Genomic DNA, 110,360 nt, shown 5'->3' with positions numbered 1-110,360 from the left:
AATTGAAAAATTTAGACTCTTGTCTCTACGCAATTCCATGGGATTTCTGTGAGGACAATTTCTCCTAGGCATTGATGCCATAACCTGTACCTGTGTGTGTTGTTTGGTATATCTCCAATTGCTGGTGTTGCATTAGTTGTGATGAACAACCCATTCTACTTCGATTAGCATAACTTCATTTTGATTATACTTATCTCACACTTCTGAAAGTGCACAGGACACTTCCTCTTGTGGAAATGAAGCTTCTAAAAGTTCTCAGCTCTGCATTCTTCTTTATGTCGTTTTGGAGTGTTTCCAAAACAGCAAACTGAGAGTGCTCTTCTGCTTTTTATTGCCACGGGAATGTCCCAATGAAATGAGTTCTTTCCAGAGTTTCTCTGTCTACAGAAACACCAGTGGAAGCATATCTATGGATGTCACATATCAGGGCCTGCTGGAATTATCCCGCAGACCTTCCTTGTTGTCCTAGGTGCCGTACCGTGCCGGTGCCATCCAAAATGTAGCATCTGCTTTTGGGAGATAGTGCTGAAGGGAATGCTTCCTCTTCTCACGCTGTGGACTTGGACCACTCTCCCTTGTCCTCTCATCCTTGTGGCACGGGTGCACGAAGGCAACCACAGAGTTGTTGTGCATCCTGTGACTCAAACCAAATCATAATCCCAGCCCAGGTTATGAATGTAGCATATCCTAAGGCTTTTCATTCTGATTTCAAATTCAAGGCCCCCTGGATCCCTCAGACCAGATGCCCGATATCTCTGATTCAGCCCCACACGTGCTCTATTGGCAAAATTCCCAATTGGTCCCTGGTCCTGCAGATGTACTGGGTGTGGCCATGGGACATATCGGTAATCGCAACCGCGCGACCAGTGTGGTTGATTTATTATTGGTACACAGTTCAGTTTGCTCTCTTGATTCGACCCACCACATCCCACAACGCACTCCAGATCCCTGAGACTCAGCGTGTGCCATCATCCGTATCTCTATGCCTCACTGACCGTTGCCTCTGCTACCTCAAATTTGGCAGCTGGGATCTTGGTCTCAGAATTAACTGTGGGGATATTTTGCGCTGGTTTCTTTGAGTTCTCTCAGCCAAGCATCTGCTGTGCACTCTTGTAAATCTCAGCACATCACCTTCAAACCCATGTCTCCTGTCCGCTTGAGAGTGTGCGTCCAAGTTAAACAGAGTTTCACCCTTGTTGCTCCATCACCAGGGGTCCGAACCTGCACTGGTTTCCATTCCCTGCTTTGCATTCTCCTGCTTCCAGGTGTCCTGAGGCCTCATCCTGTCTTTGGGAGTAACAGACCTCTCTTCGGCCAGTGTCCTATGCTAAGGGCTGGGTGAGTGGATGTTTCCATTGCTCTGTACATGGGAGCGAGTGAGTGCAGGTTGCACTTCTTCTCTGCCAACTGGGCATCGATGAATCAACACTATCCAGATACATTTCACAGAAATGTGATATTTGCTTAGCTCTTGGTTTCTATACAGCCGTGGTGGGAGGGATTGTCCGAAGACAACTATTTTGACATTGTGTTGATATCCCATTTGCAGTCTTTAAGAAGTTTAACAGAACTCATTTACATGTTTTGGGAGTTATACGAAAATGGAGTTATTTTTTGAAACACACTCAATCGACCTAGAAGCCAGACTTGTCAATTTTGGTAACATTGTGTCAGCTCGACGGAAAAGCTAGACAGATAGAATGCAAACTAGCAGTCCAAACTGTTCAAGGGGTCATGTCAGCTCTTTAAGGTTGAAGCCTCCGAAACCAACAGGAACCATGAAATAACTTTTGGAAACATGGAATAACCCCCAACCTTGGATACACTTGTGCATGTGGTGCCCTGTATCCCAATGACACCTACTGGCCAATGTTGGCATTTCAAGGGGTAACATCCCTCTCTAGGAAAATACAAGAGGAAACAAACCAAATATATACATTTAGGTTTGAATCCAAAAGCACCTAGAGGCATTCTAGCTAGGAGAATCCTGCTGCAGTTATGCTAGTCTATTGAGAACCAGGTGTTTTTCTATCAGTGTTGAGAACGCTTAATCATCCGATCCTGTAGTTTAAAGCCATTTAACGCAACCAAGTCTGCACCCCCATGATATAGTGCCCCCGGGGGCTTGACTCAAGTGAAAGACGATCCACATAAGCTGTGTCTTTAATGTCATTGGCGACTTTTACAGTTCAGTTCACTTTCTGACTTGTACTATTTACCTTCACTGTCTTGAAAAACTGAAGCCTAATACAGATTCATGTTCAGTCAAAGATTCCCCTCACTTACCACACTCCCTTCACCCCAGGGAAGACAGAAACACAACATTTGCTGAATCTAGCGGAAGGACATCGTTTCTAGGTGTGAGCTAAGTATTCAATTTTATCTATTTCAGCCGAGACTATTTGACCTTTAAGGTGTTCACTGTTGTTCACAGAGAGTGAAGCTGGAGGAACTCTGATTCTAGGAGGGGCTTGCTCTTCTCGTAATGGCTTCATTGCAGCTCAGGTACTGATCCTTCAAAATGGATGCCTGAGTGGAGGGGAGGCAAGGGCAAGTGCTCACTAGCTAGGCCCAAACCTGGGAAAAGGCTTACCTGGGCTTGTTGAATTTTGGTCTGAATGGCTTGGGAATGCCCCTTGGGACGTGTGGATTCTCACGACCTCTTCCAAGAACAGGAGCGTTTTGATCATCTCTGCCATTTCTTCTCCTTCAGACGTCAGGGACCTTGGACCCGTTATTGGAGAAGAGAATTGAGGAACTTCCTCAAGTCCACGTTGGCACTCCGTATGTTTCTGCCTGTATCAGTGAGTTTCAATATGTCTCATGAATGTCTTTTGAGCCTGGTATCCTCTACAGCTGTCTCCACGCCAGTATTCTCCATTGTAGCAGAACATCTCTCATCCATGTGTTCGCATCTCTCCTCAATCCGTGCAGCCAGCTTATCGGCCAGCTTCTCTTCGTGTCTCCCCTAAAGTCGACTTCACCAGGACTGGGCAAGTCTGAAAGTACCTCGGAGCCTGGCCAGTAAGCTGATGACAGGCAGATCTTCCACTGTCTGCCCTTTCAGGTTCTGGAAACTGACCTGTGACCTCAGGTCTTTGGGCAGCAGCAGTATCTCGAACTTACACAGCTTCCCGGACCAAACACCTAAGCCAAGCTCCACAGAGGGCGGCAGCCCCTCCATCACACTGATCCACCCACAGAACTCTGCCCGGTTACCTAGGATCCAACAGCCACAACAAGCCTCGCGGTAAACACCAACATTCCACCTGGAATCCAACCGCTAACTGCCATCCCCAATGGCTGCTGCATCTTGTCAGTGTTGGGGGAGGGGCTGCATCCGACGAGAGGTTCCTAAGGTAAATGTGATTCTACCCACTAGCGTCCCATGGGCCTTTCTTCTTCCCTCTTTCCTTTTGTTCAGAGCTCTATGCACCGTACCAATGGAGGGAAGTGTGTCCCTTTTCAGTTGATGGTTTCACACGTCTTTAAACTTTCTAACAGTTCACAGTACACAGGGACCCACTAAAGGAGACTTCTGTTCCTATAATATCCGTACACCCGGAATACATATGCGTCGCCTGATTTCTGCTGAAACACCCACACTCTCAGGACATGGATCCATTGGATTCATGGGGGCTGAAATTCCAAGAAATGAAACCAACCCCAATGTGCACTTTGCTGTCGGTCTCTTTTGCACTTAGTACACTTTGGCAGAGCTACTTGCCTTTGTTATAGGCTTCTTACATTTCTTCTCTACGTAGCCTAGAATATGGCATTCCTTCATCCTGTTGGAAGACATACAAGTCTACATCACGGACTAGGAAACCATTTGATTCCAAATCGGCATTAGTGTTAGGTCACGATATGCTCTTATGAATCAAAATTTACGAATATGAATGCACGCTTCTGATTTCCGAATACAAGTGTGCTGAGTACATGCAAGCCAAGATACTGGGTCGATGCGTTCTGAATGACCCTTGACCTCACCTTGAGTATTTTCTTTTGAATAATCATGGTTCCCTTTGTATATGTCAGCCAACCATACCATTTTGGTGCTTGTTTGTTGGTTTGATTCTTTGTTGGTCTTCTTCTCGCTTGTTTTGCAAACACGTCAGGCCATGCATCTCTCCTTTCGCTTCAAACAGAGTCAAATAAGCTGATTCACTTAAGAGAGTGCTTCCAATCACCTATGGTTTCCTGCTTCCCTCTCCCATCTTTAGGGTTTTGATGTCCTCCTTAAGTTCTTCTTCTTTCTTCTCTGCCACACATGCTCTTCTTGCATTTCCAATAATGGTTTCTTCTTTCCATTCCATCTTGCTGCTTTTCTATTCAGGGGAGTTTTCTCAACCTTTCTTTTAGAAAAACTTTTGAACTGCTGAATTCTTTAAAGATTTGCCGGTCTGTAGAATTCTCTAGGTCTGCCGTTATTTGAAATGGTGTTCATGTGGCATAGGCTACCCTAGGTGGCAGCATTTGGCCATTCAGGATATGGTCTGTGTCCTGGCACTCCTCCCTGTCCTGCAATATTGCTGCCGAGATATCAGCTGAAACCCCTCTGGAGGTTTCCTTGTGACTATGTTGTTTCCTCCAGGTGCATTTTAAATCACTCGGATATTTGTGAACTTTGTTGATTTGAATCATACAGCTGCTGGTAGGTCTATTGGGATTCCACCTCCTTCGGATGCTGTGTAATTCCTGAATTCGCATAGATGATTCTTTCTTGGCTTTCAGCAAGTTTCAGTCTGATGTTTCTACAGATAAATTTTCAGACACTTTTTGTTTCTTTATCTCTTGCTTTTCCATCTGGGACTCATGATTTCTATTCTTTCATGCCCTGTCTTAACCCAGGGTTCAACTGCAATGTTTTCATTTGTTTGCACTTGCTTTCCTATGTCTGCTTCTGACCGAGGTTTTTCTCTTCCCCTGTCTTCACAGTCATTCACGCGTCCCTCTGCATTATCTAGTCTGCTAAGGACTGAATGTTAGCCCTGATATTATCACAACCATTGAGTTTCCTGATATTTTTGGCTCGTGTTGAGACTTTCTCTTCCCCTTTTCTGGTATTCTGCCTTTTGTGATTCTGAGACACTGGTGTTCTTCAGTGTTTTCCTGACCTTCATTTTCAACACTTGTTCTGGATAGCGTTTTGCAGACTAGTTGTTTGAAAGCTTATCTTTTGCGCCTTCAATATCTTTGGAACTGAAAATGGTACTTCCTGTTTCTTTTACTGTTCTTCTTCATCTCTACTGGTCAGGTAATATCAGGTATCTAATGTAGACTTCTAGGGCTTTGTTAATTGAAAAATTTAGACTCTTGTCTCTACGCAATTCCATGGGATTTCTGTGAGGACAATTTCTCCTAGGCATTGATGCCATAACCTGTACCTGTGTGTGTTGTTTGGTATATCTCCAATTGCTGGTGTTGCATTAGTTGTGATGAACAACCCATTCTACTTCGATTAGCATAACTTCATTTTGATTATACTTATCTCACACTTCTGAAAGTGCACAGGACACTTCCTCTTGTGGAAATGAAGCTTCTAAAAGTTCTCAGCTCTGCATTCTTCTCTATGTCATTTTGGAGTGTTTCCAAAACAGCAAACTGAGAGTGCTCTTCTGCTTTTTATTGCCACGGGAATGTCCCTATGAAATCAGTTCTTTCCAGAGCTTCTCTGTCTACAGAAACACCAGTGGAAGCATATCTATGGATGTCACATATCAGGGCCTGCTGGAATGATCCCGCAGACCTTCCTTGTTGTCCTAGGTGCCGTACCGTGCCGGTGCCATCCAAAATGTAGCATCCGCTTTTGGGAGATAGTGCTGAAGGGAATGCTTCCTCTTCTCGCGCTGTGGACTTGGACCACTCTTCCTTGTCCTCTCATCCTTGTGGCACGGGTGCACGAAGGCAACCACAGAGTTGTTGCGCATCCTTGACTCAAACCAAACCATAATCCCAGCCCAGGTTATGAATGTAGCATATCCTAAGGCTTTTCATTCTGATTTCAAATTCAAGGCCCCCTGGATCCCTCAGACCAGATGCATGATATCTCTCATTCAGCCCCACACGTGCTCTATTGGCAAAATTCCCAATTGGTCCCTGGTCCTGCAGATGTACTGGGTGTGGCCATGGGACATAGCGGTAATCGCAACCGCGAAACCAGTGTGGTTGATTTATTATTGGTACACAGTTCCGTTTGCTCTCTTGATTCGACCCACCACATCCCACAACGCACTCCAGATCCCTGAGACTCAGCGTGTGCCATCATCCGTAGCTCTATGCCTCACTGACCGTTGCCTCTGCTACCTCAAATTTGGCAGCTGGGATCTTGGTCTCAGAATTAACTGTGGGGATATTTTGCGCTGGTTTCTTTGAGTTCTCTCAGCCAAGCATCTGCTGTGCACTCTTGTAAATCTCAGCACATCACCTTCAAACCCATGTCTCCTGTCCGCTTGAGAGTGTGCGTCCAAGTTAAACAGAGTTTCACCCTTGTTGCTCCATCACCAGGGGTCCGAACCTGCACTGGTTTCCATTCCCTGCTTTGCATTCTCCTGCTTCCAGGTGTCCTGAGGCCTCATCCTGTCTTTGGGAGTAACAGACCTCTCTTCGGCCAGTGTCCTATGCTAAGGGCTGGGTGAGTGGATGTTTCCATTGCTCTGTACATGGGAGCGAGTGAGTGCAGGTTGCACTTCTTCTCTGCCAACTGGGCATCGATGAATCAACACTATCCAGATACATTTCACAGAAATGTGATATTTGCTTAGCTCTTGGTTTCTATACAGCCGTGGTGGGAGGGATTGTCCGAAGACAACTATTTTGACATTGTGTTGATATCCCATTTGCAGTCTTTAAGAAGTTTAACAGAACTCATTTACATGTTTTGGGAGTTATACGGAAATGGAGTTATTTTTTGAAACACACTCAATCGACCTAGAAGCCAGACTTGTCAATTTTGGTAACATTGTGTCAGCTCGACGGAAAAGCTAGACAGATAGAATGCAAACTAGCAGTCCAAACTGTTCAAGGGGTCATGTCAGCTCTTTAAGGTTGAAGCCTCCGAAACCAACAGGAACCATGAAATAACTTTTGGAAACATGGAATAACCCCCAACCTTGGATACACTTGTGCATGTGGTGCCCTGTATCCCAATGACACCTACTGGCCAATGTTGGCATTTCAAGGGGTAACATCCCTCTCTAGGAAAATACAAGAGGAAACAAACCAAATATATACATTTAGGTTTGAATCCAAAAGCACCTAGAGGCATTCTAGCTAGGAGAATCCTGCTGCAGTTATGCTAGTCTATTGAGAACCAGGTGTTTTTCTATCAGTGTTGAGAACGCTTAATCATCCGATCCTGTAGTTTAAAGCCATTTAACGCAACCAAGTCTGCACCCCCATGATATAGTGCCCCCGGGGGCTTGACTCAAGTGAAAGACGATCCACATAAGCTGTGTCTTTAATGTCATTGGCGACTTTTACAGTTCAGTTCACTTTCTGACTTGTACTATTTACCTTCACTGTCTTGAAAAACTGAAGCCTAATACAGATTCATGTTCAGTCAAAGATTCCCCTCACTTACCACACTCCCTTCACCCCAGGGAAGACAGAAACACAACATTTGCTGAATCTAGCGGAAGGACATCGTTTCTAGGTGTGAGCTAAGTATTCAATTTTATCTATTTCAGCCGAGACTATTTGACCTTTAAGGTGTTCACTGTTGTTCACAGAGAGTGAAGCTGGAGGAACTCTGATTCTAGGAGGGGCTTGCTCTTCTCGTAATGGCTTCATTGCAGCTCAGGTACTGATCCTTCAAAATGGATGCCTGAGTGGAGGGGAGGCAAGGGCAAGTGCTCACTAGCTAGGCCCAAACCTGGGAAAAGGCTTACCTGGGCTTGTTGAATTTTGGTCTGAATGGCTTGGGAATGCCCCTTGGGACGTGTGGATTCTCACGACCTCTTCCAAGAACAGGAGCGTTTTGATCATCTCTGCCATTTCTTCTCCTTCAGACGTCAGGGACCTTGGACCCGTTATTGGAGAAGAGAATTGAGGAACTTCCTCAAGTCCACGTTGGCACTCCGTATGTTTCTGCCTGTATCAGTGAGTTTCAATATGTCTCATGAATGTCTTTTGAGCCTGGTATCCTCTACAGCTGTCTCCACGCCAGTATTCTCCATTGTAGCAGAACATCTCTCATCCATGTGTTCGCATCTCTCCTCAATCCGTGCAGCCAGCTTATCGGCCAGCTTCTCTTCGTGTCTCCCCTAAAGTCGACTTCACCAGGACTGGGCAAGTCTGAAAGTACCTCAGAGCCTGGCCAGTAAGCTGATGACAGGCAGATCTTCCACTGTCTGCCCTTTCAGGTTCTGGAAACTGACCTGTGACCTCAGGTCTTTGGGCAGCAGCAGTATCTCGAACTTACACAGCTTCCCGGACCAAACACCTAAGCCAAGCTCCACAGAGGGCGGCAGCCCCTCCATCACACTGATCCACCCACAGAACTCTGCCCGGTTACCTAGGATCCAACAGCCACAACAAGCCTCGCGGTAAACACCAACATTCCACCTGGAATCCAACCGCTAACTGCCATCCCCAATGGCTGCTGCATCTTGTCAGTGTTGGGGGAGGGGCTGCATCCGACGAGAGGTTCCTAAGGTAAATGTGATTCTACCCACTAGCGTCCCATGGGCCTTTCTTCTTCCCTCTTTCCTTTTGTTCAGAGCTCTATGCACCGTACCAATGGAGGGAAGTGTGTCCCTTTTCAGTTGATGGTTTCACACGTCTTTAAACTTTCTAACAGTTCACAGTACACAGGGACCCACTAAAGGAGACTTATGTTCCTATAAGATCCGTACACCCGGAATACATATGCGTCGCCTGATTTCTGCTGAAACACCCACACTCTCAGGACATGGATCCATTGGATTCATGGGGGCTGAAATTCCAAGAAATGAAACCAACCCCAATGTGCACTTTGCTGTCGGTCTCTTTTGCACTTAGTACACTTTGGCAGAGCTACTTGCCTTTGTTATAGGCTTCTTACATTTCTTCTCTACGTAGCCTAGAATATGGCATTCCTTCATCCTGTTGGAAGACATACAAGTCTACATCACGGACTAGGAAACCATTTGATTCCAAATCGGCATTAGTGTTAGGTCACGATATGCTCTTATGAATCAAAATTTACGAATATGAATGCACGCTTCTGATTTCCGAATACAAGTGTGCTGAGTACATGCAAGCCACGATACTGGGTCGATGCGTTCTGAATGACCCTTGACCTCACCTTGAGTATTTTCTTTTGAATAATCATGGTTCTCTTTGTATATGTCAGCCAACCATACCATTTTGGTGCTTGTTTGTTGGTTTGATTCTTTGTTGGTCTTCTTCTCGCTTGTTTTGCAAACACGTCAGGCCATGCATCTCTCCTTTCGCTTCAAACAGAGTCAAATAAGCTGATTCACTTAAGAGAGTGCTTCCAATCACCTATGGTTTCCTGCTTCCCTCTCCCATCTTTAGGGTTTTGATGTCCTCCTTAAGTTCTTCTTCTTTCTTCTCTGCCACACATGCTCTTCTTGCATTTCCAATAATGGTTTCTTCTTTCCATTCCATCTTGCTGCTTTTCTATTCAGGGGAGTTTTCTCAACCTTTCTTTTAGAAAAACTTTTGAACTGCTGAATTCTTTTAAGATTTGCCGGTCTGTAGAATTCTCTAGCTCTGCCGTTATTTGAAATGGTGTTCATGTGGCATAGGCTACCCTAGGTGGCAGCATTTGGCCATTCAGGATATGGTCTGTGTCCTGGCACTCCTCCCTGTCCTGCAATATTGCTGCCGAGATATCAGCTGAAACCCCTCTGGAGGTTTCCTTGTGACTATGTTGTTTCCTCCAGGTGCATTTTAAATCACTCGGATATTCGTGAACTTTGTTGATTTGAATCATACAGCTGCTGGTAGGTCTATTGGGATTCCACCTCCTTCGGATGCTGTGTAATTCCTGAATTCGCATAGATGATTCTTTCTTGGCTTTCAGCAAGTTTCAGTCTGATTTTTCTACAGATAAATTTTCAGACACTTTTTGTTTCTTTATCCCTTGCTTTTCCATCTGGGACTCATGATTTCTATTCTTTCATGCCCTGTCTTAACCCAGGGTTCAACTGCAATGTTTTCATTTGTTTGCACTTGCTTTCCTATGTCTGCTTCTGACCGAGGTTTTTCTCTTCCCCTGTCTTCACAGTCATTCACGCGTCCCTCTGCATTATCTAGTCTGCTAAGGACTGAATTTTAGCCCTGATATTATCACAACCATTGAGTTTCCTGATATTTTTGGCTCGTGTTGAGACTCTCTCTTCCACTTTTCTGGTATTCTGCCTTTTGTGATTCTGAGACACTGGTGTTCTTCAGTGTTTTCCTGACCTTCATTTTCAACACTTGTTCTGGATAGCGTTTTGCAGACTAGTTGTTTGAAAGCTTATCTTTTGCGCCTTCAATATCTTTGGAACTGAAAATGGTACTTCCTGTTTCTTTTACTGTTCTTCTTCATCTCTACAGGTCAGGTAATATCAGGTATCTAATGTAGACTTCTAGGGCTTTGTTAATTGAAAAATTTAGACTCTTGTCTCTACGCAATTCCATGGGATTTCTGTGAGGACAATTTCTCCTAGGCATTGATGCCATAACCTGTACCTGTGTGTGTTGTTTGGTATATCTCCAATTGCTGGTGTTGCATTAGTTGTGATGAACAACCCATTCTACTTCGATTAGCATAACTTCATTTTGATTATACTTATCTCACACTTCTGAAAGTGCACAGGACACATCCTCTTGTGGAAATGAAGCTTCTAAAAGTTCTCAGCTCTGCATTCTTCTCTATGTCATTTTGGAGTGTTTCCAAAACAGCAAACTGAGAGTGCTCTTCTGCTTTTTATTGCCACGGGAATGTCCCAAAGAAATGAGTTCTTTCCAGAGCTTCTCTTTCTACAGAAACACCAGTGGAAGCATATCTATGGATGTCACATATCAGGGCCTGCTGGAATTATCCCGCAGACCTTCCTTGTTGTCCTAGGTGCCGTACCGTGCCGGTGCCATCCAAAATGTAGTATCCGCTTTTGGGAGATAGTGCTGAAGGGAATGCTTCCTCTTCTCACGCTGTGGACTTGGACCACTCTCCCTTGTCCTCTCATCCTTGTGGCACGGGTGCACGAAGGCAACCACAGAGTTGTTGCGCATCCTGTGACTCAAACCAAACCATAATCCCAGCCCAGGTTATGAATGTAGCATATCCTAAGGCTTTTCATTCTGATTTCAAATTCAAGGCCCCCTGGATCCCTCAGACCAGATGCACGATATCTCTGATTCAGCCCCACACGTGCTCTATTGGCAAAATTCCCAATTGGTCCCTGGTCCTGCAGATGTACTGGGTGTGGCCATGGGACATATCGGTAATCGCAACCGCGCGACCAGTGTGGTTGATTTATTATTGGTACACAGTTCGGTTTGCTCTCTTGATTCGACCCACCACATCCCACAACGCACTCCAGATCCCTGAGACTCAGCGTGTGCCATCATCCGTAGCTCTATGCCTCACTGACCGTTGCCTCTGCTACCTCAAATTTGGCAGCTGGGATCTTGGTCTCAGAATTAACTGTGGGGATATTTTGCGCTGGTTTCTTTGAGTTCTCTCAGCCAAGCATCTGCTGTGCACTCTTGTAAATCTCAGCACATCACCTTCAAACCCATGTCTCCTGTCCGCTTGAGAGTGTGCGTCCAAGTTAAACAGAGTTTCACCCTTGTTGCTCCATCACCAGGGGTCCGAACCTGCACTGGTTTCCATTCCCTGCTTTGCATTCTCCTGCTTCCAGGTGTCCTGAGGCCTCATCCTGTCTTTGGGAGTAACAGACCTCTCTTCGGCCAGTGTCCTATGCTAAGGGCTGGGTGAGTGGATGTTTCCATTGCTCTGTACATGGGAGCGAGTGAGTGCAGGTTGCACTTCTTCTCTGCCAACTGGGCATCGATGAATCAACACTATCCAGATACATTTCACAGAAATGTGATATTTGCTTAGCTCTTGGTTTCTATACAGCCGTGGTGGGAGGGATTGTCCGAAGACAACTATTTTGACATTGTGTTGATATCCCATTTGCAGTCTTTAAGAAGTTTAACAGAACTCATTTACATGTTTTGGGAGTTATACGAAAATGGAGTTATTTTTTGAAACACACTCAATCGACCTAGAAGCCAGACTTGTCAATTTTGGTAACATTGTGTCAGCTCGACGGAAAAGCTAGACAGATAGAATGCAAACTAGCAGTCCAAACTGTTCAAGGGGTCATGTCAGCTCTTTAAGGTTGAAGCCTCTGAAACCAACAGGAACCATGAAATAACTTTTGGAAACATGGAATAACCCCCAACCTTGGATACACTTGTGCATGTGGTGCCCTGTATCCCAATGACACCTACTGGCCAATGTTGGCATTTCAAGGGGTAACATCCCTCTCTCGGAAAATACAAGAGGAAACGAACCAAATATATACATTTAGGTTTGAATCCAAAAGCACCTAGAGGCATTCTAGCTAGGAGAATCCTGCTGCAGTTATGCTAGTCTATTGAGAACCAGGTGTTTTTCTATCAGTGTTGAGAATGCTTAAACATCCGATCCTGTAGTTTAAAGCCATTTAACGCAACCAAGTCTGCACCCCCATGATATAGTGCCCCCGGGGGCTTGACTCAAGTGAAAGACGATCCACATAAGCTGTGTCTTTAATGTCATTGGCGACTTTTACAGTTCAGTTCACTTTCTGACTTGTACTATTTACCTTCACTGTCTTGAAAAACTGAAGCCTAATACAGATTCATGTTCAGTCAAAGATTCCCCTCACTTACCACACTCCCTTCACCCCAGGGAAGACAGAAACACAACATTTGCTGAATCTAGCGGAAGGACATCGTTTCTAGGTGTGAGCTAAGTATTCAAATTTATCTATTTCAGCCGAGACTATTTGACCTTTAAGGTGTTCACTGTTGTTCACAGAGAGTGAAGCTGGAGGAACTCTGATTCTAGGAGGGGCTTGCTCTTCTCGTAATGGCTTCATTGCAGCTCAGGTACTGATCCTTCAAAATGGATGCCTGAGTGGAGGGGAGGCAAGGGCAAGTGCTCACTAGCTAGGCCCAAACCTGGGAAAAGGCTTACCTGGGCTTGTTGAATTTTGGTCTGAATGGCTTGGGAATGCCCCTTGGGACGTGTGGATTCTCACGACCTCTTCCAAGAACAGGAGCGTTTTGATCATCTCTGCCATTTCTTCTCCTTCAGACGTCAGGGACCTTGGACCCGTTATTGGAGAAGAGAATTGAGGAACTTCCTCAAGTCCACGTTGGCACTCCGTATGTTTCTGCCTGTATCAGTGAGTTTCAATATGTCTCATGAATGTCTTTTGAGCCTGGTATCCTCTACAGCTGTCTCCACGCCAGTATTCTCCATTGTAGCAGAACATCTCTCATCCATGTGTTCGCATCTCTCCTCAATCCGTGCAGCCAGCTTATCGGCCAGCTTCTCTTCGTGTCTCCCCTAAAGTCGACTTCACCAGGACTGGGCAAGTCTGAAAGTACCTCGGAGCCTGGCCAGTAAGCTGATGACAGGCAGATCTTCCACTGTCTGCCCTTTCAGGTTCTGGAAACTGACCTGTGACCTCAGGTCTTTGGGCAGCAGCAGTATCTCGAACTTACACAGCTTCCCGGACCAAACACCTAAGCCAAGCTCCACAGAGGGCGGCAGCCCCTCCATCACACTGATCCACCCACAGAACTCTGCCCGGTTACCTAGGATCCAACAGCCACAACAAGCCTCGCGGTAAACACCAACATTCCACCTGGAATCCAACCGCTAACTGCCATCCCCAATGGCTGCTGCATCTTGTCAGTGTTGGGGGAGGGGCTGCATCCGACGAGAGGTTCCTAAGGTAAATGTGATTCTACCCACTAGCGTCCCATGGGCCTTTCTTCTTCCCTCTTTCCTTTTGTTCAGAGCTCTATGCACCGTACCAATGGAGGGAAGTGTGTCCCTTTTCAGTTGATGGTTTCACACGTCTTTAAACTTTCTAACAGTTCACAGTACACAGGGACCCACTAAAGGAGACTTATGTTCCTATAAGATCCGTACACCCGGAATACATATGCGTCGCCTGATTTCTGCTGAAACACCCACACTCTCAGGACATGGATCCATTGGATTCATGGGGGCTGAAATTCCAAGAAATGAAACCAACCCCAATGTGCACTTTGCTGTCGGTCTCTTTTGCACTTAGTACACTTTGGCAGAGCTACTTGCCTTTGTTATAGGCTTCTTACATTTCTTCTCTACGTAGCCTAGAATATGGCATTCCTTCATCCTGTTGGAAGACATACAAGTCTACATCACGGACTAGGAAACCATTTGATTCCAAATCGGCATTAGTGTTAGGTCACGATATGCTCTTATGAATCAAAATTTACGAATATGAATGCACGCTTCTGATTTCCGAATACAAGTGTGCTGAGTACATGCAAGCCACGATACTGGGTCGATGCGTTCTGAATGACCCTTGACCTCACCTTGAGTATTTTCTTTTGAATAATCATGGTTCCCTTTGTATATGTCAGCCAACCATACCATTTTGGTGCTTGTTTGTTGGTTTGATTCTTTGTTGGTCTTCTTCTCGCTTGTTTTGCAAACACGTCAGGCCATGCATCTCTCCTTTCGCTTCAAACAGAGTCAAGTAAGCTGATTCACTTAAGAGAGTGCTTCCAATCACCTATGATTTCCTGCTTCCCTCTCCCATCTTTAGGGTTTTGATGTCCTCCTTAAGTTCTTCTTCTTTCTTCTCTGCCACACATGCTCTTCTTGCATTTCCAATAATGGTTTCTTCTTTCCATTCCATCTTGCTGCTTTTCTATTCAGGGGGGTATTCTCAACCTTTCTTTAAGAAAAACTTTTGAACTGCTGAATTCTTTTAAGATTTGCCGGTCTGTAGAATTCTCTAGCTCTGCCGTTATTTGAAATGGTGTTCATGTGGCATAGGCTACCCTAGGTGGCAGCATTTGGCCATTCAGGATATGGTCTGTGTCCTGGCACTCCTCCCTGTCCTGCAATATTGCTGCCGAAATATCAGCTGAAACCCCTCTGGAGGTTTCCTTGTGACTATGTTGTTTCCTCCAGGTGCATTTTAAATCACTCGGATATTCGTGAACTTTGTTGATTTGAATCATACAGCTGCTGGTAGGTCTATTGGGATTCCACCTCCTTCGGATGCTGTGTAATTCCTGAATTCGCATAGATGATTCTTTCTTGGCTTTCAGCAAGTTTCAGTCTGATTTTTCTACAGATAAATTTTCAGACACTTTTTGTTTCTTTATCTCTTGCTTTTCCATCTGGGACTCATGATTTCTATTCTTTCATGCCCTGTCTTAACCCAGGGTTCAACTGCAATGTTTTCATTTGTTTGCACTTGCTTTCCTATGTCTGCTTCTGACCGAGGTTTTTCTCTTCCCCTGTCTTCACAGTCATTCACGCGTCCCTCTGCATTATCTAGTCTGCTAAGGACTGAATTTTAGCCCTGATATTATCACAACCATTGAGTTTCCTGATATTTTTGGCTCGTGTTGAGACTTTCTCTTCCCCTTTTCTGGTATTCTGCCTTTTGTGATTCTGAGACACTGGTGTTTTTCAGTGTTTTCCTGACCTTCATTTTCAACACTTGTTCTGGATAGCGTTTTGCAGACTAGTTGTTTGAAAGCTTATCTTTTGCGCCTTCAATATCTTTGGAACTGAAAATGGTACTTCCTGTTTCTTTTACTGTTCTTCTTCATCTCTACTGGTCAGGTAATATCAGGTATCTAATGTAGACTTCTAGGGCTTTGTTAATTGAAAAATTTAGACTCTTGTCTCTACGCAATTCCATGGGATTTCTGTGAGGACATTTTCTCCTAGGCATTGATGCCATAACCTGTACCTGTGTGTGTTGTTTGGTATATCTCCAATTGCTGGTGTTGCATTAGTTGTGATGAACAACCCATTCTACTTCGATTAGCATAACTTCATTTTGATTATACTTATCTCACACTTCTGAAAGTGCACAGGACACTTCCTCTTGTGGAAATGAAGCTTCTAAAAGTTCTCAGCTCTGCATTCTTCTCTATGTCATTTTGGAGTGTTTCCAAAACAGCAAACTGAGAGTGCTCTTCTGCTTTTTATTGCCACGGGAATGTCCCAATGAAATCAGTTCTTCCCAGAGCTTCTCTGTCTACAGAAACACCAGTGGAAGCATATCTATGGATGTCACATATCAGGGCCTGCTGGAATGATCCCGCAGACCTTCCTTGTTGTCCTAGGTGCCGTACCGTGCCGGTGCCATCCAAAATGTAGCATCCGCTTTTGGGAGATAGTGCTGAAGGGAATGCTTCCTCTTCTCGCGCTGTGGACTTGGACCACTCTTCCTTGTCCTCTCATCCTTGTGGCACGGGTGCACGAAGGCAACCACAGAGTTGTTGCGCATCCTGTGACTCAAACCAAACCATAATCCCAGCCCAGGTTATGAATGTAGCATATCCTAAGGCTTTTCATTCTGATTTCAATTTCAAGGCCCCCTGGATCCCTCAGACGAGATGCCCGATATCTCTGATTCAGCCCCACACGTGCTCTATTGGCAAAATTCCCAATTGGTCCCTGGTCCTGCAGATGTACTGGGTGTGGCCATGGGACATATCGGTAATCGCAACCGCGCGACCAGTGTGGTTGATTTATTATTGGTACACAGTTCGGTTTGCTCTCTTGATTCGACCCACCACATCCCACAACGCACTCCAGATCCCTGAGACTCAGCGTGTGCCATCATCCGTAGCTCTTTGCCTCACTGACCGTTGCCTCTGCTACCTCAAATTTGGCAGCTGGGATCTTGGTCTCAGAATTAACTGTGGGGATATTTTGCGCTGGTTTCTTTGAGTTCTCTCAGCCAAGCATCTGCTGTGCACTCTTGTAAATCTCAGCACATCACCTTCAAACCCATGTCTCCTGTCCGCTTGAGAGTGTGCGTCCAAGTTAAACAGAGTTTCACCCTTGTTGCTCCATCACCAGGGGTCCGAACCTGCACTGGTTTCCATTCCCTGCTTTGCATTCTCCTGCTTCCAGGTGTCCTGAGGCCTCATCCTGTCTTTGGGAGTAACAGACCTCTCTTCGGCCAGTGTCCTATGCTAAGGGCTGGGTGAGTGGATGTTTCCATTGCTCTGTACATGGGAGCGAGTGAGTGCAGGTTGCACTTCTTCTCTGCCAACTGGGCATCGATGGATCAACACTATCCAGATACATTTCACAGAAATGTGATATTTGCTTAGCTCTTGGTTTCTATACAGCCGTGGTGGGAGGGATTGTCCGAAGACAACTATTTTGACATTGTGTTGATATCCCATTTGCAGTCTTTAAGAAGTTTAACAGAACTCATTTACATGTTTTGGGAGTTATACGAAAATGGAGTTATTTTTTGAAACACACTCAATCGACCTAGAAGCCAGACTTGTCAATTTTGGTAACATTGTGTCAGCTCGACGGAAAAGCTAGACAGATAGAATGCAAACTAGCAGTCCAAACTGTTCAAGGGGTCATGTCAGCTCTTTAAGGTTGAAGCCTCCGAAACCAACAGGAACCATGAAATAACTTTTGGAAACATGGAATAACCCCCAACCTTGGATACACTTGTGCATGTGGTGCCCTATATCCCAATGACACCTACTGGCCAATGTTGGCATTTCAAGGGGTAACATCCCTCTCTCGGAAAATACAAGAGGAAACAAACCAAATATATACATTTAGGTTTGAATCCAAAAGCACCTAGAGGCATTCTAGCTAGGAGAATCCTGCTGCAGTTATGCTAGTCTATTGAGAACCAGGTGTTTTTCTATCAGTGTTGAGAACGCTTAATCATCCGATCCTGTAGTTTAAAGCCATTTAACGCAACCAAGTCTGCACCCCCATGATATAGTGCCCCCGGGGGCTTGACTCAAGTGAAAGACGATCCACATAAGCTGTGTCTTTAATGTCATTGGCGACTTTTACAGTTCAGTTCACTTTCTGACTTGTACTATTTACCTTCACTGTCTTGAAAAACTGAAGCCTAATACAGATTCATGTTCAGTCAAAGATTCCCCTCACTTACCACACTCCCTTCACCCCAGGGAAGACATAAACACAACATTTGCTGAATCTAGCGGAAGGACATCGTTTCTAGGTGTGAGCTAAGTATTCAATTTTATCTATTTCAGCCGAGACTATTTGACCTTTAAGGTGTTCACTGTTGTTCACAGAGAGTGAAGCTGGAGGAATTCTGATTCTACGAGGGGCTTGCTCTTCTCGTAATGGCTTCATTGCAGCTCAGGTACTGATCCTTCAAAATGGATGCCTGAGTGGAGGGGAGGCAAGGGCAAGTGCTCACTAGCTAGGCCCAAACCTGGGAAAAGGCTTACCTGGGCTTGTTGAATTTTGGTCTGAATGGCTTGGGAATGCCCCTTGGGACGTGTGGATTCTCACGACCTCTTCCAAGAACAGGAGCGTTTTGATCATCTCTGCCATTTCTTCTCCTTCAGACGTCAGGGACCTTGGACCCGTTATTGGAGAAGAGAATTGAGGAACTTCCTCAAGTCCACGTTGGCACTCCGTATGTTTCTGCCTGTATCAGTGAGTTTCAATATGTCTCATGAATGTCTTTTGAGCCTGGTATCCTCTACAGCTGTCTCCACGCCAGTATTCTCCATTGTAGCAGAACATCTCTCATCCATGTGTTCGCATCTCTCCTCAATCCGTGCAGCCAGCTTATCGGCCAGCTTCTCTTCGTGTCTCCCCTAAAGTCGACTTCACCAGGACTGGGCAAGTCTGAAAGTACCTCGGAGCCTGGCCAGTAAGCTGATGACAGGCAGATCTTCCACTGTCTGCCCTTTCAGGTTCTGGAAACTGACCTGTGACCTCAGGTCTTTGGGCAGCAGCAGTATCTCGAACTTACACAGCTTCCCGGACCAAACACCTAAGCCAAGCTCCACAGAGGGCGGCAGCCCCTCCATCACACTGATCCACCCACAGAACTCTGCCCGGTTACCTAGGATCCAACAGCCACAACAAGCCTCGCGGTAAACACCAACATTCCACCTGGAATCCAACCGCTAACTGCCATCCCCAATGGCTGCTGCATCTTGTCAGTGTTGGGGGAGGGGCTGCATCCGACGAGAGGTTCCTAAGGTAAATGTGATTCTACCCACTAGCGTCCCATGGGCCTTTCTTCTTCCCTCTTTCCTTTTGTTCAGAGCTCTATGCACCGTACCAATGGAGGGAAGTGTGTCCCTTTTCAGTTGATGGTTTCACACGTCTTTAAACTTTCTAACAGTTCACAGTACACAGGGACCCACTAAAGGAGACTTATGTTCCTATAAGATCCGTACACCCGGAATACATATGCGTCGCCTGATTTCTGCTGAAACACCCACACTCTCAGGACATGGATCCATTGGATTCATGGGGGCTGAAATTCCAAGAAATGAAACCAACCCCAATGTGCACTTTGCTGTCTGTCTCTTTTGCTCTTAGTACACTTTGGCAGAGCTACTTGCCTTTGTTATAGGCTTCTTACATTTCTTCTCTACGTAGCCTAGAATATGGCATTCCTTCATCCTGTTGGAAGACATACAAGTCTACATCACGGACTAGGAAACCATTTGATTCCAAATCGGCATTAGTGTTAGGTCACAATATGCTCTTATGAATCAAAATTTACGAATATGAATGCACGCTTCTGATTTCCGAATACAAGTGTGCTGAGTACATGCAAGCCACGATACTGGGTCGATGCGTTCTGAATGACCCTTGACCTCACCTTGAGTATTTTCTTTTGAATAATCATGGTTCCCTTTGTATATGTCAGCCAACCATACCATTTTGGTGCTTGTTTGTTGGTTTGATTTTTGTTGGTCTTCTTCTCGCTTGTTTTGCAAACACGTCAGGCCATGCATCTCTCCTTTCGCTTCAAACAGAGTCAAATAAGCTGATTCACTTAAGAGAGTGCTTCCAATCACCTATGGTTTCCTGCTTCCCTCTCCCATCTTTAGGGTTTTGATGTCCTCCTTAAGTTCTTCTTCTTTCTTCTCTGCCACACATGCTCTTCTTGCATTTCCAATAATGGTTTCTTCTTTCCATTCCATCTTGCTGCTTTTCTATTCAGGGGAGTTTTCTCAACCTTTCTTTTAGAAAAACTTTTGAACTGCTGAATTCTTTTAAGATTTGCCGGTCTGTAGAATTCTCTAGCTCTGCCGTTATTTGAAATGGTGTTCATGTGGCATAGGCTACCCTAGGTGGCAGCATTTGGCCATTCAGGATATGGTCTGTGTCCTGGCACTCCTCCCTGTCCTGCAATATTGCTGCCGAGATATCAGCTGAAACCCCTCTGGAGGTTTCCTTGTGACTATGTTGTTTCCTCCAGGTGCATTTTAAATCACTCGGATATTCGTGAACTTTGTTGATTTGAATCATACAGCTGCTGGTAGGTCTATTGGGATTCCACCTCCTTCGGATGCTGTGTAATTCCTGAATTCGCATAGATGATTCTTTCTTGGCTTTCAGCAAGTTTCAGTCTGATTTTTCTACAGATAAATTTTCAGACACTTTTTGTTTCTTTATCTCTTGCTTTTCCATCTGGGACTCATGATTTCTATTCTTTCATGCCCTGTCTTAACCCAGGGTTCAACTGCAATGTTTTCATTTGTTTGCACTTGCTTTCCTATGTCTGCTTCTGACCGAGGTTTTTCTCTTCCCCTGTCTTCACAGTCATTCACGCGTCCCTCTGCATTATCTAGTCTGCTAAGGACTGAATTTTAGCCCTGATATTATCACAACCATTGAGTTTCCTCATATTTTTGGCTCGTGTTGAGACTTTCTCTTCCCCTTTTCTGGTATTCTGCCTTTTGTGATTCTGAGACACTGGTGTTCTTCAGTGTTTTCCTGACCTTCATTTTCAACACTTGTTCTGGATAGCGTTTTGCAGACTAGTTGTTTGAAAGCTTATCTTTTGCGCCTTCAATATCTTTGGAACTGAAAATGGTACTTCCTGTTTCTTTTACTGTTCTTCTTCATCTCTACTGGTCAGGTAATATCAGGTATCTAATGTAGACTTCTAGGGCTTTGTTAATTGAAAAATTTAGACTCTTGTCTCTACGCAATTCCATGGGATTTCTGTGAGGACAATTTCTCCTAGGCATTGATGCCATAACCTGTACCTGTGTGTGTTGTTTGGTATATCTCCAATTGCTGGTGTTGCATTAGTTGTGATGAACAACCCATTCTACTTCGATTAGCATAACTTCATTTTGATTATACTTATCTCACACTTCTGAAAGTGCACAGGACACTTCCTCTTGTGGAAATGAAGCTTCTAAAAGTTCTCAGCTCTGCATTCTTCTCTATGTCATTTTGGAGTGTTTCCAAAACAGCAAACTGAGAGTGCTCTTCTGCTTTTTATTGCCACGGGAATGTCCCAATGAAATCAGTTCTTTCCAGAGCTTCTCTGTCTACAGAAACACCAGTGGAAGCATATCTATGGATGTCACATATCAGGGCCTGCTGGAATGATCCCGCAGACCTTCCTTGTTGTCCTAGGTGCCGTACCGTGCCGGTGCCATCCAAAATGTAGCATCCGCTTTTGGGAGATAGTGCTGAAGGGAATGCTTCCTCTTCTCACGCTGTGGACTTGGACCACTCTCCCTTGTCCTCTCATCCTTGTGGCACGGGTGCACGAAGGCAACCACAGAGTTGTTGCACATTCTGTGACTCAAACCAAACCATAATCCCAGCCCAGGTTATGAATGTAGCATATCCTAAGGCTTTTCATTCTGATTTCAAATTCAAGGCCCCCTGGATCCCTCAGACCAGATGCACGATATCTCTGATTCAGCCCCACACGTGCTCTATTGGCAAAATTCCCAATTGGTCCCTGGTCCTGCAGATGTACTGGGTGTGGCCATGGGACATATCGGTAATCGCAACCGCGCGACCAGTGTGGTTGATTTATTATTGGTACACAGTTCGGTTTGCTCTCTTGATTCGACCCACCACATCCCACAACGCACTCCAGATCCCTGAGACTCAGCGTGTGCCATCATCCGTATCTCTATGCCTCACTGACCATTGCCTCTGCTACCTCAAATTTGGCAGCTGGGATCTTGGTCTCAGAATTAACTGTGGGGATATTTTGCGCTGGTTTCTTTGAGTTCTCTCAGCCAAGCATCTGCTGTGCACTCTTGTAAATCTCAGCACATCACCTTCAAACCCATGTCTCCTGTCCGCTTGAGAGTGTGCGTCCAAGTTAAACAGAGTTTCACCCTTGTTGCTCCATCACCAGGGGTCCGAACCTGCACTGGTTTCCATTCCCTGCTTTGCATTCTCCTGCTTCCAGGTGTCCTGAGGCCTCATCCTGTCTTTGGGAGTAACAGACCTCTCTTCGGCCAGTGTCCTATGCTAAGGGCTGGGTGAGTGGATGTTTCCATTGCTCTGTACATGGGAGCGAGTGAGTGCAGGTTGCACTTCTTCTCTGCCAACTGGGCATCGATGAATCAACACTATCCAGATACATTTCACAGAAATGTGATATTTGCTTAGCTCTTGGTTTCTATACAGCCGTGGTGGGAGGGATTGTCCGAAGACAACTATTTTGACATTGTGTTGATATCCCATTTGCAGTCTTTAAGAAGTTTAACAGAACTCATTTACATGTTTTGGGAGTTATACGAAAATGGAGTTATTTTTTGAAACACACTCAATCGACCTAGAAGCCAGACTTGTCAATTTTGGTAACATTGTGTCAGCTCGACGGAAAAGCTAGACAGATAGAATGCAAACTAGCAGTCCAAACTGTTCAAGGGGTCATGTCAGCTCTTTAAGGTTGAAGCCTCCGAAACCAACAGGAACCATGAAATAACTTTTGGAAACATGGAATAACCCCCAACCTTGGATACACTTGTGCATGTGGTGCCCTGTATCCCAATGACACCTACTGGCCAATGTTGGCATTTCAAGGGGTAACATCCCTCTCTCGGAAAATACAAGAGGAAACAAACCAAATATATACATTTAGGTTTGAATCCAAAAGCACCTAGAGGCATTCTAGCTAGGAGAATCCTGCTGCAGTTATGCTAGTCTATTGAGAACCAGGTGTTTTTCTATCAGTGTTGAGAACGCTTAATCATCCGATCCTGTAGTTTAAAGCCATTTAACGCAACCAAGTCTGCACCCCCATGATATAGTGCCCCCGGGGGCTTGACTCAAGTGAAAGACGATCCACATAAGCTGTGTCTTTAATGTCATTGGCGACTTTTACAGTTCAGTTCACTTTCTGACTTGTACTATTTACCTTCACTGTCTTGAAAAACTGAAGCCTAATACAGATTCATGTTCAGTCAAAGATTCCCCTCACTTACCACACTCCCTTCACCCCAGGGAAGACATAAACACAACATTTGCTGAATCTAGCGGAAGGACATCGTTTCTAGGTGTGAGCTAAGTATTCAATTTTATCTATTTCAGCCGAGACTATTTGACCTTTAAGGTGTTCACTGTTGTTCACAGAGAGTGAAGCTGGAGGAACTCTGATTCTACGAGGGGCTTGCTCTTCTCGTAATGGCTTCATTGCAGCTCAGGTACTGATCCTTCAAAATGGATGCCTGAGTGGAGGGGAGGCAAGGGCAAGTGCTCACTAGCTAGGCCCAAACCTGGGAAAAGGCTTACCTGGGCTTGTTGAATTTTGGTCTGAATGGCTTGGGAATGCCCCTTGGGACGTGTGGATTCTCACGACCTCTTCCAAGAACAGGAGCGTTTTGATCATCTCTGCCATTTCTTCTCCTTCAGACGTCAGGGACCTTGGACCCGTTATTGGAGAAGAGAATTGAGGAACTTCCTCAAGTCCACGTTGGCACTCCATATGTTTCTGCCTGTATCAGTGAGTTTCAATATGTCTCATGAATGTCATTTGAGCCTGGTATCCCCTACAGCTGTCTCCACGCCAGTATTCTCCATTGTAGAAGAACATCTCTCATCCATGTGTTCGCATCTCACCTCAATCCGCGCAGCCAGATTATCGGCCAGCTTCTCTTCGTGTCTCCCCTAAAGTCGACTTCACCAGGACTGGGCAAGTCTGAAAGTACCTCGGAGCCTGACCAGTAAGCTGATGACAGGCAGATCTTCCACTGTCTGCCCTTTCAGGTTCTGGAAACTGACCTGTGACCTCAGGTCTTTGGGCAGCAGCAGTATCTCGAACTTACACAGCTTCCCGGACCAAACACCTAAGCCAAGCTCCACAGAGGGCGGCAGCCCCTCCATCACACTGATCCACCCACAGAACTCTGCCCGGTTACCTAGGATCCAACAGCCACAACAAGCCTCGCGGTAAACACCAACATTCCACCTGGAATCCAACCGCTAACTGCCATCCCCAATGGCTGCTGCATCTTGTCAGTGTTGGGGGAGGGGCTGCATCCGACGAGAGGTTCCTAAGGTAAATGTGATTCTACCCACTAGCGTCCCATGGGCCTTTCTTCTTCCCTCTTTCCTTTTGTTCAGAGCTCTATGCACCGTACCAATGGAGGGAAGTGTGTCCCTTTTCAGTTGATGGTTTCACACGTCTTTAAACTTTCTAACAGTTCACAGTACACAGGGACCCACTAAAGGAGACTTATGTTCCTATAAGATCCGTACACCCGGAATACATATGCGTCGCCTGATTTCTGCTGAAACACCCACACTCTCAGGACATGGATCCATTGGATTCATGGGGGCTGAAATTCCAAGAAATGAAACCAACCCCAATGTGCACTTTGCTGTCGGTCTCTTTTGCACTTAGTACACTTTGGCAGAGCTACTTGCCTTTGTTATAGGCTTCTTACATTTCTTCTCTACGTAGCCTAGAATATGGCATTCCTTCATCCTGTTGGAAGACATACAAGTCTACATCACGGACTAGGAATCCATTTGATTCCAAATCGGCATTAGTGTTAGGTCACGATATGCTCTTATGAATCAAAATTTACGAATATGAATGCACGCTTCTGATTTCCGAATACAAGTGTGCTGAGTACATGCAAGCCACGATACTGGGTCGATGCGTTCTGAATGACCCTTGACCTCACCTTGAGTATTTTCTTTTGAATAATCATGGTTCCCTTTGTATATGTCAGCCAACCATACCATTTTGGTGCTTGTTTGTTGGTTTGATTCTTTGTTGGTCTTCTTCTCGCTTGTTTTGCAAACACGTCAGGCCATGCATCTCTCCTTTCGCTTCAAACAGAGTCAAATAAGCTGATTCACTTAAGAGAGTGCTTCCAATCACCTATGGTTTCCTGCTTCCCTCTCCCATCTTTAGGGTTTTGATGTCCTCCTTAAGTTCTTCTTCTTTCTTCTCTGCCACACATGCTCTTCTTGCATTTCCAATAATGGTTTCTTCTTTCCATTCCATCTTGCTGCTTTTCTATTCAGGGGAGTTTTCTCAACCTTTCTTTTAGAAAAACTTTTGAACTGCTGAATTCTTTTAAGATTTGCCGGTCTGTAGAATTCTCTAGCTCTGCCGTTATTTGAAATGGTGTTCATGTGGCATAGGCTACCCTAGGTGGCAGCATTTGGCCATTCAGGATATGGTCTGTGTCCTGGCACTCCTCCCTGTCCTGCAATATTGCTGCCGAGATATCAGCTGAAACCCCTCTGGAGGTTTCCTTGTGACTATGTTGTTTCCTCCAGGTGCATTTTAAATCACTCGGATATTCGTGAACTTTGTTGATTTGAATCATACAGCTGCTGGTAGGTCTATTGGGATTCCACCTCCTTCGGATGCTGTGTAATTCCTGAATTCGCATAGATGATTCTTTCTTGGCTTTCAGCAAGTTTCAGTCTGATTTTTCTACAGATAAATTTTCAGACATTTTTTGTTTCTTTATCTCTTGCTTTTCCATCTGGGACTCATGATTTCTATTCTTTCATGCCCTGTCTTAACCCAGGGTTCAACTGCAATGTTTTCATTTGTTTGCACTTGCTTTCCTATGTCTGCTTCTGACCGAGGATTTTCTCTTCCCCTGTCTTCACAGTCATTCACGCGTCCCTCTGCATTATCTAGTCTGCTAAGGACTGAATTTTAGCCCTGATATTATCACAACCATTGAGTTTCCTGATATTTTTGGCTCGTGTTGAGGCTTTCTCTTCCCCTTTTCTGGTATTCTGCCTTTTGTGATTCTGAGACACTGGTGTTCTTCAGTGTTTTCCTGACCTTCATTTTCAACACTTGTTCTGGATAGCGTTTTGCAGACTAGTTGTTTGAAAGCTTATCTTTTGCGCCTTCAATATCTTTGGAACTGAAAATGGTACTTCCTGTTTCTTTTACTGTTCTTCTTCATCTCTACTGGTCAGGTAATATCAGGTATCTAATGTAGACTTCTAGGGCTTTGTTAATTGAAAAATTTAGACTCTTGTCTCTACGCAATTCCATGGGATTTCTGTGAGGACAATTTCTCCTAGGCATTGATGCCATAACCTGTACCTGTGTGTGTTGTTTGGTATATCTCCAATTGCTGGTGTTGCATTAGTTGTGATGAACAACCCATTCTACTTCGATTAGCATAACTTCATTTTGATTATACTTATCTCACACTTCTGAAAGTGCACAGGACACTTCCTCTTGTGGAAATGAAGCTTCTAAAAGTTCTCAGCTCTGCATTCTTCTCTATGTCATTTTGGAGTGTTTCCAAAACAGCAAACTGAGAGTGCTCTTCTGCTTTTTATTGCCACGGGAATGTCCCAATGAAATCAGTTCTTTCCAGTGCTTCTCTGTGTACAGAAGCACCAGTGGAAGCATATCTATGGATGTCACATATCAGGGCCTGCTGGAATGATCCCGCAGACCTTCCTTGTTGTCCTAGGTGCCGTACCGTGCCGGTGCCATCCAAAATGTAGCATCCGCTTTTGGGAGATAGCGCTGAAGGGAATGCTTCCTCTTCTCACGCTGTGGACATGGACCACTCTCCCTTGTCCTCTCATCCTTGTGGCACGGGTGCACGAAGGCAACCACAGAGTTGTTGCGCATCCTGTGACTCAAACCAAACCATAATTCCAGCCCAGGTTATGAATGTAGCATATCCTAAGGCTTTTCATTCTGATTTCAAATTCAAGGCCCCCTGGATCCCTCAGACCAGATGCACGATATCTCTGATTCAGCCCCACACGTGCTCTATTGGCAAAATTCCCAATTGGTCCCTGGTCCTGCAGATGTACTGGGTGTGGCCATGGGACATATCGGTAATCGCAACTGCGCGACCAGTGTGGTTGATTTATTATTGGTACACAGTTCGGTTTGCTCTCTTGATTCGACCCACCACATCCCACAACGCACTCCAGATCCCTGAGACTCAGCGTGTGCCATCATCCGTAGCTCTATGCCTCACTGACCGTTGCCTCTGCTACCTCAAACTTGGCAGCTGGGATCTTGGTCTCAGAATTAACTGTGGGGATATTTTGCGCTGGTTTCTTTGAGTTCTCTCAGCCAAGCATCTGCTGTGCACTCTTGTAAATCTCAGCACATCACCTTCAAACCCATGTCTCCTGTCCGCTTGAGAGTGTGCGTCCAAGTTAAACAGAGTTTCACCCTTGTTGCTCCATCACCAGGGGTCCGAACCTGCACTGGTTTCCATTCCCTGCTTTGCATTCTCCTGCTTCCAGGTGTCCTGAGGCCTCATCCTGTCTTTGGGAGTAACAGACCTCTCTTCGGCCAGTGTCCTATGCTAAGGGCTGGGTGAGTGGATGTTTCCATTGCTCTGTACATGGGAGCGAGTGAGTGCAGGTTGCACTTCTTCTCTGCCAACTGGGCATCGATGGATCAACACTATCCAGATACATTTCACAGAAATGTGATATTTGCTTAGCTCTTGGTTTCTATACAGCCGTGGTGGGAGGGATTGTCCGAAGACAACTATTTTGACATTGTGTTGATATCCCATTTGCAGTCTTTAAGAAGTTTAACAGAACTCATTTACATGTTTTGGGAGTTATACGAAAATGGAGTTATTTTTTGAAACACACTCAATCGACCTAGAAGCCAGACTTGTCAATTTTGGTAACATTGTGTCAGCTCGACGGAAAAGCTAGACAGATAGAATGCAAACTAGCAGTCCAAACTGTTCAAGGGGTCATGTCAGCTCTTTAAGGTTGAAGCCTCCGAAACCAACAGGAACCATGAAATAACTTTTGGAAACATGGAATAACCCCCAACCTTGGATACACTTGTGCATGTGGTGCCCTGTATCCCAATGACACCTACTGGCCAATGTTGGCATTTCAAGGGGTAACATCCCTCTCTCGGAAAATACAAGAGGAAACAAACCAAATATATACATTTAGGTTTGAATCCAAAAGCACCTAGAGGCATTCTAGCTAGGAGAATCCTGCTGCAGTTATGCTAGTCTATTGAGAACCAGGTGTTTTTCTATCAGTGTTGAGAACGCTTAATCATCCGATCCTGTAGTTTAAAGCCATTTAACGCAACCAAGTCTGCACCCCCATGATATAGTGCCCCCGGGGGCTTGACTCAAGTGAAAGACGATCCACATAAGCTGTGTCTTTAATGTCATTGGCGACTTTTACAGTTCAGTTCACTTTCTGACTTGTACTATTTACCTTCACTGTCTTGAAAAACTGAAGCCTAATACAGATTCATGTTCAGTCAAAGATTCCCCTCACTTACCACACTCCCTTCACCCCAGGGAAGACATAAACACAACATTTGCTGAATCTAGCGGAAGGACATCGTTTCTAGGTGTGAGCTAAGTATTCAATTTTATCTATTTCAGCCGAGACTATTTGACCTTTAAGGTGTTCACTGTTGTTCACAGAGAGTGAAGCTGGAGGAACTCTGATTCTACGAGGGGCTTGCTCTTCTCGTAATGGCTTCATTGCAGCTCAGGTACTGATCCTTCAAAATGGATGCCTGAGTGGAGGGGAGGCAAGGGCAAGTGCTCACTAGCTAGGCCCAAACCTGGGAAAAGGCTTACCTGGGCTTGTTGAATTTTGGTCTGAATGGCTTGGGAATGCCCCTTGGGACGTGTGGATTCTCACGACCTCTTCCAAGAACAGGAGCGTTTTGATCATCTCTGCCATTTCTTCTCCTTCAGACGTCAGGGACCTTGGACCCGTTATTGGAGAAGAGAATTGAGGAACTTCCTCAAGTCCACGTTGGCACTCCGTATGTTTCTGCCTGTATCAGTGAGTTTCAATATGTCTCATGAATGTCTTTTGAGCCTGGTATCCTCTACAGCTGTCTCCACGCCAGTATTCTCCATTGTAGCAGAACATCTCTCATCCATGTGTTCGCATCTCTCCTCAATCCGCGCAGCCAGCTTATCGGCCAGCTTCTCTTCGTGTCTCCCCTAAAGTCGACTTCACCAGGACTGGGCAAGTCTGAAAGTACCTCGGAGCCTGACCAGTAAGCTGATGACAGGCAGATCTTCCACTGTCTGCCCTTTCAGGTTCTGGAAACTGACCTGTGACCTCAGGTCTTTGGGCAGCAGCAGTATCTCGAACTTACACAGCTTCCCGGACCAAACACCTAAGCCAAGCTCCACAGAGGGCGGCAGCCCCTCCATCACACTGATCCACCCACAGAACTCTGCCCGGTTACCTAGGATCCAACAGCCACAACAAGCCTCGCGGTAAACACCAACATTCCACCTGGAATCCAACCGCTAACTGCCATCCCCAATGGCTGCTGCATCTTTTCAGTGTTGGGGGAGGGGCTGCATCCGACGAGAGGTTCCTAAGGTAAATGTGATTCTACCCACTAGCGTCCCATGGGCCTTTCTTCTTCCCTCTTTCCTTTTGTTCAGAGCTCTATGCACCGTACCAATGGAGGGAAGTGTGTCCCTTTTCAGTTGATGGTTTCACACGTCTTTAAACTTTCTAACAGTTCACAGTACACAGGGACCCACTAAAGGAGACTTATGTTCCTATAAGATCCGTACACCCGGAATACATATGCGTCGCCTGATTTCTGCTGAAACACCCACACTCTCAGGACATGGATCCATTGGATTCATGGGGGCTGAAATTCCAAGAAATGAAACCAACCCCAATGTGCACTTTGCTGTCGGTCTCTTTTGCACTTAGTACACTTTGGCAGAGCTACTTGCCTTTGTTATAGGCTTCTTACATTTCTTCTCTACGTAGCCTAGAATATGGCATTCCTTCATCCTGTTGGAAGACATACAAGTCTACATCACGGACTAGGAATCCATTTGATTCCAAATCGGCATTAGTGTTAGGTCACGATATGCTCTTATGAATCAAAATTTACGAATATGAATGCACGCTTCTGATTTCCGAATACAAGTGTGCTGAGTACATGCAAGCCACGATACTGGGTCGATGCGTTCTGAATGACCCTTGACCTCACCTTGAGTATTTTCTTTTGAATAATCATGGTTCCCTTTGTATATGTCAGCCAACCATACCATTTTGGTGCTTGTTTGTTGGTTTGATTCTTTGTTGGTCTTCTTCTCGCTTGTTTTGCAAACACGTCAGGCCATGCATCTCTCCTTTCGCTTCAAACAGAGTCAAATAAGCTGATTCACTTAAGAGAGTGCTTCCAATCACCTATGATTTCCTGCTTCCCTCTCCCATCTTTAGGGTTTTGATGTCCTCCTTAAGTTCTTCTTCTTTCTTCTCTGCCACACATGCTCTTCTTGCATTTCCAATAATGGTTTCTTCTTTCCATTCCATCTTGCTGCTTTTCTATTCAGGGGAGTTTTCTCAACCTTTCTTTTAGAAAAACTTTTGAACTGCTGAATTCTTTTAAGATTTGCCGGTCTGTAGAATTCTCTAGCTCTGCCGTTATTTGAAATGGTGTTCATGTGGCATAGGCTACCCTAGGTGGCAGCATTTGGCCATTCAGGATATGGTCTGTGTCCTGGCACTCCTCCCTGTCCTGCAATATTGCTGCCGAGATATCAGCTGAAACCCCTCTGGAGGTTTCCTTGTGACTATGTTGTTTCTTCCAGGTGCATTTTAAATCACTCGGATATTCGTGAACTTTGTTGATTTGAATCATACAGCTGCTGGTAGGTCTATTGGGATTCCACCTCCTTCGGATGCTGTGTAATTCCTGAATTCGCATAGATGATTCTTTCTTGGCTTTCAGCAAGTTTCAGTCTGATTTTTCTACAGATAAATTTTCAGACATTTTTTGTTTCTTTATCTCTTGCTTTTCCATCTGGGACTCATGATTTCTATTCTTTCATGCCCTGTCTTAACCCAGGGTTCAACTGCAATGTTTTCATTTGTTTGCACTTGCTTTCCTATGTCTGCTTCTGACCGAGGTTTTTCTCTTCCCCTGTCTTCACAGTCATTCACGCGTCCCTCTGCATTATCTAGTCTGCTAAGGACTGAATGTTAGCCCTGATATTATCACAACCATTGAGTTTCCTGATATTTTTGGCTCGTGTTGAGACTTTCTCTTCCCCTTTTCTGGTATTCTGCCTTTTGTGATTCTGAGACACTGGTGTTCTTCAGTGTTTTCCTGACCTTCATTTTCAACACTTGTTCTGGATAGCGTTTTGCAGACTAGTTGTTTGAAAGCTTATCTTTTGCGCCTTCAATATCTTTGGAACTGAAAATGGTACTTCCTGTTTCTTTTACTGTTCTTCTTCATCTCTACTGGTCAGGTAATATCAGGTATCTAATGTAGACTTCTAGGGCTTTGTTAATTGAAAAATTTAGACTCTTGTCTCTACGCAATTCCATGGGATTTCTGTGAGGACAATTTCTCCTAGGCATTGATGCCATAACCTGTACCTGTGTGTGTTGTTTGGTATATCTCCAATTGCTGGTGTTGCATTAGTTGTGATGAACAACCCATTCTACTTCGATTAGCATAACTTCATTTTGATTATACTTATCTCACACTTCTGAAAGTGCACAGGACACTTCCTCTTGTGGAAATGAAGCTTCTAAAAGTTCTCAGCTCTGCATTCTTCTCTATGTCATTTTGGAGTGTTTCCAAAACAGCAAACTGAGAGTGCTCTTCTGCTTTTTATTGCCACGGGAATGTCCCAATGAAATCAGTTCTTTCCAGAGCTTCTCTGTGTACAGAAGCACCAGTGGAAGCATATCTATGGATGTCACATATCAGGGCCTGCTGGAATGATCCCGCAGACCTTCCTTGTTGTCCTAGGTGCCGTACCGTGCCGGTGCCATCCAAAATGTACCATCCGCTTTTGGGAGATAGTGCTGAAGGGAATGCTTCCTCTTCTCACGCTGTGGACTTGGACCACTCTCCCTTGTCCTCTCATCCTTGTGGCACGGGTGCACGAAGGCAACCACAGAGTTGGTGCGCATCCTGTGACTCAAACCAAACCATAATCCCAGCGCAGGTTATGAATGTAGCATATCCTAAGGCTTTTCATTCTGATTTCAAATTCAAGGCCCCCTGGATCCCTCAGACCAAATGCACGATATCTCTGATTCAGCCCCACACGTGCTCTATTGGCAAAATTCCCAATTGGTCCCTGGTCCTGCAGATGTACTGGGTGTGGCCATGGGACATATCGGTAATCGCAACCGCGCGACCAGTGTGGTTGATTTATTATTGGTACACAGTTCGGTTTGCTCTCTTGATTCGACCCACCACATCCCACAACGCATGCCAGATCCCTGAGACTCAGCGTGTGCCATCATCCGTAGCTCTATGCCTCACTGACCGTTGCCTCTGCTACCTCAAACTTGGCAGCTGGGATCTTGGTCTCAGAATTAACTGTGGGGATATTTTGCGCTGGTTTCTTTGAGTTCTCTCAGCCAAGCATCTGCTGTGCACTCTTGTAAATCTCAGCACATCACCTTCAAACCCATGTCTCCTGTCCGCTTGAGAGTGTGCGTCCAAGTTAAACAGAGTTTCACCCTTGTTGCTCCATCACCAGGGGTCCGAACCTGCACTGGTTTCCATTCCCTGCTTTGCATTCTCCTGCTTCCAGGTGTCCTGAGGCCTCATCCTGTCTTTGGGAGTAACAGACCTCTCTTCGGCCAGTGTCCTATGCTAAGGGCTGGGTGAGTGGATGTTTCCATTGCTCTGTACATGGGAGCGAGTGAGTGCAGGTTGCACTTCTTCTCTGCCAACTGGGCATCGATGAATCAACACTATCCAGATACATTTCACAGAAATGTGATATTTGCTTAGCTCTTGGTTTCTATACAGCCGTGGTGGGAGGGATTGTCCGAAGACAACTATTTTGACATTGTGTTGATATCCCATTTGCAGTCTTTAAGAAGTTTAACAGAACTCATTTACATGTTTTGGGAGTTATACGAAAATGGAGTTATTTTTTGAAACACACTCAATCGACCTAGAAGCCAGACTTGTCAATTTTGGTAACATTGTGTCAGCTCGACGGAAAAGCTAGACAGATAGAATGCAAACTAGCAGTCCAAACTGTTCAAGGGGTCATGTCAGCTCTTTAAGGTTGAAGCCTCCGAAACCAACAGGAACCATGAAATAACTTTTGGAAACATGGAATAACCCCCAACCTTGGATACACTTGTGCATGTGGTGCCCTGTATCCCAATGACACCTACTGGCCAATGTTGGCATTTCAAGGGGTAACATCCCTCTCTCGGAAAATACAAGAGGAAACAAACCAAATATATACATTTAGGTTTGAATCCAAAAGCACCTAGAGGCATTCTAGCTAGGAGAATCCTGCTGCAGTTATGCTAGTCTATTGAGAACCAGGTGTTTTTCTATCAGTGTTGAGAACGCTTAATCATCCGATCCTGTAGTTTAAAGCCATTTAACGCAACCAAGTCTGCACCCCCATGATATAGTGCCCCCGGGGGCTTGACTCAAGTGAAAGACGATCCACATAAGCTGTGTCTTTAATGTCATTGGCGACTTTTACAGTTCAGTTCACTTTCTGACTTGTACTATTTACCTTCACTGTCTTGAAAAACTGAAGCCTAATACAGATTCATGTTCAGTCAAAGATTCCCCTCACTTACCACACTCCCTTCACCCCAGGGAAGACATAAACACAACATTTGCTGAATCTAGCGGAAGGACATCGTTTCTAGGTGTGAGCTAAGTATTCAATTTTATCTATTTCAGCCGAGACTATTTGACCTTTAAGGTGTTCACTGTTGTTCACAGAGAGTGAAGCTGGAGGAACTCTGATTCTACGAGGGGCTTGCTCTTCTCGTAATGGCTTCATTGCAGCTCAGGTACTGATCCTTCAAAATGGATGCCTGAGTGGAGGGGAGGCAAGGGCAAGTGCTCACTAGCTAGGCCCAAACCTGGGAAAAGGCTTACCTGGGCTTGTTGAATTTTGGTCTGAATGGCTTGGGAATGCCCCTTGGGACGTGTGGATTCTCACGACCTCTTCCAAGAACAGGAGCGTTTTGATCATCTCTGCCATTTCTTCTCCTTCAGACGTCAGGGACCTTGGACCCGTTATTGGAGAAGAGAATTGAGGAACTTCCTCAAGTCCACGTTGGCACTCCGTATGTTTCTGCCTGTATCAGTGAGTTTCAATATGTCTCATGAATGTCATTTGAGCCTGGTATCCCCTACAGCTGTCTCCACGCCAGTATTCTCCATTGTAGAAGAACATCTCTCATCCATGTGTTCGCATCTCTCCTCAATCCGTGCAGCCAGATTATCGGCCAGCTTCTCTTCGTGTCTCCCCTAAAGTCGACTTCACCAGGACTGGGCAAGTCTGAAAGTACCTCGGAGCCTGACCAGTAAGCTGATGACAGGCAGATCTTCCACTGTCTGCCCTTTCAGGTTCTGGAAACTGACCTGTGACCTCAGGTCTTTGGGCAGCAGCAGTATCTCGAACTTACACAGCTTCCCGGACCAAACACCTAAGCCAAGCTCCACAGAGGGCGGCAGCCCCTCCATCACACTGATCCACCCACAGAACTCTGCCCGGTTACCTAGGATCCAACAGCCACAACAAGCCTCGCGGTAAACACCAACATTCCACCTGGAATCCAACCGCTAACTGCCATCCCCAATGGCTGCTGCATCTTGTCAGTGTTGGGGGAGGGGCTGCATCCGACGAGAGGTTCCTAAGGTAAATGTGATTCTACCCACTAGCGTCCCATGGGCCTTTCTTCTTCCCTCTTTCCTTTTGTTCAGAGCTCTATGCACCGTACCAATGGAGGGAAGTGTGTCCCTTTTCAGTTGATGGTTTCACACGTCTTTAAACTTTCTAACAGTTCACAGTACACAGGGACCCACTAAAGGAGACTTATGTTCCTATAAGATCCGTACACCCGGAATACATATGCGTCGCCTGATTTCTGCTGAAACACCCACACTCTCAGGACATGGATCCATTGGATTCATGGGGGCTGAAATTCCAAGAAATGAAACCAACCCCAATGTGCACTTTGCTGTCGGTCTCTTTTGCACTTAGTACACTTTGGCAGAGCTACTTGCCTTTGTTATAGGCTTCTTACATTTCTTCTCTACGTAGCCTAGAATATGGCATTCCTTCATCCTGTTGGAAGACATACAAGTCTACATCACGGACTAGGAATCCATTTGATTCCAAATCGGCATTAGTGTTAGGTCACGATATGCTTTATGAATCAAAATTTACGAATATGAATGCACGCTTCTGATTTCCGAATACAAGTGTGCTGAGTACATGCAAGCCACGATACTGGGTCGATGCGTTCTGAATGACCCTTGACCTCACCTTGAGTATTTTCTTTTGAATAATCATGGTTCCCTTTGTATATGTCAGCCAACCATACCATTTTGGTGCTTGTTTGTTGGTTTGATTCTTTGTTGGTCTTCTTCTCGCTTGTTTTGCAAACACGTCAGGCCATGCATCTCTCCTTTCGCTTCAAACAGAGTCAAATAAGCTGATTCACTTAAGAGAGTGCTTCCAATCACCTATGATTTCCTGCTTCCCTCTCCCATCTTTAGGGTTTTGATGTCCTCCTTAAGTTCTTCTTCTTTCTTCTCTGCCACACATGCTCTTCTTGCATTTCCAATAATGGTTTCTTCTTTCCATTCCATCTTGCTGCTTTTCTATTCAGGGGAGTTTTCTCAACCTTTCTTTTAGAAAAACTTTTGAACTGCTGAATTCTTTTAAGATTTGCCGGTCTGTAGAATTCTCTAGCTCTGCCGTTATTTGAAATGGTGTTCATGTGGCATAGGCTACCCTAGGTGGCAGCATTTGGCCATTCAGGATATGGTCTGTGTCCTGGCACTCCTCCCTGTCCTGCAATATTGCTGCCGAGATATCAGCTGAAACCCCTCTGGAGGTTTCCTTGTGACTATGTTGTTTCCTCCAGGTGCATTTTAAATCACTCGGATATTCGTGAACTTTGTTGATTTGAATCATACAGCTGCTGGTAGGTCTATTGGGATTCCACCTCCTTCGGATGCTGTGTAATTCCTGAATTCGCATAGATGATTCTTTCTTGGCTTTCAGCAAGTTTCAGTCTGATTTTTCTACAGATAAATTTTCAGACATTTTTTGTTTCTTTATCTCTTGCTTTTCCATCTGGGACTCATGATTTCTATTCTTTCATGCCCTGTCTTAACCCAGGGTTCAACTGCAATGTTTTCATTTGTTTGCACTTGCTTTCCTATGTCTGCTTCTGACCGAGGATTTTCTCTTCCCCTGTCTTCACAGTCATTCACGCGTCCCTCTGCATTATCTAGTCTGCTAAGGACTGAATTTTAGCCCTGATATTATCACAACCATTGAGTTTCCTGATATTTTTGGCTCGTGTTGAGGCTTTCTCTTCCCCTTTTCTGGTATTCTGCCTTTTGTGATTCTGAGACACTGGTGTTCTTCAGTGTTTTCCTGACCTTCATTTTCAACACTTGTTCTGGATAGCGTTTTGCAGACTAGTTGTTTGAAAGCTTATCTTTTGCGCCTTCAATATCTTTGGAACTGAAAATGGTACTTCCTGTTTCTTTTACTGTTCTTCTTCATCTCTACTGGTCAGGTAATATCAGGTATCTAATGTAGACTTCTAGGGCTTTGTTAATTGAAAAATTTAGACTCTTGTCTCTACGCAATTCCATGGGATTTCTGTGAGGACAATTTCTCCTAGGCATTGATGCCATAACCTGTACCTGTGTGTGTTGTTTGGTATATCTCCAATTGCTGGTGTTGCATTAGTTGTGATGAACAACCCATTCTACTTCGATTAGCATAACTTCATTTTGATTATACTAATCTCACACTTCTGAAAGTGCACAGGACACTTCCTCTTGTGGAAATGAAGCTTCTAAAAGTTCTCAGCTCTGCATTCTTCTCTATGTCATTTTGGAGTGTTTCCAAAACAGCAAACTGAGAGTGCTCTTCTGCTTTTTATTGCCACGGGAATGTCCCAATGAAATCAGTTCTTTCCAGAGCTTCTCTGTCTACAGAAGCAACAGTGGAAGCATATCTATGGATGTCACATATCAGGGCCTGCTGGAATGATCCCGCAGACCTTCCTTGTTGTCCTAGGTTCCGTACCGTGCCGGTGCCATCCAAAATGTAGCATCCGCTTTTGGGAGATAGTGCTGAAGGGAATGCTTCCTCTTCTCACGCTGTGGACTTGGACCACTCTCCCTTGTCCTCTCATCCTTGTGGCACGGGTGCACGAAGGCAACCACAGATTTGTTGCGCATCCTGTGACTCAAACCAAACCATAATCCCAGCCCAGGTTATGAATGTAGCATATCCTAAGGCTTTTCATTCTGATTTCAAATTCAAGGCCCCCTGGATCCCTCAGACCAGATGCACGATATCTCTGATTCAGCCCCACACGTGCTCTATTGGCAAAATTCCCAATTGGTCCCTGGTCCTGCAGATGTACTGGGTGTGGCCATGGGACATATCGGTAATCGCAACCGCGCGACCAGTGTGGTTGATTTATTATTGGTACACAGTTCGGTTTGCTCTCTTGATTCGACCCACCACATCCCACAACGCACGCCAGATCCCTGAGACTCAGCGTGTGCCATCATCCGTAGCTCTATGCCTCACTGACCGTTGCCTCTGCTACCTCAAACTTGGCAGCTGGGATCTTGGTCTCAGAATTAACTGTGGGGATATTTTGCACTGGTTTCTTTGAGTTCTCTCAGCCAAGCATCTGCTGTGCACTCTTGTAAATCTCAGCACATCACCTTCAAACCCATGTCTCCTGTCCGCTTGAGAGTGTGCGTCCAAGTTAAACAGAGTTTCACCCTTGTTGCTCCATCACCAGGGGTCCGAACCTGCACTGGTTTCCATTCCCTGCTTTGCATTCTCCTGCTTCCAGGTGTCCTGAGGCCTCATCCTGTCTTTGGGAGTAACAGACCTCTCTTCGGCCAGTGTCCTATGCTAAGGGCTGGGTGAGTGGATGTTTCCATTGCTCTGTACATGGGAGCGAGTGAGTGCAGGTTGCACTTCTTCTCTGCCAACTGGGCATCGATGAATCAACACTATCCAGATACATTTCACAGAAATGTGATATTTGCTTAGCTCTTGGTTTCTATACAGCCGTGGTGGGAGGGATTGTCCGAAGACAACTATTTTGACATTGTGTTGATATCCCATTTGCAGTCTTTAAGAAGTTTAACAGAACTCATTTACATGTTTTGGGAGTTATACGAAAATGGAGTTATTTTTTGAAACACACTCAATCGACCTAGAAGCCAGACTTGTCAATTTTGGTAACATTGTGTCAGCTCGACGGAAAAGCTAGACAGATAGAATGCAAACTAGCAGTCCAAACTGTTCAAGGGGTCATGTCAGCTCTTTAAGGTTGAAGCCTCCGAAACCAACAGGAACCATGAAATAACTTTTGGAAACATGGAATAACCCCCAACCTTGGATACACTTGTGCATGTGGTGCCCTGTATCCCAATGACACCTACTGGCCAATGTTGGCATTTCAAGGGGTAACATCCCTCTCTCGGAAAATACAAGAGGAAACAAACCAAATATATACATTTAGGTTTGAATCCAAAAGCACCTAGAGGCATTCTAGCTAGGAGAATCCTGCTGCAGTTATGCTAGTCTATTGAGAACCAGGTGTTTTTCTATCAGTGTTGAGAACGCTTAATCATCCGATCCTGTAGTTTAAAGCCATTTAACGCAACCAAGTCTGCACCCCCATGATATAGTGCCCCCGGGGGCTTGACTCAAGTGAAAGACGATCCACATAAGCTGTGTCTTTAATGTCATTGGCGACTTTTACAGTTCAGTTCACTTTCTGACTTGTACTATTTACCTTCACTGTCTTGAAAAACTGAAGCCTAATACAGATTCATGTTCAGTCAAAGATTCCCCTCACTTACCACACTCCCTTCACCCCAGGGAAGACAGAAACACAACATTTGCTGAATCTAGCGGAAGGACATCGTTTCTAGGTGTGAGCTAAGTATTCAATTTTATCTATTTCAGCCGAGACTATTTGACCTTTAAGGTGTTCACTGTTGTTCACAGAGAGTGAAGCTGGAGGAACTCTGATTCTACGAGGGGCTTGCTCTTCTCGTAATGGCTTCATTGCAGCTCAGGTACTGATCCTTCAAAATGGATGCCTGAGTGGAGGGGAGGCAAGGGCAAGTGCTCACTAGCTAGGCCCAAACCTGGGAAAAGGCTTACCTGGGCTTGTTGAATTTTGGTCTGAATGGCTTGGGAATGCCCCTTGGGACGTGTGGATTCTCACGACCTCTTCCAAGAACAGGAGCGTTTTGATCATCTCTGCCATTTCTTCTCCTTCAGACGTCAGGGACCTTGGACCCGTTATTGGAGAAGAGAATTGAGGAACTTCCTCAAGTCCACGTTGGCACTCCGTATGTTTCTGCCTGTATCAGTGAGTTTCAATATGTCTCATGAATGTCTTTTGAGCCTGGTATCCCCTACAGCTGTCTCCACGCCAGTATTCTCCATTGTAGCAGAACATCTCTCATCCATGTGTTCGCATCTCTCCTCAATCCGCGCAGCCAGCTTATCGGCCAGCTTCTCTTCGTGTCTCCCCTAAAGTCGACTTCACCAGGACTGGGCAAGTCTGAAAGTACCTCGGAGCCTGACCAGTAAGCTGATGACAGGCAGATCTTCCACTGTCTGCCCTTTCAGGTTCTGGAAACTGACCTGTGACCTCAGGTCTTTGGGCAGCAGCAGTATCTCGAACTTACACAGCTTCCCGGACCAAACACCTAAGCCAAGCTCCACAGAGGGCGGCAGCCCCTCCATCACACTGATCCACCCACAGAACTCTGCCCGGTTACCTAGGATCCAACAGCCACAACAAGCCTCGCGGTAAACACCAACATTCCACCTGGAATCCAACCGCTAACTGCCATCCCCAATGGCTGCTGCATCTTGTCAGTGTTGGGGGAGGGGCTGCATCCGACGAGAGGTTCCTAAGGTAAATGTGATTCTACCCACTAGCGTCCCATGGGCCTTTCTTCTTCCCTCTTTCCTTTTGTTCAGAGCTCTATGCACCGTACCAATGGAGGGAAGTGTGTCCCTTTTCAGTTGATGGTTTCACACGTCTTTAAACTTTCTAACAGTTCACAGTACACAGGGACCCACTAAAGGAGACTTATGTTCCTATAAGATCCGTACACCCGGAATACATATGCGTCGCCTGATTTCTGCTGAAACACCCACACTCTCAGGACATGGATCCATTGGATTCATGGGGGCTGAAATTCCAAGAAATGAAACCAACCCCAATGTGCACTTTGCTGTCGGTCTCTTTTGCACTTAGTACACTTTGGCAGAGCTACTTGCCTTTGTTATAGGCTTCTTACATTTCTTCTCTACGTAGCCTAGAATATGGCATTCCTTCATCCTGTTGGAAGACATACAAGTCTACATCACGGACTAGGAATCCATTTGATTCCAAATCGGCATTAGTGTTAGGTCACGATATGCTCTTATGAATCAAAATTTACGAATATGAATGCACGCTTCTGATTTCCGAATACAAGTGTGCTGAGTACATGCAAGCCACGATACTGGGTCGATGCGTTCTGAATGACCCTTGACCTCACCTTGAGTATTTTCTTTTGAATAATCATGGTTCCCTTTGTATATGTCAGCCAACCATACCATTTTGGTGCCTGTTTGTTGGTTTGATTCTTTGTTGGTCTTCTTCTCGCTTGTTTTGCAAACACGTCAGGACATGCATTTCTCCTTTCGCTTCAAACAGAGTCAAATAAGCTGATTCACTTAAGAGAGTGCTTCCAATCACCTATGATTTCCTGCTTCCCTCTCCCATCTTTAGGGTTTTGATGTCCTCCTTAAGTTCTTCTTCTTTCTTCTCTGCCACACATGCTCTTCTTGCATTTCCAATAATGGTTTCTTCTTTCCATTCGATCTTGCTGCTTTTCTATTCAGGGGAGTTTTCTCAACCTTTCTTTTAGAAAAACTTTTGAACTGCTGAATTCTTTTAAGATTTGCCGGTCTGTAGAATTCTCTAGCTCTGCCGTTATTTGAAATGGTGTTCATGTGGCATAGGCTACCCTAGGTGGCAGCATTTGGCCATTCAGGATATGGTCTGTGTCCTGGCACTCCTCCCTGTCCTGCAATATTGCTGCCGAGATATCAGCTGAAACCCCTCTGGAGGTTTCCTTGTGACTATGTTGTTTCCTCCAGGTGCATTTTAAATCACTCGGATATTCGTGAACTTTGTTGATTTGAATCATACAGCTGCTGGTATGTCTATTGGGATTCCACCTCCTTCGGATGCTGTGTAATTCCTGAATTCGCATAGATGATTCTTTCTTGGCTTTCAGCAAGTTTCAGTCTGATTTTTCTACAGATAAATTTTCAGACACTTTTTGTTTCTTTATCCCTTGCTTTTCCATCTGGGACTCATGATTTCTATTCTTTCATGCCCTGTCTTAACCCAGGGTTCATCTGCAATGTTTTCATTTGTTTGCACTTGCTTTCCTATGTCTGCTTCTGACCGAGGTTTTTCTCTTCCCCTGTCTTCACAGTCATTCACGCGTCCCTCTGCATTATCTAGTCTGCTAAGGACTGAATGTTAGCCCTGATATTATCACAACCATTGAGTTTCCTGATATTTTTGGCTCGTGTTGAGACTTTCTCTTCCCCTTTTCTGGTATTCTGCCTTTTGTGATTCTGAGACACTTGTGTTCTTCAGTGTTTTCCTGACCTTCATTTTCAACACTTGTTCTGGATAGCGTTTTGCAGACTAGTTGTTTGAAAGCTTATCTTTTGCGCCTTCAATATCTTTGGAACTGAAAATGGTACTTCCTTTTTCTTTTACTGTTCTTCTTCATCTCTACTGGTCAGGTAATATCAGGTATCTAATGTAGACTTCTAGGGCTTTGTTAATTGAAAAATTTAGACTCTTGTCTCTACGCAATTCCATGGGATTTCTGTGAGGACAATTTCTCCTAGGCATTGATGCCATAACCTGTACCTGTGTGTGTTGTTTGGTATATCTCCAATTGCTGGTGTTGCATTAGTTGTGATGAACAACCCATTCTACTTCGATTAGCATAACTTCATTTTGATTATACTTATCTCACACTTCTGAAAGTGCACAGGACACTTCCTCTTGTGGAAATGAAGCTTCTAAAAGTTCTCAGCTCTGCATTCTTCTCTATGTCATTTTGGAGTATTTCCAAAACTGCAAACTGAGAGTGCTCTTCTGCTTTTTATTGCCACGGGAATGTCCCAATGAAATCAGTTCTTTCCAGAGCTTCTCTGTTTACAGAAGCACCAGTGGAAGCATATCTATGGATGTCACATATCAGGGCCTGCTGGAATGATCCCGCAGACCTTCCTTGTTGTCCTAGGTGCCGTACCGTGCCGGTGCCATCCAAAATGTAGCATCCGCTTTTGGGAGATAGTGCTGAAGGGAATGCTTCCACTTCTCACGCTGTGGACTTGGACCACTCTCCCTTGTCCTCTCATCCTTGTGGCACGGGTGCACGAAGGCAACCACAGAGTTGTTGCGCATCCTGTGACTCAAACCAAACCATAATCCCAGCCCAGGTTATGAATGTAGCATATCCTAAGGCTTTTCATTCTGATTTCAAATTCAAGGCCCCCTGGATCCCTCAGACCAGATGCACGATATCTCTGATTCAGCCCCACACGTGCTCTATTGGCAAAATTCCCAATTGGTCCCTGGTCCTGCAGATGTACTGGGTGTGGCCATGGGACATATCGGTAATCGCAACCGCGCGACCAGTGTGGTTGATTTATTATTGGTACACAGTTCGGTTTGCTCTCTTGATTCGACCCACCACATCCCACAACGCACGCCAGATCCCTGAGACTCAGCGTGTGCCATCATCCGTAGCTCTATGCCTCACTGACCGTTGCCTCTGCTACCTCAAACTTGGCAGCTGGGATCCTGGTCTCAGAATTAACTGTGGGGATATTTTGCGCTGGTTTCTTTGAGTTCTCTCAGCCAAGCATCTGCTGTGCACTCTTGTAAATCTCAGCACATCACCTTCAAACCCATGTCTCCTGTCCGCTTGAGAGTGTGCGTCCAAGTTAAACAGAGTTTCACCCTTGTTGCTCCATCACCAGGGGTCCGAACCTGCACTGGTTTCCATTCCCTGCTTTGCATTCTCCTGCTTCCAGGTGTCCTGAGGCCTCATCCTGTCTTTGGGAGTAACAGACCTCTCTTCGGCCAGTGTCCTATGCTAAGGGCTGGGTGAGTGGATGTTTCCATTGCTCTGTACATGGGAGCGAGTGAGTGCAGGTTGCACTTCTTCTCTGCCAACTGGGCATCGATGAATCAACACTATCCAGATACATTTCACAGAAATGTGATATTTGCTTAGCTCTTGGTTTCTATACAGCCGTGGTGGGAGGGATTGTCCGAAGACAACTATTTTGACATTGTGTTGATATCCCATTTGCAGTCTTTAAGAAGTTTAACAGAACTCATTTACATGTTTTGGGAGTTATATGGAAATGGAGTTATTTTTTGAAACACACTCAATCGACCTAGAAGCCAGACTTGTCAATTTTGGTAACATTGTGTCAGCTCGACGGAAAAGCTAGACAGATAGAATGCAAACTAGCAGTCCAAACTGTTCAAGGGGTCATGTCAGCTCTTTAAGGTTGAAGCCTCCGAAACCAACAGGAACCATGAAATAACTTTTGGAAACATGGAATAACCCCCAACCTTGGATACACTTGTGCATGTGGTGCCCTGTATCCCAATGACACCTACTGGCCAATGTTGGCATTTCAAGGGGTAACATCCCTCTCTCGGAAAATACAAGAGGAAACAAACCAAATATATACATTTAGGTTTGAATCCAAAAGCACCTAGAGGCATTCTAGCTAGGAGAATCCTGCTGCAGTTATGCTAGTCTATTGAGAACCAGGTGTTTTTCTATCAGTGTTGAGAACGCTTAATCATCCGATCCTGTAGTTTAAAGCCATTTAACGCAACCAAGTCTGCACCCCCATGATATAGTGCCCCCGGGGGCTTGACTCAAGTGAAAGACGATCCACATAAGCTGTGTCTTTAATGTCATTGGCGACTTTTACAGTTCAGTTCACTTTCTGACTTGTACTATTTACCTTCACTGTCTTGAAAAACTGAAGCCTAATACAGATTCATGTTCAGTCAAAGATTCCCCTCACTTACCACACTCCCTTCACCCCAGGGAAGACAGAAACACAACATTTGCTGAATCTAGCGGAAGGACATCGTTTCTAGGTGTGAGCTAAGTATTCAATTTTATCTATTTCAGCCGAGACTATTTGACCTTTAAGGTGTTCACTGTTGTTCACAGAGAGTGAAGCTGGAGGAACTCTGATTCTAGGAGGGGCTTGCTCTTCTCGTAATGGCTTCATTGCAGCTCAGGTACTGATCCTTCAAAATGGATGCCTGAGTGGAGGGGAGGCAAGGGCAAGTGCTCACTAGCTAGGCCCAAACCTGGGAAAAGGCTTACCTGGGCTTGTTGAATTTTGGTCTGAATGGCTTGGGAATGCCCCTTGGGACGTGTGGATTCTCACGACCTCTTCCAAGAACAGGAGCGTTTTGATCATCTCTGCCATTTCTTCTCCTTCAGACGTCAGGGACCTTGGACCCGTTATTGGAGAAGAGAATTGAGGAACTTCCTCAAGTCCACATTGGCACTCCGTATGTTTCTGCCTGTATCAGTGAGTTTCAATATGTCTCATGAATGTCTTTTGAGCCTGGTATCCTCTACAGCTGTCTCCACGCCAGTATTCTCCATTGTAGCAGAACATCTCTCATCCATGTGTTCGCATCTCTCCTCAATCCGTGCAGCCAGCTTATCGGCCAGCTTCTCTTCGTGTCTCCCCTAAAGTCGACTTCACCAGGACTGGGCAAGTCTGAAAGTACCACGGAGCCTGACCAGTAAGCTGATGACAGGCAGATCTTCCACTGTCTGCCCTTTCAGGTTCTGGAAACTGACCTGTGACCTCAGGTCTTTGGGCAGCAGCAGTATCTCGAACTTACACAGCTTCCCGGACCAAACACCTAAGCCAAGCTCCACAGAGGGCGGAGCCCCTCCATCACACTGATCCACCCACAGAACTCTGCCCGGTTACCTAGGATCCAACAGCCACAACAAGCCTCGCGGTAAACACCAACATTCCACCTGGAATCCAACCGCTAACTGCCATCCCCAATGGCTGCTGCATCTTGTCAGTGTTGGGGGAGGGGCTGCATCCGACGAGAGGTTCCTAAGGTAAATGTGATTCTACCCACTAGCGTCCCATGGGCCTTTCTTCTTCCCTCTTTCCTTTTGTTCAGAGCTCTATGCACCGTACCAATGGAGGGAAGTGTGTCCCTTTTCAGTTGATGGTTTCACACGTCTTTAAACTTTCTAACAGTTCACAGTACACAGGGACCCACTAAAGGAGACTTATGTTCCTATAAGATCCGTACACCCGGAATACATATGCGTCGCCTGATTTCTGCTGAAACACCCACACTCTCAGGACATGGATCCATTGGATTCATGGGGGCTGAAATTCCAAGAAATGAAACCAACCCCAATGTGCACTTTGCTGTCGGTCTCTTTTGCACTTAGTACACTTTGGCAGAGCTACTTGTCTTTGTTATAGGCTTCTTACATTTCTTCTCTACGTAGCCTAGAATATGGCATTCCTTCATCCTGTTGGAAGACATACAAGTCTACATCACGGACTAGGAAACCATTTGATTCCAAATCGGCATTAGTGTTAGGTCACGATATGCTCTTATGAATCAAAATTTACGAATATGAATGCACGCTTCTGATTTCCGAATACAAGTGTGCTGAGTACATGCAAGCCACGATACTGGGTCGATGCGTTCTGAATGACCCTTGACCTCACCTTGAGTATTTTCTTTTGAATAATCATGGTTCCCTTTGTATATGTCAGCCAACCATACCATTTTGGTGCTTGTTTGTTGGTTTGATTCTTTGTTGGTCTTCTTCTCGCTTGTTTTGCAAACACGTCAGGCCATGCATCTCTCCTTTCGCTTCAAACAGAGTCAAATAAGCTGATTCACTTAAGAGAGTGCTTCCAATCACCTATGATTTCCTGCTTCCCTCTCCCATCTTTAGGGTTTTGATGTCCTCCTTAAGTTCTTCTTCTTTCTTCTCTGCCACACATGCTCTTCTTGCATTTCCAATAATGGTTTCTTCTTTCCATTCCATCTTGCTGCTTTTCTATTCAGGGGAGTTTTCTCAACCTTTCTTTTAGAAAAACTTTTGAACTGCTGAATTCTTTTAAGATTTGCCGGTCTGTAGAATTCTCTAGCTCTGCCGTTATTTGAAATGGTGTTCATGTGGCATAGGCTACCCTAGGTGGCAGCATTTGGCCATTCAGGATATGGTCTGTGTCCTGGCACTCCTCCCTGTCCTGCAATATTGCTGCCGAGATATCAGCTGAAACCCCTCTGGAGGTTTCCTTGTGACTATGTTGTTTCCTCCAGGTGCATTTTAAATCACTCGGATATTCGTGAACTTTGTTGATTTGAATCATACAGCTGCTGGTAGGTCTATTGGGATTCCACCTCCTTCGGATGCTGTGTAATTCCTGAATTCGCATAGATGATTCTTTCTTGGCTTTCAGGAGGTTCAGTCTGATTTTTCTACAGATAAATTTTCAGACATTTTTTGTTTCTTTATCTCTTGCTTTTCCATCTGGGACTCATGATTTCTATTCTTTCATGCCCTGTCTTAACCCAGGGTTCAACGGCAATGTTTTCATTTGTTTGCACTTGCTTTCCTATGTCTGCTTCTGACCGAGGTTTTTCTCTTCCCCTGTCTTCACAGACATTCACGCGTCCCTCTGCATTATCTAGTCTGCTAAGGACTGAATTTTAGCCCTGATATTATCACAACCATTGAGTTTCCTGATATTTTTGGCTCGTGTTGAGGCTTTCTCTTCCCCTTTTCTGGTATTCTGCCTTTTGTGATTCTGAGACACTGGTGTTCTTCAGTGTTTTCCTGACCTTCATTTTCAACACTTGTTCTGGATAACGTTTTGCAGACTAGTTGTTTGAAAGCTTATCTTTTGCGCCTTCAATATCTTTGGAACTGAAAATGGTACTTCCTGTTTCTTTTACTGTTCTTCTTCATCTCTACTGGTCAGGTAATATCAGGTATCTAATGTAGACTTCTAGGGCTTTGTTAATTGAAAAATTTAGACTCTTGTCTCTACGCAATTCCATGGGATTTCTGTGAGGACAATTTCTCCTAGGCATTGATGCCATAACCTGTACCTGTGTGTGTTGTTTGGTATATCTCCAATTGCTGGTGTTGCATTAGTTGTGATGAACAACCCATTCTACTTCGATTAGCATAACTTCATTTTGATTATACTTATCTCACACTTCTGAAAGTGCACAGGACACTTCCTCTTGTGGAAATGAAGCTTCTAAAAGTTCTCAGCTCTGCATTCTTCTCTATGTCATTTTGGAGTGTTTCCAAAACAGCAAACTGAGAGTGCTCTTTTGCTTTTTATTGCCACGGGAATGTCCCAATGAAATCAGTTCTTTCCAGAGCTTCTCTGTGTACAGAAGCAACAGTGGAAGCATATCTATGGATGTCACATATCAGGGCCTGCTGGAATGATCCCGCAGACCTTCCTTGTTGTCCTAGGTGCCGTACCGTGCCGGTGCCATCCAAAATGTAGCATCCGCTTTTGGGAGATAGTGCTGAAGGGAATGCTTCCTCTTCTCACGCTGTGGACTTGGACCACTCTTCCTTGTCCTCTCATCCTTGTGGCACGGGTGCACGAAGGCAACCACAGAGTTGTTGCGCATCCTGTGACTCAAACCAAACCATAATCCCAGCCCAGGTTATGAATGTAGCATATCCTAAGGCTTTTCATTCTGATTTCAAATTCAAGGCCCCCTGGATCCCTCAGACCAGATGAACGATATCTCTGATTCAGCCCCACACGTGCTCTATTGGCAAAATTCCCAATTGGTCCCTGGTCCTGCAGATGTACTGGGTGTGGCCATGGGACATATCGGTAATCGCAACCGCGCGACCAGTGTGGTTGATTTATTATTGGTACACAGTTCGGTTTGCTCTCTTGATTCGACCCACCACATCCCACAACGCACGCCAGATCCCTGAGACTCAGCGTGTGCCATCATCCGTAGCTCTATGCCTCACTGACCGTTGCCTCTGCTACCTCAAACTTGGCAGCTGGGATCTTGGTCTCAGAATTAACTGTGGGGATATTTTGCTCTGGTTTCTTTGAGTTCTCTCAGCCAAGCATCTGCTGTGCACTCTTGTAAATCTCAGCACATCACCTTCAAACCCATGTCTCCTGTCCGCTTGAGAGTGTGCGTCCAAGTTAAACAGAGTTTCACCCTTGTTGCTCCATCACCAGGGGTCCGAACCTGCACTGGTTTCCATTCCCTGCTTTGCATTCTCCTGCTTCCATGTGTCCTGAGGCCTCATCCTGTCTTTGGGAGTAACAGACCTCTCTTCGGCCAGTGTCCTATGCTAAGGGCTGGGTGAGTGGATGTTTCCATTGCTCTGTACATGGGAGCGAGTGAGTGCAGGTTGCACTTCTTCTCTGCCAACTGGGCATCGATGAATCAACACTATCCAGATACATTTCACAGAAATGTGATATTTGCTTAGCTCTTGGTTTCTATACAGCCGTGGTGGGAGGGATTGTCCGAAGACAACTATTTTGACATTGTGTTGATATCCCATTTGCAGTCTTTAAGAAGTTTAACAGAACTCATTTACATGTTTTGGGAGTTATACGAAAATGGAGTTATTTTTTGAAACACACTCAATCGACCTAGAAGCCAGACTTGTCAATTTTGGTAACATTGTGTCAGCTCGACGGAAAAGCTAGACAGATAGAATGCAAACTAGCAGTCCAAACTGTTCAAGGGGTCATGTCAGCTCTTTAAGGTTGAAGCCTCCGAAACCAACAGGAACCATGAAATAACTTTTGGAAACATGGAATAACCCCCAACCTTGGATACACTTGTGCATGTGGTGCCCTGTATCCCAATGACACCTACTGGCCAATGTTGGCATTTCAAGGGGTAACATCCCTCTCTCGGAAAATACAAGAGGAAACAAACCAAATATATACATTTAGGTTTGAATCCAAAAGCACCTAGAGGCATTCTAGCTAGGAGAATCCTGCTGCAGTTATGCTAGTCTATTGAGAACCAGGTGTTTTTCTATCAGTGTTGAGAACGCTTAATCATCCGATCCTGTAGTTTAAAGCCATTTAACGCAACCAAGTCTGCACCCCCATGATATAGTGCCCCCGGGGGCTTGACTCAAGTGAAAGACGATCCACATAAGCTGTGTCTTTAATGTCATTGGCGACTTTTACAGTTCAGTTCACTTTCTGACTTGTACTATTTACCTTCACTGTCTTGAAAAACTGAAGCCTAATACAGATTCATGTTCAGTCAAAGATTCCCCTCACTTACCACACTCCCTTCACCCCAGGGAAGACAGAAACACAACATTTGCTGAATCTAGCGGAAGGACATCGTTTCTAGGTGTGAGCTAAGTATTCAATTTTATCTATTTCAGCCGAGACTATTTGACCTTTAAGGTGTTCACTGTTGTTCACAGAGAGTGAAGCTGGAGGAACTCTGATTCTAGGAGGGGCTTGCTCTTCTCGTAATGGCTTCATTGCAGCTCAGGTACTGATCCTTCAAAATGGATGCCTGAGTGGAGGGGAGGCAAGGGCAAGTGCTCACTAGCTAGGCCCAAACCTGGGAAAAGGCTTACCTGGGCTTGTTGAATTTTGGTCTGAATGGCTTGGGAATGCCCCTTGGGACGTGTGGATTCTCACGACCTCTTCCAAGAACAGGAGCGTTTTGATCATCTCTGCCATTTCTTCTCCTTCAGACGTCAGGGACCTTGGACCCGTTATTGGAGAAGAGAATTGAGGAACTTCCTCAAGTCCACGTTGGCACTCCGTATGTTTCTGCCTGTATCAGTGAGTTTCAATATGTCTCATGAATGTCTTTTGAGCCTGGTATCCTCTACAGCTGTCTCCACGCCAGTATTCTCCATTGTAGCAGAACATCTCTCATCCATGTGTTCGCATCTCTCCTCAATCCACGCAGCCAGCTTATCGGCCAGCTTCTCTTCGTGTCTCCCCTAAAGTCGACTTCACCAGGACTGGGCAAGTCTGAAAGTACCTCGGAGCCTGACCAGTAAGCTGATGACAGGCAGATCTTCCACTGTCTGCCCTTTCAGGTTCTGGAAACTGACCTGTGACCTCAGGTCTTTGGGCAGCAGCAGTATCTCGAACTTACACAGCTTCCCGGACCAAACACCTAAGCCAAGCTCCACAGAGGGCGGCAGCCCCTCCATCACACTGATCCACCCACAGAACTCTGCCCGGTTACCTAGGATCCAACAGCCACAACAAGCCTCGCGGTAAACACCAACATTCCACCTGGAATCCAACCGCTAACTGCCATCCCCAATGGCTGCTGCATCTTGTCAGTGTTGGGGGAGGGGCTGCATCCGACGAGAGGTTCCTAAGGTAAATGTGATTCTACCCACTAGCGTCCCATGGGCCTTTCTTCTTACCTCTTTCCTTTTGTTCAGAGCTCTATGCACCGTACCAATGGAGGGAAGTGTGTCCCTTTTCAGTTGATGTTTTCACACGTCTTTAAACTTTCTAACAGTTCACAGTACACAGGGACCCACTAAAGGAGACTTATGTTCCTATAAGATCCGTACACCCGGAATACATATGCGTCGCCTGATTTCTGCTGAAACACCCACACTCTCAGGACATGGATCCATTGGATTCATGGGGGCTGAAATTCCAAGAAATGAAACCAACCCCAATGTGCACTTTGCTGTCGGTCTCTTTTGCACTTGGTACACTTTGGCAGAGCTACTTGCCTTTGTTATAGGCTTCTTACATTTCTTCTCTACGTAGCCTAGAATATGGCATTCCTTCATCCTGTTGGAAGACATACAAGTCTACATCACGGACTAGGAATCCATTTGATTCCAAATCGGCATTAGTGTTAGGTCACGATATGCTCTTATGAATCAAAATTTACGAATATGAATGCACGCTTCTGATTTCCGAATACAAGTGTGCTGAGTACATGCAAGCCACGATACTGGGTCGATGCGTTCTGAATGACCCTTGACCTCACCTTGAGTATTTTCTTTTGAATAATCATGGTTCCCTTTGTATATGTCAGCCAACCATACCATTTTGGTGCTTGTTTGTTGGTTTGATTCTTTGTTGGTCTTCTTCTCGCTTGTTTTGCAAACACGTCAGGCCATGCATCTCTCCTTTCGCTTCAAACAGAGTCAAATAAGCTGATTCACTTAAGAGAGTGCTTCCAATCACCTATGATTTCCTGCTTCCCTCTCCCATCTTTAGGGTTTTGATGTCCTCCTTAAGTTCTTCTTCTTTCTTCTCTGCCACACATGCTCTTCTTGCATTTCCAATAATGGTTTCTTCTTTCCATTCCATCTTGCTGCTTTTCTATTCAGGGGAGTTTTCTCAACCTTTCTTTTAGAAAAACTTTTGAACTGCTGAATTCTTTTAAGATTTGCCGGTCTGTAGAATTCTCTAGCTCTGCCGTTATTTGAAATGGTGTTCATGTGGCATAGGCTACCCTAGGTGGCAGCATTTGGCCATTCAGGATATGGTCTGTGTCCTGGCACTCCTCCCTGTCCTGCAATATTGCTGCCGAGATATCAGCTGAAACCCCTCTGGAGGTTTCCTTGTGACTATGTTGTTTCCTCCAGGTGCATTTTAAATCACTCGGATATTCGTGAACTTTGTTGATTTGAATCATACAGCTGCTGGTAGGTCTATTGGGATTGCACCTCCTTCGGATGCTGTGTAATTCCTGAATTCGCACAGATGATTCTTTCTTGGCTTTCAGCAAGTTTCAGTCTGATTTTTCTACAGATAAATTTTCAGACTTTTTTTGTTTCTTTATCTCTTGCTTTTCCATCTGGGACTCATGATTTCTATTCTTTCATGCCCTGTCTTAACCCAGGGTTCAACTGCAATGGTTTCATTTGTTTGCACTTGCTTTCCTATGTCTGCTTCTGACCGAGGTTTTTCTCTTCCCCTGCCTTCACAGTCATTCACGCGTCCCTCTGCATTATCTAGTCTGCTAAGGACTGAATTTTAGCCCTGATATTATCACAACCATTGAGTTTCCTGATATTTTTGGCTCGTGTTGAGACTTTCTCTTCCCCTTTTCTGGTATTCTGCCTTTTGTGATTCTGAGACACTGGTGTTCTTCAGTGTTTTCCTGACCTTCATTTTCAACACTTGTTCTGGATAGCGTTTTGCAGACTAGTTGTTTGAAAGCTTATCTTTTGCGCCTTCAATATCTTTGGAACTGAAAATGGTACTTCCTGTTTCTTTTACTGTTCTTCTTCATCTCTACTGGTCAGGTAATATCAGGTATCTCATGTAGACTTCTAGGGCATTGTTAATTGAAAAATTTAGACTCTTGTCTCTACGCAATTCCATGGGATTTCTGTGAGGACAATTTCTCCTTGGCATTGATGCCATAACCTGTACCTGTGTGTGTTGTTTGGCATATCTCCAATTGCTGGTGTTGCATTAGTTGTGATGAACAACCCATACAACTTCGATTAGCATAACTTCATTTTGATTATACTTATCTCACACTTCTGAAAGTGCACAGGACACTTCCTCTTGTCGAAATGAAGCTTCTAAAAGTTCTCAGCTCTGCATTCTTCTCTATGTCATTTGGGGTGTTTCCAAAACAGCAAACTGAGAGTGCTCTTCTGCTTTTTATTGCCACGGGAATGTCCCAATGAAATCAGTTCTTTCCAGAGCTTCTCTGTGTACAGAAACACCAGTGGAAGCATATCTATGGATGTCACATATCAGGGCCTGCTGGAATGATCCCGCAGACCTTCCTTGTTGTCCTAGGTGCCGTACCGTGCCGGTGCCATCCAAAATGTAGCATCCGCTTTTGGGAGATAGTGCTGAAGGGAATGCTTCCTCTTCTCACGCTGTGGACTTGGACCACTCTCCCTTGTCCTCTCATCCTTGTGGCACGGGTGCACGAAGGCAACCACAGAGTTGTTGTGCAACCTGTGACTCAAACCAAACCATAATCCCAGCCCAGGTTATGAATGTAGCATATCCTAAGGCTTTTCATTCTGATTTCAAATTCAAGGCCCCCTGGATCCCTCAGACCAGATGCACAATATCTCTGATTCAGCCCCACACGTGCTCTATTGGCAAAATTCCCAATTGGTCCCTGGTCCTGCAGATGTACTGGGTGTGGCCATGGGACATATCGGTAATCGCAACCGCGCGACCAGTGTGGTTGATTTATTATCGGTACACAGTTCGGTTTGCTCTCTTGATTCGACCCACCACATCCCACAACGCACTCCAGATCCCTGAGACTCAGCGTGTGCCATCATCCGTAGCTCTATGCCTCACTGACCGTTGCCTCTGCTACCTCAAATTTGGCAGCTGGGATCTTGGTCTCAGAATTAACTGTGGGGATATTTTGCGCTGGTTTCTTTGAGTTCTCTCAGCCAAGCATCTGCTGTGCACTCTTGTAAATCTCAGCACATCACCTTCAAACCCATGTCTCCTGTCCGCTTGAGAGTGTGCGTCCAAGTTAAACAGAGTTTCACCCTCGTTGCTCCATCACCAGGGGTCCGAACCTGCACTGGTTTCCATTCCCTGCTTTGCATTCTCCTGCTTCCAGGTGTCCTGAGGCCTCATCCTGTCTTTGGGAGTAACAGACCTCTCTTCGGCCAGTGTCCTATGCTAAGGGCTGGGTGACTGGATGTTTCCATTGCTCTGTACATGGGAGCGAGTGAGTGCAGGTTGCACTTCTTCTCTGCCAACTGGGCATCGATGAATCAACACTATCCAGATACATTTCACAGAAATGTGATATTTGCTTAGCTCTTGGTTTCTATACAGCCGTGGTGGGAGGGATTGTCCGAAGACAACTATTTTGACATTGTGTTGATATCCCATTTGCAGTCTTTAAGAAGTTTAACAGAACTCATTTACATGTTTTGGGAGTTATACGAAAATGGAGTTATTTTTTGAAACACACTCAATCGACCTAGAAGCCAGACTTGTCAATTTTGGTAACATTGTGTCAGCTCGACGGAAAAGCTAGACAGATAGAATGCAAACTAGCAGTCCAAACTGTTCAAGGGGTCATGTCAGCTCTTTAAGGTTGAAGCCTCCGAAACCAACAGGAACCATGAAATAACTTTTGGAAACATGGAATAACCCCCAACCTTGGATACACTTGTGCATGTGGTGCCCTGTATCCCAATGACACCTACTGGCCAATGTTGGCATTTCAAGGGGTAACATCCCTCTCTCGGAAAATACAAGGGGAAACAAACCAAATATATACATTTAGGTTTGAATCCAAAAGCACCTAGAGGCATTCTAGCTAGGAGAATCCTGCTGCAGTTATGCTAGTCTATTGAGAACCAGGTGTTTTTCTATCAGTGTTGAGAACGCTTAATCATCCGATCCTGTAGTTTAAAGCCATTTAACGCAACCAAGTCTGCACCCCCATGATATAGTGCCCCCGGGGGCTTGACTCAAGTGAAAGACGATCCACATAAGCTGTGTCTTTAATGTCATTGGCGACTTTTACAGTTCAGTTCACTTTCTGACTTGTACTATTTACCTTCACTGTCTTGAAAAACTGAAGCCTAATACAGATTCATGTTCAGTCAAAGATTCCCCTCACTTACCACACTCCCTTCACCCCAGGGAAGACAGAAACACAACATTTGCTGAATCTAGCGGAAGGACATCGTTTCTAGGTGTGAGCTAAGTATTCAATTTTATCTATTTCAGCCGAGACTGTTTGACCTTTAAGGTGTTCACTGTTGTTCACAGAGAGTGAAGCTGGAGGAACTCTGATTCTAGGAGGGGCTTGCTCTTCTCGTAATGGCTTCATTGCAGCTCAGGTACTGATCCTTCAAAATGGATGCCTGAGTGGAGGGGAGGCAAGGGCAAGTGCTCACTAGCTAGGCCCAAACCTGGGAAAAGGCTTACCTGGGCTTGTTGAATTTTGGTCTGAATGGCTTGGGAATGCCCCTTGGGACGTGTGGATTCTCACGACCTCTTCCAAGAACAGGAGCGTTTTGATCATCTCTGCCATTTCTTCTCCTTCAGACGTCAGGGACCTTGGACCCGTTATTGGAGAAGAGAATTGAGGAACTTCCTCAAGTCCACGTTGGCACTCCGTATGTTTCTGCCTGTATCAGTGAGTTTCAATATGTCTCATGAATGTCTTTTGAGCCTGGTATCCTCTACAGCTGTCTCCACGCCAGTATTCTCCATTGTAGCAGAACATCTCTCATCCATGTGTTCGCATCTCTCCTCAATCCGTGCAGCCAGCTTATCGGCCAGCTTCTCTTCGTGTCTCCCCTAAAGTCGACTTCACCAGGACTGGGCAAGTCTGAAAGTACCTCGGAGCCTGACCAGTAAGCTGATGACAGGCAGATCTTCCACTGTCTGCCCTTTCAGGTTCTGGAAACTGACCTGTGACCTCAGGTCTTTGGGCAGCAGCAGTATCTCGAACTTACACAGCTTCCCGGACCAAACACCTAAGCCAAGCTCCACAGAGGGCGGCAGCCCCTCCATCACACTGATCCACCCACAGAACTCTGCCCGGTTACCTAGGATCCAACAGCCACAACAAGCCTCGCGGTAAACACCAACATTCCACCTGGAATCCAACCGCTAACTGCCATCCCCAATGGCTGCTGCATCTTGTCAGTGTTGGGGGAGGGGCTGCATCCGACGAGAGGTTCCTAAGGTAAATGTGATTCTACCCACTAGCGTCCCATGGGCCTTTCTTCTTCCCTCTTTCCTTTTGTTCAGAGCTCTATGCACCGTACCAATGGAGGGAAGTGTGTCCCTTTTCAGTTGATGGTTTCACACGTCTTTAAACTTTCTAACAGTTCACAGTACACAGGGACCCACTAAAGGAGACTTCTGTTCCTATAATATCCGTACACCCGGAATACATATGCGTCGCCTGATTTCTGCTGAAACACCCACACTCTCAGGACATGGATCCATTGGATTCATGGGGGCTGAAATTCCAAGAAATGAAACCAACCCCAATGTGCACTTTGCTGTCGGTCTCTTTTGCACTTAGTACACTTTGGCAGAGCTACTTGCCTTTGTTATAGGCTTCTTACATTTCTTCTCTACGTAGCCTAGAATATGGCATTCCTTCATCCTGTTGGAAGACATACAAGTCTACATCACGGACTAGGAATCCATTTGATTCCAAATCGGCATTAGTGTTAGGTCACGATATGCTCTTATGAATCAAAATTTACGAATATGAATGCACGCTTCTGATTTCCGAATACAAGTGTGCTGAGTACATGCAAGCCACGATACTGGGTCGATGCGTTCTGAATGACCCTTGACCTCACCTTGAGTATTTTCTTTTGAATAATCATGGTTCCCTTTGTATATGTCAGCCAACCATACCATTTTGGTGCTTGTTTGTTGGTTTGATTCTTTGTTGGTCTTCTTCTCGCTTGTTTTGCAAACACGTCAGGCCATGCATCTCTCCTTTCGCTTCAAACAGAGTCAAATAAGCTGATTCACTTAAGAGAGTGCTTCCAATCACCTATGATTTCCTGCTTCCCTCTCCCATCTTTAGGGTTTTGATGTCCTCCTTAAGTTCTTCTTCTTTCTTCTCTGCCACACATGCACTTCTTGCATTTCCAATAATGGTTTCTTCTTTCCATTCCATCTTGCTGCTTTTCTATTCAGGGGAGTTTTCTCAACCTTTCTTTTAGAAAAACTTTTGAACTGCTGAATTCTTTTAAGATTTGCCGGTCTGTAGAATTCTCTAGCTCTGCCGTTATTTGAAATGGTGTTCATGTGGCATAGGCTACCCTAGGTGGCAGCATTTGGCCATTCAGGATATGGTCTGTGTCCTGGCACTCCTCCCTGTCCTGCAATATTGCTGCCGACATATCAGCTGAAAACCCCCTGGAGGTTTCCTTGTGACTATGTTGTTTCCTCCAGGTGCATTTTAAATCACTCGGATATTCGTGAACTTTATTGATTTGAATCATACAGCTGCTGGTAGGTCTATTGGGATTCCACCTCCTTCGGATGCTGTGGAATTCCTGAATTCGCATAGATGATTCTTTCTTGGCTTTCAGCAAGTTTCAGTCTGATTTTTCTACAGATAAATTTTCAGACATTTTTTGTTTCTTTATCTCTTGCTTTTCCATCTGGGACTCATGATTTCTATTCTTTCATGCCCTGTCTTAACCCAGGGTTCAACGGCAATGTTTTCATTTGTTTGCACTTGCTTTCCTATGTCTGCTTCTGACCGAGGTTTTTCTCTTCCCCTGTCTTCACAGTCATTCACGCGTCCCTCTGCATTATCTAGTCTGCTAAGGACAGAATTTTAGCCCTGATATTATCACAACCATTGAGTTTCCTGATATTTTTGGCTCGTGTTGAGACTTTCTCTTCCCCTTTTCTGGTATTCTGCCTTTTGTGATTCTGAGTCACTGGTGTTCTTCAGTGTTTTCCTGACCTTCATTTTCAACACTTGTTCTGGATAGCGTTTTGCAGACTAGTTGTTTGAAAGCTTATCTTTGCGCCTTCAATATCTTTGGAACTGAAAATGGTACTTCCTGTTTCTTTTACTGTTCTTCTTCATCTCTACTGGTCAGGTAATATCAGGTATCTCATGTAGACTTCTAGGGCTTTGTTAATTGAAAAATTTAGACTCTTGTCTCTACGCAATTCCATGGGATTTCTGTGAGGACAATTTCTCCTAGGCATTGATGCCATAACCTGTACCTGTGTGTGTTGTTTGGTATATCTCCAATTGCTGGTGTTGCATTAGTTGTGATGAACAACCCATACTACTTCGATTAGCATAACTTCATTTTGATTATACTTATCTCACACTTCTGAAAGTGCACAGGACACTTCCTCTTGTGGAAATGAAGCTTCTAAAAGTTCTCAGCTCTGCATTCTTCTCTATGTCATTTTGGAGTGTTTCCAAAACAGCAAACTGAGAGTGCTCTTCTGCTTTTTATTGCCACGGGAATGTCCCAATGAAATCAGTTCTTTCCAGAGCTTCTCTGTCTACAGAAACTCCAGTGGAAGCATATCTATGGATGTCACATATCAGGGCCTGCTGGAATGATCCCGCAGACCTTCCTTGTTGTCCTAGGTGCCATACCGTGCCAGTGCCATCCAAAATGTAGCATCCGCTTTTGGGAGATAGTGCTGAAGGGAATGCTTCCTCTTCTCGCGCTGTGGACTTGGACCACTCTTCCTTGTCCTCTCATCCTTGTGGCACGGGTGCACGAAGGCAACCACAGAGTTGTTGCGCATCCTGTGACTCAAACCAAACCATAATCCCAGCCCAGGTTATGAATGTAGCATATCCTAAGGCTTTTCATTCTGATTTCAAATTCAAGGCCCCCTGGATCCCTCAGACCAGATGCACAATATCTCTGATTCAGCCCCACACGTGCTCTATTGGCAAAATTCCCAATTGGTCCCTGGTCCTGCAGATGTACTGGGTGTGGCCATGGGACATATCGGTAATCGCAACCGCGCGACCAGTGTGGTTGATTTATTATCGGTACACAGTTCGGTTTGCTCTCTTGATTCGACCCACCACATCCCACAACGCACTCCAGATCCCTGAGACTCAGCGTGTGCCATCATCCGTAGCTCTATGCCTCACTGACCGTTGCCTCTGCTACCTCAAATTTGGCAGCTGGGATCTTGGTCTCAGAATTAACTGTGGGGATATTTTGCGCTGGTTTCTTTGAGTTCTCTCAGCCAAGCATCTGCTGTGCACTCTTGTAAATCTCAGCACATCACCTTCAAACCCATGTCTCCTGTCCGCTTGAGAGTGTGCGTCCAAGTTAAACAGAGTTTCACCCTCGTTGCTCCATCACCAGGGGTCCGAACCTGCACTGGTTTCCATTCCCTGCTTTGCATTCTCCTGCTTCCAGGTGTCCTGAGGCCTCATCCTGTCTTTGGGAGTAACAGACCTCTCTTCGGCCAGTGTCCTATGCTAAGGGCTGGGTGACTGGATGTTTCCATTGCTCTGTACATGGGAGCGAGTGAGTGCAGGTTGCACTTCTTCTCTGCCAACTGGGCATCGATGAATCAACACTATCCAGATACATTTCACAGAAATGTGATATTTGCTTAGCTCTTGGTTTCTATACAGCCGTGGTGGGAGGGATTGTCCGAAGACAACTATTTTGACATTGTGTTGATATCCCATTTGCAGTCTTTAAGAAGTTTAACAGAACTCATTTACATGTTTTGGGAGTTATACGAAAATGGAGTTATTTTTTGAAACACACTCAATCGACCTAGAAGCCAGACTTGTCAATTTTGGTAACATTGTGTCAGCTCGACGGAAAAGCTAGACAGATAGAATGCAAACTAGCAGTCCAAACTGTTCAAGGGGTCATGTCAGCTCTTTAAGGTTGAAGCCTCCGAAACCAACAGGAACCATGAAATAACTTTTGGAAACATGGAATAACCCCCAACCTTGGATACACTTGTGCATGTGGTGCCCTGTATCCCAATGACACCTACTGGCCAATGTTGGCATTTCAAGGGGTAACATCCCTCTCTCGGAAAATACAAGGGGAAACAAACCAAATATATACATTTAGGTTTGAATCCAAAAGCACCTAGAGGCATTCTAGCTAGGAGAATCCTGCTGCAGTTATGCTAGTCTATTGAGAACCAGGTGTTTTTCTATCAGTGTTGAGAACGCTTAATCATCCGATCCTGTAGTTTAAAGCCATTTAACGCAACCAAGTCTGCACCCCCATGATATAGTGCCCCCGGGGGCTTGACTCAAGTGAAAGACGATCCACATAAGCTGTGTCTTTAATGTCATTGGCGACTTTTACAGTTCAGTTCACTTTCTGACTTGTACTATTTACCTTCACTGTCTTGAAAAACTGAAGCCTAATACAGATTCATGTTCAGTCAAAGATTCCCCTCACTTACCACACTCCCTTCACCCCAGGGAAGACATAAACACAACATTTGCTGAATCTAGCGGAAGGACATCGTTTCTAGGTGTGAGCTAAGTATTCAATTTTATCTATTTCAGCCGAGACTGTTTGACCTTTAAGGTGTTCACTGTTGTTCACAGAGAGTGAAGCTGGAGGAACTCTGATTCTAGGAGGGGCTTGCTCTTCTCGTAATGGCTTCATTGCAGCTCAGGTACTGATCCTTCAAAATGGATGCCTGAGTGGAGGGGAGGCAAGGGCAAGTGCTCACTAGCTAGGCCCAAACCTGGGAAAAGGCTTACCTGGGCTTGTTGAATTTTGGTCTGAATGGCTTGGGAATGCCCCTTGGGACGTGTGGATTCTCACGACCTCTTCCAAGAACAGGAGCGTTTTGATCATCTCTGCCATTTCTTCTCCTTCAGACGTCAGGGACCTTGGACCCGTTATTGGAGAAGAGAATTGAGGAACTTCCTCAAGTCCACGTTGGCACTCCGTATGTTTCTGCCTGTATCAGTGAGTTTCAATATGTCTCATGAATGTCTTTTGAGCCTGGTATCCTCTACAGCTGTCTCCACGCCAGTATTCTCCATTGTAGCAGAACATCTCTCATCCATGTGTTCGCATCTCTCCTCAATCCGTGCAGCCAGCTTATCGGCCAGCTTCTCTTCGTGTCTCCCCTAAAGTCGACTTCACCAGGACTGGGCAAGTCTGAAAGTACCTCGGAGCCTGACCAGTAAGCTGATGACAGGCAGATCTTCCACTGTCTGCCCTTTCAGGTTCTGGAAACTGACCTGTGACCTCAGGTCTTTGGGCAGCAGCAGTATCTCGAACTTACACAGCTTCCCGGACCAAACACCTAAGCCAAGCTCCACAGAGGGCGGCAGCCCCTCCATCACACTGATCCACCCACAGAACTCTGCCCGGTTACCTAGGATCCAACAGCCACAACAAGCCTCGCGGTACACACCAACATTCCACCTGGAATCCAACCGCTAACTGCCATCCCCAATGGCTGCTGCATCTTGTCAGTGTTGGGGGAGGGGCTGCATCCGACGAGAGGTTCCTAAGGTAAATGTGATTCTACCCACTAGCGTCCCATGGGCCTTTCTTCTTCCCTCTTTCCTTTTGTTCAGAGCTCTATGCACCGTACCAATGGAGGGAAGTGTGTCCCTTTTCAGTTGGTGGTTTCACACGTCTTTAAACTTTCTAACAGTTCACAGTACACAGGGACCCACTAAAGGAGACTTATGTTCCTATAAGATCCGTACACCCGGAATACATATGCGTCGCCTGATTTCTGCTGAAACACCCACACTCTCAGGACATGGATCCATTGGATTCATGGGGGCTGAAATTCCAAGAAATGAAACCAACCCCAATGTGCACTTTGCTGTCGGTCTCTTTTGCACTTAGTACACTTTGGCAGAGCTACTTGCCTTTGTTATAGGCTTCTTACATTTCTTCTCTACGTAGCCTAGAATATGGCATTCCTTCATCCTGTTGGAAGACATACAAGTCTACATCACGGACTAGGAATCCATTTGATTCCAAATCGGCATTAGTGTTAGGTCACGATATGCTCTTATGAATCAAAATTTACGAATATGAATGCACGCTTCTGATTTCCGAATACAAGTGTGCTGAGTACATGCAAGCCACGATACTGGGTCGATGCGTTCTGAATGACCCTTGACCTCACCTTGAGTATTTTCTTTTGAATAATCATGGTTCCCTTTGTATATGTCAGCCAACCATACCATTTTGGTGCTTGTTTGTTGGTTTGATTCTTTGTTGGTCTTCTTCTCGCTTGTTTTGCAAACACGTCAGGCCATGCATCTCTCCTTTCGCTTCAAACAGAGTCAAATAAGCTGATTCACTTAAGAGAGTGCTTCCAATCACCTATGATTTCCTGCTTCCCTCTCCCATCTTTAGGGTTTTGATGTCCTCCTTAAGTTCTTCTTCTTTCTTCTCTGCCACACATGCTCTTCTTGCATTTCCAATAATGGTTTCTTCTTTCCATTCCATCTTGCTGCTTTTCTATTCAGGGGAGTTTTCTCAACCTTTCTTTTAGAAAAACTTTTGAACTGCTGAATTCTTTTAAGATTTGCCGGTCTGTAGAATTCTCTAGCTCTGCCGTTATTTGAAATGGTGTTCATGTGGCATAGGCTACCCTAGGTGGCAGCATTTGGCCATTCAGGATATGGTCTGTGTCCTGGCACTCCTCCCTGTCCTGCAATATTGCTGCCGAGATATCAGCTGAAACCCCTCTGGAGGTTTCCTTGTGACTATGTTGTTTCCTCCAGGTGCATTTTAAATCACTCGGATATTCGTGAACTTTGTTGATTTGAATCATACAGCTGCTGGTAGGTCTATTGGGATTCCACCTCCTTCGGATGCTGTGTAATTCCTGAATTCTCATAGATGATTCTTTCTTGGCTTTCAGGAGGTTCAGTCTGATTTTTCTACAGATAAAATTTCACACACTTTTTGTTTCTTTATCTCTTGCTTTTCCATCTGGGACTCATGATTTCTATTCTTTCATGCCCTGTCTTAACCCAGGGTTCAACTGCAATGTTTTCATTTGTTTGCACTTGCTTTCCTATGTCTGCTTCTGACCGAGGTTTTTCTCTTCCCCTGTCTTCACAGTCATTCACGCGTCCCTCTGCATTATCTAGTCTGCTAAGGACTGAATTCTAGCCCTGATATTATCACAACCATTGAGTTTCCTGATATTTTTGGCTCGTGTTGAGACTTTCTCTTCCCCTTTTCTGGTATTCTGCCTTTTGTGATTCTGAGACACTGGTGTTCTTCAGTGTTTTCCTGACCTTCATTTTCAACACTTGTTCTGGATAGCGTTTTGCAGACTAGTTGTTTGAAAGCTTATCTTTTGCGCCTTCAATATCTTTGGAACTGAAAATGGTACTTCCTGTTTCTTTTACTGTTCTTCTTCATCTCTACTGGTCAGGTAATATCAGGTATCTAATGTAGACTTCTAGGGCTTTGTTAATTGAAAATTTTAGACTCTTGTCTCTACGCAATTCCATGGGATTTCTGTGAGGACAATTTCTCCTAGGCATTGATGCCATAACCTGTACCTGTGTGTGTTGTTTGGTATATCTCCAATTGCTGGTGTTGCATTAGTTGTGATGAACAACCCATACTACTTCGATTAGCATAACTTCATTTTGATTATACTTATCTCACACTTCTGAAAGTGCACAGGACACTTATTCTTGTGGAAATGAAGCTTCTAAAAGTTCTCAGCTCTGCATTCTTCTCTATGTCATTTTGGAGTGTTTCCAAAACAGCAAACTGAGAGTGCTCTTCTGCTTTTTATTGCCACGGGAATGTCCCAATGAAATCAGTTCTTTCCAGAGCTTCTCTGTCTACAGAAACACCTGTGGAAGCATATCTATGGATGTCACATATCAGGGCCTGCTGGAATGATCCCGCAGACCTTCCTTGTTGTCCTAGGTGCCGTACCGTGCCGGTGCCATCCAAAATGTAGCATCCACTTTTGGGAGATAGTGCTGAAGGGAATGCTTCCTCTTCTCGCGCTGTGGACTTGGACCACTCTTCCTTGTCCTCTCATCCTTGTGGCACGGGTGCACGAAGGCAACCACAGAGTTGTTGCGCATCCTGTGACTCAAACCAAACCATAATCCCAGCCCAGGTTATGAATGTAGCATATCCTAAGGCTTTTCATTCTGATTTCAAATTCAAGGCCCCCTGGATCCCTCAGACCAGATGCACGATATCTCTGATTCAGCCCCACACGTGCTCTACTGGCAAAATTCCCAATTGGTCCCTGGTCCTGCAGATGTACTGGGTGTGGCCATGGGACATATCGGTAATCGCAACCGCGCGACCAGTGTGGTTGATTTATTATTGGTACACAGTTCGGTTTGCTCTCTTGATTCGACCCACCACATCCCACAACGCACTCCAGATCCCTGAGACTCAGCGTGTGCCATCATCCGTAGCTCTATGCCTCACTGACCATTGCCTCTGCTACCTCAAATTTGGCAGCTGGGATCTTGGTCTCAGAATTAACTGTGGGGATATTTTGCGCTGGTTTCTTTGAGTTCTCTCAGCCAAGCATCTGCTGTGCACTCTTGTAAATCTCAGCACATCACCTTCAAACCCATGTCTCCTGTCCGCTTGAGAGTGTGCGTCCAAGTTAAACAGAGTTTCACCCTCGTTGCTCCATCACCAGGGGTCCGAACCTGCACTGGTTTCCATTCCCTGCTTTGCATTCTCCTGCTTCCAGGTGTCCTGAGGCCTCATCCTGTCTTTGGGAGTAACAGACCTCTCTTCGGCCAGTGTCCTATGCTAAGGGCTGGGTGACTGGATGTTTCCATTGCTCTGTACATGGGAGCGAGTGAGTGCAGGTTGCACTTCTTCTCTGCCAACTGGGCATCGATGAATCAACACTATCCAGATACATTTCACAGAAATGTGATATTTGCTTAGCTCTTTGTTTCTATACAGCCGTGGTGGGAGGGATTGTCCGAAGACAACTCTTTTGACATTGTGTTGATATCCCATTTGCAGTCTTTAAGAAGTTTAACAGAACTCATTTACATGTTTTGGGAGTTATACGAAAATGGAGTTATTTTTTGAAACACACTCAATCGACCTAGAAGCCAGACTTGTCAATTTTGGTAACATTGTGTCAGCTCGACGGAAAAGCTAGACAGATAGAATGCAAACTAGCAGTCCAAACTGTTCAAGGGGTCATGTCAGCTCTTTAAGGTTGAAGCCTCCGAAACCAACAGGAACCATGAAATAACTTTTGGAAACATGGAATAACCCCCAACCTTGGATACACTTGTGCATGTGGTGCCCTGTATCCCAATGACACCTACTGGCCAATGTTGGCATTTCAAGGGGTAACATCCCTCTCTAGGAAAATACAAGAGGAAACAAACCAAATATATACATTTAGGTTTGAATCCAAAAGCACCTAGAGGCATTCTAGCTAGGAGAATCCTGCTGCAGTTATGCTAGTCTATTGAGAACCAGGTGTTTTTCTATCAGTGTTGAGAACGCTTAATCATCCGATCCTGTAGTTTAAAGCCATTTAACGCAACCAAGTCTGCACCCCCATGATATAGTGCCCCCGGGGGCTTGACTCAAGTGAAAGACGATCCACACAAGCTGTGTCTTTAATGTCATTGGCGACTTTTACAGTTCAGTTCACTTTCTGACTTGTACTATTTACCTTCACTGTCTTGAAAAACTGAAGCCTAATACAGATTCATGTTCAGTCAAAGATTCCCCTCACTTACCACACTCCCTTCACCCCAGGGAAGACAGAAACACAACATTTGCTGAATCTAGCGGAAGGACATCGTTTCTAGGTGTGAGCTAAGTATTCAATTTTATCTATTTCAGCCGAGACTATTTGACCTTTAAGGTGTTCACTGTTGTTCACAGAGAGTGAAGCTGGAGGAACTCTGATTCTACGAGGGGCTTGCTCTTCTCGTAATGGCTTCATTGCAGCTCAGGTACTGATCCTTCAAAATGGATGCCTGAGTGGAGGGGAGGCAAGGGCAAGTGCTCACTAGCTAGGCCCAAACCTGGGAAAAGGCTTACCTGGGCTTGTTGAATTTTGGTCTGAATGGCTTGGGAATGCCCCTTGGGACGTGTGGATTCTCACGACCTCTTCCAAGAACAGGAGCGTTTTGATCATCTCTGCCATTTCTTCTCCTTCAGACGTCAGGGACCTTGGACCCGTTATTGGAGAAGAGAATTGAGGAACTTCCTCAAGTCCACGTTGGCACTCCGTATGTTTCTGCCTGTATCAGTGAGTTTCAATATGTCTCATGAATGTCTTTTGAGCCTGGTATCCTCTACAGCTGTCTCCACGCCAGTATTCTCCATTGTAGCAGAACATCTCTCATCCATGTGTTCGCATCTCTCCTCAATCCGTGCAGCCAGCTTATCGGCCAGCTTCTCTTCGTGTCTCCCCTAAAGTCGACTTCACCAGGACTGGGCAAGTCTGAAAGTACCTCGGAGCCTGACCAGTAAGCTGATGACAGGCAGATCTTCCACTGTCTGCCCTTTCAGGTTCTGGAAACTGACCTGTGACCTCAGGTCTTTGGGCAGCAGCAGTATCTCGAACTTACACAGCTTCCCGGACCAAACACCTAAGCCAAGCTCCACAGAGGGCGGCAGCCCCTCCATCACACTGATCCACCCACAGAACTCTGCCCGGTTACCTAGGATCCAACAGCCACAACAAGCCTCGCGGTACACACCAACATTCCACCTGGAATCCAACCGCTAACTGCCATCCCCAATGGCTGCTGCATCTTGTCAGTGTTGGGGGAGGGGCTGCATCCGACGAGAGGTTCCTAAGGTAAATGTGATTCTACCCACTAGCGTCCCATGGGCCTTTCTTCTTCCCTCTTTCCTTTTGTTCAGAGCTCTATGCACCGTACCAATGGAGGGAAGTGTGTCCCTTTTCAGTTGATGGTTTCACACGTCTTTAAACTTTCTAACAGTTCACAGTACACAGGGACCCACTAAAGGAGACTTATGTTCCTATAATATCCGTACACCCAGAATACATATGCGTCGCCTGATTTCTGCTGAAACACCCACACTCTCAGGACATGGATCCATTGGATTCATGGGGGCTGAAATTCCAAGAAATGAAACCAACCCCAATGTGCACTTTGCTGTCGGTCTCTTTTGCACTTAGTACACTTTGGCAGAGCTACTTGCCTTTGTTATAGGCTTCTTACATTTCTTCTCTACGTAGCCTAGAATATGGCATTCCTTCATCCTGTTGGAAGACATACAAGTCTACATCACGGACTAGGAATCCATTTGATTCCAAATCGGCATTAGTTTTAGGTCACGATATGCTCTTATGAATCAAAATTTACGAATATGAATGCACGCTTCTGATTTCCGAATACAAGTGTGCTGAGTACATGCAAGCCACGATACTGGGTCGATGCGTTCTGAATGACCCTTGACCTCACCTTGAGTATTTTCTTTTGAATAATCATGGTTCCCTTTGTATATGTCAGCCAACCATACCATTTTGGTGCTTGTTTGTTGGTTTGATTCTTTGTTGGTCTTTTTCTCGCTTGTTTTGCAAACACGTCAGGCCATGCATCTCTCCTTTCGCTTCAAACAGAGTCAAATAAGCTGATTCACTTAAGAGAGTGCTTCCAATCACCTATGATTTCCTGCTTCCCTCTAGCATCTTTAGGGTTTTGATGTCCTCCTTAAGTTCTTCTTCTTTCTTCTCTGCCACACATGCTCTTCTTGCATTTCCAATAATGGTTTCTTCTTTCCATTCCATCTTGCTGCTTTTCTATTCAGGGGAGTTTTCTCAACCTTTCTTTTAGAAAAACTTTTGAACTGCTGAATTCTTTTAAGATTTGCCGGTCTGTAGAATTCTCTAGCTCTGCCGTTATTTGAAATGGTGTTCATGTGGCATAGGCTACCCTAGGTGGCAGCATTTGGCCATTCAGGATATGGTCTGTGTCCTGGCACTCCTCCCTGTCCTGCAATATTGCTGCCGAGATATCAGCTGAAACCCCTCTGGAGGTTTCCTTGTGACTATGTTGTTTCCTCCAGGTGCATTTTAAATCACTCGGATATTCGTGAACTTTGTTGATTTGAATCATACAGCTGCTGGTAGGTCTATTGGGATTCCACCTCCTTCGGATGCTGTGTAATTCCTGAATTCTCATAGATGATTCTTTCTTGGCTTTCAGGAGGTTCAGTCTGATTTTTCTACAGATAAAATTTCACACACTTTTTGTTTCTTTATCTCTTGCTTTTCCATCTGGGACTCATGATTTCTATTCTTTCATGCCCTGTCTTAACCCAGGGTTCAACTGCAATGTTTTCATTTGTTTGCACTTGCTTTCCTATGTCTGCTTCTGACCGAGGTTTTTCTCTTCCCCTGTCTTCACAGTCATTCACGCGTCCCTCTGCATTATCTAGTCTGCTAAGGACTGAATTCTAGCCCTGATATTATCACAACCATTGAGTTTCCTGATATTTTTGGCTCGTGTTGAGACTTTCTCTTCCCCTTTTCTGGTATTCTGCCTTTTGTGATTCTGAGACACTGGTGTTCTTCAGTGTTTTCCTGACCTTCATTTTCAACACTTGTTCTGGATAGCGTTTTGCAGACTAGTTGTTTGAAAGCTTATCTTTTGCGCCTTCAATATCTTTGGAACTGAAAATGGTACTTCCTGTTTCTTTTACTGTTCTTCTTCATCTCTACTGGTCAGGTAATATCAGGTATCTAATGTAGACTTCTAGGGCTTTGTTAATTGAAAATTTTAGACTCTTGTCTCTACGCAATTCCATGGGATTTCTGTGAGGACAATTTCTCCTAGGCATTGATGCCATAACCTGTACCTGTGTGTGTTGTTTGGTATATCTCCAATTGCTGGTGTTGCATTAGTTGTGATGAACAACCCATACTACTTCGATTAGCATAACTTCATTTTGATTATACTTATCTCACACTTCTGAAAGTGCACAGGACACTTATTCTTGTGGAAATGAAGCTTCTAAAAGTTCTCAGCTCTGCATTCTTCTCTATGTCATTTTGGAGTGTTTCCAAAACAGCAAACTGAGAGTGCTCTTCTGCTTTTTATTGCCACGGGAATGTCCCAATGAAATCAGTTCTTTCCAGAGCTTCTCTGTCTACAGAAACACCTGTGGAAGCATATCTATGGATGTCACATATCAGGGCCTGCTGGAATGATCCCGCAGACCTTCCTTGTTGTCCTAGGTGCCGTACCGTGCCGGTGCCATCCAAAATGTAGCATCCACTTTTGGGAGATAGTGCTGAAGGGAATGCTTCCTCTTCTCGCGCTGTGGACTTGGACCACTCTTCCTTGTCCTCTCATCCTTGTGGCACGGGTGCACGAAGGCAACCACAGAGTTGTTGCGCATCCTGTGACTCAAACCAAACCATAATCCCAGCCCAGGTTATGAATGTAGCATATCCTAAGGCTTTTCATTCTGATTTCAAATTCAAGGCCCCCTGGATCCCTCAGACCAGATGCACGATATCTCTGATTCAGCCCCACACGTGCTCTACTGGCAAAATTCCCAATTGGTCCCTGGTCCTGCAGATGTACTGGGTGTGGCCATGGGACATATCGGTAATCGCAACCGCGCGACCAGTGTGGTTGATTTATTATTGGTACACAGTTCGGTTTGCTCTCTTGATTCGACCCACCACATCCCACAACGCACTCCAGATCCCTGAGACTCAGCGTGTGCCATCATCCGTAGCTCTATGCCTCACTGACCATTGCCTCTGCTACCTCAAATTTGGCAGCTGGGATCTTGGTCTCAGAATTAACTGTGGGGATATTTTGCGCTGGTTTCTTTGAGTTCTCTCAGCCAAGCATCTGCTGTGCACTCTTGTAAATCTCAGCACATCACCTTCAAACCCATGTCTCCTGTCCGCTTGAGAGTGTGCGTCCAAGTTAAACAGAGTTTCACCCTCGTTGCTCCATCACCAGGGGTCCGAACCTGCACTGGTTTCCATTCCCTGCTTTGCATTCTCCTGCTTCCAGGTGTCCTGAGGCCTCATCCTGTCTTTGGGAGTAACAGACCTCTCTTCGGCCAGTGTCCTATGCTAAGGGCTGGGTGAGTGGATGTTTCCATTGCTCTGTACATGGGAGCGAGTGAGTGCAGGTTGCACTTCTTCTCTGCCAACTGGGCATCGATGAATCAACACTATCCAGATACATTTCACAGAAATGTGATATTTGCGTAGCTCTTTGTTTCTATACAGCCGTGGTGGGAGGGATTGTCCGAAGACAACTCTTTTGACATTGTGTTGATATCCCATTTGCAGTCTTTAAGAAGTTTAACAGAACTCATTTACATGTTTTGGGAGTTATACGAAAATGGAGTTATTTTTTGAAACACACTCAATCGACCTAGAAGCCAGACTTGTCAATTTTGGTAACATTGTGTCAGCTCGACGGAAAAGCTAGACAGATAGAATGCAAACTAGCAGTCCAAACTGTTCAAGGGGTCATGTCAGCTCTTTAAGGTTGAAGCCTCCGAAACCAACAGGAACCATGAAATAACTTTTGGAAACATGGAATACCCCCCAACCTTGGATACACTTGTGCATGTGGTGCCCTGTATCCCAATGACACCTACTGGCCAATGTTGGCATTTCAAGGGGTAACATCCCTCTCTAGGAAAATACAAGAGGAAACAAACCAAATATATACATTTAGGTTTGAATCCAAAAGCACCTAGAGGCATTCTATCTAGGAGAATCCTGCTGCAGTTATGCTAGTCTATTGAGAACCAGGTGTTTTTCTATCAGTGTTGAGAACGCTTAATCATCCGATCCTGTAGTTTAAAGCCATTTAACGCAACCAAGTCTGCACCCCCATGATATAGTGCCCCCGGGGGCTTGACTCAAGTGAAAGACGATCCACACAAGCTGTGTCTTTAATGTCATTGGCGACTTTTACAGTTCAGTTCACTTTCTGACTTGTACTATTTACCTTCACTGTCTTGAAAAACTGAAGCCTAATACAGATTCATGTTCAGTCAAAGATTCCCCTCACTTACCACACTCCCTTCACCCCAGGGAAGACAGAAACACAACATTTGCTGAATCTAGCGGAAGGACATCGTTTCTAGGTGTGAGCTAAGTATTCAATTTTATCTATTTCAGCCGAGACTATTTGACCTTTAAGGTGTTCACTGTTGTTCACAGAGAGTGAAGCTGGAGGAACTCTGATTCTACGAGGGGCTTGCTCTTCTCGTAATGGCTTCATTGCAGCTCAGGTACTGATCCTTCAAAATGGATGCCTGAGTGGAGGGGAGGCAAGGGCAAGTGCTCACTAGCTAGGCCCAAACCTGGGAAAAGGCTTACCTGGGCTTGTTGAATTTTGGTCTGAATGGCTTGGGAATGCCCCTTGGGACGTGTGGATTCTCACGACCTCTTCCAAGAACAGGAGCGTTTTGATCATCTCTGCCATTTCTTCTCCTTCAGACGTCAGGGACCTTGGACCCGTTATTGGAGAAGAGAATTGAGGAACTTCCTCAAGTCCACGTTGGCACTCCGTATGTTTCTGCCTGTATCAGTGAGTTTCAATATGTCTCATGAATGTCTTTTGAGCCTGGTATCCTCTACAGCTGTCTCCACGCCAGTATTCTCCATTGTAGCAGAACATCTCTCATCCATGTGTTCGCATCTCTCCTCAATCCGTGCAGCCAGCTTATCGGCCAGCTTCTCTTCGTGTCTCCCCTAAAGTCGACTTCACCAGGACTGGGCAAGTCTGAAAGTACCTCGGAGCCTGACCAGTAAGCTGATGACAGGCAGATCTTCCACTGTCTGCCCTTTCAGGTTCTGGAAACTGACCTGTGACCTCAGGTCTTTGGGCAGCAGCAGTATCTCGAACTTACACAGCTTCCCGGACCAAACACCTAAGCCAAGCTCCACAGAGGGCGGCAGCCCCTCCATCACACTGATCCACCCACAGAACTCTGCCCGGTTACCTAGGATCCAACAGCCACAACAAGCCTCGCGGTACACACCAACATTCCACCTGGAATCCAACCGCTAACTGCCATCCCCAATGGCTGCTGCATCTTGTCAGTGTTGGGGGAGGGGCTGCATCCGACGAGAGGTTCCTAAGGTAAATGTGATTCTACCCACTAGCGTCCCATGGGCCTTTCTTCTTCCCTCTTTCCTTTTGTTCAGAGCTCTATGCACCGTACCAATGGAGGGAAGTGTGTCCCTTTTCAGTTGATGGTTTCACACGTCTTTAAACTTTCTAACAGTTCACAGTACACAGGGACCCACTAAAGGAGACTTATGTTCCTATAAGATCCGTACACCCGGAATACATATGCGTCGCCTGATTTCTGCTGAAACACCCACACTCTCAGGACATGGATCCATTGGATTCATGGGGGCTGAAATTCCAAGAAATGAAACCAACCCCAATGTGCACTTTGCTGTCGGTCTCTTTTGCACTTAGTACACTTTGGCAGAGCTACTTGCCTTTGTTATAGGCTTCTTACATTTCTTCTCTACGTAGCCTAGAATATGGCATTCCTTCATCCTGTTGGAAGACATACAAGTCTACATCACGGACTAGGAATCCATTTGATTCCAAATCGGCATTAGTTTTAGGTCACGATATGCTCTTATGAATCAAAATTTACGAATATGAATGCACGCTTCTGATTTCCGAATACAAGTGTGCTGAGTACATGCAAGCCACGATACTGGGTCGATGCGTTCTGAATGACCCTTGACCTCACCTTGAGTATTTTCTTTTGAATAATCATGGTTCCCTTTGTATATGTCAGCCAACCATACCATTTTCGTGCTTGTTTGTTGGTTTGATTCTTTGTTGGTCTTCTTCTCGCTTGTTTTGCAAACACGTCAGGCCATGCATCTCTCCTTTCGCTTCAAACAGAGTCAAATAAGCTGATTCACTTAAGAGAGTGCTTCCAATCACCTATGATTCCCTGCTTCCCTCTCCCATCTTTAGGGTTTTGATGTCCTCCTTAAGTTCTTCTTCTTTCTTCTCTGCCACACATGCTCTTCTTGCTTTTCCAATAATGGTTTCTTCTTTCCATTCCATCTTGCTGCTTTTCTATTCAGGGGAGTTTTCTCAACCTTTCTTTTAGAAAAACTTTTGAACTGCTGAATTCTTTTAAGATTTGCCGGTCTGTAGAATTCTCTAGCTCTGCCGTTATTTGGAATGGTGTTCATGTGGCATAGGCTACCCTAGGTGGCAGCATTTGGCCATTCAGGATATGGTCTGTGTCCTGGCACTCCTCCCTGTCCTGCAATATTGCTGCCGAGATATCAGCTGAAACCCCTCTGGAGGTTTCCTTGTGACTATGTTGTTTCCTCCAGGTGCATTTTAAATCACTCGGATATTCGTGAACTTTGTTGATTTGAATCATACAGCTGCTGGTAGGTCTATTGGGATTCCACCTCCTTCGGATGCTGTGTAATTCCTGAATTCGCATAGATGATTCTTTCTTGCCTTTCAGCAAGTTTCAGTCTGATTTTTCTACAGATAAAATTTCAGACACTTTTTGTTTCTTTATCTCTTGCTTTTCCATCTGGGACTCATGATTTCTATTCTTTCATGCCCTGTCTTAACCCAGGGTTCAACTGCAATGTTTTCATTTGTTTGCACTTGCTTTCCTATGTCTGCTTCTGACCGAGGTTTTTCTCTTCCCCTGTCTTCACAGTCATTCACGCGTCCCTCTGCATTATCTAGTCTGCTAAGGACTGAATTTTAGCCCTGATATTATCACAACCATTGAGTTTCCTGATATTTTTGGCTCGTGTTGAGACTTTCTCTTCCCCTTTTCTGGTATTCTGCCTTTTGTGATTCTGAGATACTGGTGTTCTTCAGTGTTTTCCTGACCTTCATTTTCAACACTTGTTCTGGATAGCGTTTTGCAGACTAGTTGTTTGAAAGCTTATCTTTTGCGCCTTCAATATCTTTGGAACTGAAAATGGTACTTCCTGTTTCTTTTACTGTTCTTCTTCATCTCTACTGGTCAGGTAATATCAGGTATCTCATGTAGACTTCTAGGGCTTTGTTAATTGAAAATTTTAGACTCTTGTCTCTACGCAATTCCATGGGATTTCTGTGAGGACAATTTCTCCTAGGCATTGATGCCATAACCTGTACCTGTGTGTGTTGTTTGGTATATATCCAATTGCTGGTGTTGCATTAGTTGTGATGAACAACCCATACTACTTCGATTAGCATAACTTCATTTTGATTATACTTATCTGACACTTCTGAAAGTGCACAGGACACTTCCTCTTGTGGAAATGAAGCTTCTAAAAGTTCTCAGCTCTGCATTCTTCTCTATGTCATTTTGGAGTGTTTCCAAAACAGCAAACTGAGAGTGCTCTTCTGCTTTTTATTGCCACGGGAATGTCCCAATGAAATCAGTTCTTTCCAGAGCTTCTCTGTCTACAGAAACACCAGTGGAAGCATATCTATGGATGTCACATATCAGGGCCTGCTGGAATGATCCCGCAGACCTTCCTTGTTGTCCTAGGTGCCGTACCGTGCCGGTGCCATCCAAAATGTAGCATCCGCTTTTGGGAGATAGTGCTGAAGGGAATGCTTAATCTTCTCACGCTGTGGACTTGGACCACTCTCCCTTGTCCTCTCATCCTTGTGGCACGGGTGCACGAAGGCAACCACAGAGTTTTTGCGCATCCTGTGACTCAAACCAAACCATAATCCCAGCCCAGGTTATGAATGTAGCATATCCTAAGGCTTTTCATTCTGATTTCAAATTCAAGGCCCCCTGGATCCCTCAGACCAGATGCACGATATCTCTGATTCAGCCCCACACGTGCTCTATTGGCAAAATTCCCAATTGGTCCCTGGTCCTGCAGATGTACTGGGTGTGGCCAAGGGACATATCGGTAATTGCAACCGCGCGACCAGTGTGGTTGATTTATTATTGGTACACAGTTCGGTTTGCTCTCTTGATTCGACCCACCACATCCCACAACGCACTCCAGATCCCTGAGACTCAGCGTGTGCCATCATCCGTAGCTCTATGCCTCACTGACCGTTGCCTCTGCTACCTCAAATTTGGCAGCTGGGATCTTGGTCTCAGAATTAACTGTGGGGATATTTTGCGCTGGTTTCTTTGAGTTCTCTCAGCCAAGCATCTGCTGTGCACTCTTGTAAATCTCAGCACATCACCTTCAAACCCATGTCTCCTGTCCGCTTGAGAGTGTGCGTCCAAGTTAAACAGAGTTTCACCCTTGATGCTCCATCACCAGGGGTCAGAACCTGCACTGGTTTGCATTCCCTGCTTTGCATTCTCCTGCTTCCAGGTGTCCTGAGGCCTCATCCTGTCTTTGGGAGTAACAGACCTCTCTTCGGCCAGTGTCCTATGCTAAGGGCTGGGTGAGTGGATGTTTCCATTGCTCTGTACATGGGAGCGAGTGAGTGCAGGTTGCACTTCTTCTCTGCCAACTGGGCATCGATGAATCAACACTATCCAGATACATTTCACAGAAATGTGATATTTGCTTAGCTCTTTGTTTCTATACAGCCGTGGTGGGAGGGATTGTCCGAAGACAACTCTTTTGACATTGTGTTGATATCCCATTTGCAGTCTTTAAGAAGTTTAACAGAACTCATTTACATGTTTTGGGAGTTATACGAAAATGGAGTTATTTTTTGAAACACACTCAATCGACCTAGAAGCCAGACTTGTCAATTTTGGTAACATTGTGTCAGCTCTATGGAAAAGCTAGACAGATAGAATGCAAACTAGCAGTCCAAACTGTTCAAGGGGTCATGTCAGCTCTTTAAGGTTGAAGCCTCCGAAACCAACAGGAACCATGAAATAACTTTTGGAAACATGGAATACCCCCCAACCTTGGATACACTTGTGCATGTGGTGCCCTGTATCCCAATGACACCTACTGGCCAATGTTGGCATTTCAAGGGGTAACATCCCTCTCTAGGAAAATACAAGAGGAAACAAACCAAATATATACATTTAGGTTTGAATCCAAAAGCACCTAGAGGCATTCTTGCTAGGAGAATCCTGCTGCAGTTATGCTAGTCTATTGAGAACCAGGTGTTTTTCTATCAGTGTTGAGAACGCTTAATCATCCGATCCTGTAGTTTAAAGCCATTTAACGCAACCAAGTCTGCACCCCCATGATATAGTGCCCCCGGGGGCTTGACTCAAGTGAAAGACGATCCACATAAGCTGTGTCTTTAATGTCATTGGCGACTTTTACAGTTCAGTTCACTTTCTGACTTGTACTATTTACCTTCACTGTCTTGAAATACTGAAGCCTGATACAGATTCATGTTCAGTCAAAGGTTCCCCTCACTTACCACACTCCCTTCACCCCAGGGAAGACAGAAACACAACATTTGCTGAATCTAGCGGAAGGACATCGTTTCTAGGTGTGAGCTAAGTATTCAATTTTATCTATTTCAGCCGAGACTATTTGACCTTTAAGGTGTTCACTGTTGTTCACAGAGAGTGAAGCTGGAGGAACTCTGATTCTACGAGGGGCTTGCTCTTCTCGTAATGGCTTCATTGCAGCTCAGGTACTGATCCTTCAAAATGGATGCCTGAGTGGAGGGGAGGCAAGGGCAAGTGCTCACTAGCTAGGCCCAAACCTGGGAAAAGGCTTACCTGGGCTTGTTGAATTTTGGTCTGAATGGCTTGGGAATGCCCCTTGGGACGTGTGGATTCTCACGACCTCTTCCAAGAACAGGAGCGTTTTGATCATCTCTGCCATTTCTTCTCCTTCAGACGTCAGGGACCTTGGACCCGTTATTGGAGAAGAGAATTGAGGAACTTCCTCAAGTCCACGTTGGCACTCCGTATGTTTCTGCCTGTATCAGTGAGTTTCAATATGTCTCATGAATGTCTTTTGAGCCTGGTATCCTCTACAGCTGTCTCCACGCCAGTATTCTCCATTGTAGCAGAACATCTCTCATCCATGTGTTCGCATCTCTCCTCAACCCGTGCAGCCAGCTTATCGGCCAGCTTCTCTTCGTGTCTCCCCTAAAGTCGACTTCACCAGGACTGGGCAAGTCTGAAAGTACCTCGGAGCCTGACCAGTAAGCTGATGACAGGCAGATCTTCCACTGTCTGCCCTTTCAGGTTCTGGAAACTGACCTGTGACCTCAGGTCTTTGGGCAGCAGCAGTATCTCGAACTTACACAGCTTCCCGGACCAAACACCTAAGCCAAGCTCCACAGAGGGCGGCAGCCCCTCCATCACACTGATCCACCCATAGAACTCTGCCCGGTTACCTAGGATCCAACAGCCACAACAAGCCTCGCGGTACACACCAACATTCCACCTGGAATCGAACCGCTAACTGCCATCCCCAATGGCTGCTGCATCTTGTCAGTGTTGGGGGAGGGGCTGCATCCGACGAGAGGTTCCTAAGGTAAATGTGATTCTACCCACTAGCGTCCCATGGGCCTTTCTTCTTCCCTCTTTCCTTTTGTTCAGAGCTCTATGCACCGTACCAATGGAGGGAAGTGTGTCCCTTTTCAGTTGATGGTTTCACACGTCTTTAAACTTTCTAACAGTTCACAGTACACAGGGACCCACTAAAGGAGACTTATGTTCCTATAATATCCGTACACCCAGAATACATATGCATCGCCTGATTTCTGCTGAAACACCCACACTCTCAGGACATGGATCCATTGGATTCATGGGGGCTGAAATTCCAAGAAATGAAACCAACCCCAATGTGCACTTTGCTGTCGGTCTCTTTTGCACTTAGTACACTTTGGCAGAGCTACTTGCCTTTGTTATAGGCTTCTTACATTTCTTCTCTACGTAGCCTAGAATATGGCATTCCTTCATCCTGTTGGAAGACATACAAGTCTACATCACGGACTAGGAATCCATTTGATTCCAAATCGGCATTAGTGTTAGGTCACGATATGCTCTTATGAATCAAAATTTACGAATATGAATGCACGCTTCTGATTTCCGAATACAAGTGTGCTGAGTACATGCAAGCCACGATACTGGGTCGATGCGTTCTGAATGACCCTTGACCTCACCTTGAGTATTTTCTTTTGAATAATCATGGTTCCCTTTGTATATGTCAGCCAACCATACCATTTTGGTGCTTGTTTGTTGGTTTGATTCTTTGTTGGTCTTCTTCTCGCTTGTTTTGCAAACACGTCAGGCCATGCATCTCTCCTTTCGCTTCAAACAGAGTCAAATAAGCTGATTCACTTAAGAGAGTGCTTCCAATCACCTATGATTTCCTGCTTCCCTCTCCCATCTTTAGGGTTTTGATGTCCTCCTTAAGTTCTTCTTCTTTCTTCTCTGCCACACATGCTCTTCTTGCATTTCCAATAATGGTTTCTTCTTTCCATTCCATCTTGCTGCTTTTCTATTCAGGGGAGTTTTCTCAACCTTTCTTTTAGAAAAACTTTTGAACTGCTGAATTCTTTTAAGATTTGCCGGTCTGTAGAATTCTCTAGCTCTGCCGTTATTTGGAATGGTGTTCATGTGGCATAGGCTACCCTAGGTGGCAGCATTTGGCCATTCAGGATATGGTCTGTGTCCTGGCACTCCTCCCTGTCCTGCAATATTGCTGCCGAGATATCAGCTGAAACCCCTCTGGAGGTTTCCTTGTGACTATGTTGTTTCCTCCAGGTGCATTTTAAATCACTCGGATATTCGTGAACTTTGTTGATTTGAATCATACAGCTGCTGGTAGGTCTATTGGGATTCCACCTCCTTCGGATGCTGTGTAATTCCTGAATTCACATAGATGATTCTTTCTTGGCTTTCAGGAGGTTCAGTTTGATTTTTCTACAGATAAATTTTCAGACACTTTTTGTTTCTTTATCTCTTGCTTTTCCATCTGGGACTCATGATTTCTATTCTTTCATGCCCTGTCTTAACCCACGGTTCAACTGCAATGTTTTCATTTGTTTGCACTTGCTTTCCTATGTCTGCTTCTGACCGAGGTTTTTCTCTTCCCCTGTCTTCACAGTCATTCACGCGTCCCTCTGCATTATCTAGTCTGCTAAGGACTGAATTTTAGCCCTGATATTATCACAACCATTGAGTTTCCTGATATTTTTGGCTCGTGTTGAGACTTTCTCTTCCCCTTTTCTGGTATTCTGCCTTTTGTGATTCTGAGACACTGGTGTTCTTCAGTGTTTTCCTGACCTTCATTTTCAACACTTGTTCTGGATAGCGTTTTGCAGACTAGTTGTTTGAAAGCTTATCTTTTGCGCCTTCAATATCTTTGGAACTGAAAATGGTACTTCCTGTTTCTTTTACTGTTCTTCTTCATCTCTACTGGTCAGGTAATATCAGGTATCTAATGTAGACTTCTAGGGCTTTGTTAATTGAAAATTTTAGACTCTTGTCTCTACATAATTCCATGGGATTTCTGTGAGGACAATTTCTCCTAGACATTGATGCCATTACCTGTACCTGTGTGTGTTGTTTGGTATATTTCCAATTGCTGGTGTTGCATTAGTTGTGATGAACAACCCATACTACTTCGATTAGCATAACTTCATTTTGATTATACTTATCTCACACTTCTGAAAGTGCACAGGACACTTCCTCTTGTGGAAATGAAGCTTCTAAAAGTTCTCAGCTCTGCATTCTTCTCTATGTCATTTTGGAGTGTTTCCAAAACAGCAAACTGAGAGTGCTCTTCTGCTTTTTATTGCCACGGGAATATCCCAATGAAATCAGTTCTTTCCAGAGCTTCTCTGTCTACAGAAACACCAGTGGAAGCATATCTATGGATGTCACATATCAGGGCCTGCTGGAATGATCCCGCAGACCTTCCTTGTTGTCCTAGGTGCCGTACCGTGCCGGTGCCATCCAAAATGTAGCATCCGCTTTTGGGAGATAGTGCTGAAGGGAATGCTTCCTCTTCTCGCGCTGTGGACTTGGACCACTCTTCCTTGTCCTCTCATCCTTGTGGCACGGGTGCACGAAGGCAACCACAGAGTTGTTGCGCATCCTGTGACTCAAACCAAACCATAATCCCAGCCCAGGTTATGAATGTAGCATATCTTAAGGCTTTTCATTCTGATTTCAAATTCAAGGCCCCCTGGATCCCTCAGACCAGATGCACGATATCTCTGATTCAGCCCCACATGTGCTCTATTGGCAAAATTCCCAATTGGTCCCTGGTCCTGCAGATGTACTGGGTGTGGCCAAGGGACATATCGGTAATCGCAACCGCGCGACCAGTGTGGTTGATTTATTATTGGTACACAGTTCGGTTTGCTCTCTTGATTCGACCCACCACATCCCACAACGCACTCCAGATCCCTGAGACTCAGCGTGTGCCATCATCCGTAGCTCTATGCCTCACTGACCGTTGCCTCTGCTACCTCAAATTTGGCAGCTGGGATCTTGGTCTCAGAATTAACTGTGGGGATATTTTGCGCTGGTTTCTTTGAGTTCTCTCAGCCAAGCATCTGCTGTGCACTCTTGTAAATCTCAGCACATCACCTTCAATCCCATGTCTCCTGTCCGCTTGAGAGTGTGCGTCCAAGTTAAACAGAGTTTCACCGTTGATGCTCCATCACCAGGGGTCAGAACCTGCACTGGTTTCCATTCCCTGCTTTGCATTCTCCTGCTTCCAGGTGTCCTGAGGCCTCATCCTGTCTTTGGGATTAACAGACCTCTCTTCGGCCAGTGTCCTATGCTAAGGGATGGGTGAGTGGATGTTTCCATTGCTCTGTACATGGGAGCGAGTGAGTGCAGGTTGCACTTCTTCTCTGCCAACTGGGCATCGATGAATCAACACTATCCTGATACATTTCACAGAAATGTGATATTTGCTTAGCTCTTTGTTTCTATACAGCCGTGGTGGGAGGGATTGTCCGAAGACAACTCTTTTGACATTGTGTTGATATCCCATTTGCAGTCTTTAAGAAGTTTAACAGAACTCATTTACATGTTTTGGGAGTTATACGAAAATGGAGTTATTTTTTGAAACACACTCAATCGACCTAGAAGCCAGACTTGTCAATTTTGGTAACATTGTCTCAGCTCTATGGAAAAGCTAGACAGATAGAATGCAAACTAGCAGTCCAAACTGTTCAAGGGGTCATGTCAGCTCTTTAAGGTTGAAGCCTTCGAAACCAACAGGAACCATGAAATAACTTTTGGAAACATGGAATACCCACCAACCTTGGATACACTTGTGCATGTGGTGCCCTGTATCCCAATGACACCTACTGGCCAATGTTGGCATTTCAAGGGGTAACATCCCTCTCTAGGAAAATACAAGAGGAAACAAACCAAATATATACATTTAGGTTTGAATCCAAAAGCACCTAGAGGCATTCTATCTAGGAGAATCCTGCTGCAGTTATGCTAGTCTATTGAGAACCAGGTGTTTTTCTATCAGTGTTGAGAACGCTTAATCATCCGATCCTGTAGTTTAAAGCCATTTAACGCAACCAAGTCTGCATCCCCATGATATAGTGCCCCCGGGGGCTTGACTCAAGTGAAAGACGATCCACATAAGCTGTGTCTTTAATGTCATTGGCGACTTTTACAGTTCAGTTCACTTTCTGACTTGTACTATTTACCTTCACTGTCTTGAAAAACTGAAGCCTGATACAGATTCATGTTCAGTCAAAGATTCCCCTCACTTACCACACTCCCTTCACCCCAGGGAAGACAGAAACACAACATTTGCTGAATCTAGCGGAAGGACATCGTTTCTAGGTGTGAGCTAAGTATTCAATTTTATCTATTTCAGCCGAGACTATTTGACCTTTAAGGTGTTCACTGTTGTTCACAGAGAGTGAAGCTGGAGGAACTCTGATTCTACGAGGGGCTTGCTCTTCTCGTAATGGCTTCATTGCAGCTCAGGTACTGATCCTTCAAAATGGATGCCTGAGTGGAGGGGAGGCAAGGGCAAGTGCTCACTAGCTAGGCCCTAACCTGGGAAAAGGCTTACCTGGGCTTGTTGAATTTTGGTCTGAATGGCTTGGGAATGCCCCTTGGGACGTGTGGATTCTCACGACCTCTTCCAAGAACAGGAGCGTTTTGATCATCTCTGCCATTTCTTCTCCTTCAGACGTCAGGGACCTTGGACCCGTTCTTGGAGAAGAGAATTGAGGAACTTCCTCAAGTCCACGTTGGCACTCCGTATGTTTCTGCCTGTATCAGTGAGTTTCAATATGTCTCATGAATGTCTTTTGAGCCTGGTATCCTCTACAGCTGTCTCCACGCCAGTATTCTCCATTGTAGCAGAACATCTCTCATCCATGTGTTCGCATCTCTCCTCAACCCGTGCAGCCAGCTTATCGGCCAGCTTCTCTTCGTGTCTCCCCTAAAGTCGACTTCACCAGGACTGGGCAAGTCTGAAAGTACCTCGGAGCCTGACCAGTAAGCTGATGACAGGCAGATCTTCCACTGTCTGCCCTTTCAGGTTCTGGAAACTGACCTGTGACCTCAGGTCTTTGGGCAGCAGCAGTATCTCGAACTTACACAGCTTCCCGGACCAAACACCTAAGCCAAGCTCCACAGAGGGCGGCAGCCCCTCCATCACACTGATCCACCCATAGAACTCTGCCCGGTTACCTAGGATCCAACAGTCACAACAAGCCTCGCGGTACACACCAACATTCCACCTGGAATCGAACCGCTAACTGCCATCCCCAATGGCTGCTGCATCTTGTCAGTGTTGGGGGAGGGGCTGCATCCGACGAGAGGTTCCTAAGGTAAATGTGATTCTACCCACTAGCGTCCCATGGGCCTTTCTTCTTCCCTCTTTCCTTTTGTTCAGAGCTCTATGCACCGTACCAATGGAGGGAAGTGTGTCCCTTTTCAGTTGATGGTTTCACACGTCTTTAAACTTTCTAACAGTTCACAGTACACAGGGACCCACTAAAGGAGACTTATGTTCCTATAATATCCGTACACCCAGAATACATATGCGTCGCCTGATTTCTGCTGAAACACCCACACTCTCAGGACATGGATCCATTGGATTCATGGGGGCTGAAATTCCAAGAAATGAAACCAACCCCAATGTGCACTTTGCTGTCGGTCTCTTTTGCACTTAGTACACTTTGGCAGAGCTACTTGCCTTTGTTATAGGCTTCTTACATTTCTTCTCTACGTAGCCTAGAATATGGCATTCCTTCATCCTGTTGGAAGACATACAAGTCTACATCACGGACTAGGAATCCATTTGATTCCAAATCGGCATTAGTGTTAGGTCACGATATGCTCTTATGAATCAAAATTTACGAATATGAATGCACGCTTCTGATTTCCGAATACAAGTGTGCTGAGTACATGCAAGCCACGATACTGGGTCGATGCGTTCTGAATGACCCTTGACCTCACCTTGAGTATTTTCTTTTGAATAATCATGGTTCCCTTTGTATATGTCAGCCAACCATACCATTTTGGTGCTTGTTTGTTGGTTTGATTCTTTGTTGGTCTTCTTCTCGCTTGTTTTGCAAACACGTCAGGCCATGCATCTCTCCTTTCGCTTCAAACAGAGTCAAATAAGCTGATTCACTTAAGAGAGTGCTTCCAATCACCTATGATTTCCTGCTTCCCTCTCCCATCTTTAGGGTTTTGATGTCCTCCTTAAGTTCTTCTTCTTTCTTCTCTGCCACACATGCTCTTCTTGCATTTCCAATAATGGTTTCTTCTTTCCATTCCATCTTGCTGCTTTTCTATTCAGGGGAGTTTTCTCAACCTTTCTTTTAGAAAAACTTTTGAACTGCTGAATTCTTTTAAGATTTGCCGGTCTGTAGAATTCTCTAGCTCTGCCGTTATTTGAAATGGTGTTCATGTGGCATAGGCTACCCTAGGTGGCAGCATTTGGCCATTCAGGATATGGTCTGTGTCCTGGCACTCCTCCCTGTCCTGCAATATTGCTGCCGAGATATCAGCTGAAACCCCTCTGGAGGTTTCCTTGTGACTATGTTGTTTCCTCCAGGTGCATTTTAAATCACTCGGATATTCGTGAACTTTGTTGATTTGAATCATACAGCTGCTGGTAGGTCTATTGGGATTCCACCTCCTTCGGATGCTGTGTAATTCCTGAATTCACATAGATGATTCTTTCTTGGCTTTCAGGAGGTTCAGTTTGATTTTTCTACAGATAAATTTTCAGACACTTTTTGTTTCTTTATCTCTTGCTTTTCCATCTGGGACTCATGATTTCTATTCTTTCATGCCCTGTCTTAACCCAGGGTTCAACTGCAATGTTTTCATTTGTTTGCACTTGCTTTCCTATGTCTGCTTCTGACCGAGGTTTTTCTCTTCCCCTGTCTTCACAGTCATTCACGCGTCCCTCTGCATTATCTAGTCTGCTAAGGACTGAATTTTAGCCCTGATATTATCACAACCATTGAGTTTCCTGATATTTTTGGCTCGTGTTGAGACTTTCTCTTCCCCTTTTCTGGTATTCTGCCTTTTGTGATTCTGAGACACTGGTGTTCTTCAGTGTTTTCCTGACCTTCATTTTCAACACTTGTTCTGGATAGCGTTTTGCAGACTAGTTGTTTGAAAGCTTATCTTTTGCGCCTTCAATATCTTTGGAACTGAAAATGGTACTTCCTGTTTCTTTTACTGTTCTTCTTCATCTCTACTGGTCAGGTAATATCAGGTATCTAATGTAGACTTCTAGGGCTTTGTTAATTGAAAATTTTAGACTCTTGTCTCTACGCAATTCCATGGGATTTCTGTGAGGACAATTTCTCCTAGACATTGATGCCATTACCTGTACCTGTGTGTGTTGTTTGGTATATTTCCAATTGCTGGTGTTGCATTAGTTGTGATGAACAACCCATACTACTTCGATTAGCATAACTTCATTTTGATTATACTTATCTCACACTTCTGAAAGTTCACAGGACAATTCCTCTTGTGGAAATGAAGCTTCTAAAAGTTCTCAGCTCTGCATTCTTCTCTATGTCATTTTGGAGTGTTTCCAAAACAGCAAACTGAGAGTGCTCTTCTGCTTTTTATTGCCACGGGAATATCCCAATGAAATCAGTTATTTCCAGAGCTTCTCTGTCTACAGAAACACCAGTGGAAGCATATCTATGGATGTCACATATCAGGGCCTGCTGGAATGATCCCGCAGACCTTCCTTGTTGTCCTAGGTGCCGTACCGTGCCGGTGCCATCCAAAATGTAGCATCCGCTTTTGGGAGATAGTGCTGAAGGGAATGCTTCCTCTTCTCGCGCTGTGGACTTGGACCACTCTTCCTTGTCCTCTCATCCTTGTGGCACGGGTGCACGAAGGCAACCACAGAGTTGTTGCGCATCCTGTGACTCAAACCAAACCATAATCCCAGCCCAGGTTATGAATGTAGCATATCTTAAGGCTTTTCATTCTGATTTCAAATTCAAGGCCCCCTGGATCCCTCAGACCAGATGCACGATATCTCTGATTCAGCCCCACATGTGCTCTATTGGCAAAATTCCCAATTGGTCCCTGGTCCTGCAGATGTACTGGGTGTGGCCAAGGGACATATCGGTAATCGCAACCGCGCGACCAGTGTGGTTGATTTATTATTGGTACACAGTTCGGTTTGCTCTCTTGATTCGACCCACCACATCCCACAACGCACTCCAGATCCCTGAGACTCAGCGTGTGCCATCATCCGTAGCTCTATGCCTCACTGACCGTTGCCTCTGCTACCTCAAATTTGGCAGCTGGGATCTTGGTCTCAGAATTAACTGTGGGGATATTTTGCGCTGGTTTCTTTGAGTTCTCTCAGCCAAGCATCTGCTGTGCACTCTTGTAAATCTCAGCACATCACCTTCAAACCCATGTCTCCTTTCCGCTTGAGAGAGTGCGTCCAAGTTAAACAGAGTTTCACCCTCGGTGCTCCATCACCAGGGGTCCGAACCTGCACTGGTTTCCATTCCCTGCTTTGTATTCTCCTGCTTCCAGGTGTCCTGAGGCCTCATCCTGTCTTTGGGAGTAACAGACCTCTCTTCGGCCAGTGTCCTATGCTAAGGGCTGGGTGAGTGGATGTTTCCATTGCTCTGTACATGGGAGCGAGTGAGTGCAGGTTGCACTTCTTCTCTGCCAACTGGGCATCGATGAATCAACACTATCCAGATACATTTCACAGAAATGTGATATTTGCTTAGCTCTTGGTTTCTATACAGCCGTGGTGGGAGGGATTGTCCGAAGACAACTCTTTTGACATTGTGTTGATATCCCATTTGCAGTCTTTAAGAAGTTTAACAGAACTCATTTACATGTTTTGGGAGTTATACGAAAATGGAGTTATTTTTTGAAACACACTCAATCGACCTAGAAGCCAGACTTGTCAATTTTGGTAACATTGTGTCAGCTCGACGGAAAAGCTAGACAGATAGAATGCAAACTAGCAGTCCAAACTGTTCAAGGGGTCATGTCAGCTCTTTAAGGTTGAAGCCTCCGAAACCAACAGGAACCATGAAATAACTTTTGGAAACATGGAATAACCCCCAACCTTGGATACACTTGTGCATGTGGTGCCCTGTATCCCAATGACACCTACTGGCCAATGTTGGCATTTCAAGGGGTAACATCCCTCTCTAGGAAAATACAAGAGGAAACAAACCAAATATATACATTTAGGTTTGAATCCAAAAGCACCTAGAGGCATTCTAGCTAGGAGAATCCTGCTGCAGTTATGCTAGTCTATTGAGAACCAGGTGTTTTTCTATCAGTGTTGAGAACGCTTAATCATCCGATCCTGTAGTTTAAAGCCATTTAACGCAACCAAGTCTGCACCCCCATGATATAGTGCCCCCGGGGGCTTGACTCAAGTGAAAGACGATCCACATAAGCTGTGTCTTTAATGTCATTGGCGACTTTTACAGTTCAGTTCACTTTCTGACTTGTACTATTTACCTTCACTGTCTTGAAAAACTGAAGCCTAATACAGATTCATGTTCAGTCAAAGATTCCCCTCACTTATCACACTCCCTTCACCCCAGGGAAGACAGAAACACAACATTTGCTGAATCTAGCGGAAGGACATCGTTTCTAGGTGTGAGCTAAGTATTCAATTTTATCTATTTCAGCCGAGACTATTTGACCTTTAAGGTGTTCACTGTTGTTCACAGAGAGTGAAGTTGGAGGAACTCTGATTCTACGAGGGGCTTGCTCTTCTCGTAATGGCTTCATTGCAGCTCAGGTACTGATCCTTCAAAATGGATGCCTGAGTGGAGGGGAGGCAAGGGCAAGTGCTCACTAGCTAGGCCCAAACCTGGGAAAAGGCTTACCTGGGCTTGTTGAATTTTGGTCTGAATGGCTTGGGAATGCCCCTTGGGACGTGTGGATTCTCACGACCTCTTCCAAGAACAGGAGCGTTTTGATCATCTCTGCCATTTCTTCTCCTTCAGACGTCAGGGACCTTGGACCCGTTATTGGAGAAGAGAATTGAGGAACTTCCTCAAGTCCACGTTGGCACTCCGTATGTTTCTGCCTGTATCAGTGAGTTTCAATATGTCTCATGAATGTCTTTTGAGCCTGGTATCCTCTAGAGCTGTCTCCACGCCAGTATTCTCCATTGTAGCAGAACATCTCTCATCCATGTGTTCGCATCTCTCCTCAATCCGTGCAGCCAGCTTATCGGCCAGCTTCTCTTCGTGTCTCCCCTAAAGTCGACTTCACCAGGACTGGGCAAGTCTGAAAGTACCTCGGAGCCTGACCAGTAAGCTGGTGACAGGCAGATCTTCCACTGTCTGCCCTTTCAGGTTCTGGAAACTGACCTGTGACCTCAGGTCTTTGGGCAGCAGCAGTATCTCGAACTTACACAGCTTCCCGGACCAAACACCTAAGCCAAGCTCCACAGAGGGCGGCAGCCCCTCCATCACACTGATCCACCCACAGAACTCTGCCCGGTTACCTAGGATCCAACAGCCACAACAAGCCTCGCGGTAAACACCAACATTCCACCTGGAATCCAACCGCTAACTGCCATCCCCAATGGCTGCTGCATCTTGTCAGTGTTGGGGGAGGGGCTGCATCCGACGAGAGGTTCCTAAGGTAAATGTGATTCTACCCACTAGCGTCCCATGGGCCTTTCTTCTTCCCTCTTTCCTTTTGTTCAGAGCTCTATGCACCGTACCAATGGAGGGAAGTGTGTCCCTTTTCAGTTGATGGTTTCACACGTCTTTAAACTTTCTAACAGTTCACAGTACACAGGGACCCACTAAAGGAGACTTATGTTCCTATAAGATCCGTACACCCAGAATACATATGCGTCGCCTGATTTCTGCTGAAACACCCACACTCTCAGGACATGGATCCATTGGATTCATGGGGGCTGAAATTCCAAGAAATGAAACCAACCCCAATGTGCACTTTCCTGTCGGTCTCTTTTGCACTTAGTACACTTTGGCAGAGCTACTTGCCTTTGTTATAGGCTTCTTACATTTCTTCTCTACGAAGCCTAGAATATGGCATTCCTTCATCCTGTTGGAAGACATACAAGTCTACATCACGGACTAGGAATCCATTTGATTCCAAATCGGCATTAGTGTTAGGTCACGATATGCTCTTATGAATCAAAATTTACGAATATGAATGCACGCTTCTGATTTCCGAATACAAGTGTGCTGAGTACATGCAAGCCACGATACTGGGTCGATGCGTTCTGAATGACCCTTGACCTCACCTTGAGTATTTTCTTTTGAATAATCATGGTTCCCTTTGTATATGTCAGCCAACCATACCATTTTGGTGCTTGTTTGTTGGTTTGATTCTTTGTTGGTCTTTTTCTCGCTTGTTTTGCAAACACGTCATGCCATGCATCTCTCCTTTCACTTCAAACAGAGTCAAATAAGCTGATTCACTTAAGAGAGTGCTTCCAATCACCTATGATTTCCTGCTTCCCTCTCCCATCTTTAGGGTTTTGATGTCCTCCTTAAGTTCTTCTTCTTTCTTCTCTGCCACACATGCTCTTCTTGCTTTTCCAATAATGGTTTCTTCTTTCCATTCCATCTTGCTGCTTTTCTATTCAGGGGAGTTTTCTCAACCTTTCTTTTAGAAAAACTTTTGAACTGCTGAATTCTTTTAAGATTTGCCGGTCTGTAGAATTCTCTAGCTCTGCCGTTATTTGGAATGGTGTTCATGTGGCATAGGCTACCCTAGGTGGCAGCATTTGGCCATTCAGGATATGGTCTGTGTCCTGGCACTCCTCCCTGTCCTGCAATATTGCTGCCGAGATATCAGCTGAAACCCCTCTGGAGGTTTCCTTGTGACTATGTTGTTTCCTCCAGGTGCATTTTAAATCACTCGGATATTCGTGAACTTTGTTGATTTGAATCATACAGCTGCTGGTAGGTCTATTGGGATTCCACCTCCTTCGGATGCTGTGTAATTCCTGAATTCGCATAGATGATTCTTTCTTGCCTTTCAGCAAGTTTCAGTCTGATTTTTCTACAGATAAAATTTCAGACACTTTTTGTTTCTTTATCTCTTGCTTTTCCATCTGGGACTCATGATTTCTATTCTTTCATGCCCTGTCTTAACCCAGGGTTCAACTGCAATGTTTTCATTTGTTTGCACTTGCTTTCCTATGTCTGCTTCTGACCGAGGTTTTTCTCTTCCCCTGTCTTCACAGTCATTCATGCGTCCCTCTGCATTATCTAGTCTGCTAAGGACTGAATTTTAGCCCTGATATTATCACAACCATTGAGTTTCCTGATATTTTTGGCTCGTGTTGAGACTTTCTCTTCCCCTTTTCTGGTATTCTGCCTTTTGTGATTCTGAGACACTGGTGTTCTTCAGTGTTTTCCTGACCTTCATTTTCAACACTTGTTCTGGATAGCGTTTTGCAGACTAGTTGTTTGAAAGCTTATCTTTTGCGCCTTCAATATCTTTGGAACTGAAAATGGTACTTCCTGTTTCTTTTACTGTTCTTCTTCATCTCTACTGGTCAGGTAATATCAGGTATCTAATGTAGACTTCTAGGGCTTTGTTAATTGAAAATTTTAGACTCTTGTCTCTACGCAATTCCATGGGATTTCTGTGAGGACAATTTCTCCTAGACATTGATGCCATTACCTGTACCGGTGTGTGTTGTTTGATATATTTCCAATTGCTGGTGTTGCATTAGTTGTGATGAACAACCCATACTACTTCGATTAGCATAACTTCATTTTGATTATACTTATCTCACACTTCTGAAAGTGCACAGGACACTTCCTCTTGTGGAAATGAAGCTTCTAAAAGTTCTCAGCTCTGCATTCTTCTCTATGTCATTTTGGAGTGTTTCCAAAACAGCAAACTGAGAGTGCTCTTCTGCTTTTTATTGCCACGGGAATGTCCCAATGAAATCAGTTCTTTCCAGAGCTTCTCTGTCTACAGAAACACCAGTGGAAGCATATCTATGGATGTCACATATCAGGGCCTGCTGGAATGATCCCGCAGACCTTCCTTGTTGTCCTAGGTGCCGTACCGTGCCGGTGCCATCCAAAATGTAGCATCCGCTTTTGGGAGATAGTGCTGAAGGGAATGCTTCCTCTTCTCGCGCTGTGGACTTGGACCACTCTTCCTTGTCCTCTCATCCTTGTGGCACGGGTGCACGAAGGCAACCACAGAGTTGTTGCGCATCCTGTGACTCAAACCAAACCATAATCCCAGCCCAGGTTATGAATGTAGCATATCCTAAGGCTTTTCATTCTGATTTCAAATTCAAGGCCCCCTGGATCCCTCAGACCAGATGCACGATATCTCTGATTCAGCCCCACACGTGCTCTATTGGCAAAATTCCCAATTGGTCCCTGGTCCTGCAGATGTACTGGGTGTGGCCATGGGACATATCGGTAATCGCAACCGCGCGACCAGTGTGGTTGATTTATTATTGGTACACAGTTCGGTTTGCTCTCTTGATTCGACCCACCACATCCCACAACGCACTCCAGATCCCTGAGACTCAGCGTGTGCCATCATCCGTAGCTCTATGCCTCACTGACCATTGCCTCTGCTACCTCAAATTTGGCAGCTGGGATCTTGGTCTCAGAATTAACTGTGGTTATATTTTGCGCTGGTTTCTTTGAGTTCTCTCAGCCAAGCATCTGCTGTGCACTCTTGTAAATGTCAGCACATCACCTTCAAACCCATGTCTCCTGTCCGCTTGAGAGTGTGCGTCCAAGTTAAACAGAGTTTCACCCTCGTTGCTCCAACACCAGGGGTCCGAACCTGCACTGGTTTCCATTCCCTGCTTTGCATTCTCCTGCTTCCAGGTGTCCTGAGGCCTCATCCTGTCTTTGGGAGTAACAGACCTCTCTTCGGACAGTGTCCTATGCTAAGGGCTGGGTGAGTGGATGTTTCCATTGCTCTGTACATGGGAGCGAGTGAGTGCAGGTTGCACTTCTTCTCTGCCAACTGGGCATCGATGAATCAACACTATCCAGATACATTTCACAGAAATGTGATATTTGCTTAGCTCTTGGTTTCTATACAGCCGTGGTGGGAGGGATTGTCCGAAGACAACTTTTTTAACATTGTGTTGATATCCCATTTGCAGTCTTTAAGAAGTTTAACAGAACTCATTTACATGTTTTGGGAGTTATACGAAAATGGAGTTATTTTTTGAAACACACTCAATCGACCTAGAAACCAGACTTGTCAATTTTGGTAACATTGTGTCAGCTCGACGGAAAAGCTAGACAGATAGAATGCAAACTAGCAGTCCAAACTGTTCAAGGGGTCATGTCAGCTCTTTAAGTTTGAAGCCTCCGAAACCAACAGGAACCATGAAATAACTTTTGGAAGCATGGAATAACGCCCAACCTTGGATACACTTGTGCATGTGGTGCCCTGTATCCCAATGACACCTACTGGCCAATGTTGGCATTTCAAGGGGTAACATCCCTCTCTAGGAAAATACAAGAGGAAACAAACCAAATATATACATTTAGGTTTGAATCCAAAAGCACCTAGAGGCATTCTAGCTAGGAGAATCCTGCTGCAGTTATGCTAGTCTATTGAGAACCAGGTGTTTTTCTATCAGTGTTGAGAACGCTTAATCATCCGATCCTGTAGTTTAAAGCCATTTAAGGCAACCAAGTCTGCACCCCCATGATATAGTGCCCCCGGGGGCTTGACTCAAGTGAAAGACGATCCACATAAGCTGTGTCTTTAATGTCATTGGCGACTTTTACAGTTCAGTTCACTTTCTGACTTGTACTATTTACCTTCACTGTCTTGAAAAACTGTAGCCTAATACAGATTCATGTTCAGTCAAAGATTCCCCTCACTTACCACACTCCCTTCACCCCAGGGAAGACAGAAACACAACATTTGCTGAATCTAGCGGAAGGACATCGTTTCTAGGTGTGAGCTAAGTATTCAATTTTATCTATTTCAGCCGAGACTATTTGACCTTTAAGGTGTTCACTGTTGTTCACAGAGAGTGAAGCTGGAGGAACTCTGATTCTAGGAGGGGCTTGCTCTTCTCGTAATGGCTTCATTGCAGCTCAGGTACTGATCCTTCAAAATGGATGCCTGAGTGGAGGGGAGGCAAGGGCAAGTGCTCACTAGCTAGGCCCAAACCTGGGAAAAGGCTTACCTGGGCTTGTTGAATTTTGGTCTGAATGGCTTGGGAATGCCCCTTGGGACGTGTGGATTCTCACGACCTCTTCCAAGAACAGGAGCGTTTTGATCATCTCTGCCATATCTTCTCCTTCAGACGTCAGGGACCTTGGACCCGTTATTGGAGAAGAGAATTGAGGAACTTCCTCAAGTCCACGTTGGCACTCCGTATGTTTCTGCCTGTATCAGTGAGTTTCAATATGTCTCATGAATGTCTTTTGAGCCTGGTATCCTCTAGAGCTGTCTCCACGCCAGTATTCTCCATTGTAGCAGAACATCTCTCATCCATGTGTTCGCATCTCTCCTCAATCCGTGCAGCCAGCTTATCGGCCAGCTTCTCTTCGTGTCTCCCCTAAAGTCGACTTCACCAGGACTGGGCAAGTCTGAAAGTACCTCGGAGCCTGACCAGTAAGCTGATGACAGGCAGATCTTCCACTGTCTGCCCTTTCAGGTTCTGGAAACTGACCTGTGACCTCAGGTCTTTGGGCAGCAGCAGTATCTCGAACTTACACAGCTTCCCGGACCAAACACCTAAGCCAAGCTCCACAGAGGGCGGCAGCCCCTCCATCACACTGATCCACCCACAGAACTCTGCCCGGTTACCTAGGATCCAACAGCCACAACAAGCCTCGCGGTACACACCAACATTCCACCTGGAATCCAACCGCTAACTGCCATCCCCAATGGCTGCTGCATCTTGTCAGTGTTGGGGGAGGGGCTGCATCCGACGAGAGGTTCCTAAGGTAAATGTGATTCTACCCACTAGCGTCCCATGGGCCTTTCTTCTTCCCTCTTTCCTTTTGTTCAGAGCTCTATGCACCGTACCAATGGAGGGAAGTGTGTCCCTTTTCAGTTGATGGTTTCACACGTCTTTAAACTTTCTAACAGTTCACAGTACACAGGGACCCACTAAAGGAGACTTATGTTCCTATAAGATCCTTACACCTAGAATACATATGCGTCGCCTGATTTCTGCTGAAACACCCACACTCTCAGGACATGGATCCATTGGATTCATGGGGGCTGAAATTCCAAGAAATGAAACCAACCCCAATGTGCACTTTGCTGTCGGTCTCTTTTGCACTTAGTACACTTTGGCAGAGCTACTTGCCTTTGTTATAGGCTTCTTACATTTCTTCTCTACGTAGCCTAGAATATGGCATTCCTTCATCCTGTTGGAAGACATACAAGTCTATATCACGGACTAGGAAACCATTTGATTCCAAATCGGCATTAGTGTTAGGTCACGATATGCTCTTATGAATCAAAATTTACGAATATGAATGCACGCTTCTGATTTCCGAATACAAGTGTGCTGAGTACATGCAAGCCACGATACTGGGTCGATGCGTTCTGAATGACCCTTGACCTCACCTTGAGTATTTTCTTTTGAATAATCATGGTTCTCTTTGTATATGTCAGCCAACCATACCATTTTGGTGCTTGTTTGATGGTTTGATTCTTTGTTGGTCTTCTTCTCGCTTGTTTTGCAAACACGTCAGGCCATGCATCTCTCCTTTCGCTTCAAACAGAGTCAAATAAGCTGATTCACTTAAGAGAGTGCTTCCAATCACCTATGATTTCCTGCTTCCCTCTCCCATCTTTAGGGTTTTGATGTCCTCCTTAAGTTCTTCTTCTTTCTTCTCTGCCACACATGCTCTTCTTGCATTTCCAATAATGGTTTCTTCTTTCCATTCCATCTTGCTGCTTTTCTATTCAGGGGAGTTTTCTCAACCTTTCTTTTAGAAAAACTTTTGAACTGCTGAATTCTTTTAAGATTTGCCGGTCTGTAGAATTCTCTAGCTCTGCCGTTATTTGAAATGGTGTTCATGTGGCATAGGCTACCCTAGGTGGCAGCATTTGGCCATTCAGGATATGGTCTGTGTCCTGGCACTCCTCCCTGTCCTGCAATATTGCTGCCGAGATATCAGCTGAAACCCCTCTGGAGGTTTCCTTGTGACTATGTTGTTTCCTCCAGGTGCATTTTAAATCACTCGGATATTCGTGAACTTTGTTGATTTGAATCATACAGCTGCTGGTAGGTCTATTGGGATTCCACCTCCTTCGGATGCTGTGTAATTCCTGAATTCGCATAGATGATTCTTTCTTGGCTTTCAGCAAGTTTCAGTCTGATTTTTCTACAGATAAATTTTCAGACACTTTTTGTTTCTTTATCTCTTGCTTTTCCATCTGGGACTCATGATTTCTATTCTTTCATGCCCTGTCTTAACCCAGGGTTCAACTGCAATGATTTCATTTGTTTGCACTTGCTTTCCTATGTCTGCTTCTGACCGAGGTTTTTCTCTTCCCCTGTCTTCACAGTCATTCACGCGTCCCTCTGCATTATCTAGTCTGCTAAGGACTGAATTCTAGCCCTGATATTCTCACAACCATTGAGTTTCCTGATATTTTTGGCTCGTGTTGAGACTTTCTCTTCCCCTTTTCTGGTATTCTGCCTTTTGTGATTCTGAGACACTGGTGTTCTTCAGTGTTTTCCTGACCTTCATTTTCAACACTTGTTCTGGATAGCGTTTTGCAGACTAGTTGTTTGAAAGCTTATCTTTTGCGCCTTCAATATCTTTGGAACTGAAAATGGTACTTCCTGTTTCTTTTACTGTTCTTCTTCATCTCTACTGGTCAGGTAATATCAGGTATCTAATGTAGACTTCTAGGGCTTTGTTAATTGAAAATTTTAGACTCTTGTCTCTACGCAATTCCATGGGATTTCTGTGAGGACAATTTCTCCTAGGCATTGATGCCATAACCTGTACCTGTGTGTGTTGTTTGGTATATCTCCAATTGCTGGTGTTGCATTAGTTGTGATGAACAACCCATTCTACTTCGATTAGCATAACTTCATTTTGATTATACTTATCTCACACTTCTGAAAGTGCACAGGACACTTCCTCTTGTGGAAATGAAGCTTCTAAAAGTTCTCAGCTCTGCATTCTTCTCTATGTCATTTTGGAGTGTTTCCAAAACAGCAAACTGAGAGTGCTCTTCTGCTTTTTATTGCCACGGGAATGTCCCAATGAAATCAGTTCTTCCCAGAGCTTCTCTGTCTACAGAAACACCAGTGGAAGCATATCTATGGATGTCACATATCAGGGCCTGCTGGAATGATCCCGCAGACCTTCCTTGTTGTCCTAGGTGCCGTACCGTGCCGGTGCCATCCAAAATGTAGCATCCGCTTTTGGGAGATAGTGCTGAAGGGAATGCTTCCTCTTCTCGCGCTGTGGACTTGGACCACTCTTCCTTGTCCTCTCATCCTTGTGGCACGGGTGCACGAAGGCAACCACAGAGTTGTTGCGCATCCTGTGACTCAAACCAAACCATAATCCCAGCCCAGGTTATGAATGTAGCATATCCTAAGGCTTTTCATTCTGATTTCAAATTCAAGGCCCCCTGGATCCCTCAGACCAGATGCACGATATCTCTGATTCAGCCCCACACGTGCTCTATTGGCAAAATTCCCAATTGGTCCCTGGTCCTGCAGATGTACTGGGTGTGGCCATGGGACATATCGGTAATCGCAACCGCGCGACCAGTGTGGTTGATTTATTATTGGTACACAATTCGGTTTGCTCTCTTGATTCGACCCACCACATCCCACAACGCACTCCAGATCCCTGAGACTCAGCGTGTGCCATCATCCGTAGCTCTATGCCTCACTGACCATTGCCTCTGCTACCTCAAATTTGGCAGCTGGGATCTTGGTCTCTGAATTAACTGTGGGGATATTTTGCACTGGTTTCTTTGAGTTCTCTCAGCCAAGCATCTGCTGTGCACTCTTGTAAATGTCAGCACATCACCTTCAAACCCATGTCTCCTGTCCGCTTGAGAGTGTGCGTCCAAGTTAAACAGAGTTTCACCCTCGTTGCTCCAACACCAGGGGTCCGAACCTGCACTGGTTTCCATTCCCTGCTTTGCATTCTCCTGCTTCCAGGTGTCCTGAGGCCTCATCCTGTCTTTGGGAGTAACAGACCTCTCTTCGGCCAGTGTCCTATGCTAAGGGCTGGGTGAGTGGATGTTTCCATTGCTCTGTACATGGGAGCGAGTGAGTGCAGGTTGCACTTCTTCTCTGCCAACTGGGCATCGATGAATCAACACTATCCAGATACATTTCACAGAAATGTGATATTTGCTTAGCTCTTTGTTTCTATACAGCCGTGGTTGGAGGGATTGTCCGAAGACAACTCTTTTGACATTGTGTTGATATCCCATTTGCAGTCTTTAAGAAGTTTAACAGAACTCATTTACATGTTTTGGGAGTTATACGAAAATGGAGTTATTTTTTGAAACACACTCAATCGACCTAGAAGCCAGACTTGTCAATTTTGGTAACATTGTGTCAGCTCTACGGAAAAGCTAGACAGATAGAATGCAAACTAGCAGTCCAAACTGTTCAAGGGGTCATGTCAGCTCTTTAAGGTTGAAGCCTCCGAAACTAACAGGAACCATGAAATAACTTTTGGAAACATGGAATAACCCCCAACCTTGGATACACTTGTGCATGTGGTGCCCTGTATCCCAATGACACCTACTGGCCAATGTTGGCATTTCAAGGGGTAACATCCCTCTCTAGGAAAATACAAGAGGAAACAAACCAAATATATACATTTAGGTTTGAATCCAAAAGCACCTAGAGGCATTCTAGCTAGGAGAATCCTGCTGCAGTTATGCTAGTCTATTGAGAACCAGGTGTTTTTCTATCAGTGTTGAGAACGCTTAATCATCCGATCCTGTAGTTTAAAGCCATTTAAGGCAACCAAGTCTGCACCCCCATGATATAGTGCCCCCGGGGGCTTGACTCAAGTGAAAGACGATCCACATAAGCTGTGTCTTTAATGTCATTGGCGACTTTTACAGTTCAGTTCACTTTCTGACTTGTACTATTTACCTTCACTGTCTTGAAAAACTGAAGCCTAATACAGATTCATGTTCAGTCAAAGATTCCCCTCACTTACCACACTCCCTTCACCCCAGGGAAGACAGAAACACAACATTTGCTGAATCTAGCGGAAGGACATCGTTTCTAGGTGTGAGCTAAGTATTCAATTTTATCTATTTCAGCCGAGACTATTTGACCTTTAAGGTGTTCACTGTTGTTCACAGAGAGTGAAGCTGGAGGAACTCTGATTCTACGAGGGGCTTGCTCTTCTCGTAATGGCTTCATTGCAGCTCAGGTACTGATCCTTCAAAATGGATGCCTGAGTGGAGGGGAGGCAAGGGCAAGTGCTCACTAGCTAGGCCCAAACCTGGGAAAAGGCTTACCTGGGCTTGTTGAATTTTGGTCTGAATGGCTTGGGAATGCCCCTTGGGACGTGTGGATTCTCACGACCTCTTCCAAGAACAGGAGCGTTTTGATCATCTCTGCCATATCTTCTCCTTCAGACGTCAGGGACCTTGGACCCGTTATTGGAGAAGAGAATTGAGGAACTTCCTCAAGTCCACGTTGGCACTCCGTATGTTTCTGCCTGTATCAGTGAGTTTCAATATGTCTCATGAATGTCTTTTGAGCCTGGTATCCTCTAGAGCTGTCTCCACGCCAGTATTCTCCATTGTAGCAGAACATCTCTCATCCATGTGTTCGCATCTCTCCTCAATCCGTGCAGCCAGCTTATCGGCCAGCTTCTCTTCGTGTCTCCCCTAAAGTCGACTTCACCAGGACTGGGCAAGTCTGAAAGTACCTCGGAGCCTGACCAGTAAGCTGATGACAGGCAGATCTTCCACTGTCTGCCCTTTCAGGTTCTGGAAACTGACCTGTGACCTCAGGTCTTTGGGCAGCAGCAGTATCTCGAACTTACACAGCTTCCCGGACCAAACACCTAAGCCAAGCTCCACAGAGGGCGGCAGCCCCTCCATCACACTGATCCACCCACAGAACTCTGCCCGGTTACCTAGGATCCAACAGCCACAACAAGCCTCGCGGTACACACCAACATTCCACCTGGAATCCAACCGCTAACTGCCATCCCCAATGGCTGCTGCATCTTGTCAGTGTTGGGGGAGGGGCTGCATCCGACGAGAGGTTCCTAAGGTAAATGTGATTCTACCCACTAGCGTCCCATGGGCCTTTCTTCTTCCCTCTTTCCTTTTGTTCAGAGCTCTATGCACCGTACCAATGGAGGGAAGTGTGTCCCTTTTCAGTTGATGGTTTCACACGTCTTTAAACTTTCTAACAGTTCACAGTACACAGGGACCCACTAAAGGAGACTTATGTTCCTATAATATCCGTACACCCAGAATACATATGCATCGCCTGATTTCTGCTGAAACACCCACACTCTCAGGACATGGATCCATTGGATTCATGGGGGCTGAAATTCCAAGAAATGAAACCAACCCCAATGTGCACTTTGCTGTCGGTCTCTTTTGCACTTAGTACACTTTGGCAGAGCTACTTGCCTTTGTTATAGGCTTCTTACATTTCTTCTCTACGTAGCCTAGAATATGGCATTCCTTCATCCTGTTGGAAGACATACAAGTCTACATCACGGACTAGGAATCCATTTGATTCCAAATCGGCATTAGTGTTAGGTCACGATATGCTCTTATGAATCAAAATTTACGAATATGAATGCACGCTTCTGATTTCCGAATACAAGTGTGCTGAGTACATGCAAGCCACGATACTGGGTCGATGCGTTCTGAATGACCCTTGACCTCACCTTGAGTATTTTCTTTTGAATAATCATGGTTCCCTTTGTATATGTCAGCCAACCATACCATTTTGGTGCTTGTTTGTTGGTTTGATTCTTTGTTGGTCTTCTTCTCGCTTGTTTTGCAAACACGTCAGGCCATGCATCTCTCCTTTCGCTTCAAACAGAGTCAAATTAGCTGATTCACTTAAGAGAGTGCTTCCAATCACCTATGATTTCCTGCTTCCCTCTCCCATCTTTAGGGTTTTGATGTCCTCCTTAAGTTCTTCATCTTTCTTCTCTGCCACACATGCTCTTCTTGCATTTCCAATAATGGTTTCTTCTTTCCATTCCATCTTGCTGCTTTTCTATTCAGGGGAGTTTTCTCAACCTTTCTTTTAGAAAAACTTTTGAACTGCTGAATTCTTTTAAGATTTGCCGGTCTGTAGAATTCTCTAGGTCTGCCGTTATTTGAAATGGTGTTCATGTGGCATAGGCTACCCTAGGTGGCAGCATTTGGCCATTCAGGATATGGTCTGTGTCCTGGCACTCCTCCCTGTCCTGCAATATTGCTGCCGAGATATCAGCTGAAACCCCTCTGGAGGTTTCCTTGTGACTATGTTGTTTCCTCCAGGTGCATTTTAAATCACTCGGATATTCGTGAACTTTGTTGATTTGAATCATACAGCTGCTGGTATGTCTATTGGGATTCCACCTCCTTCGGATGCTGTGTAATTCCTGAATTCGCATAGATGATTCTTTCTTGGCTTTCAGCAAGTTTCAGTCTGATTTTTCTACAGATAAATTTTCAGACATTTTTTGTTTCTTTATCTCTTGCTTTTCCATCTGGGACTCATGATTTCTATTCTTTCATGCCCTGTCTTAACCCAGGGTTCAACTGCAATGTTTTCATTTGTTTGCACTTGCTTTCCTATGTCTGCTTCTGACCGAGGTTTTTCTCTTCCCCTGTCTTCACAGTCATTCACGGGTCCCTCTGCATTATCTAGCCTGCTAAGGACTGAATTTTAGCCGTGATATTATGACAACCATTGAGTTTCCTGATATTTTTGGCTCGTGTTGAGACTTTCTCTTCCCCTTTTCTAGTATTCTGCCTTTTGTGATTCTGAGACACTGGTGTTCTTCAGTGTTTTCCTGACCTTCATTTTCAACACTTGTTCTGGATAGCGTTTTGCAGACTAGTTGTTTGAAAGCTTATCTTTTGCGCCTTCAATGTCTTTGGAACTGAAAATGGTACTTCCTGTTTCTTTTACTATTCTTCTTCATCTCTACTGGTCAGGTAATATCAGGTATCTAATGTAGACTTCTAGGGCTTTGTTAATTGAAAATTTTAGACTCTTGTCTCTATGCAATTCCATGGGATTTCTGTGAGGACAATTTCTCCTAGGCATTGATGCCATAACCTGTAACTGTGTGTGTTGTTTGGTATATCTCCAATTGCTGGTGTTGCATTAGTTGTGATGAACAACCCATTCTACTTCGATTAGCATAACTTCATTTTGATTATACTTATCTCACACTTCTGAAAGTGCACAGGACACTTCCTCTTGTGGAAATGAAGCTTCTAAAAGTTCTCAGCTCTGCATTCTTCTCTATGTCATTTTGGAGTGTTTCCAAAACAGCAAACTGAGAGTGCTCTTCTGCTTTTTATTGCCACGGGAATGTCCCAATGAAATCAGTTCTTTCCAGAGCTTCTCTGTCTACAGAAACACCAGTGGAAGCATATCTATGGATGTCACATATCAGGGCCTGCTGGAATGATCCCGCAGACCTTCCTTGTTGTCCTAGGTGCCGTACCGTGCCGGTGCCATCCAAAATGTAGCATCCGCTTTTGGGAGATAGTGCTGAAGGGAATGCTTCCTCTTCTCGTGCTGTGGACTTGGACCACTCTTCCTTGTCCTCTCATCCTTGTGGCACGGGTGCACGAAAGCAACCACAGAGTTGTTGCGCATCCTGTGACTCAAACCAAACCATAATCCCAGCCCAGGTTATGAATGTAGCATATCCTAAGGCTTTTCATTCTGATTTCAAATTCAAGGCCCCCTGGATCCCTCAGACCAGATGCACGATATCTCTGATTCAGCCCCACACGTGCTCTATTGGCAAAATTCCCAATTGGTCCCTGGTCCTGCAGATGTACTGGGTGTGGCCATGGGACATATCGGTAATCGCAACCGCGTGACCAGTGTGGTTGATTTATTATCGGTACACAGTTCGGTTTGCTCTCTTGATTCGACCCACCACATCCCACAACGCACTCCAGATCCCTGAGACTCAGCGTGTGCCATCATCCGTAGCTCTATGCCTCACTGATCATTGCCTCTGCTACCTCAAATTTGGCAGCAGGGATCTTGGTCTCAGAATTAACTGTGGGGATATTTTGCGCTGGTTTCTTTGAGTTCTCTCAGCCAAGCATCTGCTGTGCACTCTTGTAAATGTCAGCACATCACCTTCAAACCCATGTCTCCTGTCCGCTTGAGAGTGTGCGTCCAAGTTAAACAGAGTTTCACCCTCGTTGCTCCATCACCAGGGGTCCGAACCTGCACAGGTTTCCATTCCCTGCTTTGCATTCTCCTGCTTCCAGGTGTCCTGAGGCCTCATCCTGTCTTTGGGAGTAACAGACCTCTCTTCGGCCAGTGTCCTATGCTAAGGGCTGGGTGAGTGGATGTTTCCATTGCTCTGTACATGGGAGCGAGTGAGTGCAGGTTGCACTTCTTCTCTGCCAACTGGGCATCGATGAATCAACACTATCCAGATACATTTCACAGAAATGTGATATTTGCTTAGCTCTTTGTTTCTATACAGCCGTGGTGGGAGGGATTGTCCGAAGACAACTCTTTTGACATTGTGTTGATATCCCATTTGCAGTCTTTAAGAAGTTTAACAGAACTCATTTACATGTTTTGGGAGTTATACGAAAATGGAGTTATTTTTTGAAACACACTCAATCGACCTAGAAACCAGACTTGTCAATTTTGGTAACATTGTGTCAGCTCGACGGAAAAGCTAGACAGATAGAATGCAAACTAGCAGTCCAAACTGTTCAAGGGGTCATGTCAGCTCTTTAAGGTTGAAGCCTCCGAAACCAACAGGAACCATGAAATAACTTTTGGAAACATGGAATAACCCCCAACCTTGGATACACTTGTGCATGTGGTGCCCTGTATCCCAATGACACCTACTGGCCAATGTTGGCATTTCAAGGGGTAACATCCCTCTCTAGGAAAATACAAGAGGAAACAAACCAAATATATACATTTAGGTTTGAATCCAAAAGCACCTAGAGGCATTCTAGCTAGGAGAATCCTGCTGCAGTTATGCTAGTCTATTGAGAACCAGGTGTTTTTCTATCAGTGTTGAGAATGCTTAATCATCCGATCCTGTAGTTTAAAGCCATTTAACGCAACCAAGTCTGCACCCCCATGATATAGTGCCCCCGGGGGCTTGACTCAAGTGAAAGACGATCCACATAAGCTGTGTCTTTAATGTCATTGGCGACTTTTACAGTTCAGTTCACTTTCTGACTTGTACTATTTACCTTCACTGTCTTGAAAAACTGAAGCCTAATACAGATTCATGTTCAGTCAAAGATTCCCCTCACTTACCACACTCCCTTCACCCCAGGGAAGACATAAACACAACATTTGCTGAATCTAGCGGAAGGACATCGTTTCTAGGTGTGAGCTAAGTATTCAATTTTATCTATTTCAGCCGAGACTATTTGACCTTTAAGGTGTTCACTGTTGTTCACAGAGAGTGAAGCTGGAGGAACTCTGATTCTACGAGGGGCTTGCTCTTCTCGTAATGGCTTCATTGCAGCTCAGGTACTGATCCTTCAAAATGGATGCCTGAGTGGAGGGGAGGCAAGGGCAAGTGCTCACTAGCTAGGCCCAAACCTGGGAAAAGGCTTACCTGGGCTTGTTGAATTTTGGTCTGAATGGCTTGGGAATGCCCCTTGGGACGTGTGGATTCTCACGACCTCTTCCAAGAACAGGAGCGTTTTGATCATCTCTGCCATTTCTTCTCCTTCAGACGTCAGGGACCTTGGACCCGTTCTTGGAGAAGAGAATTGAGGAACTTCCTCAAGTCCACGTTGGCACTCCGTATGTTTCTGCCTGTATCAGTGAGTTTCAATATGTCTCATGAATGTCTTTTGAGCCTGGTATCCTCTAGAGCTGTCTCCACGCCAGTATTCTCCATTGTAGCAGAACATCTCTCATCCATGTGTTCGCATCTCTCCTCAATCCGTGCAGCCAGCTTATCGGCCAGCTTCTCTTCGTGTCTCCCCTAAAGTCGACTTCACCAGGACTGGGCAAGTCTGAAAGTACCTCGGAGCCTGACCAGTAAGCTGATGACAGGCAGATCTTCCACTGTCTGCCCTTTCAGGTTCTGGAAACTGACCTGTGACCTCAGGTCTTTGGGCAGCAGCAGTATCTCGAACTTACACAGCTTCCCGGACCAAACACCTAAGCCAAGCTCCACAGAGGGCGGCAGCCCCTCCATCACACTGATCCACCCACAGAACTCTGCCCGGTTACCTAGGATCCAACAGCCACAACAAGCCTCGCGGTAAACACCAACATTCCACCTGGAATCCAACCGCTAATTGCCATCCCCAATGGCTGCTGCATCTTGTCAGTGTTGGGGGAGGGGCTGCATCCGACGAGAGGTTCCTAAGGTAAATGTGATTCTACCCACTAGCGTCCCATGGGCCTTTCTTCTTCCCTCTTTCCTTTTGTTCAGAGCTCTATGCACCGTACCAATGGAGGGAAGTGTGTCCCTTTTCAGTTGATGGTTTCACACGTCTTTAAACTTTCTAACAGTTCACAGTACACAGGGACCCACTAAAGGAGACTTATGTTCCTATAAGATCCGTACACCCGGAATACATATGCGTCGCCTGATTTCTGCTGAAACACCCACACTCTCAGGACATGGATCCATTGGATTCATGGGGGCTGAAATTCCAAGAAATGAAACCAACCCCAATGTGCACTTTGCTGTCGGACTCTTTTGCACTTAGTACACTTTGGCAGAGCTACTTGCCTTTGTTATAGGCTTCTTACATTTCTTCTCTACATAGCCTAGAATATGGCATTCCTTCATCCTGTTGGAAGACATACAAGTCTACATCACGGACTAGGAATCCAATTGATTCCAAATCGGCATTAGTTTTAGGTCACGATATGCTCTTATGAATCAAAATTTACGAATATGAATGCACGCTTCTGATTTCCGAATACAAGTGTGCTGAGTACATGCAAGCCACGATACTGGGTCGATGCGTTCTGAATGACCCTTGACCTCACCTTGAGTATTTTCTTTTGAATAATCATGGTTCCCTTTGTATATGTCAGCCAACCATACCATTTTGGTGCTTGTTTGTTGGTTTGATTCTTTGTTGTTCTTCTTCTCGCTTGTTTTGCAAACACGTCAGGCCATGCATCTCTCCTTTCGCTTCAAACAGAGTCAAATAAGCTGATTCACTTAAGAGAGTGCTTCCAATCACCTATGATTTCCTGCTTCCCTCTCCCATCTTTAGGGTTTTGATGTCCTCCTTAAGTTCTTCTTCTTTCTTCTCTGCCACACATGCTCTTCTTGCATTTCCAATAATGGTTTCTTCTTTCCATTACATCTTGCTGCTTTTCTATTCAGGGGAGTTTTCTCAACCTTTCTTTTAGAAAAACTTTTGAACTGCTGAATTCTTTTAAGATTTGCCGGTCTGTAGAATTCTCTAGCTCTGCCGTTATTTGGAATGGTGTTCATGTGGCATAGGCTACCCTAGGTGGCAGCATTTGGCCATTCAGGATATGGTCTGTGTCCTGGCACTCCTCCCTGTCCTGCAATATTGCTGCCGAGATATCAGCTGAAACCCCTCTGGAGGTTTCCTTGTGACTATGTTGTTTCCTCCAGGTGCATTTTAAATCACTCGGATATTCGTGAACTTTGTTGATTTGAATCATACAGCTGCTGGTAGGTCTATTGGGATTCCACCTCCTTCGGATGCTGTGTAATTCCTGAATTCGCATAGATGATTCTTTCTTGGCTTTCAGCAAGTTTCAGTCTGATTTTTCTACAGATAAATTTTCATACATTTTTTGTTTCTTTATCTCTTGCTTTTCCATCTGGGACTCATGATTTCTATTCTTTCATGCCCTGTCTTAACCCAGGGTTCAACTGCAATGTTTTCATTTGTTTGCACTTGCTTTCCTATGTCTGCTTCTGACCGAGGTTTTTCTCTTCCCCTGTTTTCACAGTCATTCACGGGTCCCTCTGCATTATCTAGTCTGCTAAGGACTGAATTTTAGCCGTGATATTATGACAACCATTGAGTTTCCTGATATTTTTGGCTCGTGTTGAGACTTTCTCTTCCCCTTTTCTGGTATTCTGCCTTTTGTGATTCTGAGACACTGGTGTTCTTCAGTGTTTTCCTGACCTTCATTTTCAACACTTGTTCTGGATAGCGTTTTGCAGACTAGTTGTTTGAAAGCTTATCTTTTGCGCTTTCAATATCTTTGGAACTGAAAATGGTACTTCCTGTTTCTTTTACTGTTCTTCTTCATCTCTACTGGTCAGGTAATATCAGGTATCTAATGTAGACTTCTAGGGCTTTGTTAATTGAAAATTTTAGACTCTTGTTTCTACGCAATTCCATGGGATTTCTGTGAGGACAATTTCTCCTAGACATTGATGCCATAACCTGTACCTGTGTGTGTTGTTTGGTATATTTCCAATTGCTGGTGTTGCATTAGTTGTGATGAACAACCCATACTACTTCGATTAGCATAACTTCATTTTGATTATACTTATCTCACACTTCTGAAAGTGCACAGGACACTTCCTCTTGTGGAAATGAAGCTTCTAAAAGTTCTCAGCTCTGCATTCTTCTCTATGTCATTTTGGAGTGTTTCCAAAACTGCAAACTGAGAGTGCTCTTCTGCTTTTTATTGCCACGGGAATGTCCCAATGAAATCAGTTCTTTCCAGAGCTTCTCTGTCTACAGAAACACCAGTGGAAGCATATATATGGATGTCACATATCAGCGCCTGCTGGAATGATCCCGCAGACCTTCCTTGTTGTCCTAGGTGCCGTACCGTGCCGGTGCCATCCAAAATGTAGCATCGGCTTTTGGGAGATAGTGCTGAAGGGAATGCTTCCTCTTCTCACGCTGTGGACTTGGACCACTCTTCCTTGTCCTCTCATCCTTGTGGCACGGGTGCACGAAGGCAACCACAGAGTTGTTGCGCATCCTGTGACTCAAACCAAACCATAATCCCAGCCCAGGTTATGAATGTAGCATATCCTAAGGCTTTTCATTCTGATTTCAAATTCAAGGCCCCCTGGATCCCTCAGACCAGATGCACGATATCTCTGATTCAGCCCCACACGTGCTCTATTGGCAAAATTCCCAATTGGTCCCTGGTCCTGCAGATGTACTGGGTGTGGCCATGGGACATATCGGTAATCGCAACCGCGCGACCAGTGTGGTTGATTTATTATTGGTACACAGTTCGGTTTGCTCTCTTGATTCGACCCACCACATCCCACAACGCACTCCAGATCTCTGAGACTCAGAGTGTGCCATCCTCCGTAGCTATATGCCTCACTGAACATTGCCTCTGCTACCTCAAATTTGGCAGCTGGGATCTTGTTCTCAGAATTAACTGTGGGGATATTTTGCGCTGGTTTCTTTGAGTTCTCTCAGCCAAGCATCTGCTGTGCACCCTTGTAAATCTCAGCACATCACCTTCAAACCCATGTCTCCTGTCCACTTGAGAGTGTGCGTCCAATTTAAACAGAGTTTCACCCTTGTTGCTCCATCACCAGGGGTCCGAACCTGCACTGGTTTCCATTCCCTGCTTTGCATTCTCCTGCTTCCAGGTGTCCTGAGGCCTCATCCTGTCTTTGGGATTAACAGACCTCTCTTCGGCCAGTGTCCTATGCTAAGGGCTGGGTGAGTGGATGTTTCCATTGCTCTGTACATGGGAGCGAGTGAGTGCAGGTTGCACTTCTTCTCTGCCAACTGGGCATCGATGAATCAACACTATCCAGATACATTTCACAGAAATGTGATATTTGCTTAGCTCTTTGTTTCTATACAGCCGTGGTGGGGGGGTTGTCTGAAGACAACTATTTTGACATTGTGTTGATATCCCATTTGCAGTCTTTAAGAAGTTTAACAGAACTCATTTACATGTTTTGGGAGTTATACGAAAATGGAGTTATTTTTTGAAACACTCTCAATCGACCTAGAAGCCAGACTTGTCAATTTTGGTAACATTGTGTCAGCTCTATGGAAAAGCTAGACAGATAGAATGCAAACTAGCAGTCCAAACTGTTCAAGGGGTCATGTCAGCTCTTTAAGGTTGAAGCCTCCGAAACCAACAGGAACCATGAAATAACTTTTGGAAACATGGAATACCCCCCAACCTTGGATACACTTGTGCATGTGGTGCCCTGTATCCCAATGACACCTACTGGCCAATGTTGGCATTTCAAGGGGTAACATCCCTCTCTAGGAAAATACAAGAGGAAACAAACCAAATATATACATTTAGGTTTGAATCCAAAAGCACCTAGAGGCATTCTAGCTAGGAGAATCCTGCTGCAGTTATGCTAGTCTATTGAGAACCAGGTGTTTTTCTATCAGTGTTGAGAACGCTTAATCATCCGATCCTGTAGTTTAAAGCCATTTAACGCAACCAAGTCTGCACCCCCATGATATAGTGCCCCCGGGGGCTTGACTCAAGTGAAAGACGATCCACATAAGCTGTGTCTTTAATGTCATTGGCGACTTTTACAGTTCAGTTCACTTTCTGACTTGTACTATTTACCTTCACTGTCTTGAAAAACTGAAGCCTAATACAGATTCATGTTCAGTCAAAGATTCCCCTCACTTACCACACTCCCTTCACCCCAGGGAAGACAGAAACACAACATTTGCTGAATCTAGCGGAAGGACATCGTTTCTAGGTGTGAGCTAAGTATTCAATTTTATCTATTTCAGCCGAGACTATTTGACCTTTAAGGTGTTCACTGTTGTTCACAGAGAGTGAAGCTGGAGGAACTCTGATTCTACGAGGGGCTTGCTCTTCTCGTAATGGCTTCATTGCAGCTCAGGTACTGATCCTTCAAAATGGATGCCTGAGTGGAGGGGAGGCAAGGGCAAGTGCTCACTAGCTAGGCCCAAACCTGGGAAAAGGCTTACCTGGGCTTGTTGAATTTTGGTCTGAATGGCTTGGGAATGCCCCTTGGGACGTGTGGATTCTCACGACCTCTTCCAAGAACAGGAGCGTTTTGATCATCTCTGCCATTTCTTCTACTTCAGACGTCAGGGACCATGGACCCGTTCTTGGAGAAGAGAATTGAGGAACTTCCTCAAGTCCACGTTGGCACTCCGTATGTTTCTGCCTGTATCAGTGAGTTTCAATATGTCTCATGAATGTCTTTTGAGCCTGGTATCCTCTAGAGCTGTCTCCACGCCAGTATTCTCCATTGTAGCAGAACATCTCTCATCCATGTGTTCGCATCTCTCCTCAATCCGTGCAGCCAGCTTATCGGCCAGCTTCTCTTCGTGTCTCCCCTAAAGTCGACTTCACCAGGACTGGGCAAGTCTGAAAGTACCTCGGAGCCTGACCAGTAAGCTGATGACAGGCAGATCTTCCACTGTCTGCCCTTTCAGGTTCTGGAAACTGACCTGTGACCTCAGGTCTTTGGGCAGCAGCAGTATCTCGAACTTACACAGCTTCCCGGACCAAACACCTAAGCGAAGCTCCACAGAGGGCGGCAGCCCCTCCATCACACTGATCCACCCACAGAACTCTGCCCGGTTACCTAGGATCCAACAGCCACAACAAGCCTCGCGGTAAACACCAACATTCCACCTGGAATCCAACCGCTAATTGCCATCCCCAATGGCTGCTGCATCTTGTCAGTGTTGGGGGAGGGGCTGCATCCGACGAGAGGTTCCTAAGGTAAATGTGATTCTACCCACTAGCGTCCCATGGGCCTTTCTTCTTCCCTCTTTCCTTTTGTTCAGAGCTCTATGCACCGTACCAATGGAGGGAAGTGTGTCCCTTTTCAGTTGATGGTTTCACACGTCTTTAAACTTTCTAACAGTTCACAGTACACAGAGACCCACTAAAGGAGACTTATGTTCGTATAATATCCGTACACCCGGTATACATATGCGTCGCCTGATTTCTGCTGAAACACCCACACTCTCAGGACATGGATCCATTGGATTCATGGGGGCTGAAATTCCAAGAAATGAAACCAACCCCAATGTGCACTTTGCTGTCGGTCTCTTTTGCACTTAGTACACTTTGGCAGAGCTACTTGCCTTTGTTATAGGCTTCTTACATTTCTTCTCTACGTAGCCTAGAATATTGCATTTCTTCATCCTGTTGGAAGACATACAAGTCTACATCACGGACTAGGAATCCATTTGATTCCAAATCGGCATTAGTGTTAGGTCACGATATGCTCTTATGAATCAAAATTTACGAATATGAATGCACGCTTCTGATTTCCGAATACAAGTGTGCTGAGTACATGCAAGCCACGATACTGGGTCGATGCGTTCTGAATGACCCTTGACCTCACCTTGAGTATTTTCTTTTGAATAATCATGGTTCCCTTTGTATATGTCAGCCAACCATACCATTTTGGTGCTTGTTTGTTGGTTTGATTCTTTGTTGGTCTTCTTCTCGCTTGTTTTGCAAACACGTCAGGCCATGCATCTCTCCTTTCGCTTCAAACAGAGTCAAATAAGCTGATTCACTTAAGAGAGTGCTTCCAATCACCTATGATTTCCTGCTTCCCTCTCCCATCTTTAGGGTTTTGATGTCCTCCTTAAGTTCTTCTTCTTTCTTCTCTGCCACACATGCTCTTCTTGCATTTCCAATAATGGTTTCTTCTTTCCATTCCATCTTGCTGCTTTTCTATTCAGGGGAGTTTTCTCAACCTTTCTTTTAGAAAAACTTTTGAACTGCTGAATTCTTTTAAGATTTGCCGGTCTGTAGAATTCTCTAGCTCTGCCGTTATT

General features: G+C 45.1%; 9 long non-coding RNA genes across 11 annotated transcripts; all 9 read left to right on the top strand.

Annotated features, from left to right (window-relative positions):
* Positions 1-24,411: 24,411 nt before the first annotated feature.
* Positions 24,412-29,412, top strand: LOC140692840 (uncharacterized). Its single transcript, XR_012068444.1, has 3 exons — positions 24,412-24,545; positions 28,876-28,988; positions 29,197-29,412. It is a non-coding gene; the product is annotated as an uncharacterized lncRNA (long non-coding RNA).
* A 5,595-nt stretch (positions 29,413-35,007) lies between these two features.
* Positions 35,008-39,998, top strand: LOC140692849 (uncharacterized). The gene is made up of 3 exons (XR_012068457.1): positions 35,008-35,139; positions 39,469-39,581; positions 39,790-39,998. It is a non-coding gene; the product is annotated as an uncharacterized lncRNA (long non-coding RNA).
* Positions 39,999-44,627: 4,629 nt separating this feature from the next.
* Positions 44,628-45,304, top strand: LOC140692839 (uncharacterized). Its single transcript, XR_012068443.1, has 3 exons — positions 44,628-44,878; positions 45,087-45,177; positions 45,245-45,304. It is a non-coding gene; the product is annotated as an uncharacterized lncRNA (long non-coding RNA).
* A 5,567-nt stretch (positions 45,305-50,871) lies between these two features.
* LOC140692855 (uncharacterized) lies at positions 50,872-55,830 on the top strand. Its single transcript, XR_012068463.1, has 3 exons — positions 50,872-51,027; positions 55,399-55,469; positions 55,678-55,830. It is a non-coding gene; the product is annotated as an uncharacterized lncRNA (long non-coding RNA).
* Positions 55,831-56,141: 311 nt separating this feature from the next.
* LOC140692851 (uncharacterized) lies at positions 56,142-61,126 on the top strand. Its single transcript, XR_012068459.1, has 3 exons — positions 56,142-56,323; positions 60,695-60,765; positions 60,974-61,126. It is a non-coding gene; the product is annotated as an uncharacterized lncRNA (long non-coding RNA).
* A 4,713-nt stretch (positions 61,127-65,839) lies between these two features.
* On the top strand, positions 65,840-66,654 carry LOC140692846 (uncharacterized). Of its 2 annotated transcripts, none has more exons than XR_012068452.1 (3): positions 65,840-66,061; positions 66,270-66,360; positions 66,443-66,654. It is a non-coding gene; the product is annotated as an uncharacterized lncRNA (long non-coding RNA). The 2 variants fall into 2 exon arrangements; XR_012068453.1 differs by having other exon boundaries at positions 66,491-66,640.
* Positions 66,655-71,135: 4,481 nt separating this feature from the next.
* LOC140692817 (uncharacterized) lies at positions 71,136-71,934 on the top strand. The gene is made up of 3 exons (XR_012068419.1): positions 71,136-71,357; positions 71,566-71,656; positions 71,787-71,934. It is a non-coding gene; the product is annotated as an uncharacterized lncRNA (long non-coding RNA).
* A 15,936-nt stretch (positions 71,935-87,870) lies between these two features.
* LOC140692844 (uncharacterized) lies at positions 87,871-92,929 on the top strand. Its single transcript, XR_012068449.1, has 4 exons — positions 87,871-88,100; positions 91,304-91,376; positions 92,473-92,543; positions 92,752-92,929. It is a non-coding gene; the product is annotated as an uncharacterized lncRNA (long non-coding RNA).
* Positions 92,930-97,618: 4,689 nt separating this feature from the next.
* Positions 97,619-98,400, top strand: LOC140692847 (uncharacterized). Of its 2 annotated transcripts, none has more exons than XR_012068455.1 (3): positions 97,619-97,840; positions 98,049-98,139; positions 98,270-98,400. It is a non-coding gene; the product is annotated as an uncharacterized lncRNA (long non-coding RNA). The 2 variants fall into 2 exon arrangements; XR_012068454.1 differs by having other exon boundaries at positions 98,222-98,392.
* The last annotated feature ends 11,960 nt before the right edge of the window (positions 98,401-110,360 follow it).

This window comes from Vicugna pacos, unplaced genomic scaffold (genome assembly GCF_048564905.1).
Source record: "Vicugna pacos unplaced genomic scaffold, VicPac4 scaffold_18, whole genome shotgun sequence".
NCBI lineage: Eukaryota > Metazoa > Chordata > Mammalia > Artiodactyla > Camelidae > Vicugna > Vicugna pacos.
Note: the sequence above shows the minus strand (reverse complement) of the source record. Positions and strands in the feature narration are given on the sequence as shown.